General features: G+C 35.5%; 2 protein-coding genes and 1 long non-coding RNA gene across 3 annotated transcripts; 1 reads left to right on the top strand and 2 right to left on the bottom strand.

The window, feature by feature from the left end:
* Positions 1–28980: 28980 nt before the first annotated feature.
* On the bottom strand, positions 28981–31418 carry LOC121728452. Its single transcript, XR_006035804.1, has 3 exons — positions 31359–31418; positions 30013–30149; positions 28981–29221 (listed from the first exon to the last, which is right to left on the bottom strand). It is a non-coding gene; the product is annotated as an uncharacterized LOC121728452 (long non-coding RNA).
* Positions 31419–33511: 2093 nt separating this feature from the next.
* Positions 33512–46192, top strand: LOC121728109. The gene is made up of 8 exons (XM_042116220.1): positions 33512–34342; positions 35006–35228; positions 35520–35739; positions 37507–37762; positions 38638–39507; positions 42947–43169; positions 43679–43898; positions 45850–46192. Exons 1-8 carry the CDS (start codon positions 33512–33514, stop codon positions 46124–46126), a joined length of 3120 nt encoding a protein of 1039 aa, XP_041972154.1. The 3' UTR covers positions 46127–46192.
* Positions 46193–51895: 5703 nt separating this feature from the next.
* On the bottom strand, positions 51896–142682 carry LOC121728437 (Down syndrome cell adhesion molecule-like protein Dscam2). The gene is made up of 36 exons (XM_042116632.1): positions 142638–142682; positions 126731–126789; positions 86092–86155; positions 82907–82962; positions 76488–76524; positions 74502–74569; positions 73571–73656; positions 72000–72091; positions 70510–70664; positions 69996–70086; positions 69198–69434; positions 68779–68947; positions 68500–68635; positions 68144–68263; positions 67693–67869; positions 67195–67339; positions 66492–66640; positions 65978–66143; positions 64749–64888; positions 64065–64217; positions 63513–63603; positions 63256–63338; positions 62736–62864; positions 61742–61894; positions 61124–61253; positions 60737–60915; positions 60148–60327; positions 59780–59971; positions 59499–59696; positions 59070–59230; positions 58649–58820; positions 58297–58414; positions 57383–57534; positions 56172–56297; positions 54394–54474; positions 51896–52536 (listed from the first exon to the last, which is right to left on the bottom strand). Exons 2-36 carry the CDS (start codon positions 126774–126776, stop codon positions 52508–52510), a joined length of 4461 nt encoding a protein of 1486 aa, XP_041972566.1. The 5' UTR covers positions 126777–126789; positions 142638–142682; the 3' UTR covers positions 51896–52507.
* Positions 142683–144179: the final 1497 nt, after the last annotated feature.

The raw sequence follows: 144179 nt of genomic DNA, 5'->3' as shown, positions 1-144179 counted from the left end.
TATTTTTTACCGTGATTTCTTTATTTTATTAACAAAATTCGCTAATCTTTGACCTTGTCATCATCCCTATTCTAAACAAACGAATTGTCAAAGTTAACAGACATAATATACATTACTCAATAGAACAAATAAATTATTATTCAAACTCATCAGAAGGAAAAAAACGCGATTTCGATTATTTTCTTTGTGTTCGTGACAACTGACAACAGATGGACAGAATCAAATCATTCCATTCCCAAATCGATTATCGCTGGAGAGCAATACAAACGGAAATATTTAATTTTGTTTCTAAACAGCTTAAAATTCTTTACTTATTGAAATACGCCGATTCGAAGATTTGTACCGCCAACGCCTTTTATAACGTCGTTTAAATATATTTGTGAAAATGTTAAGATGGGAATCATTGCTATATTTAATGCAATAAGTATGTAACCAATTTCATTTTTAATTATTATTTAAGTTTTTTACCTACAAGAGAATTACATAAAATAATTTAAAACAAGGACTTGCGTGCCAGCAGCTAAGGGACAACGATACACTATTTTAAACAGATATAATACAACTTTAACGAGCGGTAGAAAATATAATCTATAATACTTTCTCTCCTTTGTCGCGCCGGCGGCCGTCTCTTTGCCTATCGAAAGGCACGTGTCCTTAACCATCCGAATAAAATTAGATGTACAACGTCGGCAAAAAAGTTTTCATTACCAAAATACAAACAGCAAAATAATATAGCGTTATAACTTATAATATTAGTTCTTTTATCCAATACTAGATGTTCCGCGCGGCTTCGCCCGCGTAATTTAGAAATGTCACGGAAACCGTAAATTTTCCGCAAAAAAAGAAACTGTGTCTATTCTTCATGTGTTCCAAATAACATAAAAATTGCTCCAGTACGTTCAAATAAGCCCTTTCAAATAATTTTCCCCGTTGTTTCCAAACATTCCTCTATTTCTTCGCTCCTATTATTAGTCTTAGCGTAATAAAATATAGCCTATAGACTTTCTCGATAAGTAGACTGTCTAACGTTGAAAGAATTGTTCATATCGGACCATTAGTTCCTGAGATAAGCGCGTTCAAATAAGACATTTCAAATAATTTCTCCCGTTTTTTCCATACTTTCCCCTATTTCTTCGCTCATAGCGCGATAAAATATAGCCTATAGCCTTTGATTTAGTAAAAGAAAAAATTTTTTGTAGTACGCGTGGTAATTCAAATATAATCTTCCATACCTATGGACGATTAATCAATCAAGAACAAATCAAGAAAAACGAATAGCATATTAGCCACGACACGAATTTCGCGTTATGGTCTTTTTGTGATTGCCAGAACGCGTCGTGGCTGTTTCACTGTGACCACAACGCGTTGTGACTGTGACCACAACTCAAAGGTGACTGACTGATTGACATAGTGATCTATCAACGCACAGCCCAAACCACTGGACGGATCGGGCTGAAATTTGGCATGCAGGTAAATGTTATGACGTAGGCATCTGCTAAGAAAGGATTTTGATAAATTCCAACCCCAAGGGGTTCAAATAGGGGATGAAAGTTTGTATATAATAATACTTCTTAACGCGAGCGAAAAGCTCGTATTTTATATTAGTATAGATTTTTGCTACATAGGTAAGATAAGGTAAGGTAGTAGAAAAACTTTTAAACAAACTGTATACAGTATGTACCTACACTAATATTTTTAGTTTAAGAAAACTGTCTCCGCTTCTACGATTTAATTTTCAAGCTTTAACTTTTTAAATATTTTTAACTTGAGCAAATTCTTATTTAAGAACTGGCGAAGTGTACGTTGGGTTATTTGCATTGGTCCCGCATATTCTGCACAAAGTAGGGTTTTTAAAGTATTTTTGTAATATTCATTTAAGCCGTTGTTACTAGAACGTAGATATTACCTTTAAATAAAATTTAAGCAATTTAATTATTTTTAAATAGATAAATTAGATTTGAGTAAAAACGTCCACATACTCACCAACTTTCACCTTTTTAAATTCGTGTGAATTAAGACACAATTTATTGTGATGTAATAATAAATTAAATTAAATAGACCAAACTCGTAATCATAATATTATCATTATTGGTTAAGTAAATAGTAGGTTATCATGGAATACTGATAATATTTATTTTGTAATGCAGCCTGATTCTTATGTCTTTCTAATATAATTCTCTGACTTATAATGGGTGTATGATATGATATGATGACGTAATGATGGCGTAAATCTGTTTATGGTAAAAAAGATTTACTTTAATAAGAAACTCAACATTTACGTTAGAAGCACATTGCGTTGTATTGCCTTTGTTTGTTTTTCCAATTAGGGATTACTGCTTCTAACTAAAGATCTCTAAAAACTGTCCTAAGTTCTTAAACTCGGAGTACCAACTAGGATATTTAATGCAAAGCGCTTTTAGCGCGAGCGTGAAGGTTCAACTTCCTAACTTCATATACTAAGATTCTGCATGAAATCGATATGGATAGATAGAGGATAGGGCGATAGAATTTTCAATTTTGTCGTTAAGGTAATTCATTTTTTATCATACTTAAAGCAGTCCATATTTGCTAGATGTTAGCTACAATTATTGTAATAAGTGGCTTCCAAAACAGGAGGATATACTATGTTTGACTGTGGCAATCTTTAAACGCGCGAGAGCCGTAGATTTTACCGTGGCCAAAACTATCCTTTGTCCTTTCCCGGAAGCCAAAGTCTCTCCATAACATGTTTTGTTTCAATAAGAATATTATGTTTCGCGTTTTAACAGGGAAATCGAGTAACTGATAGACAGATAACGACAAAAAACAGACAGACTTGCGTCGGAGCTTAGCATTGTGTTAGGCAAAGAATCCCAAGGTAAAATACTCTCGAATCGGATTCAAAATGGTGTATTGGTGAATTATCCTTTCCGAATATTCCACTTTTCTCGCAAAAAGGAAATTTTAGAAATTCTCATTACATTTATTATGCTTAATGCCATTGACGAACACAAATTACATTCAATTGTGTATTCGATGCTTTTAAATATATTCGAGTTTTCAAATAATGTTAAAAAGCTTTTAGCCTTTCAATCAACTAAAATGTTACAAAAAATTGAGGTAAAAGGTAAAAATGCTTCATTGAAAATATGCAAAGTATTTTCACGTTTTCCTTTTTGCCAGAATTAAAGGATGGAAATGAAATCATAACGCTAATGAAACACTGCCATTCGGTGGCGAAATGTAGCCTATGTGAATGTGGAATTTGGACGAACATTCTTACATTTTAATGAGAATATTTAATACTAATCTCTTACTTAAGTACTAATAAATATTTATGCAGCGAATACTTAAACAAGTCTGGTGTCTTTCAGTCGCACACGGCACAGCGCACTCAAAGACATATTTTAATTATGATTAAACATCAATTAAATGAATAGTTTGACAGATAATGTATGGGACTTATGTCAAAATCCCAATTTCAACATAGCGTTTTCGGTATCTAAAACTGCTCCGGGGTTAGGTGGAGCAGGCCAAATGGATACGGAAATAGCCGAACAAAACCGATGATCCACGAAGCACTGAGACTTAGTACTAGACACTAGTAATACGTAGTAATTTAAACTTCGGCTATTATTAGCGTATCCATTCGGCCTACCCCGCCCCGGGGCAGTTCTAGATACCAAAAACGCTAACAGTTAAGTTACTTACATAAAGTTGATATACCTAGCGGAATAGAGAAACAAAGGCCAGAGCAAGCGAGATGTCACTATCAGTAACACTGCGTGGTAAAAAAACGTGTGATATATGACAACAGAATCTGTTTGACGTCCAATTGGCACTTATCGGCACGTTGACAATAATTTAATCTATTAGAAAGATGTTTGTGTAAGCGTATACGTAAACAAATTTTTACACACAGACGTAAATCAATTTCGATTTCGTTTGACAGCTCGAGATTTTTGCTCTATTCCGCTAGGTAAATTAACTTTGTGGTAATTTTATATTCGTCTCTGAGTGCGGCAGTTTGGCAAGTGATTTTAACCCACCAGACTTCTTAGTCCGATGTGTCGGTAACGACAATTACTGTCTTCTTACGGCCGTTCCCAATATTTGATCTATCTCTGGTTTTGCCCTACTAGAATAATAGCTCACAATTGACATACAATATATGTCTCTATTGTCTAATGTGAGCTATTCCTATCTCTAGTAGGGCAAAAACAGAGATAGATCAAATATTGGGAATGGTCGTTACTGTGCTAAGACAGTGAGTATTGACTTTGTTTTAGTTATTTGCTTCACTAGTTTCAGTGACCGTAAATGTAAATAAGTGTTACATGATAATGACAATAATATGTTTATATTATCCTAGAGAAATAAGGGTAACAACTGAAACCCATATTTTTCTGGAATATTCGCAACTAATTCTACGTCTCTCATTCCACCGAGCACTCTTCTGGGATTAGTATGAAATGCACTTAAGATTTTATATCACGCGTACCCATATAAGCTCGTAGGGTATGCTGTGAAAGAATACGTTTTTTACGTGTCCTTAAAACGTCGGTCGCGTTGAATTATTTTTGTGGTTTATAGTACAGTAATAATAGCAACATGTACCTAGAGTTGGTTAAGTGTAGCCGTGTAGTGAAAGAGTGAGTTAGTTGAGTGAAAGTTGTGTTAAAATGTTAAACTCGAATCAGTACACGTGATTTGATCGAAAATTCTTAAGGAGGATTGAAAGAACCAATAGAGAAAGTAAAACTCGGTACCGTGCTGCAACAATGTATGCCTTTTTTTCGTTAGGGGAATGCGTTTACGCATCCCCGGGGCCTGGGGAGGACCACCGAGGTATGTGTTACTCCCCGGGGCGGACGTAAGGATGTAACCAAGGACTACCCACTAAAACCGCATCGGTGTGTCTGCTCCTGAAGGCGGGACTACGGGAAACGCGATACACGACCGCAGCCCCACCACCTCTGCCTCTTTGGGCTCTACTCGTGGAAACAACATACCTGCTAAAAATTACAAAGATGTATCGGGCTTCTTTGTAACTTCAGCCGACAGTATAACAGTAGTGGAATCCGATGTTTTATCTTTTTTTTATGAAATAAGGGGGCAAACGAGCAAACGGGTCACCTGATGGAAAGCAACTTCGCCCATGGACACTCGCAACATCAGAAGAGCTGCAGGTGCGTTGCTGGCCTTTTAAGAGAGGTGTAAGGTGAGGGTAAGGAATGGAATAGGGAAGGGTAGGGAAGGGAATAGGGTAGGGGATTGGGCCTCCGGTAAACTCATTCACTTGGCGAAACACAGCGCAAGCGCTGTTTCACGCCGGTTTTCTGTGAGCCCGTGGTATTTCTCCGGTCGAGCCGGCCCATTCGTGCCGAAGCATGGCTCTACCATGTTTATCTTGATCATAGAATAAGCGGCTGCGCCAATTCGACTGTACCAACTTATGTGAACAAATGCTTAGGGCATAATTACGTCACCGGTAGAGTAGAGTGGCAAGACATTAGTGCTCTCGGCCAATCAAATACTGACCGAAAGCACCGAGTACTCGGCCGAGGTCACTGTCTCGCTAGGCATGATCTTGGCAATACAGAAAACCGACGTAAACAATGCTTACATTGTGGTTCATAATATTATGACGTCACGCGACTAAGGGAAGATTCTAAGGACCAAAAATTTGAAACACCAGATTAAATACAAATGTGACTTTGATGTTGAAAGTTACCAGGTAATCTGGCTGCCAGATATCCTTATTCTAGATTAAATTAATAAAATATGAAATGGATTTTGCAATTGATAAACATAATTCATAAAATATTTCCTCACGGATGAAAAGACTTATTTAAATGCACTAATGATGTAAAAAGTTGTAGGAAACGTTAAGAATCTCTTCGTGCTTAAAAATTGAAACAGTGTATTACGAATTAATTCAAAACGAGTCTCGCACAGCCATCATTAGGGCAGAACTTAAGTTGGGAGTTACAATCCTCATTTCTATTGAAATTTCTTATGCGCGTACATTTTTGGTGTCTTTACTATTTAGTCTCCAAAATGATAGTATGATTTTATTTACTGGATGTGGTATGTTTAGGTAGCACTTTTGATTCCGGGAAAGGACAGAAAATAATTTAATGTGGCAAAAATATGCTGGTAACATAATATTATGCTTTGTATATATTTTCATGACAGCGCATGTTAATTTTTTTAAATCCCCCTCAACCCCTCATGATAGAGTCAGAGGCTACCTTCCCATTGATCTCTTCCTACATGCAGAATTGAAGTTATTTGTACATAAAAAAGAAAGATAACCTTACCTGGCCGTCAATCAACTACCACACCAAATATTATTTATTAAAACCCTTTATCAGTTATTAAGAAAAAATTAATAGACTTCATCCAATCACCCTCACAACTTATACAGGGTGTAACAAAACTAAGTGATAAAACTTTAGGGTGTGTACGTGATTCTTGTAGAGAGTTCTCTGTGAAAGTAGAAGCGCCGAAAGAGCAATTTTTTTATCACTTTTGTATGGGGAAACTCGTGACGGTTGGGGCGCTTGCTCATACAAAAGTGAAAAAAATTAGTCTTTCAGCGCTTCTACTCACAGAGAACTCTTTACAAGGAACATATACACATATAGTATTATCACTTAGTTTTGTTACACCCTGTATAATACTAGATGAAGCCCGCAACTTCGTTTATCGTGCGGGAACCGCATATGTTTCCAGGATGAAAATTATTCTATGTCCTTTCCCGGGGTTCAAAGTATCTTCATACCAAATTTCAGAAAAATCGGTTTAGCGGTTTGGGCGTGAAGAGGTGACAGACAGACAAACTTTTGCATGCGAGTTTCTTACGCTGTTTCTTCTCGCCGGGTTAGTTCCCGAACCGGTGGTAGGCATCATGTAGACTTTCAGAAAATATTTGCAAAAATTTATTCTGAATAAAAATTTTTGGATTTTAGAATTTATAATATTATTTTTGTTCGTAGTATATTGTAGTAGCTGTAGCTATGTAGTATAATTGTAGTAGTCGAAAAAACTAGTCAGATGATTACTGAAATCCCCTAGGAATAGTCCAAGTGTGTACAGTCACAACCACAAGTGTTGCCACACGTTGGATCACCGCCAAGATGTCGCCCGCACTCCACGGATGACGTTTAATTGTTTTGGATTTCTTCTCCCAACAAAATCCACTTTTCGCTACACGTGTACTTAGCCTCATTACTTGAATTATTCATAACTCGCTTCCCCGCTTATTATTGTAAAGAGTAATTTGTGGAAATGTTAAGGAAAATATTTGGTTTGTAAGTTAGATTTTCATTTTAGATACTTGAATTATCATAACATAGGTATTTTGTAGATACTAACAAGATATTGTTTGTTTGACCGCTACTTCGTTGCGACTTGCGCCGGAATTAGTTCATCTCGTTTACGTTTCAAGACAAAAACTATTAAATAAAATAAAAATTAATGAAAACACCTTCATCAAACATAGAAGGGACAAAACACAGCCAGAGTTAATAACAACACAAACACTACTAAAAACATTTAAATAATTAAAAGGAACTAAAAGGTAGTCTGTTATGGATGTGCAATGCACACACTGCATTTAAAAAAAAAACATTTCATCTGTCTCACTGGCTGTCTACAGGTAACACATAGATAGACAGACAGACAGACCGAAAACTTTCGCCTAAAATATTAGAATAGAGGGTTTTTGTAGGTTTGAAGAGTCGTTACTTCGCTCTGTATTTATACAGTCATTGACACAACGGATGCAAAGGCCTTCTTTTGTAGGTATGGATCATATTAGTATAGATCAAGATGGTTCTTAGTTCTTGCTTTACAAAATCAAATCAAATCACACAGTACACTCGAGCCACCGCCACCGCGTATATTTCTGTCTTTATTATGTAACATTTGGTCGGGAATTGAACTATGCAAATACGTAGGTGATGAATATTCTATCAGCGTAAGGTCCGCGTGTGGCTCGATTGAAATTGAACTCCATTTAGGCCTGCATGTAGCGCATGATATTGTCTACGGTCTACCGTCATCACGGCGATGTAATTGCAGTGTATGACTTATTTCCGGAAGCCGCTAAGCAATTTGGATGGAAATTATATTTTCGTGTACTTATAAGAAACAATAAGAAACAAAAAGGTTTTCAGTTAAGATTACTGTAATCACGGCCCAAATATTATCCTCTAGTTCTAAGTGGCGAAATGTAACATAATATATTATACATTGTCGAAGCAAAAAAAATATAGACATGTTGTTACTAAGATAATATTATAATCATAATATTAATACGCTAATAAATATTAAAACTTTGTAACCCTTTTTACGAAAAATGGGGAAACGTAGGTGCATGAAATTTAGTACAGTTATAGTTTTTATGGTGAAGGAGTGCATCGAACTAATATTATTTTGAAATTATGCTTTTATCATACATTTTTTTAACAAATAAAACATTACACACACTACAACATACACACATGACAAATTTTTGAGTGACAAGCCTATACATAAGAATAATACTCTTTTATTTATGGTTGAAGTCTGTTGACAACAAGTTGACTAATTGAAAATGGATTAAAGTCTTTTTTTATTGAATCTAAGATACTATTAGACAATGCTTACACGGCCAGTCTGAAAGCAGCTAATTCCCAGAGACAAGAGTTGAAAAAAAATGATAAAGTCAATATTTTTTACAAAATATAGGTAGTAGTCCCAATGTCGTTGAAACTAAGGTCGAATTTCGACCATCGGGCGATCTCTAGTATTTTAAAATACCTAAGTACTTATTAAAATATATGCAGCAACATTTCCATCCTTTTCGCCCTAAAATACTACGAAAAGGATGTTTATGCTGAATTATGAAAGACGTTAACACACCCAAGGCCAAAAGAGCTCAAGCGCCGTAATCCAAACTTTTGCTTAACAATGAATGGCATGTCATTAAGAAAGCGAGACGGCCGGGCATTTGCATAACTTGAGCTGAAATAATATTTTAGCATCTCAATGAGGTTCGAGAGAATAAGCGGTTTGGAAATCGGTTATCCAGACGGAAATATTCAAATTTGTTGTGAAGTGATGTTTCGCTAACAAGCAAGCCAATACGTAAGCGTAATTGGGATTTCATCTTCAAAGAAATCAATTATTTAAATCTGAGAATTGTCGTAAAATAATATTTACAAGGCATCGACATGATGGGCTATGATGAAATATTAGCATAACGTGTCGGACCAACATGGAAATGGTAAACAGATACAAATGGGTAAAGGGGCGTAGGGGGGGAATTAGTCTATGATTGCTCATGATCTTCGTCAATTGTGCATACCATAGCAGCAATATTAATAATGTTTTACTGCACCAAACCTAATTACGTTTGAAAACTACGTGCTGTTAAATTTAGACATTCTGATGCAACATGTCTGTTGATATAATCACTTCAAATATGCAGCTCTAATTTCACACATGCGGCGCCGAAACCATTTTGCGGTGTCCGTTCAAATTGCTAGCTCTACGTGGCTCTACTCAACCAGATAAGAATTTGCCAACTAAAATACTAGGGTAAAATACTTAAAGGTTACTTGAACGCGTTTTCAATAGGTTTTTACAGAATTTATTAGAGCAAGTTCCAAAATACAAACATGTAATTTTCAATATAAGTTTATAGTCGAGTTTTAAATTTTTTTTACAAACTTACTTTTGTAAACTTTACGGCCAGGCCAAATTATATTAAAACATAGGATAATAGGGCAATATAGGGTCATAAATATATTATAATATTACCCTATATATTAAAACATAGAAAACAAAAGTGAAATGCGAAATAGAAAATTGAAACTGTTTTGTTCCATCTCATTTAATTTATAATAGTATCATTCTGTATTGTAATATAGGGTTATGTAAATAGATAATATATTACCCTATACATTAAAATATAGAAAACAAAAGTGAAATCCGAAATAGAAAATTGAAACTGTTTTGTTTAATCTCATTTAAATTATAATAATATCATTCTGTATTACAATTTCGAATTTAGTATTCCACATCAGTAAGTAAACTCGCAAAGTGAACAAACTCATACGGCACCAATATTGTTTTCCAGAGCTCACAGTTAACGCTACACTGACAAAAAGGAATAAGTTAACATTCGCGCTTTTTGTAACCGCCAACCGCGGCCGAAATTAAAGTAATATTCATCGCAGTTTGTGGCCAGAGATGAGATAGAAAATAATATTATGTAACACGTTTATTAAACTGAGTCAAAATAATAACATCAGTTTAATAGGATGATATACATGCTGGATTTATATGCGAACGCCCGAAAACCAATTTTTCTGTCATGCACGTCATCGCCCGCGCGCGGATGTTCCGCATGAAAGCTACCCGCATCCTATCATTTCATAGATGCTTTTCCTGTCACGCGGGCAACACGCGTGTGGCCGGCCTTTTAGCCGTTTGTTCGCCGTAGTCTTCAAAACTATGCAAACAGAATTTGATTTAGCTCTCTCGGACTAATCATAATATGTAAGCAGGGATTTTTAAAAAGGATAAGGTGAGGTACCTTATTACCATATCAATAAACATTATATTTGTTAACTAGGCTTTGATGTATGCTAGACAGGCCCTTTTACAAGGTCATGGCTACATCTGCACTACGTTTATCAAATGTTTATATTTCAAAGTTAATCAATTCAAACCTTCATTCGGTTTCCTTTATAAGGTATTATTAGTAGATTGTAGGTATTACTAGTCGATACCACCCCCGCAACTCGGCGCGCTGCTCCAAAATTGATTTATCGTGCGGGAACCTACATTTTCCGGCATAAAAAGTATCCTATGTCCCTTTTGCACTTATAATATTAGTATGGATATGGATATGAGTATGTATGTACTTATTACTTTGTGTACATCTGCTGCCGTCTTATGTTAAGCCTCCAGGCTGTATAGACGTGAATTTACAAAGGCGTGTACAGTGTGCTGTTTGTCGTGCGCATGTGACGTGTCTGTCTGCACCAAAAGCAATAAACAAGCTCGATTGTACGCAATTGCATGCAAGAGATAGCAAATGAATACTAGACAGATCATCTATAGATACTAGTATCTAGACTTTTAGTAATCCTTTGTATAGGCAAATTGAGAGAAGAATTTATTTAGTTTTAATGCAAAGCATAAAATAGGCTTAGCAAGTAGCAACTACGTCGAAGCGCGAATGTAAACACAAAGCTCGCGTCCCCCTCGAGCTCTTTTGGAAATCGCTCCCGACGCGAGCCCTGCGAGCCGCGAGCCGCGCCGCGAGACGAGCCGCGAGCTCGAGTTTACACTCAGGGGCTAGGGCTCGCGGCGCGTCTCGCGGCTCGCCTCGTGGCTCGCGCGCGAGTGTAAATCGAGTATTAGGCTCAATTCAGACCGTAACGTGACGCGAAGATACATTTCTAAATTTGTACTGAATTGACAGTTTTTAATTGCGTGGGACGTCTTGTACTTCTGTCAAATTCATTTTTAATAAAATATGTATCCACATTCCACGCGTCGCACGGCGGTCTGAATTGACCCTTACTCAAAAGTCGCCATCGAAAAACCTAACTTAAGAACGGCCTCATAATATTAAACTCTACTAAACTAATTTCTCATATACAGTGTGTAACAAAAATAAGTGATTTGAAGATGAACTTTAGGGTGTGTACGTGTTCCTTGTAGAGAGTTCACTGTGAAAGTAGCAGCGCTCAAAGACGAATTTTTTTTTTTCACTTTTGTATGGGCAAGGGCCCGAGCTTCACGAGTTTCCCCATACAAAAGTGAAAAAAAAAAAACATCTTTCAGCGCTGCTACTTTCACAGTGAACTCTCTACAAGGAACACACGTACACAACCTAAAGTATTTTCACTTATTTTTGTTACAACCTGTATATTTTGTTGACAGGATCGTCTAACACGGCACCGAAAAGAACGCGTTATCAGTAATTAGCAGCAGGTCGGTGGAGCGAAATGCGGCTGCTATCGGTCGGCCGACGCCATGCGGGCCGCCGATATTTCGAGCGATATCGCTACAAACGAGCGCTGCCCCGCTTACAAGGCAAGTGTACTTGAATGACCAAGCTTACACAAAGCCTATACAAAGTGCATCTTGTAATTTATACTACAAGATGCACTTTAGTTTACTACTAGTGTACACTGTATACTTGTTGTTATTAGTTACTGCTAGTGTACTCATAATTTTTGTAGTTTGTACACACTTCAGAAACTAAAGGTTCACCGAAACTACAACATAAAGATATTTCATCATGTCATACTGAATTTGAATGTAAATGTCATAAAATTAACCACACAGATTAAAGGACTATTAAGTGCTACCCCATTCTATCTTTTACCTGGGAGGATAATCTTCCCATCAAACTTCTAAATAATTAAATACCTGTAAAGCCTACTAGGACTTTTTATTTGGTTTAAGCGCATTGATTGACAATTATTCCGCTTCGATTCGGATTCGAAACTTACCGTTGGAAGTAACTGAGGCCGGCCGCACACAGTGGTTCCCTGTATTCATAATCTAAAATCCGAACTTAAAAAAAGTAACTTTGAAAAAATTATAATCTGAAAAAAAAATATGTAGAGCATAATATTATACATACTTACTGATAATCGCAACTCCATTGCGCGAAAATTCGTTTACCGCGTAGGAACCGTACATTTTCCGTTTTTCCGGGATAAAAAGTATCCTTTATCCTTTGTCTTTTCCCGGGACCCAAACTATCTCCATGCCAAATTTCAGCAAAATCGGTTCGGCGGTTTGAGCGTGAAGAGGTAACAGACAGACAGACAAACACACTATCGCCTTAATTATAATATTAAGTATGATTAGTAAACTATGGAAGTATGGATTTTAGATAATGACACATTCAGTCCGGATAAAATAAAAATAAGAACAAACCACTTCTTTTTAAATTTAGTCAACCAATAACCGCGGAGAAAGTTTTTAAATTTTGAAATAGAATAGAATTGCATTTCAATGCACATAACTTAGGATAATTAATTTCGGTGATTGTAAAGGCAGCACGAGCTAGACACAACATGTTATCTAGCTTTCGAGGCCGGCCGTTGCATTTCCAGAGCGGCCGCTTCAGACCAATTGCAATTCCAACTGAAATGTGCCACATTTATTGCATTGCAATCGCAACTTTATTAATAAACTTAAGCTAGATAAGATTTAATTAAGTGCTCGGTAAGATTGTGGCTTTAAACTTATCATTTAGATATGATGTCTTACTATACATTTTACGGTTATGTTAAAGCCAATAATCTGCTGAAAGAGTCAAAATTTTTAAACAACTTGAAGATGAAAATATAAGTTTAAGAAACTCTTGTTAAAAAACTAACTATACCCCAAAATTTTTAGTAATGAGTAGTAACCGAGCGGAGATGATGTTCTATTGCTAAAAACACTTTTAAAACAAAATCACTGAATGAATCGATCAGTTACACACACAAACATACGCTAACTAACTAACTATACCCCAAAATTTTTAGTAATGAGTAGTAACCGAGCGGAGATGATGTTCTATTGCTAAAAACACTTTTAAAACAAAATCACTGAATGAATCGATCAGTTACACACACAAACATACGCACACATCAAATTTTTCATGGTGTAAAAAAATCTTTTTGACAGAAATCAAATAAGTCTGTCTGTAACCTCTTCACGCCCAAGCCGCTGAACTGATTTTACTACTACTTTGTGTCCCGGGAAAGGACATAATGATATCACAATAGACATAAGTACCAGTAGTTCGACTGCAAAGAAACGGACAGGTTTCAATATCTGTCAAATTCGTCGGGTTTCACTAGGATTATGAACGGAATGTGCCTCGCGCTGGCTGATTTTAATTTAGTTTTAAATATTTAAAATAAATATTTCAAAATTGGATTCTGACAATTTTAATCACATGTGCCAAAACACAAACAACAATACGACCAAAGAGGAACACGTCCAGCGAATATGTCATAGTTTTAAATTCGTAGGTAACAATTTAACAACCCTAGCGATGATTTTCGTCATAAGACGTCAAATTTAAAAAATTCAACATCAGTTCTAAGTCGACATACTCTATCATTATGTCTACTCTGATGAGATGATACTTTGGAAAAGGACGTACAAATGTACGATTTCCGCCTGATAAACGAATTTTGGCGCAGCGGTGTTGCGGACTTCATCTAGTACACCATCAATTTAATATTACTATTGTAATGAAATAAATTATGAAAATTAATTTATAACTCTCATATTTCAACCATTACAATGCCTTTGGAATTTCAGGTCAGATCGGCTTAGCGGAGCATGAACGGGGGCCGACACTTAAACTCAGCTAACCGTTTAATAACTTGTACGAAGCGAAAAGACAAGAATTATAACTTCAGTTTAGTTTTCAATGTAAATATAATTAACGAGGTTGTTATTTAGGTTACATTTAACTATGTTCAAAATGTGCTCTCAGATTCTCATGAGTTCTCTTACTACTTAGTTAGGTTATAGGACACTTAATTATTAGGCAATTTATAATTTACACGAAAGCTATAGAAAAAAACTCTAGAAAACAAGTTTTAAACCAGATAAAAATGCAATACTATTTTCTGAAGTCTACATTAAAACTTTGTCTCATAAAGACATAATTAAAAATCTCCGAAACGAAAAACAAATTGTGAGAACAAAAACAAGCTCCTATTAGGGAACTAATCTCTCTGTATCCAGTAGAGATGGTAGAGAAAACTGACAGGAACAAATAGAAGTACTTATTAGAGTGTTCCATGAATTTTGGAGGAGCTACAGTCGGGCACAAAGCTGGCGCTAATTGGAATCCGCACGAACACCGGGAAACGGATGGTCAACAGACATTTACACCGCAGGACAGAAAAAACGCTACCAATTTTAAATTTTTACAAATAAAATCTTGTCTTATCTTGAACTTTTAATTCTGTTAGTTGTGTCGCTAAAACTCGTGAATGGTTTAACCGACTTGGCTAATTTTAGTCTGAACCGGTATTAGGCATCACTAGCTATTTGACCGAGATATGTTATATATAATATATAGTAATTTTTATGTTAGTGTGTAGTGTGTAGTTCTTAAGATAATAAGCAATTTCATATAATTTCCTCGTTTTTCTCTGTTTCTTCACTCGATTGATTGATCTTAGCTTAATATTATATAGCCTATTATAGCCTTACTCGATAAATAGGCTATCTAACAGTGAAATAATTTTTCAAATGAGACCAGTAGTAGATCCTGAGATTAGCGCGTTCAAACAAACAAACAAACTCTTCCGTATATTATTATTATAGATTTTGTGTTAAGTATCACAATAATACCAAAACTAATAACTAAAAACAACACACGTAGATGGATCTTAGAACCTGCACAGCGCACAAATACACAAAATATGACGTTTTTCAATGCGTTTTTCAACGTTTCAAGACATTCATGCAAAGGTGATGTTACAATTTAATATACTAATAAAATTATTGACATTTCGTCGTACTTTTTTGGCACGCAAGTGCACAAGGCTCATACGCTGACCCATTTTTCTGTGCATACAGAATCTTTTTAGCACTAAAACTGCGTTATGTCTGTTCTATATTGGAATTCCTAGGATTTTGAAAGAAATTAGGTTACGAATGTAAAGTTTTGTGTGCAGCTTATAAGATTTTACATATTATATTGTATGTACATGGTGTATTAAAATATGAACTGTATTTCTTCTAAGTTCTCGTTATTGATGCGTAAATAGTTCAATTGCGAATCATGTAACGGAAGGTAAATGTTAAATAGGTATCAGACTTAATTGTCTATGAATTTCATCAATATCTCCAAGTACTTTCGGAGCTTATTCGACACAGACAAATAAATTAACACTTGCCTTTAAATGTAGTATAGATATTAATTACTTTTTAAGTAAGTAGGATTAATTTGAAATAGATACATTTTGGCCTGCTGCCAGCGCGAGATACGGAGAAGAGCAGAAATTCATACAAAAACTTTAACGCAGATAATTTTGGCTACAATTTAATTGGTAATACGTGATTGAATAAAATGGGTACTCTTATATTGTATTTTCCAGACTATATTACGTTACATCAATAAATATTACACGGTTTGTGATTGATATCTTACATATTTAGTAGAACTACATAGAAGAGTTTAAAGATGGTAAACCTAATATTGTGTGGACTTAAAGTAGCAAGTAATATATTATTATTATCATGATTATATCATTATTGAACCTAAAGTTATATAAAACTTGTCAAGGGACACCCGGATAGAACCATAAAGTTAATATAGCTAGCAGAATAGAGTAACAAAGGCCTAAGCAAGCGAGATGTCACTATCAGTAACACTGCGTAGTAAAAAAAGACGTGTGATAAATGAAAAGTGAGTTCTGCTGTCATGAGAGCAGAACTCTTTTTTGACGTCCAGTTGGCACTTATATCGGCACGTTGACAATTTAACCTCATAGAAAGATGCTTGTATAAGTGTATACGTCATATTGTATACGTACACATATTTTTACACACAGATGTAAATCTATTTCGGTTTCGTTTGACAGCTCGAGATTGTTGCTATATTCCGCTAGGTATATTAACTTTATGGATAGAACAAAGTTATAAAAAAACCATCTATTTGACGCCCAGAAATACTAACAGCGACACTTCTGTGGAATTGTAATAAAAAAATAATTAAACGTCCGGTAGATGTCGCTGTATATTCTCAAAAACGCTATCTAGTTGACGCCCAGGAATACTATCAACGCCCTCTGCATCTACTATGCAGGTACTAATAAAAAAGTGTCGTTACAACTTTTTATGTCTAGCTCCCTTTCGCCACGCGCGATAAGGAACTTCGTTCAAAAATTATGTTTATATCACTTACGGATTATCTCATGAGTACTTTTCTTAGTTCCGACATTTCGGTTGCTTTCCAGCGGCCATGGTGACAGGTGTCAAACTCGCTAAAGTTCTTCAACTACCCGAAAATTCATCAATTATTATTTATGTTCCGATCTACGTAAAACGCACCGATAACATAGTCTTACCTCATTCTTATTTATAATATCTACCTCAAGTCTCATTCTTATTTATTAAATGCAGCTGCTAATATCTGTATTTCATATATTATGTCATTTGTATTCTGTATATATATCATCTGTATTTAATCTGCAATTTTCCGAACGCTTCTTGCTATTGAAACAAAAGTCATTTTTCTTTGCTCCGTAATGTAATTTGAAATTAAAAGCCGGTGTGTTTGCAAAGATACTTGTTCTCTTATTTCATCCGTATCTATAGGTCGTTATAGTTGAATATCGCATAGCAAATGTGCTATGGAAATTAGGGCATGGTATAACGGGAAACGCTCGCAGAGTGTAAGCCGCAATCTGCCGATATTCAGGTGTAGCCGGACGAATGTACGGAGGCGGCTTTTTGGATTATAAAACATATTAGTTTTGGGATTACATTGTACTATCATTATGTAGGCTGGTCATAATATCCGGTCGGTTTTTTTTTAATTATTTATCAAAAAAAAATTATAAGCTCTACTTCCGTGTTATTGCTAATTATTTTAGCCTGAATAATATTTTTGTTTCGAATAAGAACGAAAAAGAATAAAGATTATGAAATGATAAAAATATTTTAATTGACTTAGGGTGGGTTGCACCAACTTACTTTAACTATAACTGTAACGTTAACTATAACTTTAATTACAATGAAAAATGTAAAATCTTTGGTTAAATTCAATAATGGACGCCATATTTAACGATAGCCTTGAGCTCGACAAGGCTTTAAATGAGCCTGGCGAAAAAAGGAACGAACGCTGTCATCATACAAAATGCCATTTTTGACAGTTCTCCTTTACCAGCAGCAGAGTAGACAGAATTATAGAGTATGCCGACTTAGAACTGATGTTGAAATTTTTAAATTTGACGTATTATGACGAAAATCTTCTCTAGGTTATATGTTATTAAATTGTTACCTACGAATTTAAAACTATGACATATTCGCTGGACGTGTTTCTCTTTGGTCATATTGTTGTTTGTGTTTTGGCACATGCGATTAAAATTGTCAGAATCCAATTTTGAAATTTTTATTTTAAATATTTAAAAATAAATTATATCAGCCAGCACTAGCCACATTCCATTTATAATCCTAGTGAAACCCGACGAATTTGACAGATATTGAAACCTGTCCGTCTCTTTGCAGTCGAAATACTGGTCGTTACGTCTATTGTGCCAGCAGCGCTCCCCCGCGCACGTTCATTTAAAGCCTTGTCGGACCAGCTGTCATCTGTCAAATTCTGTGGTCAAATTTAAGGTTAAAGTTAAAGTTAGCCTTAACTATAACCATAACTTTGACCATAACCGTAAATATAACCATGCCTCTGGTGCAACCCACCCTTAATCGAGACTCGAACTATTATACTCGTATTCTACATGATTCTACTAATATTACTAAAATCCATATTTTCGTGATCTGAAATAAACGGTTATTTTTTATTTATTTATTCTACGGATTTTTATTACAACATCTACACAATAACGATTATAATATGCAACATAAAAAATATTGTGTTATAACTCATAATATATCAAAATAATCCATACTAATATTATAAATGTTAAAGTGTGTCTCTCTGTTTGTCTGTTACCTTTTCACGCCCAAACCGCTGAACCGATTTTGCTGAAATTTGGTATTATCTCCATACCAAATTTCAGCAAAATCGGTTCAGTCCCGGGAAAGGTTATAAAGGTTATAGGATACTCTTTACCCTAGAAAAATTTACGGTTCTAGCGCGATAAACGGCTACCATATCACGTAAAAATAGCGATCAACAATCCACTAGCAATAATCGCGCGAGCGATTGCTGGGTGTCATGAATGTCACAAACAATGGTGTCATATTGTAATATAGTTTGTGCGTTCTAATATGATATGGAAAACAGTTTTCATGTTCCTTGCTACGGGTTTTTTTTACAAGAAAACAAAAAAAATCTAAATGTAATAAATTATATTCCATCTACAAAAACAAATGTTTCCTATAATTGTAAATGAATAAAAATGAAAAGATGCTAAATGCTAACTTATTAATAAAAATTATAAGTATTAACTGTGAAATAGGAGTATAAAATTATTGTTACGAAAACATTTGAAAAATGTCATATGCTTGAAACGGAACTTATGTCAATAGAGATTGACTCTGTTAAATCGAAATCAAATCGATAAAAAAGGGCGGCCATCTTAAATCGCCGGCACCACTGAAATGTCAGTACGAAATCGATAATTTCGATTGCAATTCCTTTACGAAGTGATTCGATATTTTTAAACTATCGATTAATTTTTGTTAGGTAACTTCCCTACTATTATCAATTATAATGTGTCATGCATATCATCATAAAACGCACAAACTATAGAAATCGATTGCAATCGCATTGTTTTGGCTGATACGTGATACGAAATTGCGATTCTGGAGCAATGCGATAGCAATGCGATAGCAATGCGATAGCAATTATTGCGCGATAATTGCTATCGCATTGCTCTCGCAAGATACGTGATACGGGGGCGGATTTTGGAGCAAAGCAGTTCATCTAGTATCACAACATTTTTTTATGAACAACACACAACACCACACACTCATAAAGTTACTTCCTATATAGAATAGTCCATTTCCGTAGTCGTAAATCGCTTTATCTGAATTTTAGCAGATCTCACCGTGAAATATCAGCGACGTGCGCCGAATGTAAAAGACCCCATATTAGCATATCGTTTGACGTTCCAAAAGCAATTTTATTGGCGTTGTTAACGACTGGAATGGATTTTAAACAATGTATCAATATAAAATTTCACTGTATTGAATTTTTCAGTTTTAACCCTCGTTTTTTGCGCTTTAAAGTGTTGTCGTTAGGGATTGCATTGTGCTATTATAATGAGCAAATATAACTGGACCATTAACTATCAAAAGTGAGGGTTACGATTTTAGCTTTCAATGTAACATGTTTGTTTGTTAATACTATTGACCCGGTTTTAATTACTGGTAACATTTCATCTATAATAATATCACAATAGAAAGAACTAACCAGTACATCGACTTCAAACAAACGGGCGAATCTTCACGAGTTGGGCGCGAATACCACTTTCAACATGTTTCACAATGCTAACATACGGCGCACGCCAGCCGATATGACATACTATGTCAAACGTATTTTAGAGATCTCTTCTGAGTCGACCTACTCGTTAGTTCTGTTTAATCTGATAATATAATTATACATAATATTATGGAAATTATTATAATTGCCGTTGTTGAGTTATAATTTTTGACTTTAGTTTATACTAAATAATTTAAGCCACATTCTGCTGTTTTCTTAAAGCTCTAATTATGCTACAGGGCAATAAATTTTTCTGCTATCAACATTTTCATAATATTTTTAAATTATTCCCAAGTAATTAATCTGAAACTATTTCCGGGCAAGGCAATCACAGCTAAGTTATTACTAGCCAGTCCCTGAGGCTAGATATCAGTTCAGTCTTAAGTTTGAAATATGGATGTTAATAACGACATCAATTAGTTCTCTTTTTCTTTTAAAAACTTTTAAAGCTAGATTTTATTTGCATAAAATACTGTCGGTCAAGCTATGTCCACAGTGTGCACTTTCATCTTCAATTTTCATCACCAACTTTCATATTGGCGTATTCAATAATTGATTGCGTCAAGGAACGCAACGCCAATATTGTCATTTTTGAAGTTTCGGATACGGTCAGAGGGCATGCGTCGCGGGTATGCCTCACGTTCGCTGTTTACTGCGCTATAACGCATGCCCTTGACGAACAGAAAAAGGCACAGTGTAGACAAAGCTAGGGTAATGGCAAGCCATTCGTCAATTTTCTTATTTTATGTTCATTGATAAATTTTCAGTATACTGAAAATGTGTTTTGCCTTGTAAGTTACCGTAAATAACTATATTATTACATCAGCGTCGTCCACTCGCAACTCCGTTGCGCCAAAATTCGTTTATCGCGCGGGAACCGCACATTTTTCCGGGATATACGAAACAACAGCAAAATCGAAATTTCAGCAAAATCTTTTCAGCGGTTTGGGCGTGAAGAAGTAACAGACAGACAGACAGACAGACAGAGACACACTTTCACATTTCTAATATTAGTATGGATCTTAAGCTACAAATTCATTTTGAAACCCAAAAATGGCCGGAGTACAAATTATTTAAATCCAGTGATCCAATCCAGTGCTGTATTCAATAAATTGATTGATATAATAATACCCCCCACACTGGTTTCGGTGACGGTGGCCGGTTTCATTGAAACCAGGCCAGGCCAATTTTATAGTGGCCAAGTGTATGCCCAGTGCACAAGAGCACTCTCTATTCCTTTACTCTCATAACCCAGTGGGACCGACACGACTAGCAAGATATCAGACGCAGGACCGACTTTTTACATGCCCATCCGACGCATGGTCTTACTTGTCAGACAATCAGGTGATCAGCCTGCATTGTCCTAACCAAGGAAATAACATGTTTCCAACGCGGGAATCGAACCCACGACCTCCAAGTCAAGAGCTGCGCTCTTAACCACTATACCACGGAGTATATATTATAATGTAAAACCGAAATCATAATATTATTCTCTTACGGCCGAATAGTTGACTAGCCAACCAAAGTCGTGATCGGCGAACAAAAAGGTTTTTGTTTTAGACCGTGTTTTGCGTAGGTTTCTTTAATTTTCTTCGGTAGAGGTTTTATTATTCCATGCCTGTTAGAACTACCGACAAAATTAATATTCAGCATCAACCCACCTTCTCCTGAAGCTATGAAAGGTCGCGTAAACATTATCTTTAGGACTAGAATTTGCATGAGCGTCAATACTTGGTTAGTACCTACTGACATTTGGGTGATGATATAGGTCACGCTTAAGTTTAAAATCGTACGGTATGAAAGGAACCTATATTCGATCTATAACCTATATTCGATGTTTAGGGTTCCGTACCCAAAAAGTAAAAACGGGACCCTATTACTGAGACTTCGATGTCTGTCCGTCTGTTCGTCTGTCTCCAGGCTGTAACTCAAGTCGCACTTGAAATTTTCACAGGTTATGTATTTCTGTTCGCTATAACACAGATACTGAAATCAAAATAAATAAGATATTTAAGGGGGGCTCCCATACAAAAACTATTTTTTTCCTATTGTTGCTCTATAATGGTACGGAACCCTTTGTGCGCGAGCCCAACTCGCAGTTGGCTGATTTTTTAGATATCTTTGGTGGGTCGTGTGCGCTCACGGAGACTCGCCATTGGCAGTTCAGTTACAGGCCTTACAGCCTACAGGACGGGACGATTGGGACCAGTGGTACTCAACCTTTTTTATACGCCAAAAACACGTTTTGGTCTTGGTGTCGTGGGCTGCAACTAGAATTTTTTCGGGTTAAAAAAACGTTCTTCAACCTTAGCGATTTAAAAGTGGCATGATCGTATAACCTTAAACGCACCATACAAATATCCTAGAAATAAAATAACTAAGACATTTTATATTCCTTCCTGCAAACTAATCTTGGGTTACAATCTCCGATGACTAAAATATTTGCTCAATATAATAAAATAAATAGTATTATAGATCTCGATGTGTACCATGATAATATTTTGTTTTTACATTTTTTATTAAGAGACAAGAAAATCAAGAGACACCTTTGTTTAAGTTTATGTTATTTTATTTAAATTTTGATGAATAATAATCACATATTGCTATTAATGCTATGTACACCGTAGTTGTCGTATGCATTAGATATAATACAAATTGTTATTTTAGTTTTAAGGAAAAAAATTATGCGATGTGGTTGTACTTTATAAATAAAAAAATAAAATAAAAATAAAAAGTGGCAAATTTTCCCGACTACGACTGCATAATATTACCGGTGGGAGTGAAATTCAAACTGTTTCAACTTGGCCATTTGCCATTGATAAAGTCATGGCGGGCCGCAGGTTGAGTAAAGGTGGTATCTAAGACCTTTAAAACTGTGACACGTGATTGGTAACTGCCGTGCGTTATTGGTAGATAATATTATGCTTCTTTTGCCCCTTCCAGTTTGGTCAAAAAATTTAAAGGTTCTGATCTATATACTACCAAAAAAATATATCCCAAAAACAATATTTAAGGTACCACCGTCATGTCGTGTTAGCGAACAATGCCGGAGTGGAGATTACGTCTGACTACAACCAGAATAGTTGAGGTGGGCATCCGACATTCCCTTTGCTGTCGGCTCTGATGGATTTTCTTGATTGATCAAACCCTACTTGAATAAACATTCACCTTAAACATTTGTTAAAGGGTTAGTTTGTACTAAAACGCGATTAATTGACGCATAATTTTTATTTGCGAATCCATACTAATATTATTAATGCGAAAGTGTGTCTGTCTGTCTGTCTGTCTGTCTGTTACCTCTTCACGCCGAAACGGCTGAACCGATTGGGCTGAAATTTGGTACAGAGATACTTTGAGTCCCGGGAAAGGACATAGGATACTTTTTATCCCGGGAAAATCTACGGTTCCCGCGCGATAAACTAATTTTGGCGCAACGGAGTTGCGGGCGTCATCTAGTTAATTATATATACAAGATATTAGTGTAAACAAAGTTATCCTTGAAACCATCAAAATATGAGCACGTCAAAATGAACAACAGTCTTTTTCTATGAGAACAATGCTGGGAACTCAAAAAAATCCGTCTTCATACCCATACAAATCGCCGATCCTGGCATCTTTATGGGTATGAAGACGGTTTTTTTTGGGTTCCAGCATTGTTCTCTTAGAAAAAATTATTCATTTTGACGGGCTTATTTGATGGGTTCAAGGATAACGGTGTTTACACTAACGCACTGTATAAGTGGTACCAACTAAAATCACACGTTGTTCTGGTCCGGGGAATGCGAATGTTGTCTGTCCGTCTATCTGTTACCTCTTCACGCCCAAACCGCTTAACCAATTTTGCTGAAAGGCATGGAGATACTTTGCATTCCGGGAAAGGACATAGGATTCTTTTTATCCCGGAAAAATGTACAGTACCCGCGCGATAAACGATTTTTTGCGTAAGTCGCAACGGAGTTGCGGACGTCAGCAAATTGCTTGATGTAGTCGTGACGTCGAAGTTGACGAGAATTGACTGGAGTTGAGCAATTTTAGTTGCTCGTATAAGCGCACCATAAAATATTACAAATGACACGTTATAATATTAGTTTATTTCCACATACGTAGGAGAGTCATGCTTCGGTACGAATGGGCCGGCTCAACCGGAGTAACACCACGTTCTCACAGAAAACCAGCGTGAAACAGTGCTTGCGCTGTGTTTCGCCGAGTGAGTGAGTTCATCGGAGGCCCGATCCCTTACAACAGGGGTCGGCAGACTTACCAATCAGATGAGCCAAATATCAAGTTTGTAGATTTTCCCATACTTTCAAGGAGCCGCTACATAAATTTTATAAGTCTAATAATAATAATTAGAGTCTTATTTACTTCACACTACAAAGGTAAAAACGGAACCCTATTCAGGTACAGTTTAAAAAAAAATTTATTACTTACTGAAATATTTTTTTTACAATAACACTTATTAATTATATTATATTTTAGTTTTAGACTATAGTTGGAGCGGTGTCCTTGCCTATGACAGGCAAGTAATTTAGTAATTACGATCTTTAAGATATCTTTAAGAATTTGACCCTAAAAACGAGTGTTTTTAGGGTTCCGTAGTCAACAAGGAACACTTATAGTTTCGGTCTGTCCGTCCGTCTGTCTGTCCGTCTTTCCGTCTGTCCTGAAGGCACGACTGTAAATAATTGTGGTCGGTTAATTTGCTTCTTGATTTATTTTTAATATGATTCATAGATGGAAATGTTTGCTCACATGAATAATATGTAGAGCCGAAAATAGATATTATAACTAATAGCAAATGCATTTTTTTGTCGTTTCATATGTTGCAGGAAGGCTATTCCATGTATCAAACAGGATTAGCTCTATTTTAGGTAAATTATCGCAAGTTGACGGAGAATTCAGTTGTTTCATATTGTTTAGGTGTTTTGTTTATGCTAAAGCGGTACAGTTAGGCAGTGAGTGAGTGTAAGAAGACTCTTCTTAGAAGAGCCATTTTAATCCTATGGAAGAGCCGCATGCGGCTCGCGAGCCGCGGTTTGCCGGCCCCTGCCCTTTTTTTTATGAAATAAGGGGGCAAACGAGCAAACGGGTCACCTGATGGAAAGCAACTTCCGTCGCCCATGGACACTCGCAGCATCAGAAGAGCTGCAAGTGCGTTGCCGGCCTTTTAAGAGGGTATCTTTATGTTTTCTTGTGTGCAATAAAGAGTTAAATAAAATAAATAAATACCAAAATTTCACGAAACAATTCAGAATATAACAATACGGGAGAGTTAATAGTGGATTCAGCGGAATATATGAAATAAACGTGATGCGTCAGGAGCTGAAAAGTTGTGCATCCGATGTATTGTGTCTTGAATACAAAAGACGAGCGGGCAAAAACGTTATGCGTTTTCATAAGAACAGACATATTGTGCGAAATGTTCGCTGGAAAACTAATAAAATGCGTATTTAGCAACGAGAAAAAAGCAACAGTTTTGTTTTAAGATAAGAGTCTGACCCTCTTGTGTTCCACATCAGTACCTCGACTTTTATCGGCCGCTCTCAGAGACATTAAATGCTTATTTAAATTAATTAAAAATTAATGAAAAGTTAAAAAGTTAATGTATGAATATGTTCATATCTAATTATGAATGGAATTACTAGGGCTGTCTTTTAATTTTTATCTTTTGAAATAAATACAGAGAATCTAATTTTCCTTTAAAATTTCCATTTTTACAATCGACTTGTCACCTTTGAATAGACTATAGTCTATACCACAGATTGAAGTAAGAGATATGTTATAGAGCTTGTCACATGTCGCCAAATCCTGCCCATATGGGCACAAATTGTCAGTCGTATGTCAATCACTCCACGGCAAACACGTTTTCACTACGCCGTAAATTGCGAACAAAATGCTGACTTGTGCTATAATTACCTACAAAAATTGCAGCGATACTTTGAATTTCAAAAATAGCGGGATCACCTATCACAGCCAACTGTAATTTATACGACTTTTTAATTTAAAAATCAATTATTCTTCACGAAAAATGTTCCGTGAACTATCAAACTAAGGCACTAGTGATGTGGTGTGATGCAGATTTTGGTATCGATATTTTTATCGACATTTTTTATGCGGTTGCGTTATTATCTACATTAAAATTATAAAGCTGAAGAGTTTGTTTGAACGCGCTAATCTCAGGAACTACTAGTCCGATTTGAAATTTGAAATATATCGAGCAAAAAATAGCAAAAAAATCACGTTTGTTGTGTGGGATAAATAAATTAAATATTAAATTTAATTTGTTTTAGTATCTGTTATTTTATCGGTAACAGACATACACAATCTGTGAAAATTTCAGAAGAGTAGCGGTTATTGAGATATACAGCCGAGACAGACAATAAGACATCGAAGTCTTAGGAATAGGGTCCCTTTTTTTCCTTCTTAAAGATATTCAAAAAATAATAAGCAGGGGATGTTACTACATCGCTATAGAAGCCAAAACTGTGGCTAGTTTTTTGTGTCTGTCTGTATGTTTGTTCCAGCATCACACGAAAACTACTGATCCGATTTGAATGCGGTTTTCGCAGACATATTTGTCTTTTTCCAACTTAACATCTGGTTATATAATATTAAGAATGTTTATCTATTGCCTAGTTACGATTTTGCCAAACAGTTGATTATTTTGCCGAATTGAGTTGGTCCCATAGTAAAAGTTTTTCGTAATCATGGATGATTTCAACCTATTTCGGCCTTTAAGTTATTTTTGTTAGACTCTGTAATATTAATTATTTATCACTTTCATTCTTTTAATAGTATTTAAATACCTACCAAAATACATCGATATCGTCGTAATAATAATTAATCGACACCGTAGATAGACCGGACATCACTAGACCGTGTACCGTTGACACTATTCTGACAATATAGTGTCATTGAAGTCGGCGACATAGGTTTCCATATAAACGGCGCTACATAACACTTCTCCTTATTTCCCTGTTCTGAGGTCTATACCATAAGACTATTCAACCAACCTGAAAATTTCCTTTGTTTTTGAAATCCAAATACAAAGAGATTAAAATCCCATATGGTTTTTTTCAATGATCGCGGGAAGTTTACAAACGACACAACTTAAATAGCAGCCTTCGTAAACGCTTGTAATTTTTTCTGATATTATATCAGAGAAACCTTAAAAGTTGCCCATAGTTTTATAGACTATTTTATACCGAAAACTCTTATGTTTAACAAAGTATATACAACCTAATAACGTAACTTACCACATGCTATACACATTTTTATATTATCTCTGAACATTTAATAGTCTGTACCTATCTATGAATAAATAGTAGGAAAGAACCAAGAAAGAACTTAAGTATATCTCTGACCAAGAATGACCCGTTTTTCATGTTCCATAGACATCATGGTTTTTTGGAATTAATGATTTCTAATTATGTAGCGACTTTTTTATCAAAAATTATATTTTTTATGTTAATAATTATTGTATGGACGCTTCACACCACGTCAGTATCACCACGGCCGTGCTAAGTACCTGAAGGACTTGTGTGTACTAGACAACGGAAATATTTCATTTAATACTTTTATACTTCGATATATATTATATTTAAGATTTTTCTTATATGATACACATATTTAATACACATCCATGACACAAGAACATATAGAAAACCTTTAGTAAAATCAGCGGGACTCCATCCCGCGACCCCCAGCTTGAGCTACCAACCGCCAACGCGCTCACTAAGTGAGCCACAGAGGTCGTCTAGGTCGTCAATTTTTAAAGGCAAACAACTTATCAATATATATTAATAATATTAAGATTCTATTATACTATCAAATGACTATACCAGAGTCAGAATTATAGAGTATGCCGACTTAGAACTGATGTTGAGATTTTTAAATTTGACGTATTATGACGAAAATCGTCGCTAGGGTTGTTAACTTGTTGTTGTAACCTACGAATTTAAAACTATGACATATTCGCTGGACGTGTTTCTCTTTGGTCGTATTGTTGTTTGTGTTTTGACACATGCGATTAAAATTGTCAGAATCCAATTTTAAAAACTTTATTTTTAATATTTTAAAATTTATTATATCAGCCAGCGCTAGGCACATTCCGTTCATAATCCTAGTGAAACCCGACGAATTTGACAGATATTGAAACCTGTCCATCTCTTTGCAGTCGAACTACTGGTCGTTATGTCTATTGTGACTATACGACCTGTCATATTACTGTAGTAAACTGTGATCCCTCTATACTTACCGCTTACTCTATGGCCTGTCCTTTAGCTGCAGAACTCTATCCAACTTCGTTCATGTAAAATGCTGAGTAATACTAAACTTTGATATTTCCTTCATCAAAGTTTCTTAATCAGAAGGTTAGTTTCATAACATTTTCATGAACTTCCACGAGCTATGTAGTTAATGTGCGGCTATAGAAAACATAATTGCTTCTCAACATAAGTTGGAATTGTTTTGCTTACAGTGATGACGGTCAGATCACCAAGTAATTTGTTTTTGTTCCACATTATAAATAAAAACAAGTATAGTATAGATTATATACCAAATATTAAAAATGCTAATCTATCCTTCGAAACCGCTGAACCGATTTAGATGACATTTAAAATGAAGGTACTTTGAGTCCCGGGAATAAACATAATTATATATTTATTATAGTTTTATCTCGGAAAAAATACGATTCTCATATTATTATAAACGAATATCGGTGCAAATTAAACTCAAGTGTAGCCAGATTCTTGTTACTTGACGTTAAGGTGTAATATTGAATACAGCGTATAAAAAAGATAATGTTATAATTTATTTGAAGAAAGCATCAACGGTAAAACGGCAGACATTTTTGGAAAAGAAATCCCCGTGGTCTTCAGTTTGACAGCCGCTTTCGTAAGTTTTCGTACAACAGCATTTTTCAGTCCTCAACTCCGTCACGTCAAAATTTTTCTCAATTTTCTGCTGCATTTTCTGAACGTCCTTGCATTCTTTGACGCAAATTATGGTTTTTGGTGCAGGAGAACAGGGGCATTTCTATTTTACATATTTTTGTCGTTGTTATTATCTTGCTTTATGTATAAGTTTAATATACTTACTACAATATTAGTCTTTTGTGCGATATTATGTAACTTAATCAGTTTACCCTTTTTATAATAAAACAAAGTAAGTTATCCATACCAAATTTTAGAATAATCGGTCAAGTGCGAGTCGGACTCGCGCACGAAGGGTGCCGTACCGTTATAGAGCAAAAATAGACCAAAAATTGTGTTTTTTATATTGGACCCCCCCCCCCCCCCCTTAAATTTTTATTTTAATATTATTATTAAAATAATTATTAATATTATTATTAAAATTATTAAAATGCACATACTAAAAATCTTGAGAGAAAATCAAGTACTTATCTGTTGCCATTATTGATATAGAGCCAAAAAGGCCATAAAATCACGTTTGTAGTATGGGAGCCCCCAATAAATATAAATTTTATTTTGTTTTTAGTATTTGTTGTTATAGCGGCAACAGATACACACAATCTGTGAAAATTTTAACTCTCTAGCTATCACCGTTCTTGAGATACAACCTGGAGACAGACAAACGGACGGACGGACGGACGGATGAACGGATGAACGGATGGACGGACAGACGGACATACATCGAAGTCTCAGTAATAGGGTCCCGTTTTTACACTTTGGTTACGGAACCCTAAAAATTGGGTTAGCGGTTTTTGGGCGTGAAGAGCCAGACAGACAGACTTGGTACAGTCGGACAGATAGGCAGACGCACTTTCGAATATTTTATAATTTATATATAGATAAGATGACACAAACCAATGTATGAGTTTTTCTCCTAATCAGTAGGCATTTGGGTCTCGTGTTGTAGCCTCTACGTGTTCTCCTTTTTTCAGCGGAGTCGAGTAACATCCTGCGAATGTTACACCATCTTCCGTTACAGGAGTATGATGCACCTGGAATTTGTTACGTTGCTTTGTTACATCTGCATTACTTAGCAAACGCCTCCGTGGTCTAGTGGTATAGAGCGTGGCTCTTGACTCGGAGGTCGTGGGTTCGATTCCCGCGTTGGAAACATGTTATTTCCAAGTTTGGTTAGGACAATGCAGGCTGATCACCTGATTGTCTGACAAGTAAGATGATCCATGCGTCGGATGGGCATGTAAAAAGTCGGTCCTGCGCCTGATCTCTCGCCGGTCGTGTCGGTCTTCCGTCCCACTGGGTTATTAGAGTAAAGGAATAGAGAGTGCTCTTGTGTACTGCGCACACACTTGGGCACTATAAAATTACTCCTGCGTAGCTGGCCTGGTTTCAATGAAACCGGCCACCGTCACCGTAACCGGTGTGGGAGCTATTACTTAGCAAAGTAACTAGACAGACAGACGTGTTGTTGTGCTGCATTCTGTGTTGTGTAACTTGTGTAGTTATTACTACACAAAAGAATATGACTACCTTACCCAATGAGTTTCTAAAATACTAGAGTAGCAATGTCTTACAAAAGATTCTCAGAAATGCGTAACCACTTTTTTGTTCAAAAGACAATGTCAAGTCATATATTCGTTATGTCATTATGTATGTGAGATATGCCTGCAGGCATCTTCGAAGTGGCAACGCGTTGCTACCGTAAACTTCCAATCTAGTTACGTTAGTAACATAGAATATCATTGACCTTACCTAGCTCTACCTTCCTAAAAGTTTGCGACATGAAATCAAGGCAAGTGGCCTAACTTAAGTATGATTGTAGGTCATTTTGATATTTGAGATTGACGAAAATCATCTTGAAAATTACAATTGATTCCTATAGGTATTATGAAATAACACTACTCGCGACAAACAATGAAAACAAAATCGACATTCTCACGATAAGAATAATGCACGAATAACGACAAAAACAAGAACTTGCACAGTGACCTAATGAAAATAACATTACATACTAGGTCACCTACCTATGTTTGGTCAACCCCTACAACCGTAAATATCAAATCTTCTAAAGTGTTTTTTCTATTCTAAATTATCATTTCACTACAAATAAATATGCTTACATTATTTACCAACTTAATTATTAAGAAATAATTTACATAATCAACTGAGTAAACTATAATACAAATAAAATGCAAAAAAAATACAAAATTTGTTTAAATATATATTGTAAGTATGTTAATTACCCATTTATTATTTCATTGTATATTGCAAATCGTGTTAAAACTCAAAAACAACAATCAAGCCAACTAGATTTTAAAAAATAACCTAAAAAGTCAAACACACACCTACACCTAAAGTTACTTTTTTCTTCGGCCCGAATAATATTAATTATTATAGTCGATATTTAAAGCTCTTTCACACGTCATTACCTGTGTAGTACTGGGTAGTAGATATTTGAATATTTCCCTAAAGTATAACTATACTTTTAATCACTTACTGTCGCCGGTGTCGCGGCAAAAACTTTTCTTTCTAGCAGCCGTAACAAAAGTTAACGTTTACCGAAATTGTACCCACTCTGGTGCACCAGAGGCGTAGTTATAGTTAAGGTTAAGCATTTTGCGTGAGCCTAAGAAATATTAGATAGTTATGAGAAGTTTTTTTCAGTTCATTGATAAGACATAAAAATATCCGCTAAAAGTGCAGCAATTAGACTTATGTTTTAAAATATAAAAAAGTATAAGCTCGAAGCTATATTCAAGATAAATTATTACGTTAAAGTCTTTTACAACAAAACGTAATCTAAATATATAAAACTGAAAGGTGACTGACTGACATGGTGATCTATCAACGCACAGCCAAACACTGGACGTAGTTATGTCTATCGTGACTGGACGGATTGGGCTGAAATTTGGAATGCAGGTAGATATTATGGCGTACGCATCCGCTAAGAAAGGATTTTGATCAATTCTACCCCCAAGAGGTCAAAATAGGGGATGAAAGTTTGTATACAATAATAATGCGAGCGAAGCCGCGGGCAAAAGCTCGTATTTTAAAATATAAGTAGTTTTAGATGTGTATTGTAAAACATGTTTTACCACAATCTAAAATAAATTATCTGTTTGTTCTAGAATATTTAAATTAGAGAAAAAAATAGGCCAAGTGCGAGTTTGACTCGCGCATTCGGTTCCGTAAAGTTATAGAGAGAAAATATGCAAAAAAACGTGTTTTTTGTAATTTTACTAAATAAATTATAAATATAAAAATAAGTATTTTGTAAATATTTCACCTACCTGTTGTCATAATTGAAATCAAGCAAAAAAGATTTAAAATCACGTTTTCTGTATCAGAGACCCCTTTAAATACTATTTTTTAGTATTTGTTGTTATAGCAGCAATTTTAGATTACATTTCAGAAGTCTAGCTATTATGGTTCTTGAGATACAGCCTGGAGACAGACAGACAGACAAACAGCGAAGTCTTAGTAACAGGGTGTCGTTTTTACCCTTTGGGTACGAAACTCTAAAAATTATTCAAGATCACGCGCTGTCCTTGGCATAATGAAATACAAAACATAGAGATCAATAAAATAATGCAAATACTTAATTGATTACTTATTTTATTTTCACACTAAATAGTCTAAGAGCAAGGTAGTCGATTATGATACGCTTAAGCTAAGTATCAATCAGAACATTACTTTTTCAAGGCTTTACTAAAATTACATCTAAAATTGATTATAAGTAGTACCTACAAGTATAAAATATTTAAATGATAATTCTAGACTAGATGATGCCCGCAACGCCGCCAGAATTCGTTTATCGCGCGGAACCGTACATTTTTCCGGGATAAAATGTCATTTCCCGGGAATCAAAGTATCTCAATATCCAGCAAAATTGGTTTAGTGATTTGGTGTCAGACAGACAGACTGATAGACAGAGAGAGACACACTTTCGCATTTAAAATATTACTATGGATATTTATTTTTTAATCACGTAGGTTGTATTTTGCATTATATCAATTTAATTGTAATGTGGTTTTATTGTAATTTTAATTGCAGTGTCCTATATTAGCTACCGTGTTTCAATATCAGCTCCTGCACTAGTTTTTCGCAGTTTCTTAACTTGCAAAATAATGGAACCAGTTTGTCCAGTGTTATTCTGATTCGATTTTCTTTACAATATTACGATTATGTCAGTTGATTTGAAACGTATTCAGACAGTATTAAGTTCAATGTAACAAAAATAATATAATTTCCGCAAAATTATTTAAATTTAATTAAATCATTTCCTATTTTGTTTCCTATTATAATTACTATATTCAAAAATTTATTGTATTCAGTGGTTGTGTGATGTGAGAGTGTAGTCTGTGTTTAATTTTTTCTTCTTCGCAAAAAAGAAAAAATGTTTCGTCTAGCTACAATAACAGTAGTAACATTCTTTATATGCCAAGCTCAAAGTGCGCGTATTTTAGCTGTCTTTCCCATGCCATCTATAAGCCATGCTTTAGTCTTCCGTCCATTATATCTTGAGTTAGCCAAACGTGGTCATGAACTAATAGTGATTACTCCAGATCCTGCCTTCCCGAAAAACGCCAGCATACCGAACCTAACAGAAATCGATGTTCACGACCTGTCTTATTCACTCTGGAAGAAATATTTGCTCAAACAAATTACTTTTGGACACGCCGGCGAGTATTTCAATCAGATAGAAAAAATGCTTCGAGCGATGTCCATTGTGTTCAAACACCAAATTCAAACTCCAGAAGTGAGGAAGATGATTGAAGATAATAAGGGTAAAATCGATTTGCTCCTGTTGGAAGCACCTGCGAAGGCTTGCTTTGGATTGACACATATTTTTAAAGTACCAGTGATCTCTATAAGTACATTAGGCTTCGTATTGGATTACGGTGACTTATTTGGAACACTAACACATCCGCTACTATTTCCCGTATCGAGAAGTATTAAGCATAATAATTTTAGTTTCTGGGATAAAATTAAAGAAATGTACGTTCACTGGAAAATGATGAAACTCCTGGCTGAACTTGAAATTGATGATGACAAATTGTTGAAAGAAATCATTGATCCTAATATTCCGCCTTTATCAGAGCTAAACAACAATATAGACTTGCTATTTGTTAATTTACGCGATGTTTGGGATACCAATCGCCCCGTTCCTCCAAACGTGGTATACATAGGAGGTGTACACTCGAAACCTCCGAAAACTCTACCTCAGGTAAAATTTGCAAATTGTAATAAAAATATCCATAGCCAATTATCCTCTCCCATTATTAAAGTTGGTTAAAAATATATAAAACGTTCTTAAATCACAGCACCTGCTATTTAAAAATAATGTCAAAGTTTATTTTCTGACGACCTCTGTGGCTCAGTTGGTGCCGGGGGTCGCGGGTTCGAATCCCGCCGACAGAACAAAAAGTTTTCAAAGTTCCTGGGTCATGGATATGTACTTATTAAATAATATTATGTGTATCATATAATAAAAATCTTAAATATATGTAATAGTACTTATAAAATAATTAAATATATTTCCGTTGTCTGGTGCCCGTAACACAAGTCCTTCAGATACTTACCACGGGGCCAGACTGACGTGGTGTGAAGCGTCCATAGATATTAAATATCCATAGATATTATTTGTCTATTTGTCTGTTTCCTCTATAATGCTTGAACCACTGACGGCTCGACAAATTTTGATGAAGTTCGGTACAAAGATACTTTAAATCCGGAAATTTAAGGAAGCACGATGGTTTCTACCTTAGAAGAATGTACGCTTACCGTGCGAGATAGTCAAAGTTTGGTGTAACGGATTTGCGGAGGTGTAGTGAGCCAGCATGGACCATTGTGAAGTGGCACTTAATAATGCTAAGGTTTTTCTTTTCAGGATCTAGAAACCTATTTGAACTCTTCAAAGCACGGCGTGATATATTTTAGCCTAGGCACAAACGCAGTTCCATCTGCACTAAGAACGGAATTAATAAAATCATTTATAAACGTTTTCTCAAAGATCCCGTATGATGTTCTGTGGAAATGGGACACTGATAAACTACCGAAGATGCCAAGTAACGTCAAAGTGTTCAAATGGCTTCCACAATCAGATCTTTTACGTAAGATATTTTATCTATACCATTATATCAACATTTAACTTGCTTTTACTTTTTTCTTCTCTTAATTCTTCTCTTGAAAAATTAATTCGAGAAAAGGATGGTACGGCCGTGCCGCTTTTTTGCTTGACTTGGCGGGGTTTTTTTTAGATTATAGATAAGATTAAAGTCTGTTAGAAAAGAATTATTGGAACGTAATCACAATCGCATGGCTACCTTTACAAATTACCATAGACAACTTGCGCATGGGTGTATTTGTCTTTTATTTTTTAAGGCACATTAAAATTGTTTCAGATCATCCAAAAATAAAGCTTTTCATCACCCAAGGCGGTCTGCAGTCTACCGATGAAGCTATCGAAGCTGGTGTACCAATGATCGGAATACCAATGCTCAGTGACCAATGGTTCAACGTGGAAAAATACGTTCATTTCAAAATAGGTGTGAGACTCGACATGGAAGCCATAACAGAAGAAAGGCTAATGAAGGCAATAAATAATGTTATTGAAGATAACAGGTACCTATAAAAATATACTGTATATTAAAATGATTCATCCATATTCATACTTCCATACTTATATTATAAATGTATGTCTGTCTGTCTGGAAATGTGTACGGTTCCCGCGCGATAAACAAATTTTGGCACAACGGAGTTGCGGTTGTCGTCTAGTAACAAATAAGGTGTAGGCGTCAGTCATAGCAACGTCGCGAGGCATCGTTTTTTACAACGAAAAATAAAATATCTTAATACTTCTTGGTTATAGAGTTCAGATTTGAATGGCCCATTTAAAAATTCACCCCACTGCATCGACGCGTTATTTGCTATGTGAACTGACCCTAACAGTTAACATCCGTATTTAGATAACGTACGGTACCTAACTAGGCACGTCAGTTAATTGAAAAATAAACATATAGCAACCTTACTCATCAGAATATAACATTGCTAATATTTGTAGTACGCAAATTTAATGGATGCACAAAAATTTATTGCTATCTCAAATATTTCAATTTACTAATAAATTCTTAAAAAAACATTATTCAATACAAAAAATATACCAAAATATAGCAGCTAGGTTGACATTAAGAGTGGGTTGCAACTTGCACCACAGACGTTGTTATAGCTACAGTTACCCTTAACTACCTACCACCTATTTCTGTAACATAACCACCTACGTGCGGTCCTGGAGACCGCTCATAAACAATCACCTTAAATTCGGGTTTTATGGTAAGTATCAAGAAATTATTGAAATCAGTATAATCCTTGTTCATGCTTTAGACTTTTATGTTGAGATATATTATAATCTTTCAAAACTAGTAGTTTTAACAAAAAAATATACTCTTCTTAAATTAAGAGATCTGATAGATAGACAGATGAAAAAATCAACTTATTTCGTCTTATTTCTCTAAACTAAGGAGTCCAACTATAAAATTAAATAAAAAAATCAAACATTAATCTTCAAATTCAACAAAATTGCAACCCCCTAATATTCATAACTTTTTCGCGGCAGTCGGAGCATATTTTTTCGCAAACTCCATACAAATTGGCATTTTGCACATAATACATAAGTAAGCAGTCTTGCGTTTCTTTTTTGGATCACACGTGAAACATGTTTTGCGAACTTCAAGTTTTTCCACATCAGATGTGCTTGGCAGATTTTCACATTCTTCAACCTGAACAGCATACTCGACCGAATCGGGTTCCACGCCTTAACAATCTTCGTCTGACATGACCTCGTCGTCGGACATCTCCTTTTGCAACCATCTTTCTATATTTTCATTAGGTTTTATCCATTTTTCAATAAAGCAAACTAAATCTTGTGGGTGAAAGAAAATCACATAACCACCTACAAGCGGTCTCAGAGACCGCTGACGAAATATTTTTACTTACCCTGGCCAAATGCGCGTACGTTCAGACTCGCCGAGCGCTAGCGTGGTACTTATGTGTATATAGAAAAGGTATATAGACGCGCACTGTCGTACGACGCATACAGATCGAAATATTTGAATTTGAAAATACGTTGCGGTCTCAGAGACCGCTGGTAGGTGGTTAAGGGTTAAGGTTAATTTTAGCAATATAATAACAATGACCACAGAACTTGCACCAACTTAATATAATTAAAACAAGATGTCAAATCTTTGGTTTAGTCACCAATGGATTGCTCGATTTTAACAATGGTTAGAATGGCGCCATAATATTATATTACGCTAAAATATACGCCATAAAATATTTTTAACTATAAAACGGCTGTGGTGCAACCCGCTCTATGAGTGTAATTTTTTCCAGTTACCGAGAAAATATCAAAAAGTTGCGAACGATATTCAACGATAAGCCACAAGAACCGCTGGAGAGGGCTGTGTGGTGGGTGGAATATTTGCTGAGGCATGGAAGCGCCAAGCATCTGCGGTCTCCTTCTGCAAATGTGCCCTTGACAAGATACTACGAAATTGACTTAGTTGTGATCATGCTTGTAGTATTAGTCGTAGTTTTCGTAATAGTTTTAATGGCACTCAAATCAATTTTAAGCTTTTTCGAGGAGTCAGTTAAATATAAGAAATTATAAAAAATAAAAATAAAGTTATGTTATTGAATACCAAATTTTAACCTCTCCACTAACTTAAATAGAAATTTTTACCGAATAAAAAAAACATTTCATTAGAAATCTGATTACTGTAGGTATACTTTTTTACAGGAGGCCCAATTCCCTTCCCTATCATCCCCAATTCCCTTCCCTTCCCATCCCTACCCTTCCCTATTACTCTATTCGCTCTTAAAAGGCCGGCAACGCACCTGCAGCTCTTCTGATGCTGCGAGTGTCCATGGGCGACGGATGTTGCTTTCCATCAGGTGACCCGTTTGCTCGTTTGCCCCCTTATTTCATAAAAAAAAATAACACTGGTCAACAAAATTATAACTCTTTTTTGCAACACCAACTTTGTGATGATTTTGTTTATGATGGAGTATCCTCATTAACAATAACCGGTGGTAGGCATCATGTAGACTTTCAGAGAACATTTGCAAAAATTTATTCTGAATAAAAATTTTTGAGTTTGAGTTTGAAATAATTTAAAGTGATTTTTTCAGTCACCCGCAGTATTTTTCAAATTTTTGGGTATTAACTAATAACATTAAAAATATAAACTGTATAATTTTTACTACTGTAATTAGCTACTGGAGTCTAGAACCATTCCATCAAGCGGTAGTTTATCACAAGAACTCTGTAAATATTTATGAACAAACAAAATACAAGCGGTTCAAACCGCTCATCTAATGTTTGTAATAAAATTACAAGTCATTATATTGTAACACATAATATAATTAACTTCTAGTTAAATAAATTTCGATTCTGGCTCATATACGGATGCGAGTAGGACATACATTTAGTTGGTTTCGATCAGTTGTGTGTGCTGTGTCTAGCGGTTAAGGTTAAAGGTTAACTCTGTGGTCAAGCTAAAAATAATGTTACGCGTATTCGTTACAATATCAGCCTTCACGTTTTTAATATACCAAGTTAACACTGCGCGAATATTAGCGGTGTTTCCTGTGCCGTCTATAAGCCATCAAGTCGTATTTCGTCCTTTATGTCATGAATTGGCGAGACGTGGCCACGAAGTTATAATAGTCACTCCCGATCCAGCATTCCCAAAAAACCTACCAAATTTAACAGAAATCGACGTACACGACCTATCTTATACGCTATGGAAGGATTACTGGGTCTCCAAAATCAATATAGGCCAAGTGGATGATTATTTTAATCAAATGCAAAAAGCGTTGGAGGTAGTGCCCATGATATTCAAATATCAAATGCAAACAAAAGAAGTTAAACAAATGATAAAAGAGAATAAGAATAAAATTGATTTGCTGCTGATAGAGTCACCGGCGAAAGTCGCGCTCGGCTTGTCCCACGTCTTCAAAGTTCCAGTTATCTCTATATGCTCATTAGGTCTAGTTTGGGACAATGATTATGTGATCGGCACACCCACACACCCCATTCTGTTCCCTGGGGTCACGAGCTTCAAACAAAACGATTTAAGTTACTGGGATAAAATAAAAGAAATATACGTTTATTGGAAGTTGTCAAGACTAATCGAGGAAGCCGAGAAAGAAGATGACAAAATGCTGCGGGATTTGTTCGATCCGAATATACCACCACTCGCAGAGCTGAACAATAACATTGACATGATGTTTTTAAATAATCATGACGTTTGGGACACTAATCGCCCGGTTCCACCCAATCTAGTTTACATTGGAGGAATACACTTGAATCCTCCGAAGGATTTACCCAAGGTAAATATTGCGCCTATTTATAATACACAAAATACTAAAATAGCAATGATTTTGTGCACCTCGGTGCACTTCTTTAACTATACGATACGATCCTTTAACTAATTTATAGAAAATAGTTCTGTAAAAGATTTTTAATTTTTAATAACTTAGTATGAAGATACTTTGAGGCCCGGGAAAGGATATAGGATACTTTTTGTCCCGGAAAATGTACGGTTCCCGCGCGATAAACGAGTTTTGGCACAACGCGCAACGTTGTTGCGGTTGTCATCTAGTAGATGTATTCATACTAATCCATACTAGTACATACTAATATTATAAATGCGAAAGTATCTCTGTCTGTCGGTCTGTCTGTCTGTCTGTCTGTCTGTCTTGCTTTCACGCCAAAACTACTGAACCGATTGCAATAAAATTTTGTATACAGTTATTCTAGAGTCTGAGAAAGGACATAGGCTACATTTTGATGTGGGAAAATATCTTATTTCCATGAAAATTTCGATGAAAATGAATTCGCATTGCGCGTGGCCAGCGCTCATCCCGGGGGTCCTGGGTTCGAGTCCCGCAGGCGGAACAAAAAGTTTTCAATGTTCCTGGGTCTTGGATGTGTATTAAAATAAAATTTCAAAAATCTTAAACATATTTTATGTATAATATTATAAAAAATCCAGAAATATATCGATGGAATGAACATTTTAGTTCTAATACGATTCAACAGATGGCGTTTTATTTTTTACTATTGTAACATAGAACTAATCATACTTATTAGTTAGTATGTTTTTGTTTATAGTTTTTAATACGTTAGAATATTATGTTTAATAATATTATCACTTGGTATAATAATAATCAATCTATCTTATCTTATGTAGAACTCCTACTGCATTTCTAATCCATACTATCCATACTAATATTATAAATGCGAAAGTATCTCTGTCTGTCTTGCTTTCACGCCAAAACTACTGAACCGATTGCAATGAAATTTTGTATACAGTTATTCTAGAGTCTGAGAAAGGACATAGGCTACATTTTGATGTGGGAAAATATCTTATTTCCATGAAAATATCGATGAAAATGAATTCGCATTGCGCGTGGCCAGCGCTCATCTCGGGGGTCCTGGGTTCGAGTCCCGCAGGCGGAACAAAAAGTTTTCAATGTTCCTGGGTCTTGGATGTGTATTAAAATAAAATTTCAAAAATCTTAAACATATTTTATGTATAATACTAGCTGTTGCCCGCGACTTCGTCCGCGTGGAGTTTAGTTTATAGCGCGCGGTGTCAACAAAATTTGTATCAAATTTAAAAACTTTTTAAAACCCTGGTAAGTGCTTCCGGTGTAGCGCGGCCCTTAATTAATCAAAATACCCAAAAACAGCTATGCAGTGTGCACATAATCTATACTAATATTATAAATGCGAAAGTATCTCTGTCTGTCTGTCTGTCTGTCAGTCTCGCTTTCACGCCAAACGCCAAAAGTATCTCTGTCTGTCTGTCTGTCAGTCTCGCTTTCACGCCAAACGCCAAAACTTCCGAACCGATTGTAATGAAATTTTGTATACAGATAGTCTAAAGCCTGAGAAAGGACATAGGCTACTTTTTTACTGGAAAAAAGGGTTGTAAGGGGGTGAAAATGCGTAAATTTGTTCAAATTAAGTTAGTTCCAACAATTCATAATAGATGGCGCCGTGCATCTTCTACATCGCGCTGACGCTTGCTCAAAAGTATTTCTATAAGACGTGGTATCATCTTTTTAAGTTTCGATTTTTTTCGATTGTTATATCTATTCTACGGTATTAAATAACTCAGTACTTTATCTGTGCAGTGACGTAACCTTAAATCTATCAATGATAAATAGTTTATGGGTAAAGTTGTGTAATTGGAGGGCTAGGGCTAGGGCTATAAGCTTTAAAATTTGGCATAAAATATAAAGTTTAATATAAAAAAATTAAATACTTATTGTGTGCACACTGCACAGCTGTATTGATTTAAGGGGTACCAGGGTTTTTTATAAAAGCTTTTGACACCAATTTTGTTGACATCGCGCGCTATAAACTGAAGTCCACGCGGACGAAGTCGCGGGCAACAGCTAGTATATTATAATGTATAATATTGTCTTACAACTTTGTTGGAGATAATGATCTAGCTATAACAATAATCATTAACGAAAGATCAATGATCAATAATGGCAAAGATCACATGTGATAGATAATAATAATAATTACTATGCATGGTACGTTTCCCACGTCAAAATCGAAGTTTTTTGCCAATTAAGAGATTTTTGGCCATATAAGTGCAGTATGGCGCTGGACGCCACCCTTCGCAGTATTTTCAGTCTAGCTCCTAATCTACTTCCCGACCCATTGTAGAAGTAGTGCAGGAATGTTCTATACAATAATATTAGCTATTTACACAAAAAATATTAAAAAAAAAAAAAACAAAAAAACTTTTAAAAAAATCTATAATCGGCTGTGAAGAAGATTTGACGTGGGAGAGCCATGCCGAAGCATGGCGAAGCGAAGAAGGCGAGAGGGTCCATTCGTGCCGAAGCACGAATGGACCCTCTCGCCCAGAGAAATACCACGGGCTCACAGAAAACCGACATGAAACAGCGCTTGCGCTGTTTCACGCACTCGCAACATACTTTGCGAGCCTTTAATAATTTGCCGTTGCCGGCCTTTAATAATTATTATACGCTTGGCGTGGAATGCCCCAAAAAGGAAACAAAACTTATTCAATATTTTGGCATTTAAAATATTGGGTAGGCAGTTAAACACGTATATATATATTTTACATAATAGCTTATTTTGCCTTGGAGTTATAAATATGTAAATTACAGTTACTATGCTTGCTATATTATATTACTAGCTGTTGCCCGCGACTTTGTCCGCGTTAGCATATTAGTAGGTCACGTCCCAAGTATTATATTTTTTCAAAAATATTTAATGTACAGAATTTACTTTTCTAAGATTTTATTATATGTATAGATGACTTAGTTTGTTCCTAAAAGGAGAAATAAGACGCAATACAAACGCCACGACACCATTTCGTTATATGCAACAGTTGCATGATGGGAGGAGGGAGTTTGGGGGGCGCAGCCCCCCCAATTCAAATGACACTCGAAAACCGTTTGTTTAGTTTTTAACTTTGTTCTTAAGAAAGGAGAAATATAACGCCGCAACTCAACTGAAAACAAGGCACCGCTTTAGAGATATGAGCAAAAAACTAAAAATATTGAAACTTGAGCCCCCCCCCCCCCCCCCCCCCCCCTAGGTGATATCGTTATAATATGCGTTGACCCGACCTCTAAGTAATATTCCTATAAAATTTGAAGTAAATCCGTTCAGTACTCTATATCGGACATACATACAGACAAACAAATAAACAAACACACAAAAATTTTGTAAATTTTATAATATGAATAATATAAACATGAAAAATATTATTTCCAGGACTTAGAAACTTATCTCGACTCTTCAAAGAACGGCGTCATATATTTCAGTCTCGGTACGAATGCCGTTCCTTCAGCGCTGCAGAGCGATATCATACAATCGTTCATAAACGTCTTCTCGAGGCTACCTTATGATATCCTTTGGAAGTGGGATGAAGAGGAACTACCGGGAAAGCCGTCGAATGTCAAAATTTTCAAATGGCTACCTCAGTCAGATCTTTTGCGTAAGTAACAACATTAATTTTGTAATGTTCAGTCTTAGTTTTTTTTTATTGAAATAAGGGGGCAAACGAGCAAACTGGTCACCTCATGGAAAGCAACTTCCGTCGCCCATGGACCCTCGCAGCATCAGAAGAGCTGCAAGTGCGTTGCCGGCCTTTTAAGAGGGCATAGGGTAATAGGAGAGGGTAGGGAAGGGAAGGGAATAGGGGAGGGTAGGGAAGGGAATGGGGAAAAGGATTGGGCCTCCGGTAAACTCACTCACTCGGCGAAACACAGCTCAAGCGCTGTTTCACGCTGGTTTTCTGTGAGAACGTGGTATTTCTCCGGTCGAGCCGGCCCATTCGTGCCGAAATATGCCTCTACCACGTATAATTATTCACGTATATATAACGCCCCTCTGAGCTGTTTTCGTCGAAGGTTAAAATATATTATAATGTGTTGCTATTGGCTCATTAAATCAGCGTTTTAATTCATTTTATCTAGCAATAAGTGTTGATTAAAAAACTTGCAGGTCATCCAAAAATCAAGCTATTCATAACCCAGGGAGGTCTGCAGTCCACGGACGAAGCTATTGAAGCTGGCGTTCCATTGATCGGTATTCCTATGCTTGGTGACCAGTGGTTCAACGTAGAAAAATACGTGCAGCTGAAAATTGGCGTCAGACTCGATATGGAAACTATTACTGAGGAACGACTAATGGATGCAATAACAACTGTCGTTGATGATAAAAGGTATAATTGTCTTCCTAGTGATTATCAGTCATCTACGTTATCTACGTAGTGTAGGAAAGTTCCGTTATTTGCCAAATAGGTCTTGAAACTACCATACTGACATTGATAAAATTTTGGTCAAATATAGCTCATAGTAAAGAACTTGAGCCACACTTTTAAAGCTCGAAAGACCACTAGGGGATTTTTAGGGATTAAATTCCTAGCAATATTTTGTATTATCTTCTCAAGCAATTAAAGAATTGACCAATACAGATACTCTTTGGTTGGTATTAATCAAGAAGTCAATAAATTACCAAGGTCGACTAGTACACAATTTTGATAGCAACTGACAAAAAATTTATAGGTCTACTAAGGTCTACTAGAATATATTTATTTATGGTCCCTCTATACTGGGCCATGATAGTTAAACAAGATAGATAATATCATGATTGCAACGTTTTCACATGCACAATCAACCTCGATCATGGGAGAATATTTACGTATTAGTCCATCAAGATTAATTAAGGACCAACATTTAATGTGGATAAGCCGCATTAAAAATATATTCCATGCAATCTATACTTATATAATACTAGATGATACCCGCAACTCCGTTGCGCCAAAACTCGTTTATCGCGCGGGGACCGTACATTTTTTCGGAACAAAAAGTATCCTATGTCCTTTCCCGGGACTCAAAGTATCTCCATGCAAAATTTCAGCAAAATCAGTTTAGAGGTTTGGGCGTGAAGAGGTAACAGACAGACAGACAGACACACTTTCGCATTTATAATATTAGTATGGAAGTATGGATAATAAATGCGAAAGTGTGTCTACCTGTCTGCTACCTCTTCACGCCCAAACCGCTGAACCGATTTTGCTGAAATTTGGTATGGATTATGGATATATTTTGAATCCCGGCAAAATGACATTGGATACTTTTTACCCCGGAAAAATGAACGGTTCCCGTGTGATAAATGCGTTTTGGCGCAAAGGAGTTGCGGGAGTTATCTAGTCATTATAACAACTCTTCTATTGACCGAACCTATATTCACGAATATTGTTATTTTTCTGATTACGTCGATCGTCGCGCTCCTGTAAATTATATACTTTTTCAACAGTTAAAATTCGTATACTATTTTTTTTAAATAACTTAATAGATATCACTTTTCAGTTAGTTTAATATGTAACATGATGTATATTTGCAATTTGCATACATTGGATGTCCCACACATAAACAAAATCGTATATATTTTAGTAAGTATCTCATAACCTCAATTACATAGAATCAAAAGTCACAGTTCACATCAAAATAATTTATTGCATTTTAAGTTATCTAGGCACGAACGATTCTTATATTAGTAGCACCGAAAACGTTATTATTCTTCATAAACAATATATTATGTAAAATTACAGTTGTATTCTAGGTTTATAAGAATTTCTTAATTCTTTTACATTGGTATTTTAGTAACGAGAAATGTATTTGGTTTTTACAATTCTTGAATTAGCTGCGAGGAAATTATTTTCCATCTTAATCCTATTTTACATTCAAAATAAACCAAAATTATGCATCTGCTGGCAAAATAATTGGCATTATTTTTTTGAAATACTTTTATTACTTACCTCGTAAAATTTTAGCAAGGATTTAGGGCAATACATCATCCGTCGAATGAGGAACTTTCTCGTCCTAATAAAGACATTAACACTGCGAATAACCACGATGTCGTAATAATATGATATGATAGAATAACTTTGTCTTGAATAACTTTTTTTTGGTAAAAAGTGAGCCCTGTGCGAGTTTCTTACGCCGGTTCTTCTCGCCGGGTTAGTTCCGGAACCGGTTGTGAGTTGTGACCTACAACCGGTTCGGGAACCGATCACGTAGAAATTCTGAAAAGATTTGATTCAAATTTACTCAGAAATAAAACAATTTGTTTTTGGGTGAATTTTTAACAGAGTTAAACTTTTTTTCCAGTTACCGTGACAACATCCAGAAGTTACGGTCGATCATAAACGACAAACCCCAAAAACCACTAGAAAGAGCTGTTTGGTGGGTCGAGTATACACTGCGGCATGGAGGAGCGAAGCATCTTAGGACTCCCAGCGCCAATATGCCTTGGACAAAATACTATGAGATGGACTTGGTACTACTACTACTTACAGCTGCATCGGTAGCTATAGCACTTATAGTGGTCGCAATAAAGACTATTTTAAAGCTGTTCGATAGACCAGTAAAATCTAAAAAGGCCTAATTTGCCATTTGTATCATTTTATTCATTGGAAAGTAGAATAAAGTGTATTTTTTTATTATTATTTTACCGACTACGTACTATTATAGAAAAATTGTTGATGATTTTTTGGGTGATGGCATACCTATGTTATTTGTTCGAGTTACGTCAGTCCCAGCCACGAAAGATCATGACGAACATAATATTATTGGCTTCCCATAAACCAACCACGAACTAGGTGGGACGACGATCTCCGTTTAGTTGCGGGCCCATGTTGGATGCGAGTTGCAGGAGATCGGTCATCCTGGCGTTCATTGAGAGAGGCCTAGTGGACGACTATAGGCTGATATGATGATGATGATGAACGTAGGTCCGCCTATGAATCAATTCCTGTGATTAGTTTTTTTTTTATTTAGGAAAACAAACAGTACAAATTTACATATTATAAAATTTCTAGGAATATTACAATAGACCATTTACATGTTTTCAAATGTATGATACTAAAATAAAATTTATAGACAAATGACACAAAATAACAATCATAATACTTAATAATTAATAACAAGCTGATGCTCAAAGTCTGCTTATATAATACAATATTGGGTATGTATATTTGACAAATATTTAAACTTAAAACAAGTAATGAGTTAAATAAATTTTACGAGGTAACTTGGCCATTGCAAAGAACCAGTGCTTGGAGAGTTTATGTTTAATACTATTTGGTTTATCACTGAATAGGTCAATATTTAATATTTCGCTTAATGTGTTGAATTGTTTAGAGGTTCTGATAAAGAATGAATTACTTTTGTAATTAGTGGAAAATACAGGAATGTGGAGGTATTTATTCTTTCTATATGTTCTGGTAGGTACATTTATAAGTATTTTAGATAACAGAGTAGGGGAATCTTTTTTACGTGGGAGAGCCATGCTTCGGCACGAATGGGCTGGCTCGACCGGATAAATACCACGTTCTCACAGAAAACCGGTGTGAAACAGCGCTTGCGCTGTGTTTCGCCGAGTGAGTGAGTTTACCGGAGGTCCAATTCCCTAACCCCTACCCTATTCCCTTCCCTACCCTCAACTATTCCCTTCCCTTCCCTTCCCTACCCTCCCCTATTACCCTATTCCCTCTTAAAAGGCCGGCAACGCACTTGCAGCTCTTCTGATGCTGCGAGTGTCCATGGGCGACGGAAGTTGCTTTCCATCAGGTGACCCGTTTGCTCGTTTGCCCCCTTATTTCATAAAAAAATATCTATATTATTCTGTGCAATTTTTGATAGATATACAACATCTGCTATGTTACTCTCTGATGAAGAGGTATAATGTGGTGTCTAATACATCTCATGTTATAGCTCACGTCGGTGGTTTTAGTTTTGAACTCTAGAAACATAATAAATATTTTTTGAATTGACTCAATTTTATCTATATATGTGTTATACAACGGGTTCCACACAATAGAATCATATTCCAGGATGCTACGAACCAATGCACAGTATAAGATTTTCATAATTTTGATATTTTTAAATTCCGAACAAGATCTGAGCACAAGTGATTGTGCTCAGATCTTGTTCGGAATTTTTTCAGATGATTGAGTGAATTGATGGTACCTATATTGTATGGTTTAATAATATTTTCATCGTAATATTATATTATGTAATACAGAAAACGTTCAAAAAATTTGAAAAAGTTGATAAAGAACGATTGTGTACCAAAACATACTATAAATTACTGATTTCATGAATTATATGTACACCGTGGGAATAAGGTCACCCCCTGCAGAGCTGTTTCTGTATATTATTTCATTGTAATATTGTACACTTGTATTTATGTATGTGTTTAGTTTTTATATTTAATTTTCCATATTTTTGGTAAAATATGGCCCCGTGCGAGTTTCTTACGCCGGTTCTTCTCGCTGGGTTAGTTCCCGAACCGGTGGTAGGCCCCATTAGCATCAACGTTCGGAAAGTGAAAAAAACTTATTCTGAATATTTTTTTTTTGACTTTGACTTTGATATAGGTAATGTAGATACAGTGTTGGGGTAAAAAATATATCAGTATTAATACTTTACCATCATAAAAATCAAATTTTATTATCGAGTAATCTTTGTATGAGTTTCAAAGCAATTTTATGTTCGAACGTTTATCTTGAGAAGTTTTGGGACTAAGATACGAAAACTTTATCAGGCAGCATATTATTATAACTTTTACTTTTTCATCTTCTACAAAAATACGTAGCTTGAAGTTCTATTTGTGAATATAGAAATTAGAAATTGGTATGTGTGACAAAGAATTGTAAATTGAAACTTTTTATTATTATTATTTTCACCATAATATTTTGTTTTGTTTAAGTATATTGTTATTTATTTCTTATTTTGTTAATATTTCAACATAGATTCATTTTAGTTTCCTTTTTTTCGTGAACATATTTATAAAGTCTTTGAATCTTTGAATACTTATTTGAATGATTACTGCAACTAAGTGATAAATAAAACGCAACCATACTTCTATAACATTTATATTTTAAAATTCGTTAATTCTAATAAAATCAATGTACAATTTCGAAATATAAATTAAAAAATAAACAATATCAGTCTTTTTAAATTGAAAATATTAAACTACAAATGTAAAACAATTATCTAAGAAATGTATTCACATTAAGGAATTTTAGTATTAAAAATAACTTTACAAGGATTATTTTATTCTTAATTATGTTTAATTGTATAATAATACATATCTATACTATTATAGTAATAACATTATTCGAATCTTTGAGATGATATGAATTAACAATAAATTAATTAAATTATAGGAACTAAAAATATGAAGAACGTGATTCCGAGCAAAAAAGTATGTTTTCAACTTCAAAAATGCAAATAACATCTCAATGAGGATTAAAACGTATAATTCGTAAATAATTATACTTATATTGTTGCGTAACGTCAGCTGCCCCTGTTTTTACTAAGTAGTCTTAAAGGGAACCCTATAATTGGAATTTTAATGATATGTGGGTTGTTACATAGAATATTCGCTAAATCATATTTTACAAAAAATGCAGGGCATTGATACTAATGAAAATGGGATATAATATTTCTGCAATGTTTTTACGATAGACGCAGCACCAGCAAAGACAGAAAACAAAAGGTTTTGTTCGACGTTTGACAACGTGTCTGTCAATTTCTGATATGACGTGTGCAACATGTCGGATTTTGGTCGGATTATTTACTGTTTGTGCTAGTAGCGCCCTCTGCTCCGACTTTTGCGTAATATTCTCATTTCCTTTCCTACTAGACAAGTGGCAAGCGATTGGGCGTTTTCACACTGCGACGATAACGACACGACACGATAGACGATACCACGAACCTAAGGGCCACCGCACATATACAATTTCAAGTTTGCAATAGCAAGCGATATTATGTCACTATCAGTAACACTGCGTGGTAAAAAGTGACGTGTGATACATGACAGCAGAACTCTTTTTTTGACGTCCAGTCGGCACGTATCGGCACGTTGACAATTTAATCTCATAGAATTTATGTTCAATTATGCTTGAGTAAGTGTGTACGTACACATATTTTTACACACAGATGAGATCAAAGTCGGTTTCGTTTGACAGCTCGAGATTGTTGCTCTATTCCCCATGGCTCGTCTCGGCAGGTGCACTACCCAGATAAAAACTCAAACAGTTATCATGATCAATAAGTTTATTTGTTTCACGTATTCTTGTTTATCGCGTGGAAACCATTTTTTTTTTCTGGGAAAAAAACCCGGGACTCAAAGTATCTTCATGCCAAATTTCAGCAAAAACGGTTCAGCGGCTTGGGTGTAAAGAGGTAACAGACAGACAGACAGACACACTTTCGCATTTTCACCTTCATTTTATTAGTGCCAGAATAAAAGAATGCTTTTTACGCATTTTAACACGCACGTCGCTAGGCTAGCAACACCGTTACCAACTAAATCTAAAAGTCTGCGGCTGGTCAGCGTACACGATAAAGTTGTCCAATTAAATTGTGACACTACGCAATTCAGTTTGTACGATAGTCGGCCAACTTGAAATAGTATATGTGCGGTAGCCCCACAGATATCGGGTAGCCCTTATCAGTCTATTCTGTGGTATCGTCTATCGTGTCGTGTCGTTATCGTCGCAGTGTGAAAACGCCCATTATCGTAAAAGCCAACAAAATGTATGCGATTTGACATAAGTGATCGCTTCGCTAGCGAATACTAATGTCAAATCCCATACATTTTGTGGCGTTGGTGTTTACGATAATCGCTTGCCGCTTGTCTAGGCCCTCTTATTCCTATAATTTTTAGGGTAAAATGGGAGTCTGTTACTGAGATTTCGCTATGGTGGCAGTGTATTTTGAAGTCTTACTGTTAGCAACAAAAACTATAAACTAATGAAATTAATGTTTATATAGGCATACAACGATATAAATAGTATTGAGTTAACGATTTTTAATAACAATAATTAATTAATTTACGTTGTTAATTTAAAAATAATAATGAGCTTCTTATACAGATAGGTATTGTTTGGCGCATAGTATAATTTAAATCCCATGGAAATAATATTGAACATGCAATAAAATTACAAAATGCAAATACTGGCAGTGTTTATAAAGATATTAATTGAAAATCCTTGTTAATAACGTAATGGAAAAATCATAAAATTTTAGTGCTTTTGTAATAAATTTAAGTGGCAATTAAATAATATTGTTTTAAATTATTTTGGTTAATATCTTGATAACATCTACATAAATAATATTGGTAGGTACTTCCCTGTTTTTTGAAGAGCTCTTATACAGTGAACAACGTTATATATAAAAGTGCATTTTCACAATGCAATGGACCATGCTGGCCGGTGGCCCACTACAAGCCATTGCGATTTTGTAGACGCGGTAATGGTTTATGACGGCGGACGATTGGCCTGCAGTCGGCCATCGTGGGCTATTGAGGCTACTTAAAATATTGCAGTTAGCACATTAACATGATATTGTAATTATATTATTGTTATAATCACTTACGGATTTTTCGCAGAACACTTTACCGACGTTTCAGCTGCTTTTCAGCACACGTGGTTGCGGGAGAACTGAGGTGACAGATCTGCGGGGCTAAAATGGTCACATTTAGCAATTCCTCTCAATCAATTAAGCAAATGAATTGTCAAAACTGTCAAACTGACGAATGTCAAATTAGTACGAATTACTAGACATGAATTGCAAGCAGACTAGCGATCAATTTGCGATTTAAAAAAATTAATCATACTATGATTCAAAATAGGTATGATTCTCCAAACCATTTTAGCCCCGCTGATGTCAAACTCGCAGGTCGAAGTTTTTCAACCACCCGAAGATTCATCAATTATTATTTATGTTCGGCCCCCGTATCACGTATCTTGCAAGAGCAATGCGATAGCAATTATTGCGCGATAATTGCTCCAAAATCGCAATTTCGTATCACGTATCAGCCAAAACAATAGCTTTGTCCACACTGTGCCTTTTTCTGTTCGTCAAGGGCATGCGTTATAGCGCAGTCAACAGCGAACGTGAGGCATGCCCGCGACGCACCGGACCGTATCCAAAACTTCAAAAATGACAATATTGGCGTTGCGTTCCTTGACGCATTCAATTATTGAATGCGCCAATATGAAAGTTGATGACAAAAATTGAAGATGAAAGTGCACAGTGTGGACATAGCTAATACGATTGCAATCGATTACTATACATGACACCATTGTTTGTGACATTCATAACACCCAGCAATCGCTCGCGCGATTATTGCTAGTGGATTGTTGATCGCTATTTTTACGTGATAAGGTAGCCGATATACATATTTATGTTCCTATACTTCCGAAACGTCGGAATTTCGATTTTCAAATTTTTGTGTTATTAGCCCAGGGTTTTATTTTTTATACTTAGTTTAAATTTTGATTAGTATTCCATTCATGTTTGATGACTATTATAATTTGATAAGGAATTGTGACTTAGGAGAGAGCATCTTACAGTAGAAATAATCGAAGTTTTTATTTGGCAGTTACCGTTAATCATAGGACACATAGTACGTACCCTCAATGGCAGATTTGTTTACCACCTTTTAGTCTTATAACTAAGAATTATTAAGGCCAAAAATTAGTAAACCAGACATACCACACACAACCAACTGTACAATAAGATTTTAGTTAAAAAACCCAGATGCAAATTGTCGTCTAACGCATAGAAAAAAGATACAGTAAAACCCGTTTTTGATCTTTGGTATCAGAAAATCTTAGGCAGTCTTATCTCATTATTATGACTTGCTATTCTGCACGAATGTATCAATGTAATATGAACACTTAAATACTTAAGATTAAATAATATAATATATAAACAAACACAACCAGTTGGATAACGATGACTAGGTCTTCAGTTACCTATGATGTGGTATTCTGCAGGCCTCTGAAAAAAAATTAAAATGTAAGCCGCGAAATTTCCAAAAACACAATTTAAATAATATTCAGTTAGAAATCATCTCAATTCTTAATATGCGGTAACACGTGTAGGTGGTAACGTGACAAAGAAATAGGTAGGTAGGTCTAATCCTAGCTACCTATTTCTTTGTCACGTTGTTAACCCTTAGGTTAACTCCGATTGCCTTAACCCCTAACCATCTGTCAATTGTCATACGTCTCACAGACCCCACTGATATTATTTTTGTTAATATTTTTGCGCCGGAGTGTTGTATCAACTCGTTGGCTTTTGTACCTTTTTCCTGCGCCCCTAGCTATCGCCTAACGGCTTGACGAGGTTAGGCATGCATGCATTTATCTTATAAAGACTTGCGGGGGTCTGAGAGACCCCTGTCAGGAGGTTACGTAAGTTTTTTCGATTGTAATTTTTTTATTGTTTCGGAAATAATGGCTCTTAATTAAGTTCTTATTGAGCATTGGTTGGACCAAGGCCTGACAAATGATGAGAACATACCGAACGACGAATGCAGCGATGTGGAGCCGGTCAAAATTAATCATATTGTATTGGAAGATAGTTCATAGTGGAGCGTCTGATTCCGAATGCGAAGAGCCAACTGCAGTGTAAAGAAGCAATACATCACAAAGTTACATTCCTTCGGAAAGTGACCAAGAGTTTTTATTTGAGGATGATGTACCAATTAGCGGAAATTCGATCTAGACCTAGGAAGAATGATTATTTAGCCAAAAATCACTTTAGTTGGTCATCTGCCCTGCCTGAAATTGGATTCTAGTGAACTTATCTGTGCAGCTACATAGACAAAAGGTTGAAAGCAGTTACATGTTTATGAAGAAACTGGCTAAACAGTTTACGAAATCGCTTAGGGCACATTGTGAAAGCAATGTGAAACTGTAACGTGATATGAAGAATCCTTCAGATTAACTTGACCCTCCAGCAGATATCCCATGCTGATGAAGTGATTGGCAATTTGTAAAAACTGTTCCACTTAAGAGTATTAAAAAACATAAAACACAACACATGTGTTTTGAATGCTAAGCTCCTATTTGCCTCGAATGCTCAGACAAGATCTATCTTAACGACCATAAAAAGCTATAAGTTAAAAATTGCAGGCTCCAGCCTACAATTTTTTAGAATTAGTAACTATAATGAGTTTTTTTTTAAAAGTAACTTGTTAATTTAATTATATAAAAAACGTAAGAATAATTTCCTATCAATTTAATCTTTTTTTTTTATAAATTATTTTCTGAAAGTGTTAGTAAGTCAAAAACACGAGATTGTACCAAATATGCTGTATTACCTATTTGAAAAATGTTGTTGATATTCAAGTTTTTATTTTTTAAACAAAGGGTTTAATAGTGCCTAAATATATTTTTTTATATTAATATTTGCTCCCCCCTTTTTATTTATAGTTATCGTATGTTTTATAGCCGGGATCCCACAGACGTATGGCAGGTGGTTGTGTGACAATTATTATATGTGGTAGGTGGTTAAGGGTCAAATGAAACTGGACCTAAGAAGATGGTGGCTTCAGTTGTAATTTTATACAGGCACTAAAACATCATTGTAGGATATACTATCAGAGAAATGAAATAAGCACATGGCAAACTCACGTTAGTAGGTTGGGTTATGTCGAGTTAATGTGAGATTTGTGAACACATTGGCTGGGTTTGACATACCCCAAACAAATTACGTAGATCTGCCATCTACCTATCTATGAATCAACTTCTCTGATTGGTTTAAGTTGCAATATCGTCGTTGTTGCTTATTGCACCATATTATGTGCCATGATTTACTTTGGGATACTATTGCATGGATAATGTGACTTACTTCGGGGTGCACTTTTCAGGGTGGTGGTGCGGGAGACATAGTCACTCTCCTCTGATTCTGATCTCATTTGGAAGCTCGTTTCTGAAAATTTCAAAAGTATTTTTAATTTTGTTATTTTATTACAACATCTAAAAACTCTAGTTCAAAATCTTTATCCTCTAACATATTAAGTTTTGTTGATATTGTATCTACCTAAATGAAAATAATCTCAATCCCAAATATTATGGAACTGGCATGATTTTATTAGGGTTTCTCAATTAAAAAGTTTAGTTTTACCAATATATCTAGATTTTTTGTAATCCATGATCGCGATCCGAAGATCGCGATCCAGATTGAGCACCTAATGTGAAATTAGGTCTATTTGCATCCGTCAGAGTTCACACGACTCGGACACAGTCGGACGACTAGACTAATTAGTTTGCATAATCCTCCTCTTCCTCAGTTGAGTACTATGAATTTCATCTAACAAGTTCAAATGAGTGTTAGGGCCTGTTTCACCACACAGACAGATTCTCCATAATTGATCTACGTCAAGTTAATTGTTGGATAGCCTATTCGTCACTTATCAGGAAGTGGTGAAACAGGCCCTAAATGTTCCTTTTTAGTAACCATGGTTTAACCCAGGGGTTCCCAAAATTATTTCATCTACTGCCCTCTTTGAGAACAAATTATGTTTTAGCGCCCCGTTTGTTTCAATTTAAAACGCATCCAGATGAAATGTATAGCCCCCCAAGCCTCTACACAATGCCCTCATTTTTTCTGGGTCCTACACCGCACCTTTGTAGACCTTCAGCAACCACAAGGGGGCGTTATCGCGTATTTGAGTAGACGAAATAAGTTTGGGAACCCCTGGGTTTAACCATGGTCACTAAAAAGGAACATCACTCATTTGAACTTGTTAGATTTTTTTTTATGAAATAAGGGGGCAAACGAGCAAACGGGTCACCTGATGGAAAGCAACATCCGTCGCCCATGGACACTCGCAGCATCAGAAGAGCTGCAAGTGCGTTGCCGGCCTTTTAAGAGGTAAATGGGGTAATAGGGGAGGGAAGGGAAGGGAACAGGGGAAGGTAGGGAGGGGAAGGGAATAGGTTAGGGGATTGGGCCTCCGGTAAACTCACTCACTCGGCGAAACACAGCGCAAGCGCTGTTTTACGCCGGTTTTCTGTGAGAACGTGGTATTTCTCCGGTCGAACCGGCCCATTCGTGCCGAAGCATGGCTCTCCCACGTATAAAATTCATAGTAAAATTCGTAGATGAAATTCATAGTACTGAGGAAGAGGAGGATTATGCAAACTAGTCTAGTCGTCCGACTCCATTGCGGTGTGAACGCTGACTGATGTAAATAGACCTAATTTCACATAAGACGCTCAATCTGGATCGCGATCAGAAGATGGATTTAAAAAAATCTAGATATTTGGGATCCGATTTCACGACCCATCAATTCAACACGTTACACAGTCAATCGATCGCGATCAATGATCACGATCACGGATCGCGGTCTGGATTGACTGTATAATGGCTGCCATAAAGACGTCTGGGAATGTATGTATGTGGGAAAAAACATTATGCTCTATGATGGCGGACGATTGGCCTGCAGTCGGCCAACGTGGGCTATTGTGTACTTAAATATTGCAGTTAGCACATTAACGTAATATTGTAATTATATTATTGTTATAACCACTTACGGATTTTTACTTAACATACAACAGCGTTGGTCAATAACTTTTCTAATACGACACTAATGATCTCCTTTACCAAGCAAAAATAAATCTTACCACTATCGTATCTAGCCTTGCTGTTGCTGGGAAAATGCATTCGGCTAGGCGCCTCTTGGTTGTCCACGTGGCCAAATGTACGGAACCCCAGCGCGAACTGTGCGTATGGACTGATTTCGTAAAGTTCTGAAATAAAAACAAACGTTTGTTAACGAGAGCCATGCTTCGGCACGAATGGGCCGGCTCGACCGGATAAATACCACGTTCTCACAGAAAACCGGCGTGAAACAGCGCTTGCGCTGTTTCACGCCGAGTGAGTGAGTTTATCGAAGGCCCAATCCCCTAACCCCTACCCTATTCCCTTCCCTACTCTCAACTATTCCCTTCCCTTCCCTTCCCTACCCTCCCCTATTACCCTATTCCCTCTTAAAAGGCCGGCAACGCACTTGCAGCTCTTCTGATGCTGCGAGTGTCCATGGGCGACGGAAGTTGCTTTCCATCAGGTGACCCGTTTGCTCGTATGCCCCCTTATTTCATTAAAAAAAAAATCAACACAATTTCTCCGTAATATACCTACTCGATATTTTTGTACTTTTGAGTAATTTATGAAAGTCACAAAATATTTTTGAACGTCCCAATAATCCATATAATGTTTTAGATGTCAAATCCAAAACCAGTTTTTTAGTGTAGGTTTAGAGACCACCACATTAATTTGATCCTATGATTAACAGATACAACAGCTTGCTGCCAACAAAACAAAATTCAATAAAAGTCTCCATCGAACTTAATATTCTTCTTTGCATCTTTGACGGGATTTAAGTCTACAAATTCCGAAATCATCATAATATCGTTTGACGTACGGTGCATATCATAAAGTTAATATACCTAGCGGAATAGAGAAACAAAGGCCTGCGGGGCTAAAATGGTCGCTTTGGAGAATCATATAATGAATCATAATATTATGATTCAATTTTTTTAAATCGCAAAATGCAAGTCTGCTTGCAAGTTGCAATTCATTAATTCGTACAAATTTGACATTTGTCATTTTGGCAGTTTTGACAATTCATTTGCTGAATTGATTGAGAGGAATTGCTATATGACCATTTTGAGATTGTTGCTCTATTCCGCTAGGTATATTAACTTTATGGTGCATATTTAGGTACAGTGCGACTTCGTTTCTGGTGTTCTTTTCATCCGTCTGTCAAATTCTACAGAAACTGAGATCGCCGTACCAAATTAGTTTTATAATACATAAGATACCAAGATCCTACCATGTTTATTTTCCGCAGTGAGATGAACGGGCGTGCTGTACACCCTATTGTTGTCGCTGGGCAGGCTTTGCGGCGTATTCACCGTCACGTTACTCCGCTCAGACTTGATTTCGGTCGTGAGCGAGTTGCGGTACTCGGTCAGGCGATGGTGGCTGCAAAAAAAAATAGTAATGAAATTGTAGATAGCATTTTAGGACAGTGGTTTATGATGATGAATCACCAATCTCCTGAAGAAGATGATTCGGTAAAAGGAACAACTATCAAATATTTGAAACAGTGTATATATTATACGCAAGATTGCTCTCTGTGCCTAATCAGTGACCTCCTTTATACAAGTATGCTGGACTTATGCCCTTTGGAATGACTGCAGGTTTTTGTGCCTATTTGAAGCGGAATCAGCGCCTCCAATGCGGGGGAAGAGAACTAAATCTGACGTAAAAATGACGTTTGAAAGTCGCCATATTGGCGCTGATAGCAGTATTGGGAGTACTTGGAACGAATACTAGTTTCAACAATCAATAGCGATTAAGCGGCCATTTGCAAGTTACGTCAGATTTAGTTCTCTTCCCCCGCATTGGGGGCGCTGATTCCGCTTCAAATAGGCACAAAAAGACCTGCTTTTTGGGTATCATGGTCCAGCACGCAGGTCCAGGGTCCTTGTATAATGGAGGTCAGTGGTGTCTTATGCCTATTTTACTTGATAGATAAAGATAGAAAACCTGTTGAGTGTTGTGTAAACACTAAATATTTTTTGTAATGACGTGAGCTAAAGAGATAGTTAAAGAATCTATTTAGTAGATATTATTCAGATTTTGATAATCGCTATATTATGTCAATGGCTGTTATCGTAGTCACTTTAAAATTCAAGCAACGATAATTTTAAAGTTTTTACGAAATTTAGTAATAATACTCACTTATGACGTTTTATCAGTATGTACAAAAATATTAGTGAGCACAACACTAGTAGGATGGAGCTAAACACTATGACCAGCATGTTGATGTCCATATACTCCGACGGTGGTCCAATGGCAGCTGAAAAATAAATAAAGCCTACGATTACAAACAAACTCTTTTAAGATCTTCGTAGTTAAGACCTAGTAGATAGAACTAAAGAAGTAATTAAACCTGTCTTAGATGACAAACTAAAATTCGATGTTTTTGATTTGTAAAACGATGTTGGTAATAATTTACGATAAAAATCTACACTAATTATTGCAAATAAGTATAACAAATATAAAGAAGGTTGACTCGAAGAAAATGATATACCTCCAAGCAACGTAGTAGTAGCGTATGAGTATAACGATGTAGTAACTCCTGCAGCGTTTTCCGCCATAACTCTAATTTGGTACCACTGAGCCGGATTTAAGCCTGATACTGCTAAAGAGCTTAGCTGACTTAATACTGGCATGTAGTCGTTCCAACTTGGATCTGATAAAGGCTGAAATGACACCAGAGTATAATATTCATGAACCACTAATGTCTGAACTCATAAACATGAAATTTTCTAATGTTAAATCAGCCATATAAAAAGGACTAAGAAAGGAACATAATAGCATTTAAAGAACACATTCGTCTTTTGCCTTTTTATTCATGATGCTATTTTCTCAAATTTTTAAGACAAAAATAATGACATTAGGTATGATACCTAATGTAATTATTTGAAATTACCAATTTTGAAATTACCTACCGAAAGACTCTCAACTCTCTTCCACATTTTTCCACCGTACTCTCTATAGTGTATCTCCCATCTCGTGATCTCACATCCATTGTCATCCCAGCCGCTCAGCTGGATAAATATATGGGTGGCGTTACTCCAGAACCACTCAGTTGTACTTGGAGCCTTTGGTACTAAAAGTAAAATGTATTATCGTATCAGAGGCTTTGCTAAAATCTTTTGGTAGGAGACGTAGTAAGTAGTTTTTATGGTCAGTATTTTGCTATTGGGTATATTGCGTTATTATGCGCATCAAAGCAATAATAACCTAAAAAGTGGTGTACTACTAGGAGGAATGTTAGGACCTCTTATTTACTAATGAATAATGATTATTTTTTGTCTTATTTGCTGATTTCAAATTATACTACTCCTTACAAAAAATTATATTATGTTGCTCCATACCTCCTCCCAGTGTATAAGCGTCTATCTGTGTAGGAGTAGATGATCCAACACTGTTAGATGCTATCATCCGCAAAGAATATTTTGTGCCACATTTTAATCCATCCAAGGTATATTCTTGAACACCTTGAATTTGAGTTCCTTTGTCAGTCCATGTATCTTGCCAAGATCCGTTTGCTTCTCTCCAAGTTAGTTCATACGCTGAACATAAATACATTAAAATAGAATATTTGTTTTTACAAAAGGCTTACATAATAAATTCTAAGTAAAGAAATGATACTTACTGATCTTTTGTGGTTTCCCAGTAACTTTTTTAGGTTGGTCCCATTGCAAAAACAAAGCATTCTTATGTGACGTAACTCTCAACACTGGCGGTTCAGGAGTCGGAAGCACCATCACTTCGTAGGAGACTGAATCAGAGCCGTACAGATTCTTGGCTATACAAGTATAGTTGCCACTTAGAGATTGGTCTATATCTGCAATTCGAGAAATGTATCTTATCATCTAAATAGGAAAAAAAGGACGTCGAAGGTGAGCATGAGAAATGCTCTATGTAGTTTGGTCGCGTTACATCAAACCCAGCCGACCGAATATCACAATTAACGCTAAAATGTCATGTTCAATGTGAATCAATTTCCTCGATGGTACTTACTGTGAACCAGTAGGCCTCCATCCTGCTGTCTCGTGAAGCGGGGATGATGCGTGATGATGTTGTGGTCGTGGTACCACAACGCGCGTGGCGGGGGTGAGCCGGCGCCTGCGCAGGCTAGGCGAAGTGAGCCCCCCGCGCCCGCCCATACACGACCGCCTAGTGACCATACTCCCGCCACAACTGGAATGAAGTATAGGAATAGTATGAATGGTAGAAATGAATCTTTGACTGACCATAATATTGATTTGCTTACTCAGGCCAGAGGTGTGAGTAATCGCAATGTTGTAGTTAAAAATATGGAAGCTGTCAAAAACTTTTTGAAGCAGTGCATGTTCCCTTTATGAATGAAACCATTACAATTTAACAAATAAATAAACTTATATTATTATGCTTTGTGACTTATCTCACCAGAGTGAAGCTTCGCATTCGTTCATAAAAGCTGATTGATCAGTTTAATTAATTATTATTAGCCTCATCAGCGCTGTACTCGTATCTCAAAATACTCCACTACAACTAAGTTATTAGAACCTTGTCGGACCCTGAACACCTTTAAGAAGAGTGGTGTAATATTAAATTAATTTTAATTTACCTTTGTTAGTTAATTCTACGTGAACCCTCGCACTGGGAGCTCCTTCACCAGCGGCAGTATGAGCTCTCACAAACACCTCATACGCGCCAGAGCTGATGTTAGACAGAGCAAATTTCAGCTGACGTGTGGATAGCGATTCTTGAGTTGGTTCTACGCGATAGCTTTGTGGAGCACCCGTGCTGTAAAAATAAATTAGGTAAATTATTTGATTTGTTTCATAACAATGTAATACTACAATATCTGACAAAATATTATGTCTACATTGGTTCCTGCACTATTCGATACAATATTTTTTTTTGGAATTTTCTTTAGCCTGTCTGTAAATTGTTATTATGATATTTTTCTTCTAAAACTAGGCAACTGTCATATTTTCAAGTTACTATTTACCTTGACACTGGTTTAACATAAACAGTGTAGTGAGTGATCTCTCCGTTCGGTTCGTCTGGAACCTTCCAACTAACGATCATTGAGGTGGGGGATGACGCTAAGGCCTTTATCACTGGAGGAGCACCGGGCACTGAAAATAAAAACGTAATAGCTGTATTAACATCGATACGCAATCGTCGATATGAAGACATATTTTTTTCCGTTTATTTTCTTCAATTTTTTTTTAACCTTTATTTATTAATAAAAATTACAAAAACAATGTTATACGGCGCAATATAAGCTTATACAAGTTTTACCAAGTCGTTGTTTCACATAATAAACTGTGAAATTACTGGAGATATATTTTTTTTCGTTTATTTTCTTCAAATAAACTGTGGAATTACTGGACCAATTATGAACTATGATAAAATATGAGATAAAAAGGAAACCACCCGTAAGAACATTTTAATACAATTGTTCTGCTATTGCTAGATTGATACAATAATTCAATGTGATTCTAATTTATGCAAAGGTAGTCGCGAAGGACAGAGTAGATCCTTATAATTAAACAGATAATATGTCGACAATAATAAAGTTATTCTCAACAAATTTTTAATGCTGAATATCAAAGATAGTTACCATCTTGTAACGTCGTACAAACTACAGGATACGAGAATGGTCCAACCCCGTAGTTAGAAAAGCCGGCAACTTTGATGGTGTAGTTGGTGTACTTCTGTAGACCCTGCAGGTATATCTCCGAGTGCGGTGACGTCACATTACTCCAGGGTCCATCTGAAATAATATAATTGCAAAAGGATTACTGAAAGGCCACACGCTTTACGCTGGCAGTGCATAAAGTTAACAATAAATTGCCAAACACTTAGCGCTTTATTGCTATTCTGGAATTCTGAAACTAAGTCTTATAATAGCAGAGAATTACAGCTAATGCTCCCTTCAGATAAAACGAGGGTAAAACATAGCTGCCGCGTTATCTTAAATTATAAACCCACAAAATCAAAGTCTCACCAGTCAGATCAAGCCCACTTGCTATAATTCTCAGGTGTCGTATTTTAGATACCACCGACCACCTTAACTTCGAAAGCAAGATGCAGGATTCCATAATCTTGCATCGTGCTGTCATCCCTAGCTGTTGGCACAGCCATACACCTTCGTTGCTATACAGTAAAAGGTAAACAGTAGTGCCTTTAAAATATAAGTAGGGAAAGAAACACTTTTTATAGTGGCCATGCGTGCTGATGATGAATCATAATGAAAGCATATTTGCCTATTCGGCTGAGCCTGCTCATCTGGTTGGAAACTTTTCGGCTTTCAGTGGTCATTCGTTCACCTTGGCTAGACACATATTATTCAGTATTAATATCTAAAGGGGTTCTAATAATTTGCTCGTAAGTTGCATTAAAATACTTTATTTGAAAGGATCGTCTGTCCTTTGAACCTTTAAAGCACAGGGTAAACGCCCTGCCGCTAGACAGACGTCAGACAAGCCTGTATTAAGCGCTATTTTATTACTGCATTAATTTGATTTCAAATATAGCAACAATGAAATAAGGATAATGCACTTCAGGGTACGTTTTAGGACTTCTTATTTAGGTATTTAGAGTTGTTCTCCTACCATCAGTACTGTACAGCAGCACGTAGCCCAGTAGGCTGGCGGCGCGCGGGGCGAGCGGCGGCCATGACACCCGCAGCGCGCCCGCCGCCGCGCCGCCGCACACGACACCCGATACCGCCTCCTCGGGCGCTGAAATAAGTAAGTGATAACTGATGAGTTTAAAAATTCCGCTAAGAGCGATTTAGACTAATGCACGAAGCTTTCCGTGCCATTGACTAAGTAAACTTTGATATAGAGCATATATAAGTAATATGTAAAATTAAGAAATTTAAAATATCCCCTGATATGGAACATAATAATGATTGTTAGGCATCAAAACGCAAAATATTGAATTTATTGGATTAGATGAACCCAAATTTTCTAGCGCTGAGTAGGCTAATGATGGTGAACTATTGCTACATGATCAAGAGTGTTCCTTAAGCCTGTCAACTTTAAGAAAAGTAGATCTAAAATCTAAATCGATCCACACGTTTTACTTATTGCGTAGGAGAAAAAAAAACTGTTATCCAAAAGGTTTTACCTCCTTCTCTTGTCGTCTGATACACCGGTATAGAAAATGGCCCATTACCAGCCGAATTGAAGGCGCTTACTGTGACTGCATATCTGAAATAGAATAAAATAAATTGTAGTTTGATGTTAGGTTTTATAGCAAATATAATATTATATTATAATGTGTCACTACCGCAAGTTTCCATGAAATGAATGTAGCACCTGTTTCCATAGATTTTTATAGGACGAGGTGTCTACTTAACTTCTGTGTGTTACACGTAAACTTACCTAGTATTCTTGAGGAGGCCGCTCAATACCGTTTCATGTTTACCATTTCTGGATGACATCTTTATTATTTTGGTGTTCGTCCCATTTGAACCTGAAATGTAATACCAATCCCTTATGTTGATCGATTTAGCTAATTAAGGAATGTCTTTTTTTTTTGACGAAATGGAAGATTAATAAGAGCTTCAAAAACATTAAAATTTTTTGCTTCATCGAAGAAAATTATATAAAAATTCGGTAAGCACTCAAGCTTATACGCCGATGTTCCAGTAAATCGTCTAAGTATATATTGTGGTTCTAAGGAGCTACGTAATTGTATAGACACAACCTTATGTTTCATTTTTCTATTAAATTGTCAAAGTATCTACCTAGGTTATAAAAATACGTGGTACTATCAGAGAAGTTGATTCATAGGCAGATGGGAGACTTACGTAATCTTGTCGCGTTATGTCGAAACCAGCCGACAGATCACGGTTAGTATTGAATTGACATAGCCCGTTCAAATAACGTAGGTCCGTCAACTGCCTATGAGTCAATTTATTCGATAATACAAACCTGACTCCCCACTGATAAGTGGTACCGCCTTCACATGGTACCCCTGTAGGGGACCGTTATGGCTCTCTTTGGATGGTGGAATCCATGATACCAGTAACTCGCCCGGGTTGTCCGTCTGTTGGACTTGTACCCCTAGGGGACTGGCCGAAGGTGCTGGAAAAACATGTTATAAAGGTTTTATAGATAGCAGTTGACTCATCTCTGGCTGGTCTGGCTCTGGCTGAAGTATTGTGATAGGGTCGATCATTTTTTTCCCATGTGTATTTCAAAGTAAGTTTTTTGCACTCCACTCTGAGGAAACGTAGGCTGAGTAGTAAGATGCAGGCTAGTGCGGATTTGCGTTTACTAACTACACTACACAAGCACTTCTCCTCGAAGCATTCTCTAAAATTATTTAAATATCACGTGGAGCACAAGTTACGTATTACAGGAATTTGGATCGAAATCTAGTGTTAGAAAACCCGTCTTATTTGTTTTCGAACTAGTTTCATTTTACAACTGATTTGAAATTTAATTTCTACACAATACAGGTGCATCTTATTAGGTAGAAGTACTGTATAATAACCCTGTATAATAAATATTATTATTGTAATACACATTGTAACGGTCCTTGCCGCAAATAAATTATTCTCATTATTATTCTAATTTTTATCCAATATAGCTTTATTTATCATTTTTATATACCTTCTTGTAGCGTAGAGAAGTGTACAGGCTGTGTATACGGGCTGAGGTCCACCAGGTTGCCGGCTGCCACTCGTACTCGGTAGTCTAACGCCGGCTGTAAGTCCCGCAGCTCGACGCTCTGACGAATGTCGTTGGTTTGACTGGAATCAGAGAATATAAATGAGGAATGTTATTTTAACCGTTGAATGAATGAAGTTAGAAATGTTATTATTTTAACTATTGAATAAATTAAGAAAAATGAAGCTTATACAGGGCGCAAGCTTCTGAGCTGAACATAGATAATAATTATTATTCTCTTTCGGCTGCACTCATTATTTACCGAAGACTTTGACATACAGTCCATAAATAACTCTACCTAAGTATAATCACTAAAATAATTGCGACCGCGAAAGGCAGACGCTGGGATTATTTTTCAATTAATGAAAAAAAAAGTAAAAAGGCGTGAAAGAAGATACGAATACATTTCATGAGCTATAAGCATCTCTGATCGGTAGATATTGGGCAACACATTATCTCTCTTTTTTTTTTTTTTTTTTATGAAATAAGGGGGCAAACGAGCAAACGGGTCACCTGATGGAAAGCAACTTCCGTCGCCCATGGACACTCGCAGCATGAGAAGAGCTGCAGGTGCGTTGCCGGCCTTCTAAGGGGTAATAGGGGAGGGTAGGGAAGGGAATAGGGGAGGGTACGGAAGGGAATAGGGGTGGGTACGGAAGGGAATAGGGGAGGGTACGGAAAGAAATAGGGGAGGGTAGGGAAAGGAAAAGGGTAGGGGATTGGGCCTCCGGTAAACTCACTTACTCGGCGAAACACAGCGGAAGCGCTGTTTCACGCCGGTTTTCTGTGAGGACGTGGTATCTCTCCGGTCGAGCCGGCCCATTCGTGCCGAAGCATGGCTCTCTCTAATTATAGTAAAGGTCTAGACTCCACCTAGTTTTAAATTGTTACTAGCTGACCTGGCAACGTTGTTTTTCCATATAAATTATATGGAAAAACAACAAGTCATTTGGTCATGTCAATTCAATGTCAATCGTGATCTGTCGGCTGGGTTTGATGTAACGCGACTAAAATTACGTAGGTCCCCCATCTGCCTCGGAATCAACTTCTCTGATAGTACATATAAAAAATTCATTAAAATCGGTTGAGCTGTTTTGGACGAGTCCGCGCACAAACACTATGGTCTGGACACGAGAATTTAAATATTAGATAATAAATATAACATTATTTACCGCGTTACATTGACAAGTTTGGCGGAGTCCCACAGGGCGTAGTGGTTGTTGGAGTACTGTATGGAGTAGTACTGCACTTGCGAGACGAAAGTGTCGCGCCAAGATAGCTTCGCTGTGGAGCTGGTGACGGAGTCCACTTGTAAGTCCACAGGTGGGACGGGGGGTTCTGGAAATATTTAAATAATCTTTAAAATACTTTCATGGTTTATAAATACGAAAGTCATCAAAAGGACATTTTTGCGATATTCAATGTCAGGGGTTTTGGTAGCTTGTTGGCCCTCAAATATATTTTTTTTATTTTATTTTATTTATTAAACAAACTTATCTACTATTACAGGATAACCCAATACAGAAGATATTTATAGGAACTTATGATTTTCGGAATTCTGAAATTCTTTGCAGGTGAAATGCTATAAAATCTCCGTTCAACTTTACTCAATTTTCATGTTAGTTCTGTTTATTTTCGCACCTTCTACGTTTTTTGACATAGTTTTAAAACGTAAGAAGTACTTACCTAGTATATTCAAAAATACGTTGTAAGTAGACACTCCAAAAGGATTGCTAGCTCGGCATTCGTACGTTCCCCTGTCTCTACTTTCTGCATGTTTTATGCTCAGAGTGCTCTGCAAACCTAGCGGGCTTGCGGTTTCTGATAGTGTCACTCTGAAATTAAAAAGTAATATGAAGGTTATTTGCCATCTGTTACAAGACAACCGTATTCCTAGATCCATGACCATCCAGAGTTGAACCTTCATAAGTCCCTGAAGTAAGAGGGTGCTAAATAGTTACGTTGCTATTGAACAGATGGCGCTATTTCAATCCCAAATCACAAGTCTACTCAAAAAGAAAAGAAACTTCTACATTTGTATTTTCATTCTTTAAAAGCTGACTTCCAGCAAATAACTAATGCTGCTGTTCATAATAAATTATTAAGCTTTAAAATATATTGCAGCTAATATAAATAATATAAATGTTAAGGTATGAGTCAACATCATTATAACACGTAATAATTGCCAATTTACCATCGAAGAAATTGGTTCATAGGCAGTTGACGGTCCTACATCATTTGGTTGAATTATGTCCACTTCAACAAAATTATGTCAAAAAATAATGTAAGTCGTCATCCGTCAGCTGGGTTTGACATAAAGTGACCAAATTACTTAGGTCCGCCATCTGCCTAGGAATCAACTTTTATGATAGTACATTTCTGAATTTACCTGGCTGATGACATTTCAACGGGTTTTCCATCTAGACTCCACTTGATCCTGATGGGGCTGTCCCCCAGCGGCTGACACGTGATGGTGACGGTGTGACCCATCTTCGTCGTGATGTTCGTCCCCACTGACTCGAAATGGACTGGCTCTGTAAAGTGACGTTATTGGAGTTGAAAGAATGAACATAATAATAATATGACTTTGTTGACGTAACATTTATTTTATTTTTAAGGTCCCATTATGTTTTGGAGTTACACCTTGTGTAGGCTGTATGGTAACTATCAACAAATCCTTTGATTATATACTTAAGTGTGTCTATGAAACGACGCACGTTTTGAGTAGTTTCGGAATATTATGATATGCCGGAAGTGCTATTTAGCCTGAGCTTCTCCGAAACTTAAAATATTAGTAAACGTACGAAATTTTGGAAGCCACAACTTAAATAATTACTTAAAAACCCAAGATTTTACGACCACAGCAAGTGAAATAATATAGACTTACTATTAACACTAATCCACAAGTTCTTATGTAAAGGATCTCCGAAGCCGTTGTTGACATGGCACGCGTACTCCCCTTCATCAGCCAATGATACCACTTCAAGTGACAAAGATCCATTTGGATAGCTAGAGACGCCACCACCAGCTAAATCTAAGATGGGCCTCCATATTCCTAATGACGCTGAAATAGAATGCTTATTATGATAACTGAAATAATTTAATAAATAAATAAATAAAGCAGATAATTTTAATAAAACATACGGTACTGAAATATCGTTAAATTTTGGGTGTTGTTTATTAGGAAATTTATTTCTACTTTCTAATACTAACTTAACCTAACTTAAATTATTCAGAGCAGGATTTTAAAGGCAACAGAGACTGAAAACAAACAATCATCGATTTTTGTATTTTCTGAATTTTCTTATATTACACTAATTTTGAGTACCGTAACTTACTATCTCTCTTCATCCAATGTATCTGAGGAACAGGATAGCCGTTTGCATTGCAGTCCACAATTCCTCTTTGTCCTAACAAAAGTGATGCATTCGTTGGCTCTTCAACCCATTTCGGTGCAACTAGAAGGGAAAAGAGTTCTCGTAAACGTAAAAATAGATTTGAGTTCTTTTACATATACAAATGGTAAGTTTTATTTCGGTTAATTTTGTACTTAGCATCAGTATGAATATAACTGAAATCAGTAACAGTTGCTTCTCAAGTTATATTTTCCTACTCTAGTGTTAATTTTTTACGCTATATTATAACGTGAACGTTGCTGCTATACATATTCTGTTTCTATAGATAAGATACTAACCGTTTATGTATAAGTCAGTAGTTTGGTTCACTTTTCCGACGTGGTTCGTTGCTATGCACGTATACCTACCGCAGTGCTCCAATGACACTCGCTTTATAATCAACACGCTGAATAATTCTGAACTTCGCTCTGTAATCTGCGAAAATACAATTAATATCAGTTACAGAACTTTATTAACAATATCTTTATCCATCTGAGACTGAATTTTGTATTTTATCTTTAAATGTTTTCATAGTGTTTTTAAATTGTTTATCAACGGTTCGAAAACGGTAATAATACCTTTAAACTAGCTGGAATCTTCATTCCGTCTTTTAACCACGAGAAGAATATCGGAGGGTCCCCACTTATAATGTTACAGGTTATTTGCACGATCTGTCCTTCTTTGAGACCAGATCCAACTCTAAGTTCATCTAGTTCTGGTGCTTCTACAACTTGGATTTCAAATGACCTAGAAATTGCAACAATTCATATAAAAAATTGGTTAGTTGTACCTTTTTTTATTTTTCTTATTTCCTATAACAGATAAACTCCCAATTATCTTTTCATCTTTGTGATTCGTTACTTTCAAGGTAAAACTCATACTTATATTTGTAATTACTCAATCATGGCTAATTTAGTTGCTCTTTAGCCCATATTTTGGCCTACCAATCTTCTGAGATATATATTTTAATATTTTATTTTGATGATCTTCTAGATACCTCCTAGCCATTTCTCCGGATGGACTGTACACTATACAAGTGTAAGTATCACCATTCTCTTCCTTGAGTACTCTATGTAAACTTAAAACTCCGTCTTCATTGCCCTCTAAGACTTGTCGTTTTCTTCGTCTTTTTCTTGTGTTTATGTGTTTTATCGTGTATGTTCTCTTGTATCGCATGTGCTGCGGTAAAATTGAAGTCACTAGTTTCTTCCCTTTATGTTCCCATTCTAGTTTACTGAAAATGTCGACTTTTATAAAAATGTGAAATAATATAATTTATAGCGTTACTGATAATAATATTATGGTCTACGAATAATAAATAGTTTTTGTTATTCGTAGATTATGGTACTACCTAAAGGTATGACCGTTAATACATTAATGTTACAAAATTATTTGCAGAACAACAGGAGTGCCAAAAGTATTAAAATTATAGTATAGTATAGTGAAAAATTAAATTACAGTAAAGTTTAGAAATAAAATATTTCATCCTTCTTCGATAGTAGGTTAAAGAAGCTGCAATAATATAAAACGTATTTTGCGATCGCCATCTACAATTACTGTAAGAACTTCCATGCTTTCATAGTGGTTTGAACCTAGAGATCCCTGCTGAGATGGAACATGTACTACAATAAAATGTTCTTCACCACTTGCTTATAGATGGCATTACAATTGCAAGTAAGGTCTCAAAGCAAACTACTAGATAGTTTCATTATCAGCATCTCATTTTATCTCTTATTTTATTCAAAATATGTAATAAACTTTATGGTGTGGTAAAATAATAATATAAGTATTTTACCTGATAGGATAGCCATAATATGGACATCGTAATTTGAGGCCTTCCCCACTCAAAACTTTTATCGGTGGTAAAGTTCTTATGTACGGTGGTCCTAAAAATTATTTTAGAATTAAAATTAAACAAAATATCAATTTTTGATAAGTAATTTTATGCGGAGTTATATTGGTGGTTGGTCATAATATTATTTCTGGTCGATAAAAAAGTTGTCTTTGTTAGCGAGGCAAAAATTACAAAATGTAAGTATTTGAAAATACACTATCAAAAGATATAAATTAACTACCAGTATCCACCTTTTCATTCAATTTCCCATAATATGAATGACACCAAAAAGATAATTTCAACTGCTTCATCAAATTATTTCAACTCCTTCATCAAATTACTCACTTGGCGCAGTCGGTAGGATCCTATTTGGCTTTTCATAAATTCAGTTGTAACGATAAATTAGAAGAATTAAGCAGGCCGCTTGAAATGTAGATTGGTTTAGCCGAATATGCTTATTTTAATTCAAAGTTACCGTAAATGTTAATTCTCGCTGAATATTTAACGTTGGAGTCCCCCTCGTAGGCTATGCAGGAGTATAGACCTCCGTCCTCCACTCTCGGCCTGGATATGTTCAGTTGGGATACCACCCCGATGCCTATTGGAGACATCACCTGTCCTAAGATGTACCTAAAATTATATTATTCAACTATGTAGTAACTAGGTAAAATTTTGCAATAGGTAGATTTTTAGAAAACAAGGGCTGGTGAGATTAAATAGTACGTGAAATTCTAGTACTTGTAAAATCTTGTACAGATCATGACTTAAAAAATTTGCCTTTTTTTCATATTATTTTGTAGTACAGGATTATTAACTATAAAGCAAACGTTTTATTTATTTATTTACAGTATTTTATCACTGTCCAATATGCTAGCAAATTGGCACTACAACCACAGTGTATCATCTTTATTAGCCAGACGGATAAAATAATATATTATTGTAGTCATAATAATAAATATAATTTCAACCCCATTTTTGTCACTATACAAAACCAATATCGAGTATCGGAAAATTGAGCAATAAATAACGATAATTTTCGCAAAAACGTAATGGCGGCTGAAATTATGAGTGTAATAAATTATTGTAAAACAATACGGTTCATCAGATATGTAATTAAACACATTATTTATTAGCATAATGTATAATTACCATACTTAACATTGCAAATCAAATCGTTGAAATATTATCAAACTAATTCAAATATTCGAATTCGAATCAAACTAATTCATATATTCAAATATTTAAACAAATTCAAACAGATTCAAATATTCGGAGAGATGTTTATAATAATTGTGTCAAAATTCATAATCGCTAATCGTATACAAGTAGCCAATAACTTGTTTAGAGCTTTGTGTAGACTCACTCTTAGACTACTACTCTAACAATTTTATATTATAATTCATAACTATCTACTCGTAGGTGGTGCGAATTTTTGCTACCGTGTTTTTGATGTTGTTTAAAGTTGTTTTTGTCTCTTTCACCTTTAAAAATTCGCAAAACTAAAACAATTACCGATTGATAATTATAGTAGAAACGAAAGAAACAAAAATTCAAATGTAATGTTACTTTATGACAATGGCTGTATTACGGCTCATTTTCTACCGACATTGGTCCAGTTAGCGACCCATGATGGGCCATGCCACAGCTGTTTTGTAGTGGCGTAAGGCAAAATGAGCCCATATCATAAAGTCGCCTGCCGCGTTGATGGGAAAGGAACATTAAGGCTTCAGTCTCGAAATCAGCGCCCAGCGGGGCAGGAGCGAGCGGCGTAGCGGCGCGGCGGCGGCGCGTTCCAATGTTTAGATTTATATGGATAAGCCGACTAGTGACGAGCGGCTCGTGGCGTACTAGACGGCTTATCAATGTAAATCTATACATTAGAACGCGCCACTCCCACGCCGCCGCCGCTTCCGCCCCGCTGCCCGCTGATTTCGAGACTGAAGCCTAATTGCACTCAGTACTCACCTAGAATCAGTGTTAGAAGTTAACACTACTCCGTCTCTCTCCCATATGAATCGCGGTGGCCGGTCTGCGGTGGCGGTGCACTGCAGGCTTATCTGCAACAGTATTAGTTGGTTATCACTCATATTGTCACGTGTATTGGGAGAGCTAAACAATGCATTCGTTAAACTTTTGTCGGTGTTAGAGCTATCGCACACTACGACTTTTTGCCGCGCGATTATTTGAATTGCAGTCGGTCGGTAAAATAATCGCAGTGCAAAAATTCGTAGTGCGCGAGATAATAAATAAGGGAGGCGTCTAACCCAAAATTTTCGATTTTATAATTCATTTTTATACTTGAAAATAAGCCCCGAATTGTTTCATTTTCTAAAATTAGCTACTACATTATATTTCCAAGAATACGATCTGAGCAAAAACACGATATCTTAAAATTTTCTCGATAGAAAAAAATCACAAAGATGCATCTAATTTTCACGAATTTTTCATTTATTGCCATAACCGTGCATTGAACTAAGTTTATATTTTAACACGTTGTATGAATTTCTATCATTGAGAAACCGACTTAGCGGATTTTTATAATGTTGTATATTTATCGAGTTATTGAGAAAAAACTAATTTGGCGATGAATCCGCGTCGTGCTTTTTCACCTGGCATATGAAAGACGGGCGTGAGTGTGAAGAGAGAAGGACGATGTTTGATTTTTTGGGTTAGTCGCCCTCTTAAGTTTAAAGGACATATTAAGACATAATATTAACTAAGCTTCTATAGTCAGGGAGATGAGGCAGATTTTGGTACTAGTCTAGAAGAGATGTGAAAAATTGTCGTAGTGTAGTTTATTCATTGTTTTAAAAAGTCTTAAAAAGACACAGACTATAATAAAATTGGAATATCTTAAATATCTCATATAATCATATGTGTAGCTGATCTGGTTTCAATCAAACCAGTCACCGTTTTCAAAAACTGCGAAGGAACTGGAAAGCATTACTTTACGAACATAAGAAGATATTATACACATCGACATACGCTAGTGGTATTAACCCTTTTCAAGACGATCTTCAGGGGCTTTAGAATACCATTAGTTACAATTACGTCGTAATTATGAAATATAGGTTAGAACTGACAAAATTTTCACACCCCTGTCTTGTAACATAAGCCAGTATGGTAAAGGTGAGATCACACTAGGCGATACTATGTATGCTGCTGAGTGCTGACGATATATTATCAGGGCCACAAAATATACTACATAATAATTATGGAATCGTATGAGCTAAGCTGCACTATGCGGTGGCGGAGCTACGTGACACAAAACGTTAGGCTGGATTTATAAGGGTCCGCCCGAACGCGCAGTTTAGCGGTTACGCGGCGAGATTACAAGCAAATGTATGTAAATGAAGCGCTGCTATATAAATAAATCGTTACACAGTAGCGGCCAAAACCCTCGGACGCATAATATAAATCCAGCGGTGCTATGGAGCGTAAAGTATGGCCTCGCGTCGAGACTTTGGAAGCGACGCGACGCCGCAGTGGAGACTGCAGCGTAGTGTCGCCTAGTGCGGTCTCGCCTTAATACTCACGTCTTCGCCTGGCGAAATAAGTTTCTCGTTAAAATGTTGTGTTATCATTATGTTACCGGATACCAAACTCCTCTTGGGTCTGCCATCTGAAATAATAATTACTTTCATATTACGCTAAAACAAACGTTTGAAGTTTATTCCCTACACAATTAGATACAAGTTACAAGAGCAGCAGTACTTAGTTAAAAAATAATCAATGTTTTAGGTATAATAATATTATGGACTTGTAAAAACTTTATCTGTTCCCGATCTCTCGCTAGTCGAGTTGGTCATCTCACATCAACTGTTCCACTGGGTTGAGAGTGTAAAAGAATAGAGAGAAGGAAGTCTTATAGTACTCTTACATACTGCGCACATACTTGGACAATACAAAATGTACCGCAGTGAAATAACTGGCCTGTCACCGAAACCGGTGTTGGAAGCATTATTTTAGTTACGTACAAAATTTTACACCAGGGCAAAACAGCTACCTAATAGCTACCCACGGGATGCATTTTTGATGAAGTGACAAACATACTTAAAAACTATTTATATAAGCCTTTATAATAGTGAACGCCTCCGTGGTCTAGTGGTATAGAGCGCGGCTCTTGACTCGGAGGTCGTGGGTTCGATTCCCGCGTTGGAAACATGTTATTTCCAAGTTTGGTTAGGACAATGCAGGCTGATCACCTGATTGTCTGACAAGTAAGATGATCCATGCGTCGGATGGGCAAGTAAAAAGTCGGTCCTGCGCCTGATCTCTCGCCAGTCGTGTCGGTTGTCCGTCCCACTGGTTTATGAGAGTAAAGGAATAGAGAGTGCTCTTGTGTACTGCGCACACACTTGGGCACTATAAAATTACTCCTGCGTAGCTGGTCTGGTTTCAATGAAATCGGCCACCGTCACCGAAGCCGGTGTGGGAGCTATTATTATAATAGTTAAATTCACTTACTTGTTTTAATTAATTCGATAAAGCTCTCTAAATCACTTCTGGTAGTTGTGTACTTATAATTATTTGAGCTGTAACGAAAACAATGGAAGGTTAATTGAAATACACCAACATAATACAGTAACGCAGCTGTTACTAGGCTGATAATAATTTGATTGTGGTTTTTCATGGTACCTTTAATTTTGGTAGCGTAAATATTGTACCTAATAATATCTAAATATTATAAGCCATAACATTATCTATTATGAATTTAATAGTGTTTCATGATAATAATAATTATTATTCTTGACTTTTATTCTAATATTATAACTACAATATGACGCATTTTAAGCATAAAAATTATCATTTGACCAAAATATTATAAGAGGAGTGAAACCTTTTTTTGTTTGTTAAAATGTCTACAACGACAACCAACTGTTGTGCAACTGTTTTGAATGCTCATTTTCAGAGATGCAAGACCTATTTAATCTATTACTCACATGAAGTAACTTAATTGGCAGTCTTCCCTTATTTTTTTTCATAGTAGGCATATCACTAATAGAATTTTCTTAATTATGACCTTTTAAAGGTAATATGCCAATAATTGGGTTATTTACCATAGATAATATAACAGCAATCAATAGCAATCCATAGATGACATAACTATCGGGCAAACACATGCACCTCCTGCTATAAATTCAAATTGAGAACATTAATGCACGACCACGGCTGACCCGGGCGTCGTGGTAATTTCATTAATCTCTCTTTAATTTATGTACAGTTAACCGCTAACTAAATGTATAGTTTGGTCGCAAAACAGAGTTTCAAGTGGTTTCATTGTACATTTTTATTCGCGAGTCTAGTATTATACAGAATGTAGTATAGTATAATACAATAATACATTAATTTATACAACCTGTATATGAGTATGCTACTAGACGATGCCCGTTCATTTACGTTTTTTAATCGCACAGGAACCATTTGATTTATGTTTTACGGATGTCAACTATCTTATTGCATCCATTCGACGGTTATGGTCTGGTCAGTTAATTCCATCAATCATGACCTTCGTGTAATGGATGCCTATGTCCTGTCCGTCATGTGTGTATCGTCATACAGAATTTTATCGTCAAAATTAGTAACAAACGGCTACTTTTTCGGATGTATGATATTATTAAGAATTACTTTACGTAATTCGTTACCAAATTAATCATAAATTTCAAAATTATTTCTGTACGATAAAAAAAAATAGTTTTTTCTTTTTACATTATTTTTTTCAGTGAAAAATTATGAGCACTAAGGCCGTTTACAGGAAAACTGCTTTATGCGCAGCCTGCAAGTTATTTCAAAGGGATCTTTTCCGGATCGCATTTCTATAATATTATGATGATCTATCAGACTCTACTTCACAGATGTTTATTCTCAGTAACCGGTAAAAAATAACGTACTCAAATATTTTTTAATCAAAGGAAGTTTCTTGGAAGAAATAGAAAAGATACGACTATGTACTTAATATTAAAAGTGTTCAACTTTGTACTAGTGTGTTTTTGATCATGGAAAGACATACTTTTCATGATTAAAAAATAGAAAACATATTAAAATATGTTTCTTTAACAGTTTCATGAAGATATATCAATCAGCATTATATTACTTTTTACTATATTTGTATGTAATTTTAGAAATCTGGAGAGTGCTATAAACAATTAGAATCAAAATGTTTTAAATAAGGTTCGAGACTCCTGTCCAAAGCGCAATGTTTGTCACATGCATTCGCGTTATGCGCAGATAATTTCGGCTGAAATTTGCATAATCTGATGTACAGTAATTTGTATTCAGCACAAAATACAGCATGTAGCTTTAACTATGAATTGGCTAGTAATTACGCCAGTTGGCTGAATTCCAAGCCCCATCGCTAAATTGTTATTCACGAACTCCGCCAATCGGTAAGGCGTTGTAAACATTTTTAATGAAATATTAATGAGCGTTGAATCGCTTCTCGCAGATACAAACCTTAGTTCTAACGTGTATTTGTCCAACGAATGTGTACCTGTAATAAATAAAAAGATGTTAGACAATTAAAAATGTTATCTTATATATAAAATTCTCGTGTCATAATGTTAGTCACCGTACTCCTCCGAAACGGCTTTACTGATTTTTAATAAATTTTATATGCATATTCAGTGGGTCTGAGAATCGGCTACTGGGTAATTATTATATTGATAAGTACATTTGTTTAATAAATAATAGTAAATTATTACAATTCGAGACTGACGGCGACCATTGTTTGTGCGACGGGATAGCAATGGACGTTGCCATGGTGACATACTTATTTATTCACTTCAATAAAATAATACGGGTGAAATACTGTATATGGCAAAGAAACGTTTGCCGAGACAGCTAGTTTCTTTATAATATTATGTAATAATAATATGAAAAAAGTTGTGTTAGAAAAAAGATATAGGTAGATACAGAAGAGCTGAACCGATGTGGCTGTTAATTAATGAAGAGCTTGGAACCACGATCAGGAAATATTAAGATACTTTTTACCCCATTCCCGTGGAATGAGACATAAAACGTGTTTGTTTAGATTTCTATTATGAATCGTCAAAAATGCATACTGCATAGTGATGACTATAAAGCGACCAGTTTAAGCGCAACCTTCGTAGCATACTAAATGTATGCTACAAGAGTCACGCTTTAAGTGGTAGATAGTAGTATTTTATGTAATATTTTCTTTCAATGCATTTTAGTGCCGTATAGTCCAAAACAACTTCAGGCAAATTATTTCTAGACCGTACTAAATTGCGGAAATTCTAGCTTCCAAAATCGTCGTCCGAATAAAACAAGTTGCTAACTTCACAACAGTGGTTTTCTTCGGTGTGAAGTTGGAACGTATAATTTTGCAACTGGCGGGAGGCGGCGCTAAATTCACAGTGGGTGTAAATGTGTTTAACTAGTTACAAATAAGTTTGGGTCGCTTTATTGTGTATTGACTATTCTATTTAGCTAGTGCTAAATACCAGTTCTCTATGTTTATTACTATAAAGGTACAATTTGGAAGCCAGCTACATGAAGCGGAGCAAACGACGTGTCGTGTCGACACTACTTGGTTTCTATGTATTTCTTTAAATAAGTGTCACTAGCAATCAGAATCAGAATTCTGAATACGAAAAACGAATTCAGAAAACGTGCGTATGCCGTCAGCCTAGTCACATTTATATTGTGTTGCCGATGTCCTATGACTTTGAACAAGGATGACGTGCCATGAGCCTATGACACTCATTTACACAGCATATAATATACAATATAATATTGTAATAACTAATAGCCTGTAATCTTGTTACATGTTGCAGGCGCCAACTCAAATCAGTTAACCAGTAACCAAGTTACTAGGTGAATAGATCATTTTGTATAGAAATCATGTCCTACTTATTCTATTTATCACATTTTTAATACAGTAGGCGGATAAATTTTCATCAGACACTAAAGTCTTCAGGGATTCAGTGATTTCGATTTGCACAATAAATAATATTACTTATGTTTTTCTTTTTTAAAGCATGTCACAATTTAGGCCAAAACATAAAATTAAATGAGGCAGATACATTTAGGAAACTTTTAATTAATTTACTTATATATACCTTTGTTACCTTACCTATATTGCTCATTGGTAAGATGCGAAAACCAAATATTTCCTTAATATTTCATTTAACGAAATAAATACGAGCAAAAAAGCAAGAGTTACCAACTTTATCTTGAACTAAAGGATTTCAAAAAAGTTCATTCATGTAAATCCAATGAAAACTGTACTCTGAAGCCTCAAAATAGAGCTCAAACTCGATCGGCGTCAAAGGTCCGTATTACTGAAATCGGTAAACGGGCAACTTTGCGGACCGCGGAGTTTGAAAGTTTTGAGTGCATTGCCGAGTTAGGCTCTGGGCACTCTACAACTAAACCGCTCGGAAATTGCACTAGGACTTCGTTTGATAGCGTTTTTCAAAAGTTGAAGCTCCGCAGTTTCATTCATTTAAAAATTATTCCTCATTTCGCCTTTGATGAAGCGACCTTTTTTGAAGCCGGATTTTTAACTTTGTCATTACTTTTCTTTGGGTGCAACGACTTCTGCATTTTAGTTAATTTCAATCTGAGCTAGGTAGCTCAGGTAGCCAAAGAAATATCAGTTGTAGTAAGGTTACTACAACTAGGGTTGCCAGATGTCCGGTATTTAAGCGTACAGTCCGGTATTTTCGAGGCCTGTCCGGTAAAAAATAAACGGTCATACCGGCCAGAACAATGTCCGGTATTTTGAGGAAAGTCGGTGTTACTGGTACCTAGTTTTAGGTGATTTAATTTTTTTAGAAGCTTCAACCTATATTTTGTTAAGTAAGTAAGGTTTAAATAGTATTGTATGGGGACCACAATTTGATGACCGCAATAATAATATAAAAACTTATTTTTGCGACCTACCATACAACACCACTTTTAGGCATTTAGGCCTTTTTTAAAATTCCGATTGACGTCCGATTCTGATAGCAGACTAAAGAAAATACTTTCGAAAGACGAGCATTGCTCGTCGTTTGGGAACGCGCTATGGCACGCGAAATACATACACATTCGGTATCTATCTTGCTCTATGTCTGTGTGCGTAGCGCATTCTTGGCTAGTAAATACGAGTAGTGTCTTTGCAACTCTATATTTTCAAAACATAGCGCTGCGATGCTTTGCAGTGTTAACTGACATAATATTATTATTATGACATACGAACCTGTTGCAATAATTATAATAATTGGTCGCTGTTAATCATTTGTGTACCCACAATTTTTTTTCTTGAGTTATGAATGCAGTCTTGTTAGTGAGTCATTAGAACATGACTGCATTTATATAACCCGTTAATTCCCAAGCGGCAGCCGGCTGCCGCATAACATTAATTAAAATCTAGTGTGTGAGGTGTTAAGAGGGCGACTAACGCAAAAAAATCAAATATCGTCCTTCTCTCTTCACACTCACGCCCGTCTTTCATATGCCAGGTGAAAAAGGACGACGCAGATTCATCGCCGAATTAGTTTTTTCTCAGTAACTCGATAAATATACAACATTTTAAAAATCCGCTTTGTCAGTTCCTCAATGTTAGAATTTTATACAATGTTTAAAAATATTAACTTAGTTTAATGCTCAGTTGCTAGGTCGGATCCTCGGAAATATAATGTGGTAAAATATAATGTAGTGTTTAGAAAATAAAACGATTCGGGGCTTATTTTCAAGTATAAAAATGAATTATAAAATCGACAATTTAGGGTCAGTCGCCTCCTTAAACTCAATACTTACGTATTTTTTAGGATGATTATAATGCTTAACAACGTCCAATTATAGTATGTTTATAATAATATCATCTTAAAATTTAGTTGCAGTTAATTAAATAAAAATGTAAACTATCATCCTTATTAATTAGCACCGGTACTTGGTAACTTAATATTTGAAAACCAAATTGAGAACACTTTTGAACTTCAGTCGTTCGTAATTCCGATCTCTTCAATATCCAACTCAGGATGGAACTCATAAAGTTGGTACATCGCTGACAAACAATATCACCCACATGAAATTATTATAATTGTTTGTCTTTAAAGCAGTTAAATAAATTAAAAAATGTAATATTATAAGTAAAAAAATATGAAAAATACAATAGGTTTATTAATAATACCTAATTATAATGATAATAATTATGATGTGATGATAATATTATGATAATGATAAGACTATGATGATATGATACTTTGTATACTTAGTTAATTTTTTCATAAACCCTAGACAGTGTTTCAATATACAAACAAACATTATGTTTTAAAACCTTAAAGTCTAAGAAAGGTTTATTAAAAAACATTGCTTTTATAAGACCTATTTTTTTTCATAAGTCATGGTATTTTTTTGATAATACACTATCAATAACAGTAATAAACAAAATACAATTAAGTAAAGAAAAAAATAAAATAATCTTCTATGAAGGTATTGTTTTTTTACCATTATCTCAAACCTAGGCATGGTGCTTTTTAAACATTCCCAAACCCATATAATAACAATTAATTATCTTTAGTATGATAATAATATTAAATTCACATAGTAATGAATAATGCTACAAAAAAATGCAAAACGGAACCTTTTTTCTTGCCGGTCTTTGTAATTGAGTCCCACAAAAGGCAGGGGAACTAAACCCAAAAGTTTGAGATAAAGTGACAAAGTTGCTGGAGTTTTCCGAAAACATTTTTATCCGCAACTTTTCTCTTTTCAAACAAGACTTTACATGACAATGGCTCTTTAAAATTTACTCAGAGACGCCAGGAAATTATTTTAATAAGATTACGCGGCTTAATTTAATTTTCTTTGGGGTCAGATTGATTTACTCCCTTGGTGACTTTAAATAAGAATAATTTTATATTACCCACATCAGGCCTTCTCAAACTGTGGGTCGCAACTTTCGGGCTATGTGGTATGCAGCCTGATCTATATATTATTATGTGTGAATTGTGATGCGAAAAAAATGTATGAAATCTCTAGCACAAGCTTTTTATCCTTTGCCAGGATTTTTGCAAATTTAGTGCGTTTAGTTAAGATTATAAAACCTTATATACTATCTACTTAGATAAACCTGCATACTTTAGACTGGCCGCATACGTTTTCCGTATTAGATTTCTGAATACGTTTTCCGAATGCGGAATTCCGTGAGACTAGCGCAAACGTTAGTTTTTTTTCACGCGCGCACGCGCCGGCTTGTACTTGAAACGTACGTGCGGAATTCGTTCCGTTCGGAAAAGAGTTCGCCAGTTACGGCCTGGCCACAAGGATCGGCGGTGCGAACGGCGAAGCGAGGCGAGCTCAGTCCCGTGGCACAGAATATAATATAATAGCCCATGGCCAAGCTGTGTAATTTTCTACTGATTCTATGCATTTGGATTTCCGAATACGGAAAACGAATTCTAAAATCGTACGCAGAAAACGTGTGTATGCGGCCCGCCTTATTGTGTGTAATTTGCAGAATTACTAACAATTTCATCAATTCCGTATGACGTACCTACCGGACTACCACCCACTACCCCCAGCTAAATGACAACAATAATTGGAATGCAAATGTCTTATTACAATTCCACGTATGTCTGCCCGTGAAACTGATATGGCGATCAGCATAATGGTATCTACATTCCACATTGTACAGTTATACAGGGTGTAACAAAAATAAGTGATAATACTTTAGGATGTGTACGTGTACCTTGTAGAGAGTTCACTGTGAAAGTAGCAGCGCTGAAAGACAAAAAAAAATCACTTTTGTATGGGGAAACTCGTGACGCTCGGGCCCTTGCCCATACAGAAGTGAAAAAAAATGTTCGTCTTTCAGCACTGCTACTTTCACAGTGAACTCTCTACAAGGAACACGTACACACCCTAAAGTATTATCACTTATTTTTGTTACACACTGTATAATTTTTTGTATGAGCTACAAGGAATTAGGATATCTGTTATTTCATTTGAGTATGAATTCAGTTATCACGTGGAAAGCGCACATTTTGCCGGAATTAGAACTTCTCTTTTTCGTTGTTTTTCATAAATTTTCGTCATTGAGAGAACAAATCACTAATAAGGCTGGCCGCATACACACGTTAACCGTATGCCATTTCCTCAAGTGGAATTAAGATTTGAAATTCAGTGAGACTAGCGCAAACGTTCGTTTTTAGGGTTCCTTATCCAAAGGGTAAAAACGGGACCCTATTACTGAGACTTCGATGTCTGTCGTTTGTCTATATGTATGTCTCCAGGCTGTATCTCAAGAACCGCTATAGCTAGACTTCTGAAATTTTCACAGATTGTGTATTTTTGCTGCCACTGCAACAAAAAATACTAAAAACAAAATAAAATTAACATTTAAGGGGGGCTCCCATATAACAAACGTGATTTTTTTGCTTTTTTTTCTCGATATCAATAATGGCAACATGACATTTTTTACAAAGTCTTTAATTATAAGTATATGTACTCTAATATTTATTAATAATAATTAAATTAAATAAAAATTAAGGGGGCTTCCATACAAAAAACACAAATTTTGGCCTTATTTTGCTCTATAACGGTACAGAACCCATCGTGCGCGAATCCGACTCGCACTTGGCCAATTATTTTTCACGCGCAAACGTGCCGGCTTGCATTTGAAGCGTACGAACGTGCGGAACTCAGCGTATCGTTTGGAAAAGCGCGAATGTGTACGCCAGTGAATGTATTTTCTATAACTGATTCTATGCATTCGGATTTCGAATATAGAAAACGAATTCGGAAATCGTATGCAGAAAACTTGTGTATGCGGCCAGCCTAATATCAACTTAGCGCTTTATTTTACAAGTGTCATAAATTTTTGGTGAATGTCTTCCTTTAGGGCTAAAGTAGAAATAACTTACCATTATCTCGTCTTAGAATTCCATTGTGGTGTACAGCTGGAACGATTGGAGATGACCTAAAACAATCAGAAATTTTATGTTATTGCAAAAAAAAAGACGATTTCATGTACCTATTAACCCAGTATTGCAATTAAAAAATTCCTAAATCATCCCGACTCGTGTGCAATAAATAAATATAACTGTTAATTAGTATAATAATATTATATTCTTCCCCGTGGCTTACTCTTTATAACTAGTTCTTTATAACTTTTCTTAGAAATAACTTCTATTGCCTGCGAACGGAAAAAACAACGCGTTCCGCAAACATGCTGGCAAATGTAAGACTTGAAAATTAGAAAGAGAGCTCCTCTACGTAGCATCACAGGTGACGTGTCCTGACATGTTGTTAATACTTTTTTCGGCGTTGTTAAAAAAATTAACAACGCCGCTAAGTGAATATTCCGTCCATAACTCATAAATGAGAAATGGTGAGAAAGAGCAAAATTCCATCTCTCCAATATCCTTGCAAATCACAACCCTACCGAGCTGGCATAAAACTTAAAAGGCAATAAAATGCCGCAGCGAAACAGCTGATAAGCGCTTTTTTATTTCACTGTCCATTACCAACCGCGGTTACTCTAAACGTTTATCACTGTACCACCGAGAATTATAAAAACTATAATATTATGAAGAACATAATACTTAATATTATAAATGCAAAAGTGGGCCTGTCTTCCCGTCTGTCGTTCAACTCGTTCACCTCTTCACGTCTAAGCCGCTGAACCAATTTTCTTTATTTTTGGTATGGAAATACTTAAGAGTCCCGGGAAAGGACATAGGACACTTTTTATTCCGAAAAAATGTACGGTTCCCGCGCGATAAACGCGTTAGTTACTTATGTAACAAAGGAATGAAAGTACAAAAGGAAGGCTTCTAAAGGAAGTCGAAAAGAAAAAATATATGTTTAAAGGTTACCTATCAGTTTATATTTTATTCAATAATCTATGATATTAATATTAAATAACATTGAAAGCAGCAGGCAACAACTAGATGGTTTATAAATTTCATTTCATTCAGCTTGTGCAATGGGAAATTCCGTCAGTTCGAATTTTGTATTTCTAGGTCAGACCTCAAAGCTGCCATTACTAGGTTCTGATGCGTCAGCCAAATCTAAATTCATTGCTCCGAGCTACGATATGGAACAAAAACCGGATGAACAAAAGTTCATTCTTTTGTAGGGTTGCTTTTACGCGACTGTGCTTCAAGGGCAGTTCTGTTTTCGAGTGTATGTAACTAGCTGTCCCGGCAAACGTTTCTTTGCCATATAAAGTACTAGACGACGCCCGCAACTTCGTTGCGCCAAAACTCGTTTATCGCGCGGAAACCGTACATTTTTTCGGGATTAAAAGTATCCTATGTCCTTTCCCGGGACTCAAAGTATCTCCATGCCAAATTTCAGCAAAATCGGTTTAGCGGTTTGGGCGTGAAGAGGTAACAGACAGATAGACAGACAGACAGACGGACAGACAGACAGACACACTTTCGCATTTATAATATTAGTATGGATGTATGTATAAATTTTCTTGGAATGCTCAAAAGACATAAAAGTTTAAGAAAAGAGGCAACAGAAAGACACAAAACACTAGATCTAAATAGGTTCACCCGTCTAGATGCTACGATGCCATGGACGGACACACATGCATAGACACAACCAAATTATAACAATCCTCTATTTTCATCGGGAGTCAAAAATAGGAAAGTCTTCAATCTTCATTACTTCGAAACCATTTTCACTATGTTCCAGCGAAACACGTGTTATAAGGTAGCTTGTTTTCATACTGCAACTTACTGGCATCTGGCGTTGTGTGCATTGAAAATTGGCCAGTAACTTGCATAGTAGGGAATTGATATATTTTTTTCTTCCTGTTACGTTTACTAATAATTATGAAGACGAAAAGTTTATTTCCTTGTTTCTACCGAATAGGCTCCGATGTTATCCGATACATCGAGGATTTTGATGAAATTTGGCATTAAAATGAACACTTTAGACTCTATTGATAGGACTAGTCTATAATCTATGTCCTTCTACGGGGATGACACACTAGGATACATGCAAGAAAATGTAAGATTTCTGCGGAGTGCGGGATACTGTTTTCATTTTAATTTTTAAATTTTGCTTAACAACACAGCAAATCATGAATTGAAAGTAAAAAGTTGTACAGTGCTCCCAAAGTAATAATGCGCATAGAAATTTTCGTACTTTTTCGGCAACGGCCATATTTCCCGAGCGTCGGAAGACGTCGCTGCAAGCGCTGTTTTAAACTTAACTTTAAGAAAGCGCTTTGCAGCGACGTAGAGCCGCCTGACGTTGCTTGGACGTTACCATGGTCGCCGCGATTGGTTCCGGCGACAGCGGACAGCCACCGGCTATATGATATTTACTTCTATTTCCTTTGAACAAGGTGCAAAATGCATGTGCATTGTTTGGGGCTCTTACGTTTCATAGATTCGGGTGTTTCCGTGATTACGACAATTGGCGAATATTTCCATGCGCATTATTAATTTGGGAGTACTGTATGTAAAATTCACTTGCAATCCAGCATGCCAGCTATAACAGCTATCCAGTATATATTAAGCTTTACACTGACACTGGCGGGTCATAAGGAAAATAGAATGAAGACGGAGTATGGTAATTTTAAATCCTTTGTCTTTGTATGAATAAAGGGAAGGAGTGAAATATCACACTATGTTGGCGTATAACATTGTGGTAAGTAAATAAAAATCTATGAAAGGAAAATTTAAGGGTGGAAGTAATTTTAAATGAAAATATCTCTTCTTACTGTCGCACTCCGAGACGAATAATGATTTCTTAAATGTAATTAATAAGGGATCGTAGGAATTACAGACACAATAGATTTCCAATTGTTATGCTTTTCAGACAGCTTTTAAAAATAACTTTTGAGGCTATTTAAAGGCTTTATATACCCATTGGGTCAATGATAGTTGCACCAAACACATTTAAGTTACTATCCGCCGTACTCAGAGACATTTAATTATGATTAACCTACAATTTAATGAAGAGTTTGACAGAAAATGTATGGGGCTAATGTCAAAATTTAGAATTAATTACATTTAAGCAATTCCACTCTGATTTCGGCAGTTAGTCTATTGTCTAGATAAGAGAATGACTAAATTATTGTATTTACCTGTTTCGATGATAGATATAGTACGCCCAATCCTCTTCATATAGATCGCTGGATCGTGTGATAGCTGAAACAAAATAAAAGAAAGTTTAGTGAATTGATATACACGGTGCAATTAAACCTTCCTGCCAAATTTTTTCCAGGGCTTAGGTTTCATTAGGAGTCAATTTTACCAACAAAAATTGGGTGTTATTTTTTATGACATAATATTTTATCCCATTTAAAATCGTTGCAGAACAGTCACTAGCGGCGCGGGGGAAGGAGCGGGGGTAACGCGGGGGAAGCGCGCGCGCGCGGTGGCACGTCACGTGCGGGCGACGCGTCGTGTCCATTAATTGTAGTGTTTTTTAGGATAGCGTTCGGAAGCTATTTCTCAATATTTTAGTACTGAGTGATTATAAAAGAAAAAATACGTGTATTTTAATTTTTAACAAGGATCAATATATCAAAATTCGGTAGGAAGGTTTAATTGCACCCTGCATTATTATTAAAATAAAAAAAATTGCGTAAATCTTTAACTAAAATAATAATAAATGGTTCATAATCATATAAAATAAATATAGTAAGTATATCGTTAATTTTGGAAATCACCAAAATATTAATTGTAATTGCTGCAGTAAGGAAAAATAAATCCAATATGATATTAATTCGAAGTAATCAAGTATGATTAGAATTAGTTATCTACGCGATAAGAATATCCTATCAGAGCAATGTGATAAAGAAATACATGATTGAAAAGGTCCATTCTGACATAAATGTAGCCACTTTTCCAGATGAAACTCTATATTTAGACTATTCATTTGATTTTGGTACATAATAATATGATTTTCCTACTAACAAGTAAATACTAAATAGATGAACGGATCAATGCCTTTTATACTTTGCTATATGACGCCCGCAACTCCGTTGCGCAAAAAAACGTTTATCGCGTGGGAACCGTACATTATTTCGGAAAAAAAAATATCCTATGTCCTTTCCCGAGAGTCAAAGTATCTCCATACCAAATATCAGAAAAATCTGTTCAGCGGTTTGGGCACGAAGCGGTAAGAGGCAGATAGACCTACTTTCGAATTTGAAGATGTGAGTGGAAGAACACGGTAACTATCATAAAAAATACCGTTTTTTTTGTATACATGGAGGCTTTAAAGCCGGAAAATTATTTGAAATAAAAAACTGTGCATTTTATGTGCTGCCAGATATATTAGCCAGGTGATGAAGTAGATAAGTTATAAGGATTGTTCAAATCATAAGGGAAAAATTAGTAAATGTCCGTATGTTATAAAATGTTTGTTATTGTGTTCTTTCACTCACGTCTTCATTTATAATATTAGTATGGATTGAAATAAGAATCAGTATCAAACTAATGTTGAAAACATTAGGTATCTATTATTATCTGCAACAACCTCCTCGAATTAATTTCTAACGATCCACGTTTCAATCCCGTTTTAACATCTACACTCTACAGTACTTAAGTATACTCGGTCAAAAGCTATTTCTATTAGTAGGGGAGGGGAAGGTGCTAATTGTGTAGTCACTCGAGCGTCATGGAGACCTAGTAGGTAGGTTTTACATTAGGTAAAACTGATAAAAAAATAATAAGAGTGTTTTTTTATTTTAGCGGTGGGTTCAGAAACTGCAGCCATTTTAAAGTTTTGAAAAAGAAAATATATTTAGAAAATTGCTTATTTAGGTAAATTATAAATATATTTTAGACAACAAGGACTAAATCACTTAGTTTAGTGCAAAATAAAATATCTGCGAAGCTTAGTTAGGAAAATATGAAGCTTTATTTTTTTATATTTTAAAATGTCCCACAGGCTTACCTAACCTTTGAATCGTCAGTGCTTTATATTATGGAAGCTTCTTTGGGGTATACTAAACATCCCCTATTTTAATCTGACAGATCCGATGACATTTCAGTATTCAAATTTTTTTTTTAACCCACCACGTGAGAAATCTGATTTCTATACCATGATAACTAGACACATGTCGGATTCCTATACAAGCTTAATCTGACACGCTCGAGCTTGTCCTGAAATTCCCTCTTCCCCTCCCCAACTATATTGGCTTTTTGTTGTTTTCAGTGTGTTTCCACTTAATCGTATTACGTCAATAAGGCGTGCAAAAACCACGCAGGCTGGCGAGCGAGCCGAGCGGGTGAGCGAGCATTAGTTCGACCGAACGGTAATGCATCATTAGCTAATGACGTAGGAACCACATTCAAAGCCTTTCGCTTTTTGCGTCCGACGGTTTCGCCGTAAATGATTTGTACACCGTACACGGTGTACAGGAAAAATATTTACGACTTTGTTGTTCCACTTGTATGGTTGAAATGGCTACGACTGCTAGAAGTAATATAATATCCCCCGACAAGTATAGCAAACCCTTGTTGTTATAAATACATTAAAGGTTTGTAATACATATACAATATTCTATTTATAAAAGTTATTCACTAAAAACTTACAAAAACATGATATAAAGAGAGGATGAAGGAATTTAATCACTAAATAAAATATGTAAGAAAACAATATCAACTCAATTTATATCGTTCTACGAGTTTCTTACGCAACATCGATTCTTATCTCCCGGGTTAGTCCCGAACCGGAGGTAAGTATCATTAGCATTTTGTAAAGCATTCAAAATTTTTGTATATATGCTCATGAAGACCCTGCATGGTTGTAAAATATGTCTTGGTCTTCACCCATTAACACCTATTCTTTGTGAAAAATCCGGAAAACCAAAAGCACGAAGCGTGCTCACACAAAAACCGAACAGAAAGTATGTGATTTATGTCCTACGGAAAAAACTACACACGAGTAACTCATTGAAGCGTGGACTTCTGACTGTAAAATATAGTATTTTCTAGACTATTCTATGACCTACTTTAAAATGAACATCGGTGGCTAACCTAGCGAGTTTTGGCAACGTATTTCTTTTATCGAGCTACAGGTTGGAATGCTTTTATTTTGGGTTGAAATGCTTTTATTTTGTGAGGATTGAACGTAATCGTTTTAGCTTTGGGATTATTAACCAGCTACCGTGTGATATTTCGTTCACAAATAAAATATCCAAAATTACGAATCGACGTTTTGCATCCGAACATTATTGGCATACCTAAACTTACAAGTACATAATATAAAATGTCGTATAATTCGGTGTACACCTATGAAACATACGCCAATCGATAGAGAAGATGTTTACGAACAATAAATACTCTTTGACAGAATGTAGTACTTAAATTATATACTTCCTGAGTTATTTCAATTTGAAAATGTGAAATAAATAACATTTTAGATATAATACAACATATTTCAAAAAGTATTATCATTTACGACATTTTTTCAAAAGAGTATATTTTGTTGTTTGTAATTATTTTTTCTATCGATTGACGTAATATGTTTCGTACACGAAAATAACTTTAGGTATGCCACGCTCCATACAAAAAGGTTCGAACTCTTTTGAAAGTTGTTTGTATGTCTGTTACCTCTAAATGCCCAAACCGCTAAACAAATTTGGCTGGGTATGGAGCTACTTTAAGTCCCGGGTAAGGACATATTATTATACTTTTTATCCCGGAATAATGTACGGTTCCCACACGTTAAAGAAATTTTGACGCAACGGAGTTGCGGGCGTCATCTAGTATATTAAATAAAAATAAATAAATAAAATATATTTTTATTCAAAATGGGTATCATGATACACTTTTTGAAAGTCGAACGAAGAAACTACGTTGCCTACCACCGCGGCACCGGTTCGGGAACTACCATCATGGATCTCCATTATGATTTATGCTCCAAGCTAAGTAGGCCTTTAGTTTCAGTGAAAATTAATTAGATGTTAGATCTTGAGCGTGTGTGTTTGGTATTACACACACCCTAAAGTCTTATATAACACTTCCGTGGTCGAGTGGTTTAGAGCACGGCTCTTGACTCGGAGGTCGTGGGTTCGATTCCCGCGTTGGAAACATGTTATTTCCAAGTTTGGTTACGACAATGCAGGCTGATCACCTGATTGTCTGACGAGTAAGATGATCCATGCGTCGGAGGGGCATGTAAAATGTCTCTCGCTAGTCGTATCGGTCTTCCGTCCCACTGGGTCATGAGAGTAAAGGAATAGAGAGAGCTCTTGTTTACTGCGCACACACTTTCGCACTATAAAATTACTCCTGCCTAATTGGCCTGATTTCAATGAAACCGTCCACCGTCACCGAAACCGGTGTGGGAGTTATTATGGGTATTATATCACAGATGTTACAAACGACGATTGTATCTACCAGCTACTGTTAAAATGTCGTTAGTACGGCAGTGTTCATTTGAAGCAGTTGTTTGTGAGTTAGTTCTGAATATATTTTAATGTTGTAATGAATATGTAATTGTCTATAAAATGTTGTGCACATTTCGTGTTGTGTTTCAAGAGAACGGTTGTATTAAGATTCAATGTTACATTGTTCAGTTTTGTCTTATTATACGTTAAATAAATAATAGTGGTAATCTGACGGTTGGGTTTGACATTACTTAACTACGTAGGTCCCCCATCTGCCTAGGAATCAACTTCTCTAATAGGACATACTTATAATTAGATCAAAATAAATCTGTGTATTTGTGTATAATCGGTTTTAGGCAACGGCTTCTATTATGATGGGTTTTTTGGTAAAAAAAAAAAAACATTGTAGCCTTTTACCTGAGATAATTTGTGGTATTTTGTGTCTCTATTCCCCTTTTATCACCGAAGCTAGGCCATCCAGGTACTAATAACGAATAAGATTTTCACAAAAACTAAATCATAACTGCCGCACTCAGAGACGAACAATTTGACAGATAATGTTTTTTTTTTTTATTATGAAATAAGGGGGCAAACGAGCAAACGGGTCACCGGGCCGATGGAAAGCAACTTCCGTCGCCCATGGACACTCGCAGCATCAGAAGAGCTGCAGGTGCGTTGCCGGCCTTTTAAGAGGGATTAGGGTAATAGGGGAGGTTAGGGATGGGAAGGGAAGGGAATAGGGGAGGGTAGGGAAGGAAATAGGATAGGGGATTGGGCCTCCGGTAAACTCACTTACTCGGCGAAACACAGCGCAAGCGCTGTTTCACGCCGGTTTTCTGTGAGAACGTGGTATTTCTCCGGTCGAGCCAGCTCATTCGTGCCGAAGCATGGTTCTCCCACGTATAATGTAGGGGGCTTATGTCAAAATCTTCATCGAATTACAGTAAAGAAATCGATATTCGAGTGTGGCAGTAAGGCCTTAGCATTAATCAATTAGGGGCGTCGAACGTGAAACTTTTAAAACGGAGTTGTGTTGATTTTTTAAACAGTTTCACTGTTGCAGACGTTCCACAGCTCGGGGAATATTGTGTTCGGAGTTGAATGCGAGTTGGCGCTGCCGGTGCAAAATTGAAAATTTCAACGTCGGATTTAAACCGTTCTGACTGAATGTAGCCTCATTAAAGTGCGAATTGCAATTTATTGTCGGCGTGCTGTCATCTATTGCTACATCTCAGTTTATATTTAATTCTGGATCATAAAGTTAATAATATACCTAGCGGAATAGAGCAACAATCTCGAGCTGTCAAACGAAACCGAAATTGGTTTCATCTGTATGTAAAAATATGTGTACGTATACACTTACACAAGCATGATTGAACATGAATTCTATGAGATTAAATTGTCAACGTGCGGTAAGTGCCGACTGGACGTCAAAAAAAGAGTGCTGCTGTCATGTATCACACGTCTCTTTTTACCACCCAGTGTTACTGATAGTAACATCTCTCTTGCTCAGGCCTTTGTTTCTCTATTCCGCTAGGTATATTAAGTTTATGTTCTGGATACAACTACGCAACGTGCGCTTAGTGATGCTTCAGCAATTCCTAACTGGGCTGAAGTTCTAATGAACTTTTTATTTTCTCCTTGCCCTATCCCGTCTTTCAAAGTATCCCCATATTTACCTTTTCAAAAAATTCAGTCATGTAAGCCTGACACACCCAGCATACGTGGGAGAGCCATGCTTCGGCACGAATGGGCCGGCTCGACCGGATAAATACCACGTTCTCACAGAAAACCGGCGTGAAACAGCGATTGCGCTGTGTTTCGCCGAGTGAGTGAGTTTACCGGAGGCCCAATCCCCTTACCCCTACCCTATTCCCTTCCCTACCCTCAACTATTCCCTTCCCTTCCCTTCCCTACCCTCCCCTATTACCCGATTCCCTCTTAAAAGGCCGGCAACGCACTTGCAGCTCTTCTGATGCTGCGAGTGTCCATGGGCAACGGAAGTTGCTTTCCATCAGGTGACCCGTTTGCTCGTTTGCCCCCTTATTTCATAAAAAAAAAAAGCATTACAAACTTAGCGAGGTAGGTTACAAACGTACAACTCCGCACCGTACACTGCCTTTAAAATGCTAAAAACACAGAATGTGATTCTGATAGATAAATAACATAATTTCATAATTAAATAAAAATAATGTACATATAAAATAGCTGTAAACAATATTACCTGAAACTTTTGATGAAAATTTTCCACTACGAGACTTTCATTCGCGACCCTGTGATCTGCGCCATGCTCTGATAACTTTTCATTTCGAGCTTTTCTCAGAATAATAAAGATATTTCTTTTACTAATATTTATAGAAAAAAATGTTAGTTGGGGAGGGGAAGACGGGATTTCGGGACTAGCTCGAGCATGTCAGATTAAGCTTGTATAGGATTCCGACATGTGTCTAGTCATCATGGTATAGAAATCAGATTTCTCACGTGGTGGGTTAAATTTTTTTTTGAATACTGAAATGTCATCGGATTTGTCAAATTAAGATGGAGGATGTTAAGTATACCCCGAAGAAGCTTCCATATAAAGCACTGACGATTCAAAGGTTAGGTAAGCCTGTAGGGACATTTAAAAAATATATAAAGCTTCATATTATTTTCCTCACTAAGCTTCGCAGATATTTTATTTTGCACTAAACTAAATGATTAAGTCCTTGTTGTCTAAAATATAATAATAACCGACCGAAATAAGCAATTTTCTGAATATATTTTCTTTTTCAAAACTTTAAAATGGCCGCAGTTTCTGAACCCACCGCTGAAATAAAAAACGTTCTTATTATTTTTTATCAGTTTTACCTAATGTAAAAAACCTACTAGGTCTCCATGACGCTCGAGCGACTACAAAATTAGCAGTATGTTATTTGCTGACAATTAAATAAATCATAAACCCTTAATCAAATTAAGTACCTAAGTATCATAATTTTTAATAATCACTTCAAAAAATGTCTTAGTTAAATTATATTCTCACCGCAAACGTCAGAAATGAAGGCGTTATAAAGTAACGAACTCTTTTATTATTTAAACTAGCCTTTTAAAATAATTGTTAAATACAGGCTCCAAAGAGATTATTTATTAATCAAAGGAGAAGTCTTGTACATTTTATCTTGTAAATTAAACAAAATTTTCTTGAATTATGAAGTTATAATAAATCTATCAATTATCTTAAGTTGCAAAGTTAACACTTACAAAAATAAATTCTTATATTTTGAAGACCAAAAAATTATTCATTAGTATGATGAATTTTTTCTGTTTGTGTATATTGTAAATGCTCTTTTTTGATTTACAAAATATATTATTATGATAGTGTTGAAATCATGATAATTTAACAGAAATTATATATTTTATCTATACTAATATTATAAATGCGAAAGTATCTCTGTCTGTCTGTCTGTCTCGCTTTCACGCCAAAACTGCCGAACCGATTGTAATGAAATTTTGTATACAGATAGTCTAAAGCCTGAGAAAGGACATAGGCTACTTTTTTTACTGGAAAAAAGGGTTGTAAGGGGGTGAAAATACGAAAATTTGTTCAAATTAAGTTAGTTCCAAAAATTCATACTAGATAGCGTCGTGCGTCTCTTACATCGCGCTAACGCTTGCCCAACATCTTTCTATAAGAGGTGGTATCATCATATATTTGACATTCAATTTTTTTTCTATTGTTATTTCTTTTTTACGTTATTTAATAAGTCAATACTTTGTGACGATACCTTAAACCTATCAATGATAAATAGTTTATGGGTAAGGTTGTGTAATTGGGGGGCTAAATAAGCTTTAAAATTTGGCATAAAATATTATAAAGTTTAATTTTAAAAATGAAATATTATGTGCACACTGCACAGCTGTTTTGATTTAAGGGGTACCAGGTTTTTTTTTATAAAAGCTTTTGACACCAATTTTGTTGACATCGCGCGTTATAAACTGAAGTCCACGCGGACGAGGTCGCGGGCAACAGCTAGTATGTAATAAATAAAATTGATTTTTTAACTTTCACTGAAACTCGAGAGCGGATTGGGTTATAAATATTATAATTATTAATTAGTCTTGAAACATTCGTGAAAGACCAGGAAAGGCTTCTATTAGGTGAGACGTGATTCGAAGTTCACCGGGTCATCTAGTCGATAAATACATAATCTTATATCTTTAAACGAGCAATTCTTGTATATATAATTATATAATTGGAATCTCGGAATCGGCTCCAACGATTTTCATGAAATTTAGTATATAGGGGGTTTCGGGGGCGATAAATCAATCTAGCTAGGAATCATTTTTAGAAAATACCATTTTATTTGTGTTTTATCGAATACCGAGCAAAGCTCGGTCAAATAGCTAGTAATATTATAAATGCAAAAGTGTGTCTGTCTGTCTGTTTGTTACCTCGTCACGCCCAAGCCACTGAACTGAAAGGTACGGATACACTGAGTCTCGAGAAAGGACATAAAATGATACTTTTTATCGCGAAAAATTATACGATTCAGGCGCGAAAAACGAATTTTAACGCAACGGAGTTGCGGGCTCTATAAAGTTCTAGTATTTTATAGTTTAAAGCGCTAATCAAGACTTCAACGATTAAATTGCTGAAAATAAAATAGACCATATCCAACTATTCACGACTCAATGGCAACTAACGAAGCAGAAATCGGAATCGCAGCCAAGCCAAGCCAACACCAGAAAATAGTTTTAGTTATACCTTGATTCAGTTAATTTAACGAATCGAGGTGACGATTCTAAAGATAAATAAGAAGTAAAGTTTCCTTTCAAAGAAACTTTGTTTTTCTAAGGTGTTGATTTTTAAAGAACGACGTATTGATCTTAGTTTCTTTCTTCTTGGTCGTAGAGCAGTGAGAAAAGAAAACAATATAATTCGCCATTGTAAACATAATATCGTAAGGTAATTATAATAAATACATTAATATGGCATAATATGCCACAAATAACGTCACCCATGGACACTCGCAACATCAGAAGAGCTGCAGGTGCGTTGCTGGTTTTTTGGCATTATGTGTATAACGTAAAAATAGTTAGTAAAGGGGGTGACAGACGTGGGAGTAAGTACGCGGACTTATGGCTCGACGATCTTAATCGCCTGTGTGTCGGCAAAGAGCCGCGAGCCGCGGATAAGCCGCCGCTGCATAATTACTATTAACAATAAAGTTAAGAGGAGTCCACACCGCCGTTTTTCCATACAAACGTTGTCCCCTGTTTCCTCCCTAGATAATGCCGGTAGAGTTATGAATTTTTTCCTGAATATCTATGGCCACTATTAGCGTGCCCCTGTTTTCTTTTTTTTCATAATTTTATTATTAAAAAAGATAAGAACGTCCAAAAACCTAAAAAAATGGCCAGATTTTCCTCTGTGTTCAAACACCCGGAAAACAAAACTGGCTAAAATATACAAAAAAATAAAACATAGAAACACAGCTCAAGCCTCGCTTTAATTCTTAATGAAAAAAGTACTTAAATCGGTTAAGTTTTGGAGAAGGAATTAAAAAAAGCGGACAACGAATCGAAGATTTTCTGTTCTTTTATTAGTACTTTTGTCGTGTTGTCTCTATCGCGCTCTGCGGTGGGAGACTTGAGATTGGTGAGACAGCAATACATTTTCAAATACCTATTTTCAATTTCTCTCGCCCCTGGTATGCGTTAGTAACTACGCATACATACATACGCAACAAAAGCATAATGCTCCTTCTTCCGCAGTGGGGTAAAAAGAACCATTTTAAACACGTCATTTTTCTTCTATGAATAAAATATTTATAGTACCATGTCCTAAGTTTAGAATTCTTTGGTATAAAATATAATCTACACTATAAATCTGAGCAAGGAACTGCATGCCAAATGAAGTTAGAATTAATGTGGGCTTTCTAAATGCTTCAGAGTTTAAAATAAATGTCTAAAGGGTTAGGGTTCGCGGAATCTCTATTTTAGTTGCTTACTATTAGATGACCCGTTTTCTTGTTTGCCCCTGATTTTATTAAAAAAATCCAGCGCTGTAGTAGCAACGTATTATATCGTATCTTTACTGATATTAATAACTTACTAATATCAATAAATGCGAAAGTGTGTCTGTCTATACGTTACCTCTTCACACCCAACGCGCTGGACCAATTTTGCTGAAATCAATAATAATAATTTATCACTAGCTTCCAGAGCTGTGTAAAAAAAATATGTCTCACATGATGTGAGTGACGCTCGCTACATTATCAATGTAATGTGCCTCAATAAATTAATTCACCTACGTAATTTGGTCTGGTTACATTATGCCCAGCATGTTACAAACAGAGATGTACGCGAATTATAGTGTTCTCGAACGGGAGTTAAAAAAAAAACCGATTTAATTTAAAACATTTATTAAAATAGAATTACAATTATTCTTATAACTTTTAAAACACTTTTTCTAACAGAGCTATTCTGTATAAAAATACTATATCCTAAACTACAATTATAAGTACCGACCCCGATCGATGTAAGATCTAAAGTGAGTTAACTAACTACCAAAATCAGGTCCCACGGAGTTGGGACCACCACGATGATGCGGCGGCAGCATTTCCAGTATTCCGTCGTCTTTCGCAATTTTATTAAGAAACTGCTTGAGTGGTCTTATCTGTATAGTCTGAGAGGCGGCACCACTTTATGTATGCTTCAAGTTTATTATAGTCCAAGAGATGTTTTGACTGCAGCTGACTGATGATGATGATGTCCTTATACTGGTGTTCGGCAAATCTGTGCTAAGTCCGGTTTTCATAGAGGGTGCATATCGCGATTCCGCGATTTAGAATAACATACACGGTTATTACTTTTTAGTGGGCAAAACGCAAGTATCAAGACGTCTTCCGGTCGCGTCATCTGTCAACACAGGAATGCTAGCAACACCGAAACTTCACTTCTGTCTTCTGAACCCATCCCTGCAGGGATGCAACAACTATTCTTCTAAAAACGTAATAATATTATTTATCTTATTTTTTACATCTATATAACTCCACTGTATTAGTCCACAAGTTTAAAATAATAACACAAACAAGAGACATGACAAATTCGGACGAAATGACATAGATCCGCCAACTACTTATATGAATGACGAGCTTTTGCCCGCAGCTTTGCTCGCGTTAGCAGGTATTATTATATACAAACTTTCATCCCCTATTTTGACCCCTTGGGGTTAGAATTGATCAAAATCCTTTCTTAGCGGATGCCTACGTCATAACATCTACCTACATGCCAAATTTCAGCCCGGTCAGTAAGTCACCTTTGAGTTTTATATATATAGATATCTGACGGTACATTATATAAATTGAATCATTGGCAGATTGCGGCCTACGTAATTTGTGTGGGTTATGTTATACTCAGCCAACAGATCACGTCTGACGTTCACTTTACAAAATCCGACCAAAAGACATAGATGCGCCATCTATCTATGAATATATTTCTCTGATAGCACAAAGGTATGTAATACTCATACATACCTTTTTATTTACAAACACTTTAACATCACTTTATACATAAAAATAAGTCGGGTTTTCTTTCCTGACGCTATAACTCCAGAACGCACGAACCGATTTCCACGGTTTTGCATTCGTTGGAAAGGTCTCAGGCTCCGTGAAGTCTATAGAAAAAAAAATCAGAAAAAACATCAAGAGAAAAGCAGGCAACCAGGGAAAATCATTTTATGGCAAAACAACATTTGCCAGGACAGCTAGTCACTTTATAAATTCAGAATATTATATCAATTTTACGCGGGACGCTTTTAGCATTAGTGATACTTGAGAGTTTAGACGTTCAACGTGTTCAAATATTCTCACTTAATCGTCTTATAGAACGACTTACTGAATAATAAAATACCTGGTATTGGGTGCTTTTTCTTGAGAAACACCTTCTTTAAGTTTTGTGTCTATAAGTTGAGGATTTCAATACATTTATAATGTATTTTGCTGTGTCTAATTTTTGATTTCTAATTTATCGTTTTTTTGGCTCAATGCTAAGAGACTTTGGTTGATGAGTAACAAAGGCTTCGGTATATTATCTCGATTGAGATAATATCTTACTGCAAATCCCATTAATTTTACTTCAAGCCGACGGTGAAATTGACAAAAGCAGAGCTTAGGGCCCAGGAGGGACGATACACGAGACGAATCCGATACGAGAGACAAATCCGACGCTATGTGTGAGACAAGTATGACGTATTATAGGTCTACCAGGATCTGTTGGCAAAAAATGAGTAAAGGAATTGACTCTAGCAATACCGGGGTTATTGGAATAAAACATTTTGATCCTTTTTTTCCTTATAACGGCTGATTCTGTGTGTCAAACATGCAAATATAAAAAATTATCCAATGATCAAGGATATTTTTTGAAATTATGCCATGCAATTTTGCCATCAGATTCTGGTAGACCTTTAGGGCCTTATCACACTGGCGATTAGCGAGCGATTTGAAAGCGACGCGACTGCGCAGCGCACACGCCACGATGACGCCGCGATTGCGTGCACGCAGCTTGCCTTTGGCGTTTTGGACACTCAGCAGCAAAATGGATTCTGACGTTACTTCCTAGACGAGTCTACCATATATTATAATAATAATCTGTGTAGACGAGTGTACAAAATGGCGTCCACGCCACGCCGCGACGACGCTGCGCTGTCGCAACGTGCACGCCGCGATTCGCGGCGTGTGCGCTGCGCAGTCGCGTTGCTTTCAAATCGCTCGCTAATCGCCAGTGTGATAAGGCACTAATAGTATAATCTATATATATATATATATATATATATATATATATATAAAACTCAAAGGTGACTGACTGACATGGTGATCTATCAACACACAGCCCAAACCACTGGACCGATCGGGCTGAAATTTGGCATGCAGGTAGACATTATGACGTAGGCATCCGCTAAGAAAGGATTTTGATCAATTCCACCTCCAAGGGGTTAAAATAGGGGATGAAAGTTTGTATATAATAATACTTCTAAACGCGAGCGAAGCCGCGGGCAAAAGCTCGTATGACATATTTGCAATGCTGTCAAGTACATGCCAATAAAGTCATTCGTCAATGAACTGTCAAAAAAATTTCAGAACAAACCAACAAGATGGTGTCAATAGTCAATTCTTGAGCACAATCCAGTATTATACTGAGTTGCGAACAGACCTAAAATGTATGAAAATTGTGCAGTGATGATGTATGCCAATCACCCGCTTCATTCTTCCGCTTGTCCAGTGTAAAGTAATTTAACAATTTTTAAACCCATTCTTTTAAATGGCTGAGTTATAAAGACCATTGCACTAACGTATTTAGAGCACGTTCCGAGACTTTTCCTTACAAATGTTCAGATTGCGCTTCACAGCTTGCGAAATAACTATATTTGCACTATTGTCTCTCTAGAATTCAGATACAAGTGAATTTAGAAGTTTTTCTATTTCTTGCCTTTAAAATTCTAGCTCGACATTTTAAGTAGAAAACAATAATAGTACCGCTTCAGTAAAACATCCGTACTCCTCCGAAACGGCTTTACTGATTTCCGAAACGGCTCCGAAACGGCTTTACTGATTTTATTCAATGGGTCTGAGAATCGGCTACTGGGTACTTTTTATATTGATAAGTGCATTTGTTGAATGAAAAATAGTAAATTATTACAACTCGAGACTGACGGCGGCCATTGTTTGTCTGTCTACCTGTCCTTCTATCTGTGTGTTATTTCTTCACTCCCAAACAGCTGAAACTATTTCGCTGAAATTGGTATGGAGATAATTTGGAGTCCCGGGAAAGGACATAGGATACTATTTGTCTTAGAAAAATGTGCGGTTCCCGCGCGGTAAACGAATTTTGGCGCAACGGAGTTGCGGGCGTCATCTAATATTTTAAACACCAGAACAAAAGAAAAGGAATAATTTGGTCTTTAACAGACATCACAATATTTAAACCAGACTTTCTTCCTGTAGAACATTGCAGCATTAGCTTGCAATCTCATCCTAAAGCCTGCTATTGTCCTATCCTAAAAAATATAATAAAAAGTTTATTACGAAAACAATAAGTTACACAAGAATACTAATGAAACATACATTGTGTAGCAACACGCCGAATAAAGCGATATCCGAGGAAAAAACACATTAGAAACAAAAGAACGACGCAGTATGAGCGAAATGGAGTGAAACTAAAAGGGGAGATCGTGGTATTACGACTTCGGTTTTATTAGGGCGCACTCACAATTATTCGTATTATATTAACCGTAAAAACAAAGTGGTGTACTTTTTGTGGGTATAATGAAAGTGTAGTGTATCTTCATTCTTCATGTAGAGCCTAGATATTCTTATTAAGATAAGAACTAAATACCCTTTCGTACAAACTCTATCTTGTTTATTTACTTCTTCCAAAATAAATAATATTATGAATAATCGAGTTGTCAAGTACAAAATTTATTATTATCAACACAAAATCTATTAAAATTTTGGTATTAGGTACCATTCTACAGTTCTTTATTTCCACTGGTCTTTCAATGTTCTTTAAAGTAAAGAAATTTTAATCTTTTTCATTTAGTTATCTACCACTACAGTATCTACACGATGTTATGACTAAACTTATAACAGCTCTAGTCTTTGACATCTACACACCTTATGCCCAAGGCGCATTTATTAACATTTTATAATATTATATTTGATAGCTCTTTTCAAATGTGTCTGAGTTCACCAATCAATAACACCCAAGACAAATATTAAGTCATCAAACTTACATATTTAAAAATTGAAACACAATATAAACACACCCTTAGAACCAAGACCAAATACGGACTGGCGGGTTTGGAGAGTCATTAATGTAGTATTCCATTAGAAAAGGCGTTACTAAGATTTGGCCGAAGCTCTTAGTGCGCACGTTTTGTGGAAACTAAGTGCATGAATTTCCTCCAGACGTAGATGGAATTCCTTGGGAGTAGCAATTAATTTATAAACCTCTATAGTATATTTATTTGATACAAACTAAAATAGCGCGTTGTTTTTGTCGGATTAGTTTTAAAGCGGTTTTAGTTTAAAAAATTACAGTATTATACTAGTTTTAATGCCGAATATCTCTCGTATTAGATAAACTCTAAATAACTGTTGTTTATTCGAAGAAAGTTTTTTGGACTTAAGACATTAAATCGTTACCCTACATCCACTTGTGCCGAAGCACGGCACTTTCTTAATAATTGCGGTAATGGGCATATTTAAATATTACACAGGGTTTCAGTCAGTGGCTTTACCGATGTTTTTGTTTTGACGTTTTAACTTATCAGTTAAAAAGTTCAAATGTCAAAATTATGACATATCAACTTTTTAAAATATGTTAAAAAAAATGGAGACAATGGTGACGCACTGTTATCGTTGATATTATATTAAGCTGAACCAGCGATAGCCCTCTACTATATCAATGTGTGCCAGCAATATTCAAGCAGCAGCGCAAAACGACTGTGACAACACGATGCTTCATTATGATGTAACTGCATTTTAATAATTTAACCCGAACTGGGTCGCTGTGAGAGCCACTGTAATGCACTTTTTAAAAGCCTTTATTTAACATTCTTTGCAATGTTTGTTTTACCGCGTGGCCAGCTTGTTTTTAAGATATTAAAATGTTAACAATGGGTGATATTTTAGTCTGAAGTTGAAGTAAAGAAGTAGAGAAGTGTCACTGGATTGACAATTCATTGTTGTTTTAGAACTATTGTAGATGGCAACTACTTGGTAAAGGAGAGCCCGGTCTAATTTTTCCCGCCGCGCGCCGATTATATTCCGAATTCATCGTAGTCATCGTAAAAAACATTCAGAAAGTATTTCGTGGAAAATTCTTTCAAAAAAAAGTTTGCGTCTGATATAGACAATAATTAAGAAACTTAGCTTGAAAGTGTACACCTGACATGCCCAATTATATTTTTATTCTCTTACATTAAATCTTAATTCCAAATATAACGATAAGTTATAAACATGTACGTGTCTCTATAGTCCCTCACTAATAAGTCCCCGGGTTGCACTAGTAAAACCAATAGATGATATTAAACTTGGCCTTTATTTATCCCAAAACTATAAATGAACGGGTCATTCAGACAAGGCCTCACGCAGTGACTGCCCGTCGTCTCTCGCATACATCGCCTCCCAGACACAAAACTGCTGACACTCGCACATTCACACATACATGGTCCCTACAAACAAGTAGAAATACCATAACTTGAAAATTTAAACACCCATTACTCAGTAAGTACCAATAAAGACCTCGAGTTGTTCTTATACCTGTTATCAGTCATAAAAGAGGCGAGTTTGAAAATTATAGCTTTGCCAAGGGCCAGGTAATTACAATAGATTAAGCCAATGTAGAGGTTTTTACAGCCGCATCGAGTGCCGAAATTTACTGCGCTTGTTTAAATCCAGGTCATTCCAATTTGCTTGGTTCAAATGACAGGGCCATGAAGTTGGGATTTAATTATCGGAAACTAATTATGAGCTGTTATAAAGGTGCTGTTTAATGTACTCTTTGCTGTGTTCCGCTGATTGAATTTTGGACTTAACAAAATGGACAAAGAGTGTGGACAGCTTTATGATCGTTTCGAAAAATTGAGGAATAAGGCTTACGGACAGAGGCCGTAGCCAAAGTCCTTTTCGTTAAAAACGATGACGAAATTCGTTATCAAAATGTATGGGATTCGACATTAGTCTTCGCAAGCGAAATGTCATTTAGCGATGACTTATGTCAAAACGCATAAATTTTGATACCAAATTTCGTCATCGTTTTTCAAGAAACGGACTTTGGGTACGGCCTTTGTCCATAAGCCTTGTTCCTCAATTTTTCGGAACGATCATAAAGCTGTTTCTAAGAGGCCAGGTGTACGAAAATATGTGTCATCGCTTGATTGCGATGACACATATTTAACGAAAAGTCTAACCATTGATCTAATAGCATGTCATTATCATGTCAGTATTTGGTGGTATTATGATTTGATATGCAGATAATTACTTTGAGAGCAAGGAAAGGACATAAGATAATTTTTGTTGCAAAAAATGTACAGTTACTCTGCGATAAACGGATTTCATTGCAACGAATTTGCGGGCTCTAGTAGGATAATAAGCTCGTAACGTAATCGGTCGTTTGTAACGCGATTGTCAAGCTCAGTAACGAACGGCCCGGCTTCCACGAGTAATTTGAGCGGGCACATCCAAAATTTTAATTACTCCATGCGGCCACACGAATGAAATATTAATTACGATCCTGCGGCGAACGATTGTTTCATGATGGCGGACGCGCGCCTTCGCTTCCAATTAAATTTTATCTTTTATACATTACCCCGGCAGATTGTTATAATGAAGTGTTTTTGCGCGATCATAAATTTATCCTCATGGGCGTTTCATGGAGATATCGACGGTCGAAAGTGATTGGAATATTGTGAAATGTGGATGCTCAACTTTTTTTTGGTAAGGTTGAAACAAATATTTGTACACGTTGATGATAACTTAATAATATGATAACCAGTATCTACAGGGTGCAACAAAGTAATTTAGGTTATGTATACTATATTGTATAATATAACTAGCTGTCCCGGCAAACGTTGTTTTGTCATATAAAGTATTTCGCCCACATTATTTTATTGAAGTGACTAAATAAATATGGCACCATGGCAACGTCCATCGCTATCCCGTCGTACAAACAATGGTCGCCGTCAGTCTCGAGTTGTAATAATTTACTATAATTATTTATTAAACAAATGCACTTATCAATATAAAAAGTTGCCATTAGCCGATTCTCAGATCTACTGAATATGCATATAAAATTTGGTAAAAATCAGTAAAGCCGTTTTAGAGGAGTACGGTAACTACCATTGTGACACGAGAATTTTAAAATATAAGAGATGTGTGATTTGTATAGAGTTCGCTGCGAAAGTAACACGGTGAACTCTATACAAATGCCACATACATATTACATACCCTAAAGTACTAAATTATTATACATATTATATAATTTGTACACACAGAGTGTAACAAAACAAAGTGATAATAATTTAGAGTTCACTGTAAAAGCAGTCTCTAAGTATTATCACGTCTTTAGAGGTCACAAAACAGCTTCGCGTGTTGTGTGTAAGCAACGAATAGTGAATTAGCCGAATACTGAATACCGAATATTCGGCAACGCTGTCCGCGGCCGAAGTGCCAAATATTCTGCCGCCGAATATTCGGCATGAAATATATACTTTTCGGGGGCGCGGTAGCTGGATTAAGACAAACGAAAAACAATACCCAAATCTTTCGAAATTTATCTTTCTTCTCCTGGAAGTAGCGTGTATAGTGTGAGGTTATTTTGTGAGGCTGGTAACATTTACAATGAAAAGCGTAATCGTTTGCTACCAAAAATGTTCAAACGCTTGTTTTTAAAATCCATCACAACTTACCACTGATAAATTTTAATTCCTATAGTATTGTAATTTGGAAATAAATACATAATTTTGAGTAATATAATATAACGTGTTTTTTACATGGTTTGGTATTCGGCATTCAGCTGAATAGTACGTATAATTCAGTCGAATACCGAATAGAAAAAAAAGAAGCCGAATATAATATAATATTAAAAATATATCTATGGACGCTTCACACCACGTCAGTCTGGTCCCGTGCTAAGTACCTGAAGGACTTGTGTTACGGGTACCAGACAACGGAAATATATTTAATACTTTTATACTATACATAATTATATTTAAGATTTCATTATATTATACACATATTTAATACACATCCATGACCCAGGAACTTTGAAAACTTTTTGTTCCGTCGGCGGGATTCGAACCTGCGACCCCCGGCTTGAGCTACCAATAGCCAACTGAGCCACAGAGGTCGTCGAATAGGCCGAATACCAAATAGTTGCCGAACATATTTTGTGTCTTTAGTTGTGTGTACAAGTGGATAATTATTCAAGTATCTGTAGCCGACTGTACCCTCTACCACACGGCACACCCTTTCACATCAAACACAGAATATCGCTTTCATTATGTCGTGTCGGCGCGACATCCGTGTCAAATTGCCTGTCACGAGCAAGTCTGTCATCGCTCGTTAAGTGATTCAATAGTGACATGTGTTCGAGTTGTTACACATGGAGCGTTTTTAGCAATTTCACTTTGCCCCAATTTCGCACGAGATCAAAACAAATACAGACAATAGAGTCAAAAAACTTTTTGATGCGTGATTTTGTGTTACATTTTTGACATGGTCATTTTTATATAATGTATTTTTGAGGTAAAAATGTCATTGAAGCGGGCGAGCAAAAATCATGACGTGATATCAAAAATTTGCTCGCTCGTGGCTATTTCATACATTCATTCATAAAAATTACTACTGTCTACTGACTAACAAAATATACTATTAATATCAAATTTCAGAATTATCTAAATTAGTTCTATAATTACATATTATTCCAATTGCGTTTCAGACATTTGCAAAATTGCTCTCTGTTTATCAAAGTCAGAAATACCAAACTGTAACTTTAATTTAGTACTAAATCACGTTTTCCTATACACACGCGATATGCATGTGTAATGTGTACATAGGCCTTATTAAACCATAGCGAAACCACAATAGACAGAACTAACCAGTAGCGCGACTTCAAACAAACTGACAAATCAGCACGGGTACAGCTGCTGTTCGCTGTAAGCATGCTACGAACGGCTGAGCAACGCATTTATCAAGGTACACGCGAGCCGATATGATATACTACGCCTAACGTATCGAGAACTCATCTAAGACAGGCTTCTGGTTTGTTGTGTCTATTGTGGTGAAACGTCTTGCGGTACTTTACTCAATATGTTAATATCAAAGCCTCCAATACGGTTTAATTAATTAATTAATGGAACAATATCACCACTATAATTTCATCCCGGGCTCGCGGTTATCATATTAATTACAGTGGCAGGGATTGCAAACCTTTCCGTATCGACGTGCAATTTTTCTGAAGAAATCTTCAGCGAGGTCATAGACGTGCCATTAATACTTTGATCGCGGATTCCAGGAAATGCTATTGCGTCGCGATCACCGGTGCTCTTATGGGGCTTGAAGAAAGTAATATTTATTTGTGACTAGATTACGCCTGCAACTACGTTGCCCAAAAATTCGTTCGCCTAAACCGTTCATTCTCCCGGGATTAGACAGACGGACACCCTTTCGCATTTATAATGTTAGTATGAATTATGATGCGTATTTGTTGCCCCGTGACCATAATTAGAAATAGTCCACAAAAGTATACAAGGTGTAACAAAAATAAGTGATAATACTTTAGGGTGTGTACGTGTTCCTTATAGAGAGTTTACTGTGAAAGTAGCAGCGCTGAAAGACCAAAAAATTTTTTCACTTTTGTATGGGGAAACTCGTGACGCTCGGGTCCTTGCCCATACAAAAGTGAAAAAAAATTTTCGTCTTTCAGCGCTGCTACTTTCACAGTGAACTCTCTACAAGGAACACATACACACCCTAAAGTATTATCACTTATTTTTGTTACAACCTGTATAACTTCCAAAATATTTGTAAAATAGTAACGACGATTATACTATCAGTTGCGTGGCCAAAAATTGTATGTTGCGTACAGTATATTAGTAGTAAGCCTGCCATTGGTTCGCCATCTCTGGTATATAACAATTTCATGAAAAAGTTAATGTATCGTCTGATAAATAGGACAAATAATAGAGCCTTATTTTGTAGGCGTATTACAGTTTTACCTATAGCTCTATTTTCAGTATCGAATACATATTATGATTTTGAATATTCGTTAAAGTTGATTGACATTTTGACGCCTTTGTTGTTGCTATAGCCTATAGCATAGCAAGAAATACTACACCTAATATATAGTATATCGTCCTCATTTAAGACCAATAAAGATTCAACCACATTTTACACATCCATACTTCCATACTTACTAATATTATAAATGCGAAAGTGTGTCTGTCTGTCTGTCTGTTACCTCTTCACGCTCGAACCGCTGAACCGATTTTGCTGAAATTTGGCTTGGAGATACTTTGAGTCCCGAGAAAGGACATAGGTTAGTTTTTATCTCAGAAAAATGTACGGTTCCCGCGCGATAAACGAATTTTGGCGCAAAGGAGTTGCGGGCGTCATCTAGTATAAGTACAATTTAGGTAAATTCCGTGACAAACAGACAAGCAAGGCCTAATTATAATTTAATCTCGAAACCAAACTGTATTTTTTTGCTAAAAAGTAAGTTAATCTGAAGCCTCAAAAAATCCATAGATTACAATTTTTTCCAACCAAAATAAAAAAAAATGCGTAAAAAAGAGACAATAACAAACACATACTGTACAAATATACATATACTTAATCATAAATCATCAACTTAACTCAATCGTCGTAACGTCAATCAACTTAACTTTCGTAATAATACTTATAGTGTTAAGGTTAAAATATTGTTTCTCATGTAAGTGACATAAATTGTCTTAATGAGAATAATAAAGATCTTTAAACCGAAATCATGTCAATCATAGTATATACAAAAAGCTAAGTTCTAAATCATCAACAGCCTAATGAGTGGTGTTGGTATAACAATACATTTGCTGCGACACTCATAAAAATCGGCCATGTGCGAGTCGGACTCGCGCACGAAGGGTTCCGTACCGTTATAGAGCAAAAATAGGCCAAAAATTGTGTTTTTTGTATGGGAGCCCCCCAAAATTTTTATTTTATTTAAATATTATTAATAATTATTAAAATAGACATTTAATTAAGGCATTTGTGAAAATTTCAAGAGCCTACCTGTTGTCATCATTGAAACTGAGCAAAAAATGTTTTAAAAATCACGTTTCTTGTGTGGGAGCCCCCCTTAAATATTTAATTTATTTTGTTTTAGTATTTGTTGTTATAGCGGCAACAGAAATACATAATCTGTGAAAATTTCATTTCTCTAGCTATTACCGTTCTTGAGTTACAGCCTGGAGATAGACGGACAGATGGAAAGACATCGAAGTCTCAGTAATAGGGTCCCGTTTTTACGGAATCCTAAAAGATAAAATTTCATAATCATAATTCATAATAATATTAGTATAGGACAGTTCAATAAAATATTATTAGTCAAAAGTTGTTTATTATGATTTATGCATAAGTTATCCTATATTATGATTGTCAATCATAATATAGGATAACTTATGCATAAATCATCAACACCCATGGCTCATTTTCATTGGTCGATAGTCGCATGCGGGGTGCGGGAGATTTCTGAAACGCATGCCACAGGGCCCGCATTCGGGGAACCGTTTTCATTAGTCGATAGGACCCGCAGGGCTGGGGAGAACCTCTGTGTTCGTCGCCAGTACAGACGTTCTTGCCATGGAACAACAACCTGATTTCAAGGTACAAGACATAAAATCATTTGTTACAGTATGTGTCTAAGCACTCTAGGCTGAATTACACCGACGTAAATTCCGCCGCGTTTACGCCGCGAATCAAACCCATACAAAATACGGACGTAACGCGACAGACGACACACTATGCCGAAATTCCGTCGCCAGCCGAATTTCCGTCGAGCCGAGTCGTGCGTAAAGTACGGCAACGATTCGGCGGTAATGTTTTGTATAGCAACACACTTAGATACGCGACGGAATTATCAAAACCGAACATAGCAAATCAAACCTTAACCTTTTACGTCACGGGCGGGGTCTACGCAGACCCCACGCGCTGTTTTTTTTTACGGTATTTTTTTAAATTGGCATGTTAAGATCGAATATTTCCGGCTAATCTCAATGCAACGCGAGGTTTTTCAGTGAGCAAAAGTCCGTCACTCCTCTGATAAGAGAAGTTACATTTTTGCTTATGTGGGGATACCTGCAGACCCCACCCGTGATTTAACGTATATACTTTTTTCACATTGGTTATGTGTTCATTTGTTTGTTTTTTTGAATTGTCTATGTATAAATGGCAAATTTGTTGCCGACTAACAGAAATAAAAATTGCTCAAATCATATTATACAATTTAATGTCTCTGAAAGTTTTTGGAAACATTTTGAAAGAGTTAGAAGTAGCTAGACCTAGTGCACCAAAAATGAGGTGAAGATGCTATTATTGCCCCAGAACTAATTATTATTGTACGTAAGCCTTACTATAAAACTATTTGCAAGTCTCATTCAGGAACATTATTTATTACTTACCTAGCTTACTCAAGGAATTATTTTAGTTTAGGGTCGTATTCTTCAAGGATTGTCATTTTTTTTCTGTAATGTTTAGTGTTAATTTTTATTTTGATTATTTATTTCTAAGTCTTATTTTATTAGAAAAAACAATGAGTTAGTCAGAAGTAGACATTTTTGTTGGATTTTAGTGCATTAAGCATGTGCCCTACAAATTCTATGCACAAGATTGGTTAGTTCATAAAAATGTTCTTTACTGTCTAAATAATGGTTAGTTTATTATTAATAAATGCGTTTCTTATATAAAATAATATCTATTCTTATAATATAAAACGGGTTTTAAAAATTATTAAACCATTCTGAATTTATATGTTTATTTATATTGGGGTACCTCTAGACCCCACGCGTGACGGAACGTTACCCAAAACAACGCGTGTACTTAAAGGTTAACTCCAAATCGTTAACGCACACATTACATCTGAGAATTTTAAATACTCACTTACGCGCGCGTTCCGCTATGAAAATTACGCCGCGAAATTTTGGCTCTTCGCGTTGTATGGCGGCCATTGCGAACTGTCGGAAACGTGGCAACTCGCGTCCCGCAAGCTGTATATCGACCGATGAATTTCATTGGTCGATATCACGGTCGGCATAAAGCATGCGGGCAATCCCCGCAGGCGGTGTAACGAACACGTATCGACTTTTAACTTTCATTGGTCGTTATCTCGGCTGCGGGGACTGCCCGCATGCTGTATAACGAACGAGTTAACGACCAATGAAAATGAGCCAATGGGGGTATAAAAATTCATTTGCCGGCGAAACTGACTTGACCGGCTTTGGGTAAGTAAAGCCCGCAGAAACTTCAATAAACCATTCATAATCATAATCGTGACAATCGTAATCATAATATTATATACGACACTTTTAATTTATAATCATAATATTATTGGCTAAGCTAAGCTCTAAATAATCAACAACCTAATGAGTGGTGGTGGTGGAGAGCCTAACTCACTTGACCAACTTTGGGTAAGTAAGCCCACATGCACAACTTTAATAAATTATCATAATCGTAGATAATATTACTGTAGGAAACTCCAATAAAATATTGTTAATCATAATATTAGCTAAGCTAAGCTCTAAATCATCAACAGCCTAATGAGTGGTGGCGGTATAACAATACATTTGCCGGCGACACTCACTTGACCGGGTTGGGCTGAGGGCCCTCGCGGCTGCGGTAGATTTATTTCATTTGCGCAACTTAAACGTACGTGTTTTTGTAGTTTACAAGTGAGATTTTTTTTAATATAAGGTAAAAAGTCAAAATCGCGAGAGTAAATTTAAGCAACTTTTGTGCCTCGTGTCGCTACTATAACTCACTTATTGAAAGAAATAAAATGGGTAAGATAAAACCTGTTATCGTAAAACATTACCCAGATTTAGTTCGTAACCTGTTAAATTATAAAATATATTCTTCTGAAATGTAAATAGTCGGCCAAGTGCAAGTTGGACTCGCACACGAAGGGTTCCGTACCATTATGGAACAAAAATAGGAAAAAAAATGTGTTTTTGTATGGGAGGAGTATATTTTATTTCAATGTTATTATTATTTATTATTAAAGTTTAAATACAATTGAGTATTTTGTGAATATATTTCAGGTGCCTATCTATTGGATCTTTTATATCGAGCTAAAAATGGCAAATAAATCACGTTTGTTGTATGGGAGCCCCCTTATTATATTATATTATATTATAGTATATTTTATAGTTAGAAATACAAAATCAGTAAAAATTTTATCTCTCTAGATATTACCGTTCTTGAGTTACAGCCTGGAGACAGACAGACGGACAGACAGACATCGAAGTCTTAGTAATAGGGTCCCGTTCTTACCCTTTGGGTAAGGAACCCTAAAACACGACATTGTAATAATAAGGAATGCTGCATTAAAATAGATGAATGGAGATACTGGTATCTTACGGTTTGTACCAGTAAATGAATGTACAATGAATGTTGAATGTATTCAATTTCATTGACTACACTCGACACTAACTTTTTTATCATACACTGTTCAGTAAAAACTGCTAAATGAAAGAGAGCGAAGGAACAAAAAATATTATCCGTCTGATACATCTCTAGTTTTTGTAGCCCGGTCATTGAACACGTAGAAATATGGCTATTGGGCTATAATTGCAGTATCTCCATGATACCAGTATCTCCATTCTTCTGTTTTAATGCAGCATTCCTTATTATTACAATGTGATTTTTTACATTTCAGAAGAATATACTTCTGAAATGTAAAAAAACAACATTGTAATAATAAGGAATGCTGCATTAAAACAGAAGAATGGAAATACTGGTATCATACGGTTTATACCAGTAAATGAATGGTTTGTTTGTTCATTAATTTTGAAGTTACTGAGCTCTTGTGATGAACTTTGATACAGATATAGAGTAAACCATGTAAAGGACATAGTCACTTTTTGATCCAGGAAAATTTAATTAAGTATACTCTACTTGCCGTCCAGAGAACATCAGCTAGTCAACTATAAAATAGCTCAGCGAAACCTAATACATTTAAACGGGGGATTATGAGTTTTCCTGTACGAGTTTAGCAGTAACGCTGCAAACAATAAACTGAACCGTCCAGTATCTAATACAAGTCCAACTTTGTTACTAACGTTTATAGGTCATGCATAGTTAAAGGCTTTCTCTTACATAATACTGAATATTCAATAAGCTTAATCGAGCTATTTCTACGAGACTACTGTCCTGACTGTTTTTATACAGTTGTAATATTAATTGTTTGTTAATGACAAGTTAAACGTTTTGTGTTATGAAAATTAAGCATTTCTGTATGTAAATGGAAAATCATTTCCAATTTCATGTTCTGTAAATAATAATATATTTTAACTGAACTTCGTAATATGGATAGATACTTTTTTGGCAAAAACCTCTTATGAAAAAGATTTTTAGAAAAGGGGTAAAATTTTAAAACGCATACAACGATTGTTGTGGAAGATAATAACAACGCCGCACCGACAGGCTCAGAGCGTCGGAGTGGGGTGTGTTAGGTTTCTTCGTTACGGAATTTCTTGGTTCGGTCGCCACGCTCAAAGCATGCAATAAAAGCTATGAAATACCTTAAAAGTAATTAAATTATCAGATCTTTTATACTTACAAACCAATAGCGTGAAATAGTTTTAGTTGAGTCAAGTTGAGCTCACCACGGAATCCTATTTTACTTCAAGAACCCTCGAAATGAGTCCAGCAAAACTTGCTCTTGAGGTAGCACCTAACTCCACGATTCCCGCGTTCACAGTGTAGTCACGTAGTCGGACTCTTCATAATTTTATTATATGAGAGAAATGGAGGTAGAATTAGAAATTTTGGTTGGCTCATGGAATTTTAAAGTTCAGCATTTATTGTTATAATCACTGGTAATTTAGAACTAAGTTTTGCCCCTATCTCCGCTCTTTTTTTAACCCCCGACAAAAAAGAAGGGTGTTATAAACTTTTAAGCCACACATACACTCGTACAAAAAGAAGGGTGTTATAAACTATTAAGCCACACATGCACTAGTAAAAAAAAGTCACAAGATTTCACAGTTTCGACGAATTATCAAAATCCGTTAAGTAGTTTTTATGGGTACATCTATACAATGATTTCATTATAAAAATATACGAACATTAATATAATTGCAGTTTTAAGATTAGGAGAGTATCATGACTGTAAAGTGTAAATGCTTTATGTTTTGTATACCAATGTCACACACCAACTTAAAACTCGAGCAAATCCTTTAACCAATACGACCTGCAAACCTTCAAGGAGAAAGCGTATTCCCTCTTAAAAGGCTAGCAACACACCTGCAACCCTCCTGATGATGCGAGTATCCATGGGCGACAGTACTTGCTTTCCATTAGGGGACCCGTTTGCTCGTTGACCCTTAACTTTATAAAAAAATTGAAGAACTCATATAATATATGTTATATGGGTTTTGGCTGGTAATGATGATGATTATCACAATATGGAGTTGAGCTTAGGGAATGATCTGTCAGTGTGTCAGGATGTCAGTCTAGCGCCCATTACATCACCAGCAGTAACTACATTTTCGACGTGTAAACGGATAATAACATTAACGGCTAAAATGATTTACCAAACATTACCGACACCTAAAATTGTTTTGCCTCCATTTTACCTTAATGATTTCTAGTTATTGATGAGAATTTATGTGGAACATCTTCAGGTTGACTTATGATGGACAAATACGAATAAAATGTTCATAAAATAAATCAATCTAAATAAGTTTGGTTTTTTACATTGTTTGTTTAATAAAAATAATTGATTTGATAATTTTTTCCTTGATGTGAAAATTATTACTTAACTGTCACTAATTGAAGAAGTGATAATTTCTAAAATATTAATACGTGGCAAACGGGCAAACCGATTACCAGTAAAGCGACATATAAAAATCCAAACGAACCAAATGACACATTGTTAAACGCGCCCCTAATTTAACAAGCCTTTTTGTAAATGTTTGCGAACGGTCACCCCATTTGAGATAAGCGTTATCCAAACCAGACGATGGTGGCCACGAATTACCGTCCACAAAGGATTACGCCCGGAGCTATTTACGCCATTACCCCACAACGGGTAACGTCAACGGGTAGGGTAACAACGAGATTGTATTGACATTGTAACTGCAATGTGTGTAGCTGTTTTACTTGAAAGCGCACTATGTCTAGTTTAGTTCAAAGTTGTCTATGATGTGTAGTCGGCATAAAGGGCACAGGTAAAGAAACTTTGAATGTAATTGACAGTAAAAGTTCTGACAGAATATTTAACACTGGATTTCTTGAGTCACTGTATGAGCAAAATTACATCTCAAAAAACCGCACATTCTATTGTAATTTGTAACTCGTATAGATTATTATCTATGTCTGTGCTAACTTCATCAAAATGGCTGCAGTAGTCCCGGAAATAATGGATCGTAATTGTTACTGTTTAACAAAATATTATGATCCATCATAATTATTATAATTAAATATTTATAACATTTCATATTGAAGTTATTAGACTTAATGGAGCATATTTGAATTTGGAATGTCTTATTAAATATTTAAGAATGTGTAATAAAATGAAATACACAACGTTATGCCGTACGTTAACGTTACAAAAGCGCACGTGATTTTCTATAGAACACTCGCTTAATTGAAACTGTTAACAAACACCGGAAAATAATGAGTTATTAATAAATGAACATGTTAAATACAGTGTGCTTTAAAATTAATTATATTGTGCGTTAATTAATGATGTAACTGGAAGCTGGGAAGTCTGTAAATTATGGTCTGAAGTATGTCCGGAATTTGTGTGAACTCATGGAGTTCGTACCGCCCCTATACACCCTTCAGTCTTTATCAGTATGGGTATTTAGAGTCGAATTTGCTCTTGTCTTTGCTTTGACTTTGAGTGAAGATAATTTACAAGCAGTTTATTCTATTTGCTCTTAAAGTTGACTACATTTTGTATATTAAATTTAAATCATCTCTTGATTAGATGATAGCAAAGACAATTTAGAAAGCACGAAGAAGCTTTATGCTAGGCTGTTTTATTCATTTTACTTTAATTTGCCTGTATAAAAACAGCATCCCGCGGTAACCGTGCATGTTTCCGAGATCAAAAGTATCCTATCTCCTTTTCCTGTAATTTTCTTTATGTTTATGTCAAATTTCATGAAAATCGTCCCAGTAGCTTTAGAGCTTATTTGATTCAACAGACTTTTCCTCTTTTTCATTAGTACACATTATCTCAATTTACATGTTTAGTATAAAAGTATAATGTAATCTTTACATAGGTATAAAGTTGATTTGTATACTGACAAACTTAGTAAAAGGGACATAAAAACCGACCTAAAAATGTGTTACGCCGATCCCTCAAAGAGTCGAGGTTTGCTGAAACTGCGTTAAAATTGTTTTTTAAACGATGCAAATGCGGAGTTTACACGGCTCTCGAGACAGTGCGGCCGCATTAATATTTATACAGCCTCCGTTACCGCGACGCCGGCACTGAACTGAATATTGTTACGCCTAAAACTGTTGTGCACTAACTACGAATCTTTGTTGTTGCGACTGTTTATCCAAGCTACTCAAATTTCGTTTGCCGTTATCCAGGCAACTTAGATTTTGCTTGCGTTTATCCAGGCAACTCTTTGGTTTGCAGTTATCCAGGCAACTTAGATTTTGCTTGCGTTTATCCAGGCAACTCTTTGGTTTGCAGTTATCCAGGCAACTCAACTTTTGATTTCAGAATTTTGTACAAAGTTAGTGTGTGTGCCATGAAACAAAATACTAATAGATATTATTATTACATCGATACCTACTCTTAGGTAACATGGTAACATGTAGTAAGCTGATAAGAACTAAACTTGCAGTGAAAATAGCATGAAAAGTGCAGTTACCATTTGCCAAGATTTACCAAGATTCGTAGCTGACAGGGTAAATGAAATATTGAATAAACCAATGTAAGCAAGTTTGCAGCGAGTTTGACTAATTGAATGAAAAACAAGCTAAGTGGAACTAGTGGAGCGAATAAACTAATGCTGTTACAAAATCAAGAGTTTGTAATTGATGTACATTTGCAACTGCCACTTTCAATAATATAGATACGGAAAATTTTGTTGGATGTTGTCGCCAACTAAATGCTACGCATGACATAACTTGTGTACTAATTTGTAAATGTGAGTAGACCCTACAATAACGTATTAACGTAAATGTAAACTACCTGTGTAGTACCTGCCAAAATATACAGAGATGTCAATGTTTTTAACCATTCGACTTCTGTTTCTAAAGGTAGATACTTAAAAATATTAACGTTTTTTGGACCAAGTATCCAAAAAAATTATTCACAGACAGAAAATTAAATATGGTGGTCCTACCTAATTCTGTCAAAGGCCGGCCTATGTCCAGCTAGACGACAAATCAGCCCCCGTATCACGTATCTTGCGAGAGCAATGCGATAGCAGTTATTGCGCGATAATTGCTCCAAAATTGCAATTTCGTATCACGTATCAGCCAAAACAATACAATAATTGCAATCGATCACTTTACAGTATATATGACACCATTGTTTGTGACATTCATGACACCCAGCAATCGCTCGCGTGATTATTGCTAGTGGATTGTTGATCGCTATTTTTACGTGATACGGTAGCAGGACTCATATTGTCTTGAACTAAACCGTCCAAATAGTTTTGTCATCTGCCTGGAGTCAACAATTTAAAAAAAAAAAGACGGGTTGCACTCCGGAAGTGCTGGCAGAAGTAAAAACTTGATTATTAACGTTGTGCATTATTTTTTTAACCCATTTTTTATGAAAATCGATTTTTTTAATTAATCGAAGCCCTTACAAGCGTTTAAATTTTTAACCCATTTTTTATGAAAATCAATTTTTAAAAAATCGATTTTTTAAATTAATCGAAACCCTAACAATTTTTTTAACCCATTTTTATGAAAATCGATTGTTAAAAAATCGATTTTTTTAATTAATCGAAGCCCTTACAATCGATTAAATTTTTAACCCATTTTTTATGAAAATCGATTTTTTAAAAATCATTTTTTTTAATTAATCGAAACCCTTACAATTGATTAAAAAATATCGACAATCGAAAAAAAAACATCGTTTGTTCGATTAATCGATTTCGATGTTACAATACTACTCTCCAACCGTCTTACGTTTTTCGATCAGCACAAGAATCTGACGCGAGTTTCACAGTTTTTACCCATCCCACAAAAGTGCTCAACGCCGCCAAAGAAGTTTTCACTTCAAAAAAGTATTCATAGCAATATTATACGTTACTAGACACTTGCCTCCTAATACAAACATTCCCTGGACTTGCACAAATATTTCAAGACAAAAATTAGACAAATCAGTTCAGCCCTTCTCGAATTTTAGCGAGACTTACAAAATTTGAAATTCATTTAATATGTATAGATTACTGATTACTATAAAAACAAGAATCACGTCACAAGCCGTTTCTCAGGACATTTTTTTTTTATGAAATAAGGGGGCAAACGAGCAAACGGGTCACCTGATGGAAAGCAACTTCCGTCGCCCATGGACACTCGCAGCATCAGAAGAGCTGCAAGTGCGTTGCCGGCCTTTTAAGAGGGAATAGGGTAATAGGGGAGGGTAGGGAAGGGAAGGGAAGGGAATAGTTGAGGGTAGGGAAGGGAATAGGGTAGGGGTTAGGGGATTGGGCCTCCGGTAAACTCACTCACTCGGCGAAACACAGCGCAAGCGCTGTTTCACGCCGGTTTTCTGTGAGAACGTGGTATTTATCCGGTCAAGCTGCCCATTCGTGCCGAAGCATTGCTCTCCCACGGATGCAATTGATTTAAGATCGTCTGAAAACTTTGTTAATTTAAAAACTCACACCAAACAATACAACTGGGAAACCACAAACAATTAAAGTTCATAAAGTTCTCCCTGTTTTTCTTTAATTTCTAGTATTCAATAGCAATTTGAAAATTAATTTCATATAAAAACTTTTGTAATGGCAATGTTAATTGGTTTTTTAAACGAAAGAAAACAATTAGGTTCGGGCTCCGATGAAAATGTAACATTATCTTCTGAGAATAACGAAATTGTTGTGAAAATTGTATGTAGTGGAAACAGTTTGTAAAGCAATTTAATTTCAAATTTTCATCAATTTTAATAATAATTATATATTGTACTATACTCCACTCGGGCTAACTTGTCGCTAGCGGTCGTTGACTCCCTGTCAAAAACTTGTCATTTTCCATATAAACCGTGATTGACAATGAAGTGGCAGATATTGTCAATCGTGGTTTTATATGGAAAATGACAAGTTTTTGACAAGGAGTCAATGACCGCTAGCGACAAGTTAGCCCGAGTGGAGTATAGATAACGCTATGGGTGAAAATTCCTTCATCGCACCGGATCCGTATACTTTGCCGGGATGAATTATCCAATGTCCTTTGGCACCCACGTAAGAGGAATACGTACCCACGTAACTATTTTTAAGAGGAATGTTAGAATCTGTCACAAATTCCATCAACGTATGGAATCCGCTGCCGAATTCGGACTGTATCGACCACGTGGTTGAATGGCTCTGGCACGCGGCGACTTTTTGTAGCTATGAAGTCGTGATACAATCGCAAAGTGGTCGCTAGCTACACAGCTAGCGGCTGCGTCTAAGGACACAAGAACAAGGTCAAGTTAATTTCCGATCTTTTAGAGCTGACGCGCACTACGACTTTTTGTCGCGCGATTATTTTAGCGACCTATAAAAATTCAAATAAAACACCACTTTATGACCTAGGCTATAGGTTTCATTTTGCTCTACACCATTGAAAAGCAGCGACAGCATCTGTCGCTAGACAAAATATGTCGGTAGAAAATGAAACCTATAGCCTATTTCATAAAGTGACATTTTATTTGAATTTTGTTCGGTCGGTAAAATAATTGCGCGACAAAAAATCGTTGTGCACGCCAGCTCTTACGCGGCTAGATGCGACCGATAAAAAATTAAATAAAACTCCACTATAAGACATAGACTAATAGGTATCATTTTCTACTGACATGCGTGTGGTGAACCATGCTGCCGCCGCTTGTGGCGTAAAAGCTAGTGGTGTAGAGTAACATGAAACCTATAGCCTGTGTTATAAAGTCGCATTTTATTTGATTTTTTATCGGTCATGGTCGGTCGCGGCAAAGATCAGTAAGTAGACTAGCTCACGGGGCGTTCGTAGTGTCACGACTCGATACAAACTCAATACAGTAACGGTTGATGATACAAAAATACCTGAGAGCTTCCTTCATTTTCTCCACGCTGCTGGCCAACACGGTCACGCAGTTGGTATCACTATGTATAGTAGCGCATTGAAACGGACTTAATAATGAATTAATAAAAAAAAACATTCGAAGCATAAACCGTTACCTTACGCTACAGCTCTATTTACATCGTTACCACAATTTCCATTCAACTGTAGCTAACCTACATGTCTTCAGAATATCTTGTTTCAGTTAACAACTGCTAACTGTTTCTCGGAACACCGACCTACCCATACCCCTGTCAATCTGGGCCGTCTGGAGTTACACAAAAAGATGATTAGGGGAATTGAAAACGCGACACAAAAATTAAACCTGTGATGTTCCATGATTAATATTTTGTGTATTCCCTAAATATGGAAACAAAAAATGCTGTAGACTTTTTAACTTCATGCTACCGTAAAGTAGAAAGTATGATACGCTTTTGTGATACTTTTATATTACTAGCGCTTTTTTGTTATAGCAACAGAAATACAGAATCCGTAAAAAATTCAGAAGTCTATATTAAGTGGTTGTTGAGATACAGTCTGGAGACAAACGGACGGACAACGAAGTCTTACTTTGGTTACGGAACCCTAAAAATGATGTAAGAGAATACTTGGAAATTTAAATAAAATCTAGGCAGCCACAAAAGTTACTTTCAATCTACGCCTTCGATATCCAAAGTAACTTTAAACTTCCAAACTTTTAAGTTGATTCAAAACATGTTTTCTGAATATCAAGTACGGGTTTCCCTTGATTGATTTATTTTTCATACAGAAAATTATTCCTTTAAATTCTGTTATCTCCAAAAACTAGATGCGTCCTTTCTACATCGTACTTTTATCTTTTCTCTTTTTTGTTCACTAATTGTGTTCACGTATTATATTTACTTGAGAAAAAAGCTCCATGGCTGGTCACATTTTAGCTTGAAATCTACCATAATATATTTAGGTACATTCTTCTAAGTCATGAGAGTGGGTACATTCAAGATTCAAGGGTCTCGGTTCTCATTTTTGTATTGGTTCTAGCTCTATCTCAAGTGGTATAATAGTTTACAAAGGTTTAAAAATAAACAGTGTCTCTACAAGACGTCTTCGTAGCACATCTACGTCAATCCGTAGCACCGCTACGAAGACACGTAGAACACGTAGCACCGCTACGACAACGATACGAGTGACATTATTGTGATTTTGTGTAGTGTAGTAATAATGTTGCTTTTTTAATTTTTTAATAAAATGTTTGAAGTAAATTTAAATAAATTACCTTTATAAAAAAAAAAGTTGACTATTGTTCTAGAAAACCCAGTCATGACTATTATTTTATTATCCCTCGATGCAATCATTCTAAAAAAGCGTATAATATAATAATTAAAAACGACACAATATCAAAACATATTATGTACAATTAAATATAATATTATGTAATTAAGAGGAGTCCACACCGTCGTTTTTCCATACAAACGCTGTCCCCTGTTTCCTCCCTGGATAATGCCGGTAGAGTTATGATTTTTTTCCTGAATATCTATGGCGACTATTAGCATGTCCCTATGTTTTCTTTTTTTCATAATTTTATTATTAAAAAAGATAAGAACGTCCAAAAACCAAAAAAAATGGCAAGATTTTCCTCTGTGTTCAAACACCCAGAAAACAAAACTGGCTAAAATATACAAAAAAAATAAAACATAGGAACACAGCTCAAGCCTTGCTTTAATTCTTAATGAAAAAGTACTTAAATCGGTTAAGTTTTGGATAAGTAATCAGCGGACAACGAATCGAAGATTTTCTGTTCTTTTATTAGAACTTTTGTCGTGTTGTCTCTATCGTGCTCTGCGGTGGGAGACTTGAGATTGGTGAGACAGCAATACATTTTCAAATACCTATTTTCAATTTCTCTCGCCCCTGGTGTATCCTCTTAATTCACAATTTTTGATTTAAAATTTTGTTAGTCGCTAAAACCCTAGAACGACTGAATTGATTTGGTTAATTTTGATCTTCAAAATATTATATATTTTGTGGAAGTCCAATGAAGATTTATATTAGAAGGAAAATGATACGAATTTCACCGGGTCAGTTATTAATATTATACAATATCTCAAAAAACATACATTACCCGATTTACGCTACCAATGCCTCACCAAACAACAAAGGGTGATTAGGGCGGTTTATGAGTAAGATATAACGCAATCCGCCAGAGGAAAGGCCCTTCATACTGAATGGAGTTAGTTAGCGTAGGAGGTTCGTTACCGCCGTATTGTATCCGACGCACGTAGGTGCAAAACATATGAAATGCCTACTATATCTTGGTATATTTTTGTATTTGCTGATTATTCCGACTGTGTAATGTTTTGAATGTGAATGTTTGTTTGTTACCTTTCTATATTAACCGATCATCAATAAAGCTGGTACACTTTTGGAAATATTATAAGTAACAAGATACTTTATCAAAAAATTTAGAGAAGCAGAAACTGTTTGTCAAAAAAATTAAGAAATTAATTGCACCCCCTTGGGGTAAAAACTAAAAAAAGAAATCAACATTTGCTTCCTAGAGGCCCAAATTCACCAGATTCAAGCTGCAATATAAAGATAGGACTTACTTGGAAATCATTTCTATGAAAATTTCCAGAGTTTATGTGCATTTTATCATAATGTAAAGGCTAACGCGATTAAAACTACGTTATAGAGATATCGGTGAGGAGATTGGCCATAAACACGTTAAACATCCCCCGGAATCGAAGCGGAATCTAATATGGCGCATCAAAGTGCCCCCTCCCTGCACAGGGGGTAAGCTGCTCCCCGCGCTAATGAAGTTTGCAACTTGTAGCCGATCCGCTCATATAAATACCAGCCTGCCGTTTAGCGGTGTAACGACATTATTATTAGTGCGGCCTACGGCGGAATATTGTGGGGTGGAAGTTGTAAAATGCGATATGCGATAATCCTTTTAATATACTAATTGAAAGTTAGGTAGACCTTCAGAACTGGATACCTTTTAAAATAACCGCGACCTAAACTCCATAGTTGCTGGTAGTTCTTACCCTATAGGGGTCTTAAATAGGAACATTTTCACCTTTTATAAAAGGACGTAAGTCTGGCTGTCGCTGGGTCTTAAGCCATAATATGTTCGTCTGCCTACGTCATAGTAACCTAACGAGTGTACTGATTTTGGTCACTCGGATATTAATTTAAAACTCCTCGCAACATTATCTTCCAGATTCACCTATTACGCTGACAAACGCACGTTTACCGTATTCGGAATTACATGAGACTAGCACAAAATGTACGTGCGGAATTCATTCCGGGCGTACAAAAACGCACGTGTGCAGCAGTTAGTGTAATTTCTACTGCTTCCATGCATTTGGATTTCCGAATACCGAAAACGAATGCGGAAATCGCATACGGAAAACGTATGTATGCAGCCGGTCTAAATTGGAAACTACGTTGTGTCTACGCATGATGCTACTATGTCCCCTGCAGAATGTTTTACGGGAAAATTTCATGCGATTTTTAAAAGTGCTTAATTAAAGTTTGTTTTATAACGTCCAAGTTGGCGACACGCACGCCTCCGGCTGTACCAGGCTATGTTAACTTTGTACTTTTTAATTTTCGCCATCAAATTAGTTTGAACTATGAAATTACTACTTGAGTTATTTTTTTAATTTACAAATTACGTCTAGTAATAAGTAAAAAAAAATTAAGTTCAAAAAAGAAGGAGGTTTCTCAATTCGACCGCTGTTTACCGATATTACGTTTTTTATGTTTGTTCGCGGATAATTTCGCTGTTTGTGAACCAATTTTAATGATGCTCATTTATTAGTAAGATGATACTTTACAGGTGATCCGGAAATGATATAAAATGATAAGGAAATACTGTTTGAAGTTGTTTTTTGGAACGAAGTACCTTATCGCGCGTTGCGCCTCGCTAGACAAAAAAAGTTGTAACGACACTTTTCTATTAGTACCTATATATATGCATGGTAGGGGTAGAGGGCGTTGATAGTATTCCTGGGCGTTAACTAGATGGTATTTTTTAAAATTTTTTTTTTTTTTGAGTATATGTATACAGATTTTTTGAACATAAGAAATAACTTCGTTCCATTCGGGTGTCCCTTGACACCTCTCAAGTATTTTTTGTTAAAATTTTACTTGGTTTAAACTGAAAGCGCAATTTCTCTAGTCTACTCAAAATTTCATTATTATCAACAACCGATAGATTATAGAAATCGCAAGGCAATTTGATAGGACTCAAAAAACGAGTGGCCAGGTCAGTTTGCGATCTGTCTAGATAAAGAATGGTCCTATACATACTATATTCACATCCCACCTTTATAAAATAAAACTATTTTAATATGCTAGAAAAAAAAACGGTACCCTAAAACATAATGAGATAATAAACAAGCACGAGTAATTAACTCAAAACATTACGTACATTGTTCATACAACATCCGACTCACAATAGGAATTGTAAAAATACACATTTGTCCCCGACGCAACCCTATTCATATTATGCTCATAGCAAACAGGGTTGTCGCTTATGAGAAAAATAGATATCTAACAATTACGGAGTCAGTAAATAACGCGCGTGTAGATCCGAGCATATTAAAGTAATATAGTATGTTTCGCCAAGATTTGTGTATGAAAATATGAGTGTAATACTTGTATAATAGACTGTACAGCATGTTTATAAATGAACATGTAATATATCAGTTCATTGATAGTAGCAGTTTAGCGGTATTTTAACGATGTATGGCTTTTGTGCATCGTCAATCTACATTTCCAAAATCACTTGCATAGTATTATACTTTTTCGACTTTCGTTTATATCTTTGCCCCTTAATATCAACTGTATATAAAAACTAGGCTACTTCCTAAGCTAGCAAAACTTTTTGGAGTTGACGTTGACGAGAAGGCTTTGCTAGTAAATATCTTGACACCGTGACCGAAAAGGTTCTAACCAACTCAATGTCAAGATTAGGATTCTGTTATCAAGCAGTGCTTCGCATTATGTAAGTATACAGTGTACGCCTATGAGCTTTGGAGTTAAAAAGTGTATAATTACTATGTTTTGCTAATACACTAGTCGTTATCATTATCGTGTTACTCAAATAATATCATCCATATACATTAATCATTAGTAATTATTTATTTATGCTTTTTGCACATGTTGGTACATAGGCGGACTTAATGCCAGAAGGCATTCTCTACCAGTCAACCTTTAGGTGTCCAGAAACAAAATTGTGTAGGTGCCAATAGTGCGAAAGGATGAAGAAAATAAATAAAATAAATGAAGAGTAATCTAAATATAACTTAAGTCATAAGCAAACATTATACCTAATAGAGTGAGACTATTCTACTAAATACTATAAAAAATATATATATAATACCTAATCTATTAATACAAAATATTATTTATTATTTTTACATAAAATATCAAAAGTACTTTATATAATTTAAAAATACTAGTACATATTATATATTATTTATTTATATACCTACTTATATACTTAAATAATAATATATAAGTATATTATATATATTTTATAAAATAATAATAATATATAAAAACTATCATAGATTACAATAATTATTTAATACTTTTCTGCCAATTGCTTCAAATAAAACTCACGCACTTTGCGCTTAAATGTGTCCCTGGTTTTGGTTAGCCTGATGTCACGAGGAAGAGAATTATAGTTGATAGTAATGATTATATTAGGCAAAATTTAATAACATAAGACCTTAATATTTTAATTGTTTCGACATCGAATTCTTATAATTAAATCAACATCAAAATTTGCATGCGAACGTGAGGCATGCCCGTGACGCATGCCCTCTGACCGTATCCAAAACTTCAAAAATGACAATATTGGCGTTGCGTTCCTTGACGCATTCAATTATTGAATGCGCCAATATGAAAGTTGATTACGAAAATTGAAGATGAAAGTGCACAGTGTGGACATAGCTAAGACTCTATTGAAAGACGAATTTCATTTAATTCTTTTTCTGAATGTTCCATTTAAAACAGTATCCATTATAACTAGATATTAGTTTAAGTTTTTTTTTTATCTCGTCCGTTCGTTCACATAATTAGTTTTTAATAGGACACCGACATTTTTTTCTTTTGTCGTCAATTTTTAATAAAGTCTGAATTGATTTTACTAAAACCTTTTAGCAATTGTAACTCGGTAAATATATACAGGATGTAACAAAACTAAGTGACAATACTTTAGGGTGTGTATATTGTGTTCCTTGTAGAGAGTTGAACTGACACACTGTGAAAATAGCAGCGCTGAATGACCAATTTTTTTTCACTTTTGTACGGGCAGCGTCACGTTTCCCCATACAAAAGTGAAAAAAAAGATCTTTCAGCGCTGCTACTTTCACAGTGAACTCTCTACAAAGAACACATACCTACATACCCTAAAATATTATCTCTTAGTTTTGTCACTCCTTGTATAAGTCCTGGTAATGTACTGGTTCATAAAACAACAGGTTTTTGTTACTAGTTTTACAACAATACTTTAACATATCTATAATATAAAAATGAGTCGCTGAATGTGTTGCTAAGCGCAAAACTTGAGATCGGCTGAACGGATTGGGCTGATTTTAGTCTTAAAATATTCGTAGAAGTCCAGGAAAGGTTTTTAAGTGACACGAAGTTCACCGGCACAGATAGTTATTAATAGTAATATGAACTGAATAATCTTCTTTGAGAAATGCGATTAACTAAAACTTTTATATAAATAGAGAACATTAAGAAGATTAAAGCTGCGCTCGCACCAAACACTGTCAGCCGCTGACTGTGACCAAGCTGACTAGCTCAATATTATTGGTTATATTATAAGTATTATGTGAGTGAAATCCCGTAAATTGCTTAACGCTCCCTTACTTAGACGACCTGACGTGTGGCTCAGGTGGTGGGCTGTTGGTAGCTCAAGCCGCGGGTCGCGGGTTCGAATCCCGCCGACGGAGCAAAAAGTTTTCCAAACGTTCCTGGGTCTTGGACATGTGTATCATATAATAAAAATCTTAAATATATGTATAGTATAAAAGTATTAAATATATTTCCGTTGTCTGGCACCTGTAACACAAGTCCTTCAGGTACTTAGCACGGGGCCAGACTGACGTGGTGTGAAGCGTCCATAGATATTATTATTATTACTTTCGATGGCTGACAACTGACACTCAGCTTGTTATCAAGTGCAATCAGTGCAACGATGATGATATTAATATCAAAAGTTACCAGAAAAGCTCTAAGCAAAAGCCTGCTCATTTAAACCCACGAATTAAATTGTAAGCGGGAACGGAAAATTTTAATTAATGCTCTCTTAAGCGTTTTATTTATTTCTCTTTCGGTCTCATTAGATTAAGAAAAAGCGAAAAACTCACCGACGTTGCAGCAGGCGAGCACGGCGATAATCCAAATGGAATTCATATTTGATGACCACCTGAAATAATTGCATTTATGTTAATATTTTTAAATACTTTTGTAGAAGCATTTATTAGGTCAAAAGCAGGAATGGACTCAAAGATTGGATCTATTGGTTAAATACCTTATTTTTTACAATCAAAGTGAACACAATGTGCTATGATGTTGTATAGGTTAAGAATTATTTATTTAATAAACAAGATAAACAAATCTATATATGGACGCTGTTAAGCATTCGTGTACTAACCCACATAAAAATTACGTATTGAGTTATGAATGCAGTTATGTTCTTTAGATGATTTAGAACAAGACTGCATTCAAAATTTATCAACAAAAAAATTGTGGGTTAGGACACTAATGCTTAACAGCGACCATATATAAAAATGGATTTCCAATTGTGTTAGTAACGCTAAAACTCGAATACGGCTGAACGGATTGAGTTAATTTTAGTCTTAAAATATTCGTAGGAGTCCAGGGAAGGTTTTAAAGTGACACGAAGTTCACTGGGACAGCTAGTTATAGATAATAATAAAAAATAAAAACATAATTCAGTTACCCTCTACTCAAAAAAATATAGTTCTTTAAGATTGGTTACACTCTGAAAAGTTATTCTCATTAGACAAAGAGCAAACACTGAATTCGTTCCAAAATTTCTGCATCAGGCATTATTATTTTAATGCAAATCACTGCCTCAACTTGCAGATAGACTTTTCAGTTCGCAGACGTTTTCGATTAAAAATTTCTCTGCGACCGGATGACACGAGGGTTCCTTTTTTTATCGCAGTCTATGGGTGCCGAAATTTCTGGATCCAGGATTTCGATGACTACAGACTTTTAAGAGCCCATATGACCCTAACTTGACTACATACTTTAACCTAGATCTCAAAATCTGTAAGGTCTAGAATACTGATTTTTTGACACAAGTAACTTCAGTTCATAAAGATTAAATGCTCAAGACGAAAACACGATTACTAGTTTCTTAGTTTCTTTTTTACAAAAAACCTTGTTTTAGACACATTTTTGCTTGGATCTTCGAAGTTTGCTGTCTTTTCTTTAATATTTTTTAATATCTAAAAAGGTCTATCTATCTATTGATAAAACCTAAATTTGCTCAAAACACTTTTTTCATAATCATTATAGTTCGTCTTTTATTCAAGTAAAACTAACTCAGCGATGATTCCGCGCCGTCCTTTTTCACCTGGCATATGAAAGACGGGCGTGAGTGTGAAGAGAGAAGGACGATGTTTGATTTTTAGAGCTCTTAAAGCTGTTTTGGCGCGTGTACGGTGGACACAATAACGCGAAAATAATATAAATAACGCAGTTATATTGCAAAACTAGATGACGCCCGCAACTCCGTTGCTCCAAAATTAGTTTATTGCGCAGGAACCGTACATTTTTCAGGGATAAACTGTATCCTTTCTCGGTACTGTTATCTCCATGCCCAAAAGCAAAATCGGTTCAGCGGTTTGGGCGTGAAGAGGTATCACACAAACAGACAGGCAGACAGACACTTAATTTATAATATACTAGTTTTTAAATATGTAATATCTTCGAAAATATTCATTTAAGTCTCAGTAATAGGGTCCCGTTTTAACCCTAAAAAGCGACTTTGTTTTATAATAATATGTATAGGAGTATGGATTGGACTTGAGCTGCAGTACGCTAACATTTTTATTTTAATGTCGTCCAAGTATAATTTTGAATGTTGCTGTAGTGAAAACTAAATTGAAAATGATCTATTAATAGATCGTTCGTAGATTAGATTGAACACTAAGAGATATTGATAATTAAGTTTTTATTTGTTTTTATCACAGTAACAATGTAAAACTGATCGAAACACATTTAAAATAAATCGGAATTTCGTTACGAAGCAAAACGTTTTAAAACGAGAACCACCTTGTTTACTGGAGTGACCTAGATTTTTTAGAAAAGCTAACTGCATACTACATTAAAGTTAACAATAATATTTGTATTCCACCTAAAAACATCTTAACAATCTCTACATATAAAATGACTTCAAATTCTATCTGGACAATTTTTTACCGATACGACCTGCAAACCTTCAAGAAAAGAGCCTATTCCCTCTTAAAAGGCCGGCAACGCAGGTGCGTTGCAGCTCTTCTGATGTTGCGAGTGTCCATGGGCGACCCTAGTTGCTTACCATCAGGTGACCCAATTGCTCGTTTGCCCCCTTATTAATTAAAAAAAAAAACAAAATAATGTATACAATTATTTATAAAAGACAATTTAAAACAAAATAATAAGCAAACATTAGCACGAATCTTTTTTTTCAGACGCCATTTTAGGATAAACATCAGTGCAAACAACTGCCTAAACTGATATTCGGTTCGACGTAAACACGATAAAAACGTGCCTCGACCGAACGCGATCAACACCTCATGAATAAATTTGCAAGTTTCCCTGCGACGCGACCAAAGACTTTGGTCTTATAGTGATGGGCAGTTACTTTATTGATTGTCGATAAATTATACCACCGCCATTGGCCGCTCACGAACCACGATACGCGTTATCGGAGAATTGCGGTGACTTTGAGTTTTTCATATAATATCATTGAGTGACCCCGGAACATGCTTTTAGTATAGGTATTAAAGAAAAACTACCATATAATTTGGCTGTCTTCTTCTTACTAGCACCTTAGAATACTAGCATCTTAAAATTACTAGGAACGCTATCGATAAGGTTTTCTTTTGAGTGAATTATTATTAAATTACTAGCGAATAATTAGTGCGTACTTTATTATTCTATTTTTTATAGCTTTGTTATATTTGATATAGTATTTTCATTAAACCAACTTAATTAAAATAATATAACGAAAAAGTTAGCTAATGATATTGTATCATGGCGTATATTCATTAACTAATGCTACAACAACATGTTTAGATGCCCTAAAACGTTGGCTTAATGTGCGCCGTTTATCGCATCTTATTATATCCTAACTACCTCATTATCTATTGTCCCTCCGTTTCCTGTATGTTCATTGGAACGACAATTTTGCGTGGGTAGGTTGAATTAAGCTGAGCTATTTCGTATTTACCTCTATACTTCACTGTTATGGTATAATAAAGAATAGAAATTACAGATCAATATCACAATAGACAGAACAAATACATAAAGAAAATATTATTGAGACAGCCGTTTTTTATTCAGACAAAAGATAATACGAAAGAGAGAGAAAATACTCGTATTATCAATAGGCACCAAATAATAAAAAAATCAAAATGCAAGCGCATAAATAATTTATTTTAATTTTACAAACACTTAAAAATCATCAAAAATTTAGTTTTACGTTTACTACCACCACCATTATAAAGTTAATTACTTAATATTATTATTAATTGCCCGATATCGATAAAAATAAATTGCACGTCTCTAAAACTCAAAGTCTATTATGGGTACAGCTTTAAAAGAAAAGCCTATAGAATGGTTAACTTTACTTTAACTAGTATTTAGGAACAAACTCTAAGCTCAATTGTATTATTCAGATGTTCATGTTTAATAATAATCATATTTTGTTTTTAAGGTCTGAAAATTATAAATGAGCATCGGTTAGATTATTATGATCAATTGATTATAAAATGCATAATCTACTTAAAAACTTTCTAATAAAAGCTTTATAATCAATGATTATATTATTATCGAATGAGAAAAATAAGAATGTTAAATTAAAGTATAGATAATTATTCTTTTACGCAAAATTTACTAAACGAATTATTGTGACACTTTTATAAGGCTATAGTTTTGGCTATGGATTAACACAAATGTGTCTATTTATCTGACATAGTTGTATGAGAAACATTATGTTTTATAAGCGAAGCTTTACCTCAACACTTTTTATATGGAAAAATCCCTTTATAGAAAAACGTAATTTATGAAAATGCCAACTGTCTAGCTAGCGCGGTTCTTGAGACATACAGACAGGCGACTGCTGTCTTTGTAATAGAGTAGAAAAATATTTTCTGTCTTTGTTATCAACTTATCACATTTTGTTGACGCGGACTAAGTCGCGGGTAACAGCTACTACTCAATAAAAGTATGATATTTATAAAAAAAAAACACGTAAATATAACACTTTATTACAAATATTATTTGTTCAAAGGCTGTTGTAATCTGGTCGTAACGTGTACGCCCTGGGGAAATTATTGGACGCTAAATACGGACAATGAAATATCGCGCCCAAAGGTTCGTGGACCGCTGTGGTTCGCGGCGTGAAACAGCGGGTCACGCGTCCAGGAACCACGTGTGACCAAGTCAGGACTGCATGCACCGGTCTGGGTTAAATTTAACCCTGGGTTAACATAAATCCAGGGTTAAATTTTGTCGTGGATTAAAGTTAACCTAAATTTAAACTTAGTCTCAGGTCAAAGTTAGCCTGGGTTAAATTTACCCATAGTAAAATTATCAGAAGCTTACGCAGATATCATTTTCTGTTATTTTTACGTGGTCCGATAAAGGTGTGTCATATTTTATCACTTATTTATTATTTATTGTGTCATGAAATCTTTGATATTGTATGCACATAATTTAACGGAAAAAATTGTTTATACTTTATTCCACGACTATAATCAAATGAAATGTTAGTATTTTGAAAAAAATTATTGCTTCAAGAAAAGGTTTGAGTCCGAAAATATCTAAAAGTGTCTTTCAGGTAACTTTTACCTTTCAACTGCGCTTCAAAATTCATATTATTATACTGTTTACTACTAATATATATTCTGTGCTGTTAGTCAATTCAAAACGTTAAAGTTGAGCCAAAACTAGCCCAATAAATCAACCTAATTCTGCTCCAGGATGCAGGTATATATTATTGTAACTACAGTATTTCAACATCGCAAAAAATGAATAATATCTAATAGTCATCTCAGACTATATTCAGGGGGTATCCGACGCCTTAGCACCCTTGTCACTTTGACAGACACAAATTATGTTCAAAATGAAGTTACCGCAAGATTTTCTATTCCAAAAGCTTTTATAAGTTTTGCGAAAAATAATTATAACTTTTTCATTCCCCGAGCGAAACTTCGAACATGATATAGATAAATCTATTTGAAGTTTTTTAATTTAAATTAGCGGATTGACACAACTTTTTTGCGTCCACTTTCGAGAAACTTTTAAGTATTGTAAATGACACTTTAATTTTCTTAAATTTAAATCTGGGACAAAAGTTATGTGCCCTTATAGAAATTGAATAGGCAGATGATATTCCTATGTTATTTGGTCGGGTTAAAATTTGGAAATAATTTGGCCAAATTGCGTAGGTCAATCAATTTTTTTGGTAGTAAAATGTACAAATCGTATTTAAAAACGTGGAAAGTATTTTTGCAGCATGATTTTATAATTAATTGAGCTTATATGAAACAAGATCCGAGTTTTAAAGATCTATAAATATTAAATAGAGACATAGAAAAAGAATTGTTTTTTTTTTTTGTATCTGATTAAACAAACTTTATGTAGACATTTCTTTATAGTAGTGATTGTAATATACAAAGGCTACCAGTTACTCAATGCGTACTTACTAGTAACAGTACGAAGCGAATTTCCATTCAAACACTTTTTCATAATAAAAACGGAAAAAATACGAGAAAAATTCCTTTCTACGCCAAGGTACGATTTAACTCCACTTAGGTATTTTAATGACTTTCTTTGTTGAGTTAAAATTAGACCTTTTTAAGAGGAAAGATCAAAGAGTCTCAAAAAGTAATAGACTAGCGAGTAGATTGGCATTAGTGGTTTTGCGGGTTTTGATACGTAATCGACCGCAGTATTGAGGTCAACATAAGAGCAGCCATGGCATGGCAGGGGGGGTAGCTGCCCCCCCCTGGATCATGTTGACGTCCCTACTAAGTATATTATCTAGTACTTTCATCTATAAAAATTAAAAATAATAAAACAAATTTTTGCCATTTGTTTGCAATACAATATTTTTACAACTAAAAATTATTCATTTTTTATTCTTTATAAACACCTAGCTTATAAAAAATCTGATTTGCCCCCCCCCCCTGGCCCAGAATCTGCGTAATTTGCCCCCCCACCCCCCCCTGGCCCAGACTTGGGTAATTTGCCCCCCTCCTGGCCCAGAACCTGGTTACGCCCATGAAAGCAGCAGTATTGTCTCGTAGAATAAGTTTAAAAAAAAAAGGTTTATTCAATAAACAGATACAGCTATCATACATTTTTTTATCTGCCAAACTGTACAACAGTTTGTAGGCAGATTTCGCTCACAACAATTAATTATATGTAGCTAGCATTACAGTATATGTACTATATAATTTAATAACAATGATATCAGTAACCTACCAATTTAACTCTTAGGACATATTATTATAGATTATTAAAATGATCTTATGTTTAATGTTGTTTCATCTTGTTTCATTGTAAGAAAGAGTATGTGAGTGCGACTCTGTCTACATAATTATGTAAATGCCGCTTAGGCATCCTAGCCCTACGACTTAGTCTTGGGATCAGTGTTAATAAACCACTAGGATGCCTAATGTCAATCATCCATGCTTATCTGACCATATTATAACATAGTAAGTAGTAACAATTTCTTAATAATAATATATTGTCTCAGAGGCACTTTCTGATAATAGTAGAATTAATTTTTCAATTTACGTTTTAAAATTAAAACAAAATAAATTATTGTTTACTCCTATTAAATATAAAGAGAGTATGTGAGTGTGACTATGTCTGCATATACAATATGAGCGCACCTTAGGCATCCTAGCCCTACGACCTAGTCTTGGGATCAGTGTTAAACTACTAGTATGCCTAAGGTTTGGTATTTATGCTTAACTAACACAATCACAAGGCCAATCCAGTATTGAGTAATAGAAATCTGTTGACATTTCTAACAAACATTCGCTTTGTCATATCAGTCTTATTCCTTAATAAATCTTTAGGTAACTTGTTAAATATTTTTGGTACTAAATGTTTTCTGTTTCTTTCACCATAGTAATTATTACAGGAAGGAACAACCAGTAGGTCATATTCTTTGTTTCTTAATGGCCTCATTCGCCTTATATAAGTTATAAACTCATCACTATTCCAATGTTCAGCCGCTATAGACAATATAAGCCGCTCATGGACCGGTAGTATCTTACATTCTGAAAATAACTGTAGGTAATCTGAACTTTTACATTGTATCTTCGTATCTTTGTCTACTAGAAATTTCATAAACTTAATCTGAAGCGCTTTTATTTTATCAAGATAAGTTTTGAAAGTTCGAACATAGCTTGTTAGTCCATAAAAGATCAAAGAGTCAACTAGCGCATAGTACACAGTGTATAAGGTTCCCCTATCTAATATTTGGCTAAGATGATGAAATTTAACAAGCACCACTCGTAGTCTGTCACATAATTTTTGAATTTGCAGTTTCCATGAAAAGCTTGAGTCCACGATTAGTCCCAATTATCTGTACTCCCTGACCACTTCAATGCTAGCACACGTGCAATTTGTACCATTGTTATGAATACATTCATATGTATGGCCTACAATCTTAGGCATTCTACTAATGCAACGTAGATAAGGAGAAGAGATATGCATGCACTTTGTCTTTTTAATAATGTTAATAATCATCCCGTCGTCGTGTGACCATTTAATGATGCTTGTTAAATCTTCTTGTATTTTTGACTCTATTAAGCCGAGATCAGTGTCCGTATAAATCAGACAGGTACCATCTGCATACATATGAAAACGACAATTTTTAACAACTCTGCTCATACTGTTGACGTGCATTATATAGCCAACTGGACCACTTACAGAACCAGTAGGGACACCGCAGTCGACTATAGCGGGCCCTCCAGTAACGCCGTCAACGACAGTCTGGAGTGTTCGGTCTGTGAGATAAGCTCGGAACCAGTCGTTTAGTGGACCGGATATCCCACATTCTTCCATCGCTTGAAGCAGCTGGTGGTGCTCCAATGTGCCAAATGCTTTTTTGAAATCAATAAACACCACCACCACCTGCTTCTTCTGGTCCAGACCCTCGTTGACGTCGTCAGTGAACCTCCCTAGTACCGTAGTCGTGCTTCGCCCCTTACGGAAGCCATGCTGGGTGTCTGACAATATGTGATGCTTTTCAAGAAAATGGCTTATCTGCCCAACAATAAATTTTTCTACTTTTTTGTTTATAACAGACAGTATGGCTATTGACCTATAGTTTGAGTAGTCACTGTACCATGTTTGTAAATTGGTCTTATTAGAGCAGTTTTAAGTTTTTGTGGATATAGCCCCTTTTCCACACACAAATTAATAAATAATGCAATGACAGACTTATTTTTTGCTTAATTAACTTAATTTCTCTTACTCTTATTTTGTCTGCCCTGGGGGACTTATCACAACTTAAATTATCTATAATTTTTTCTATGTCTCTAGATTGGGCCTTTACAAATCTCATACATACTTCACTACTTTTTATATAATGTCGCCCAATAATAATACTTCACAATTATTAGGTATCTTAGACAATCTCTGATGCAACTCCTCCACAAAAATATGGTTGTTTGTCTTGGGGGGACGATATATTATAAACAAATTAATTAACTTTTTGTCACTTAGTAGCAACTGTCCATGTATAATCTCAGCGCATTTTGTATTGATTATATCAGCGGTGAAATTGTGGGTGCTTTTTATATATAGCAACACACCTCCACCCCGAGATGTTTCTCTAGTATTTATGAATGGTACAGTGACAACTCATGTCTCATTATGTTTATTTCAGTGAGGGCAACAATACGAGTATCTAAGCTCTCCAACGAGCCGTGTATAAGCACCTCTAGTTGATTAAAGTTTTTTCTGAGCGATCGAATGTTTGGGTGTATAACATTGAGTCTGTCCTGATAACATTCTTTAAGGTCGGTTTGCCAGGTATTAATGTCCAAGTATTTGATTACACTTTGTCCAAGTGTCTGATTACACTTATTAATAGTAGAATTCGTTTATCGCGCGGAAACTGCAAATTTTTCCGGGATAAAAAGTATCCTGTGTCCTTTCCCGGGACTCAGAGTATATCTCCATTCTCCATACCTCAGCAAAATCGGTTCAGTGGTTTGGGCGTGAAGAGGTAAAAGACAGACCACTTTCGCATTTATAACAGTAGTTTAGCATGGATACAGCTCCAGAGTGAATTGTATTTTTGTAATTTGCTTTGTGAATATGTAGTAGTAGTGTTTATATTAAGTTAATTTGTCTTACTAAGGGTGGGGTTGCAGCAACTTACTTTAACTATAACTTTAACTACAATGCAAAATGTCAAATCTTCGGTTACCATAACCATAGAGCCCGACAAGGCTTTAAGTGCACGTGGCGAAAAAAGGAACTAACGCTGCCATCATACAAAAACGCCATTTTTGACAGTTCTCCTTTAGCAGCAGCGCCCCCGCCCACGTCCATTTAAAGCCTTGTCGGACCAGCAACGTGTTCTGTCAAAGTTAAGGTTAAAGTTAAATTAGCCTTAACTATAACCATAACTTTAACCACGCCTGGTGCAACCCACCCTAAGTTTGCTACCCGTGTCAAAAACAAGTAAATATAATTACATTCTAGTATCATTTAATATTTAAAAAAATTAAAATTTTCATTGTTTTACATGTGGGAGAGCCATGCTTCGGCACGAATGAGCCGGCTCGACCGAAGAAATACCACGTTCTCACAGAAAACCGGCGTGAAAGAGAGCTTGCACTGTGTTTCGCCGAGTGAGTGAGTTTACCGGGGGCTGAAACCCCTACCCTATTCCCTTCCCTTCCCCACCCTCCCCTATTACCCTATTCCCTCTTAAAAGGCCGGCAACGCACCTGCAACTCTTCTGATGCTGCGAGTGTCCATGGGCGACGGTAGTTGCTTTCCATCAGGTGACCCGTTTGCTCGTTTGCCCCCTTATTTCATTAAAAAAAAAACATCTTTGGAAGTCGTTTTAAAAAATACTGCGTACAAGAAAGTGCTCCTGAGTGAATGCACGAGCGCCTTAAAATAAACAACTTCCTTTTATGAGAAATACTCAAATTTTTCCTTAAGATCGTTGCTTTGGTAACGTACGATGACTTTCGTACAAAGCAACAAGATTTAAGAAAAATTATCCTGAAATGAACGAGGGGAATGCGAATGTTTAAATTAAAATATTGAGGAAGCAAAATATGATGTGCGCTTCATTATTACGGTCGCTATTAATTTTGTAGTAAACAAGGAATCAAACAGGACTATGTCGATCATGAATAACAATCTATGTTGTTATCGTCTGTCAATATATATTATGTATACTCTAGTGGCTTTTCCAACGTTTTTTTTAATGAAATAAGTGGGCAAACGAGCAAACGGGTCACCTGATGGAAAGCAACTTCCGTCGCCCATGGGCACTCGCAGCATCAGAAGAGCTGCAGGTGCGTTGCCGGCCTTTTAAGAGGAAATAGGGTAATAGGGGAGGGTAGGTAAGGGAATAGGGTAGGGGATTGGGCCTCCGGTAAACTCACTCACTCGGCGGAACACAGCGTAAGCGCTGTTTCACGCTGGTTTTCTGTAAGAACGTGGTATTTCTCCGGTCGAGCCGGCCCATTCGTGCCGAAGCATGGCTCTCCCACGTGTAAATTTATTTATTTTGTAAACTTCTTCCATTATTCCTAGTTATTATTCCTTGTTATATTTTTATATTTTATAAAATAAAACAACAAGATGAACACACACTAATTTTATTAGGATCACTTCACTGTACCAAAGTACAACTCAGAATGAATCTCTTGAGAAGGACTCTGCTCTCCCTCTATTTTCCCCTCTACTTCAATCACCTAAAATGGCGGTTGCTTCTGATTGTTCAAAAATATCTAACCAATAGAAGAGCAGTTTCCTGTTCAAGAAAATCATTATTCTTATTACAAATTATTAATTAAAATATTCTTAATATCTCATAAAATATTATACATTTTAATATAAATAATAACAATATCTATCAATTTTTAGAATCATGTTAAATGATTTATAAAGGTACCGGAAATTGCCAAATATTTTAAGTTCATAATTATAATTCCTATAAGATATTAAATATGATAATAATTATACTCAGTAGCATTACAATTTATTTTTATTTATTTATTAACGTATAGGATAAAGACAGAAAATGTATTAGTATAGTATGTATAAGTCCTGCCTTCTTTGCTCATTAATAATAAATTATATTGGGGTCATAGTTTGTGAGTAAAGATTATTGAATTCCTTAAAATACAGTATTAACAGCACATTTATTCTGAAACCAAAATAACGTTGATGGGCAATTTCAAAAAAACGTGTACGGGGTATAAAATTTCATTTTAATTTTTATGTCGGTTTTTTCTTTTTTTCTATATTTTTTTTCTATAATCTAATAGGAAATATAGTTTATTATACAAAAAAACAAAAAAGAACGCGGAATTTAAGGCATTTTCCTGATAATATCAAAAATATTTAGCACTAATACATTTTTGGTATCAAATACTATACAAGTTTTGCAATGTGTAAACAATAACAATAATCAAAGAAAAGTGATTAATAACAGTAAAACTTGGTCACATACCTGAACAAAGAAATTGAAACACCTGCACTTCAACAACATTTCCGCGCTTGTCACTAGTAAGTTTGCCAGTAAAAACAAAAAGACGTACCTATCTATGAAGAACATATGTTGTTTTGCCAGATCGTGCCGAATACTTTCTAGTATGAGAAGAATTTTTGCAAAAACGAGCGGTCACATAGCGGAATCTTCCGGAAGACTAAAATTTTCGTTTCAAATTCAAATTAACTTTTAAAAGAAATTACATATAAAAATATATAATTGATACTTTCAACTGATACATTTGACTTTTGAGATTTTAAATTATATATATAGAAATCACTTCCAATACTCGATATTTTTAAAAATCAATCATTATCTGACCTTAGTTGGGAAGGGAGGTATATTTGATGGTTTTCAATACTTTAAACCTTCGTAAGTTTTTTATTTAGTAAAGTAACAACAAGATTACAATTTATATATGTATTTAAACATATTCTTTTTTCACTTAAATTAATATATTCTGTTAAAAGTTATTTATCTCAATAAAATAAATTAACAAAGTCGAGGGACAAGGCAAAATCAGCCCGGGGGTGGTTCTATTTTTTCGGTTCCATTTGCTTTCGGGGTCAAAATTTGATATTTACGAAATGAATTTTTTCGATCAAATACTTTTAAAATGTTAAGTCTATAGTATTCTACTTTGCCACGTATTGTGTATTACCGTAAGATAATTAATCAAAAAGATATTAAACATCAAATAGCCAAAATTTCATTTCCAACGCTCATACGTTCCCAGATTGCTAAGCTTAGACACAATTAGTTTTTACGTAATTAATCTTATCATATTTTGTACTGGAACATTAGCTTAAATACTCATATTAACCATTTTAAACATAAGAATGAACTCGTGCATGTGCAACATTGAGAGAACGTAGGTTTTAATTTTGTCACGTGAAATTTTTCATATCGTTCCAAGCAAATGGTTTTTATGTTTTTGGCCAAATCTGCATCTGTAGATCTACGTGCAAACATGTTTCGGGACCCCCACACCCATGTCTGCCATACATTATAGGCGAGATAAGATGTGCGCATTATTTCTCGGAGAAAATTTTTTAGTTGCAAATTCTCGTTTTGTCACGGGTAAGCCTTCATTACCATCCATTGCCTATTTAAATGACTTTTGTTGCTAGTGATTTTTATAATACATTATGATAAAGGCTATTGAAATACCTTCTAAAGATATGTTGCAGGAATATAAGAATGCAACAAAAATTTAAATTAAATGCCAAAACTTCATTTCCATCCACTTCATTCCCATCCATTACTTCCGATTTTTAAACCAATTTTCCAATTTTTTTGGTATTATTAAGAATTTATAACAGATTTTGTCCAAATCTTATCTATATATTACATTCCATTTTAATATTTCTTGCTGCGAGTCATTTATAACAGATTTTGTCCAAATCTTATCTATATATTACATTCCATTTTAATATTTCTTGCTGCGAGTCATTATGTACCAAATTACCGCTAATCTCAAAAACAGAGAATGGATTGCTTCATCATCAATTGGTTCACTTGAATGGTTCTATTTTGGGGGTTCTGTCTCATCACTGTTATCTGCCATTAGATAGAAAAGGGGGGCTTAATTACGTCTGAGACAATATTTACTTAGGAGAAATCACTGACGTTCAAAACAAAGATTTTTACCTAGCTTGTGGATTGTGGAACTCTATACAGTGTGTAACAAAAATAAGTGATAATACTTTAGGGTGTGTACGTGTTCCTGGTAGAGAGTTCACTGTAAAAGTAGCAGCGCTGAAAGACGAAAAAATTTTTTAACTTTTGTATGGGCAAGGCCCCGAGCGCTCGAGTTTCCCGATACAAAAGTGAAAAAAAATGTTGGTCTTTCAGCGGTGCTACTTTCACAGTGAACTCTCTACAAGGAACACGTACACACCCTAAAGTATTATCACTTATTTTTGTTACACCCTGTATAGATATTGTAGATTTACGCCCTGTCAAAGATATGCTTTTGGAGCCTTCAATGAACCGACGAGCACACATTTTCATAAAAAATATATCTTCGAATAATTCATGTTAATCTCATAATGAAACTAAATATGTGATTATTTTGAAATAACTAGTATTTTTAGTAACATACGGATAACCCTGTATATTTCCCTTTTAATAAGTACCTATCCATGTAGTACTAATCTAGCTAGTACTTCATAATTAAGTTATTATACATAATATTTAAGATTTAAAACTGTTTTTTAAGAATCTAAGATTTTATTAGTTACAGGAACATAATACATATTATTGTTGCTAAGCATCACTATATATAATGCATGTTAATGTATTTAAAGTGGTATGTAACAAATTGAGATATTATTTTCAAGAGTTTACTAAAGTTTACTAAACTAGTGGGCGCAAAATTGCACAGAACTGCGATTTGTGAAACTATTTCTTAAAATATTGTTTTCTTAAAAAATCTAGTAAGTTAATAGGTAAAGTACATGGAATGATTGTATACGATTATATAGTAGAACTAAAGATTGGTTGCATTTTTAAAATAAAATAGTAATGTATGACTTGTTTCTTACTTTTTAACAAAATTCTTATATTTTAGTTATTTTTTTAGTAGAGGAGACTTAAATAAAAACACTGATCTTATTACTCATAAAAATAAAACAATAATAAGTATTCTATTTTTCATTTCCATCCAACCCTTTAAATTTCCATCTTATCGATTTTCATTTCCGTCTGTTGCATCATTACCATCCATCTATTTATATCGTAAATATAAATAGCAGACTAAGGCAATTCAGGGATCAGAGTAAGTATACGTATACAAGCCTAAATACAAAATTTTGTCGCAATATCTTAAAAAAAAAATGATTCTACAAAAATGGCCAAATGGGACCGAAAAAATAGAACTACCGAATTTTTTTTAAAAATGTGTAAACAAAATATTTTTTTTATTTTGTTCACACATTTTTTTGAAAATGCCCTTTTACTAGAATGAAGTGCTGGACCGATTTTGTTAAAACTTGTTAAACATGGATACCACCGGGGAAAACGCTAGCGGGATTTCATGAGCAGCATCCATACTTTATATTATAAATACGAAAGTGGGTCTGTCTGTCACCTCTTCACGCCCAAACCGCTGAACCGATTTTGCTGGGTATGGAGATACTTTTCCTCCCGGAAAAATGTGCGGTTTATGCGCGATAGACGAATTTTCTCGCAACGGAGTTGCGGGCGTTATCTAGTTCATAAAGCATTGAATATCAGGCTTTAACGGTAATGACATCTCTCAATATTTGACAGTGGGAAGTGGGAACTCCCACCCCGCCCCCCGGCCCCCGCTCTCACCACTAATGACGGAATCGTTTTGGGGGAGAATATTACGTAATATTAATGAACACATAAATATTCATAAATACATAATAATGGTTATAAATGAGGTGATTATAAACTGAGCGTAATATTTCAAGTTAATACCTTGATGCTAATTGGACGCTATTAAGCATTTTGTATATTATCATCCCGCGAAAAATACAGAGTTATGAATGCAGTCAAGTTCCTTAGAGCATTTAGAACAAGACTGCATTCATCAGTCAACGAAAAAAATGTGGTTAATACACAAATTCCTAACAACGACCAATTGTCCTGGGAAATCGTGAATGGTAAACGAGAAGAAAAACTGATATTTGTGAAAAAAAAAACCCAAGAAAGTGCTTTGGCATTATGCGGAAGAACTATAAAGAGTGGTGGAGGCTGGAGCTAATTATAATAATAAAATGAACACTTATGTCACATGTTATATTTTGTTACAAATATTATATTATTTTCATATAATATTATGGAAATAAAAAAAATATACTTACATATTACCCAAAACATAAATTTTAATAACCATTTCAAATCCTAAGATAAACAACAACGGTATGAGATATCATAAATTATTGACCATTTTTATGATTTTCATTAATTATTGATTTTATAATTATATTTTCAACTATCATAATATTAATATAAACAAGGAAGTTGTCAAACTATTTTATTATCAAAGTTAATTGATTCAAAGAATTTATTTTAATAATGAATAATGAATAGAAAATTAAATGCATTCCATAACTTAATTAAAATCCATACATACCCGCCCAAATTTTGCATCATTAATTTGCAATAGTTTTCAGAATCTACGCGAATTTAATTATTACACGTCCATTATTTTTCTAAAATATTTATAACAAAAACGAAATATTATAATTTAATAACTATCATCATATCAAAAAATATTTTAGCTAATTAAGTTAACTTACCAAATAACCTTTATTTATCACACAAGCACTGAACGTTCACACAAGATATGAAAACAATTCGCAAATTTTGTTTCCCGCCATCCAGAGGGCGCGAACGTGCTCCCTCCTCGGCGGTCGCAACGTCACTGGACCGGGAGTTCGAAATTCGAAGATACTAATCATGGCCTCGATAAAATTACTGTAATTTGGGTAATTTGAATATAGAACGAGATTAAATCGTGATGAAAAATTAGTACCCGCCAGTGTTTCAGGAAAGGTTTTTAAAGGTTACAATTTTTTAGAGGTTACAAAAACCTTATCCAAATTTTTAACTAATTTACTATTATGAATTTATGATGTGTAACTTGTAAGTACCATTTTCCATAATTATTAGATTAGTGGCTAAAATTGGAATTATTTAAAAAAATATCTATATATTAATACGTGAGCCAAAAACTTTGTAACCCTTTTGACGAAAAATCGGGGAACGTAGGTGAATGAAATTTTGCACAGTTATAGTTTATATGTTGAAGGAGTGCATCGAGCTAATATTATTTTGAAATTATGCTTTTATCATACATTTTTTTAACAAATAAAACGTTACACACACTACAACACACACACTAAGAAAAATGACAGATTTTTGAGTGACAATAAATAAAAGAATATAATTCTTATGTATAGGCTATACATAAGAATTATATTCTTTTATTTATGGTTGAAGTCTGTTGACATCAAGCTGACAAATTGAAAATGGATTATAGTTTTTTTTTATTGAATCTGAGATACTATTAGACAATGCTTACACGGCCAGTCTGACATCAGCTGAGTCCCAGAGACAAGAATTGAAAAAAATATGATAGTCAATATTTTTTACAAAATATAGGTAGTAGGTAGTCCTAATGTCGTTGGAACTAAGGTCGAATTTCGACCATTGGGCGATCTCTAGTTAAGTATTAAAATGTAAATTATTATTAATTGCAAGATATAAAAGGACTAACAAATGCTACGAACATAGAGAGATAGAGATGTTTTATGATAACATGTAAGCTTTTTAACCTTTTTAGGGTTCCGTACCTCAAAAGGAAAAAACGGAACCCTTATAGGATCACTTTGTTGTCCGTCTGTCCGTCCGTCCGTCTGTCAAGACCCTTTTTCTCAGGAACGCGTGGAGGTATGAAGCTGAAATTTATATCAATTACTCAGGTCTACTGTCCCTTGAAGCTGTGAAAAAATCAAACTTCTAAGCCAACGCAATCAAAAGATACAGCCGTTTATGCCGCAAATTTTCGACACTTGCAAGGGAATCAAAACCTACAGGGTGCTTCCCGTGAACTCAGAATCTTGAAATTTGGTACGAAGCAACGTCTTATAGCATAGATAAAGGAAAAATTACGAAAACCATAAATTTTTAGTTACATCACATAATATATTTTTTTTTAATAATTTTAAACTTACTACCCATTTCCTCATAAACGCGTTGAGGTATTAAATTGAAATTCATACCAAATACTCAGGTCTATAATACCTTTAAGCTGTCGGAACCCTCGGTGCGCGAGTCCG

The sequence above is a fragment of the Aricia agestis genome, chromosome 6 (assembly GCF_905147365.1).
Source record: "Aricia agestis chromosome 6, ilAriAges1.1, whole genome shotgun sequence".
Classification (NCBI taxonomy): Eukaryota; Metazoa; Arthropoda; class Insecta; order Lepidoptera; family Lycaenidae; genus Aricia; species Aricia agestis.
Note: the sequence above shows the minus strand (reverse complement) of the source record. Positions and strands in the feature narration are given on the sequence as shown.

What these genes read in the sequence shown, in the direction of transcription:
- LOC121728437 (XM_042116632.1), bottom strand. Translation starts at nt 126,776, where the DNA reads ATGAATTCCATTTGGATTATCGCCGTGCTCGCCTGCTGCAACGTCG. An exon ending in TATTATGGCTATCCTATCAG is followed by an intron (nt 69,435 to 69,995) that starts GTAAAATACTTA and finishes CGACATTTTCAG; the next exon opens with TAAACTAGAATGGGAACATA. An exon ending in TCAGACGACAAGAGAAGGAG is followed by an intron (nt 62,865 to 63,255) that starts GTAAAACCTTTT and finishes TACTTATTTCAG; the next exon opens with CGCCCGAGGAGGCGGTATCG.
- LOC121728109 (XM_042116220.1), top strand. Translation starts at nt 33,512, where the DNA reads ATGTTTCGTCTAGCTACAATAACAGTAGTAACATTCTTTATATGCCAA. An exon ending in AATGTTATTGAAGATAACAG is followed by an intron (nt 35,740 to 37,506) that starts GTACCTATAAAA and finishes AATTTTTTCCAG; the next exon opens with TTACCGAGAAAATATCAAAA. An exon ending in ACTGTCGTTGATGATAAAAG is followed by an intron (nt 43,899 to 45,849) that starts GTATAATTGTCT and finishes CTTTTTTTCCAG; the next exon opens with TTACCGTGACAACATCCAGA.